This window comes from Haliotis rubra, unplaced genomic scaffold (assembly GCF_003918875.1).
Source record: "Haliotis rubra isolate DU_JTF1 unplaced genomic scaffold, ASM391887v1 Scf820, whole genome shotgun sequence".
Lineage (NCBI taxonomy): Eukaryota > Metazoa > Mollusca > Gastropoda > Lepetellida > Haliotidae > Haliotis > Haliotis rubra.
Genome location: NW_025767547.1, coordinates 250,617 through 394,795, shown reverse-complemented (window position 1 = coordinate 394,795; position 144,179 = coordinate 250,617). Strand labels below are relative to the sequence as shown.

The following is a 144,179-nucleotide window of genomic DNA, read 5'->3' as shown; positions in this document are numbered from 1 at the left end:
TGGTGCTGACAGGTCACCTGTGCAGGTTACCTTTAGATGCGCAGGTTATTCAGTAACAGTTGCACCTGAGGTGCATGTAACAGGTACTATAACAGTTTGGTAGGTTACCTTTAGTGACAGGTTGTTGCAGGTTACCTTAACAGTTGCACCTGGTGCAGGTGACAAAATCCTTCAACATCTTATAGCTGTCATCAAATTGGGAAGTAAAGACTGGAAGTAATAAGTCATTTCGACTTGTTACAAGCATAAACATTTGGTGTAATGTAGCAGTAATCATATAATTGATAAATGAAGGTAATTCAACTTGCAGAATCATTCCATTTATCATCATTGTAAATATTTACTCAATAACTGATTTTCTTTTTTAGATGGTAGGGTTGCACTCGGTGCAGGTAATGAATAAATCGAAATCCCAACCTGCCCGTTGTCTCGCAGTAAGATCGTTAGTAAAACTAATGTTAGATTTTGTTTCAGCGCTGATAGTGTCGATACGTGTACATGTATCTGACAATGATGTAGTCAGCTGGTATGCTGGTACATACACTGGTGTTTACCTGCCCCCAATGTAAATATTTCTAAAACTGCGACATGTATCCAAAGTATACAACCTGCGATACGATACATCACGATACTAAAATTTTAGTCAAGACGATATATTGCCAAAGTATTGTGCACTGAAGCTGCGATACGATACGAATCCCGATATAAGGGTGGCGATACGATACGTTACGTATCACGATACTAAATTCTAACATCAACTATAAAACACCTTATGGTGCGGTCCCAGTGGCGACCTCGGGAGCTCGACCGACTCGACCTCGCAAACTACTCGACCGGTCTCGACCTGGGTGGTATCTCGACCTCAAAACGACCTCATAACGACCTCGTAAGGACCTTTACGACCTTAGTTCGATTTTAGTTCGACTTCAGTCGACCTATCTCGACTTAGGTCGGCTAAGTTGAGAAGACCTATACTCGACCAGCTAGACCTGTATATCGACCTAATTTCGAATTAATTTCGTCCTAAGTCGACCGGCCCGACTTCACCACGACTTGTGTTCGACCGGAGCGACTGGTTCTCGACGGAAATTCCATTTGTCTGCCCAGTAGACCCTTGGTTTCCAAATTGTATAAATTACAGCGTGCATTTTCACCAGGTACCCATTCAATTAGAGGACTGCAAAGTAGTAACATCACCATCAGGAACCTTGACGTAAACCTGGTGAGCCCCGAGAAGCGAAGACTGCTTACCATTTGGGTGCAGATAGCCTGGCACCTGCTTGAACTGGTGGATGACCTGGAGAATGCCAACCCTCCTCCAAAGCCAAAGCCTCAGCCGTAAGCACATCAATCCTATCCTTGAATCCTTCAAAGCTGAGTATTGGTCAGATGAGTGGGATCAGAGTAGATGGAATGCTGTAGCCCGTGCTTTCAAGGAAAGGTGGTAATTTTCATATTGCATCGGTGCGTTTGATGGCAAGCACATACGCATCAAGAAGCCCCCCAAAAGCGGGTCCCTCTTCTCCCACTACAAAAACTTCTTCTCTATTGTCTTGCTGGCACTCGCGGATGCCGACTACAAGTTCCCGTGGGTGAACGTCGGGGCCAAGGGATCAGCATCAGACGCTAATGGTCTTCAACCATTCACGACATCGGATGGAGGGCGATGACCTTGTAATCCCCGTATGGTGTGCCATACTTCATCATCGGAGACGATGCCTTTCCACTCCGCCCCTGGATGATGAAGTCCTTTTCCATGCGTCAGATGGACCCCGATCAGCAGATCTTCAACTGCAGGTAATTATTCTTTTCCATAAATACCTAAATCAAATTATAACTTAGTATCTTTGGGTGTCTGCAATATTATATCAAAGGTTTTGAAGTTTGAATGCATTTGACTTAAAAATGTTTAATTTGTGACTTTTGCAGACTGTCTCGGGCCAGACGAGTGGTGGAGAATACCTTCGGGATTCTGGCTGAGGTTCCAGATCTTCCTCGGCTCCCTAAACAGATATCCCAGGCCTGCGTCACTTTACACAACATGCTGAGAACGAGGAACCGGAACAGTCAGATGAACCTCATAGACCGGGGAATGGGGACTGTTCACTCACCCCAGGCAAGTGGCGCTCCTACACACAGCTGCTTGATGGGGATAACCGGGGTACGAGAAACGTTACCCCACTAGACGGAGCCAACCAAAGAAACTATTTGAAGGACTATTTCATGGGCCCAGGAGCTGTTCATTGGCAAGAGAAGATGATATCCAAATGACTTTAAAGTGTACTCTATAATTTAGGACTACTTCATTTACAAAGGAACTCTTGTTTGTTTTTTATTTACACTATTTACAATTGGTAAATGCGGAAAAAACACACAATGAAAACTAACTATATACATGATGAACAAAACAAACTTTATTACAATCGTACAAGATGTATTTACATTTACACTTAGCAATGGATGGAAAATACAAAAAAAATATCAGATAAAAAAGCTTTTAAATCTTGTATTGGAAACTCATTTAAATAATCTGAAGGTAACATTTCACATCAGTATAAAGTGCTCATGACAGTATATGAGTACCAAGTTCTACTTCTCAGTTTCACTGTCCTTGCTGAGAGTCCTGAACATGTGACTGATCCTCTGAGGTGTGTGTAGGGTCCAAGAGACCGCTTGGCAGGTACAGAGATATACCTGCTGCAGCACTGGAGTCAAAGCTGGGGAAGATACCAGCCTGTTTCGCTGCTTTGCGGCGTGTTGGAGAGGGTTGTGTGCTCAGGGTGGACCTCTGGGTGGCAGCAGGTTGGTGTGGAGATGATGTGCTACCACTGGCTGCCGTTTGGCTTTAATGAAGCATCTGGGAAGATGGCGACCATTTATGCGGTCGGCGCGGACTCGATTAGGTCGTGTTGAGGTCGAAATAAGTTGACTTCAGGTCGACTCGGTCGACTCCAGGTTGAGTCCAAGTCGAGTCCAGTTCGAGTTGGTCGACTCAAGGTCGAGTCGAGGTCGAGTCGAGGCCGAGTACAGATCGACTCTAAGACGAACACAGATCGGCATGTCAGGCCAGCTCGACCTTCAACTCGACCAACTCGACCTAATGTCGACCTAAACTCGACCTTTTTTCGACCTGGTCTCGACCCCATCTCGGACCGAAGGTCGAGGAGGAAGTCAGGGAAAAATTTTGACATGTCAAAAATATTTCAAAAACTTGGTAGACCTGATTCGATCTGACTCGACCTGACTCGACCTAACTCGTTCTGAAACTCGACCAACTCGACCCCCAATTCTACCTTCATGTCGAGAAGGTCGAGTAGCGTGAGGTCGGCTCTGAGACCGCACCATTAAGATCAAAACAAAACCGTTTTAAAGTATTTCATCAAATTCCGCCAGCGTTTTTCAATGTTCATTCGGAAACGAGATAATTAAGTTTATACACGGACGTTGTGACTGTTGATAACATGCGAGCGCTGTGTCTGACAGTTCTTGACGCAAGAATTTCCGAGAAAACGTTACACTTTACCTATGTAGTGAAAATAAGTAAGCAAATATTTTAATCATTAAACAAAAGTAAGTCCTTTTTCTTGACAGATATCGCGATTCGGCAATATTCAAAGTTAAACATCGATGTATCTTGGTCCATTTGAAGTATCGTATCGGGATAGACGACAGTGTAAAACTTTGTATCGATTCACTGTATCGGCGGCCCATGAATCGATGCATCGACCTGTGAGCTGGACCCGAGACGATCCGGGGTTAGAATTGGTCTTCAGTAATTCATGCTTACCGTGAGAGGCGACTAACGGGACCGGGTGGTCAGGCTCGCTGACCTGACTCACACATGTCATCGTATCTCAGTGCCGTAGAAGGATGCTGTTGATCACTATATTGTCTGCTCCAGACTCGATTATTTACAGTCCGCCGCCATATAGCTGAGTGCGGCGTAAAACTAAACTCACTCACTCACTGTGAGCTGAATATCACGAAAAACACTTTTCAAAATCTTCGCTTTTAGTTTCGGAAAATAAAGCAAAACTTCAGCTGTGTACTTTCTTTTGTACTTCAGTTTCAAACGGTGTCTTGCCAAGTCGTGTTAGACTCATTAAGCCCTTCTCTCATAGATTCAGATATAACGTTGCCTCGACCCTACATATTCATCATTCAGTCATCATTTTTAGGCTGCGTAGAAGCTCATTTAACTCGAAGTATTTACGTATTTCACTTCAACTTCGACACAACAGTATTTATTCCATCTCCGTCAAGTCCCATTCCACCCGAGCACAGCGCACTAAACATAGGTGTACAGTTTGTGACGTCACTCAGATGAAATTATGTTTCGGAAGCCAAATGGGGCCACTTACATTTTTTTACATTTTTACAATTTCTCGGTATTTCAATTACTTGTAGATTCGTTTCTAAATTTCAGGTTTTCATAATTTCTCCGATTATTTCTCGATTATTTTCTCGTAATTTCAAAATTTCTGACAGTAATGAAAAAAGACTGAAGATATTCCACGTATGAAAAAAATAGCCCACAACTATTCAAGGATCGGTCGAGTCCGGTCTTTTGGGCTAGGTTGTTTTTGCATAAACCCGAAACAAGACTGACAGGCCTCGTTGGCAAATACACTCCGTTTAACCAGAATATATAGAAACAACTTTTACCTTCCGCGTAGACTGAGTCTTGGTCTAATGTTGTTTTACGACGCAGCTGGCATTATTTCTTGCAATGATGAGGTTAAATCTTCATGACACCATTGAATACTACATCCTACGATAAACATATATATTTTTTCGAACTTTCGAGTTCCCCTGGTTACTTACTTTCTATATTTCAAGCCTTTAAAAGAATCTGGAATTTCGAGTTATTTCTAGATGTTCCGACTTATTTCATCATTATTTCAATACTAGTAATTTAGATCGTTTCTTTCATTATGCCATTCGTAGTTCAAGAATATCCAGTGATCAACAGCATGAGCATCGATCTACGCAACTGGGATACGATGACATGTGTCAACCAAGTCAGCGAGCCTGATCACTCGACCCCGTTAATCGCCTCTTAGGACAAAGCATGTGTTACTAAAGATCAATTCTAACCCGGATCTTCACGAGTTTTCAATGTAAGAGCGAGATGATTAATGTCTTTCAGTGGCATTTAGAAGTTGTACATTGATGTCCAAGATATTTTTATGGATTAAACTTCTTTATAATTTCCCTCACGACATTTCGAGACCATTCCAGGTCCCTTCATCAGGTGAACTTGTGAATGAAGTTCACCTGATGAAGGGACCTGACATCGAATTATAAAGAAGTTTAATCTCAACCCGATGAAGGGACCTGGAATGGTCTCGTCGTGAGGGAAATTATAAAGAAGTTTAATCAATAAAAATGGTCTCGAAACGTCGTGAGGGAAATTATAAAGAGGTTTAATCCATAAAAATGAAGTTCACCCGATGAAGGGACCTGGAATGGTCTCGAAACGTCGTGAGGGAAATTATAAAGAAGTTTAATCCATAAAAATGAAGTTCACCTGATGAAGGGACCTGGAATGGTCTCGAAACGTCGTGAGGGAAATTATAAAGCAGTTTAATCCATAAAAATATCTTGGACAGAGATGATAAATGTTATGGAATTGTGACGTCATTAACAATGAACGAAAGTAAGTTTTTGTCTAGTCTTGTCGGCGTCCAAGGTGCAATGGCGAGAGCTACTACACGGACATCCTCGATAATCTCCAGGGTATACGTTACGATCACTCTCCACTATACCCTGGATGCATCCACGGCTTGGCCCGATAATTATATTACCTCCCTTGGCTGGCTTTTTATCCAATCAGGTGTCTACGCTGGGAAGCTGAGCGAACCAATCACGACTCACTTTCGCTTCTGAAATTATCTAACAGTTTAAACTTGGCAACACAATTGATGCAAAGGTACTCTGAAAGAGGTAGAAGGAGTTCTTTTATATATTTTTTGAAAGTTTCAGATCTGTCAATTTGTCTGTATTATTTCCTCAAAACTCTGAGTGGCACTGCGCACAAACCTTCGCGACTGCGACCTCTATCTTTGTTGACACTGGCAAGCTCGGATGTAACGGCGGCTTAGCTGATTGGCTAGTGTGAGAATGCGGAGCCAGCCAAGGGAGGTAATATAATTATCGGGCCAAGCCAGGGTATAGTGGAGAGTGATCGTAACGTATACCCTGGAGATTATCGAGGATGCTACACGGACAACGGAAGGTCGGGAGCTGTGTGATGCCAAAATGCGTTAAAAGACGAAACTTGTTGTTACTGTGCCTGGCTTTCGGCATTTCAGATGGATAAAACTAGGATCAGTCGGTTCGGAGTCAGCTTATACTGTGAGGCAGCCGTGTTATACTGCAGCAAGGTACCTCAGTTTGCCTATACTTAAAAACCGGCGTTAGTCCAGTCGACTCACAGTGCAACATCAGGGGCGGGCCCCTGCACACACACACACACACACGCACGCACGCACGCACGCACGCACGCACACACACACACCTCTTCTGGATCCGCCTATGAACACACTTATATCCGTATGCTTGACACAGTGGACCATGTTTAAGCAAAATGAATGCAAACAACTCTAGCTCTGTATATATTTTTTAATTCAACAGTTAGTCGGAAGCAATACCCAAATTTCTTAAAACATCAATTCATTTTCTGTAACAATTAAAACGAAAACTTGATGAATATGTCATTGAAATGCTACATCTCGGGTAGTTATTCGTCACCAGATTGGCTTTGGGTGATACCCTGGAACAAAGGGATCATAATCAGTTGTTTTACAATAAATTTTTTTATATCAAACAAAGCAGGGAATCAGCACGGAAAGTATGAAATGCATGTACAGTGTAAACTCCAAACATGATCCGATGCATTTAAATCAGATTGTCTTCGACCCGATGCCTCTCTGCTTGAACCCGTGAAGATCAGGGTTAGAATTGATCTTTCGCAACCCATGCTTGTCGTAAGGGGCGACTAACGGGATCGGGGGGGGGGTCAGGCTCGATGATTTAGTTGATCCATGTCATTATATCCCAATTGCGTAGATCGATGTTGACCACTATAGTCTGTTTGCAGTGAAAACGTACCGATGAATTTCACTTTAAACAAAAAAGTAAATCAAATTAAGTGAAATTAACATTGCGAATCCTCATAATCTTACCTTGCCAAATGGACAAATCTCAGAATTTTATTCAACTTAGGATAAAAGTTGTTTAACAAACGATCATAGATTCAAATCGCTATCATTTGTTTTAAAGTGCATACCCCCTTGTAATACAAACCAATAATACCGATTTGAAACTATGATCGTTTGTAATCTTAAGTTGAATAAAATTCTGAGATTTGAATGTTCAATTGGCAAGGTAAAATTATGAGGATTCGAATCTTAATTTCACTTTATTCGATTTACTTTTTTTGTTTACAGTGAAATTCGTCGGTACGTTTTCACTGCAAACAGACCATCTACAAGCCGCGTAACAGACCGCGTCACACACACACACACACACACACACACACACACACACACTGCTTGAGGGTCTGACAAACGGGTTAAGAGGGCCGAGTGAGGTGAACCATGAACGAATGTAGACCAGAAAATCTAAATCTAGGATGCATAAGTTTGCCCAATTATTCTATGCTTGGATTGAACACATTTCTATGCACTCTCCAGAGACTGGGAAACCTTATCACATGGATTCAATAATAATCGATTCGGATCGGTTCAAAGTTCGATCATAACAAAATGCACACCCAGAAATCAAATATTGGGTCTATGTGACATGGCGATCAGAAGACGGCAGACTGTTCCTGATATCCACAGCATAATAATAAAGCGACCATAATCATTTCCATTCTGAACTGCCAGTCTATCTTCATTTTGGTTTCCAACGCGCTCCGCCTTCATAAGCAAATGAATCGTGTCGACTTTTCCATTGGACCCTATCTCCGGTTGTATATGCTCATTTGTGAGAGTTCGTTTTTTCGCAAAAAGAAGTTAAAAATCTTTGCGCTGAATGGATGATTAGAAAGTTCCCCTGACGAGAGGTTTATCAGATTTTCAGCCTTGTTACAAATGCTGGACCCGTGAAGATCCGGGGTAGAATAGGTCTTTAGCAACCCATGCTTGCCACAAAAGGCGACTATGCTTGTCGTAAGAGGCGACTAACGGGATCGGGTGGTCAGGCTCGCTGACTTGGTTGACACATGTCATCGGTTCCCATTTGCGCAGATCGATGCTCATGCTGTTGATCACTGGATTGTCTGGTCCAGACTCGATTATTTACAGACCGCCGGCAAATAGCTGGAATATTGCTGAGTGCGGCGTAAAACTAAACTCACTCACTCACTCACAATGGTGAGAGACGTTAACTTACCTTGTTCCTATCCCTCGCTGGTGGAACATGACCTGCAACATAAGGAACTTGTGTCACCACCCTCTCTTGGAAAGACTATATCCTGACATTTCTCTTGTTGCGACAAATTGGGTCGAGTGGCGGGCGGGCTCATGGTATCAAACACTGACGCGACTGGTGAGGTGAGGTGAGGTGAGGTGAGGTGAAATTGGGTTTTACGTCGTGCTTGAGAATATTTCGCTCATATGACGACGTGCATGCCTGTGTATGTGTATGTGCGGCTGCTTGTACTAGCCCAGACTTAAGCTGGTTTTATAGTGCTAGCCCACTTAGATACCATGCCGCAGTGAAGCATGAATACCCCACTCGGACACATTATACTGACTCCGAGCCGACCAGTCCTTGTTGTACCCATTAATGCCGAGCGCCAGGCAGGGACCAACAAGTACCATATTTTAACGTCTTTTGGTATGACGCGGTCGGGGATCGAACCCGCGACCTTCCGCTCTCCAGGCAGACGCTCTCACCACTACACCACGGAGGCGGTCGACTCGACCGATAAACATGTCATCAAAAGCTGGAATACTGTGGCATCGTAACACAAGAGAGAGAGAGAGAGAGAGAGAGAGAGAGAGAGAGAGAGAGAGGGAGGAAGAAAGAGCATGTGGTGTATATAAAGACGTGTATATATTTATACTCACTGTGAGGTTGGTTTCAGTATGCAGCAACCTAGTAACTTAATACCTCTCTTGCCAGCACATGGGTCGCTTTGGAGACTGAGCTGCGCCATGAGGCACACCAGCAGAAGGGTCAGAGCTAGCCTGAGCAGAAGGCTCTGCAACATACCAGTAAACAACATTAACGAGAGAGAATTACTTCACGGCTACATTCAGTATCCCATTACATTAAAGCATCTTCATGTTGGATAAACCAAAAAGCACGGGTATGACAAATCAAGGAACATAATCAAGGCAAACATTGGATTCAAACAACTGACCCATACACAAATAAGGGAGACCACTCAGTGTAATTCTTTGAATTTCATTTTCATGAAGAATTTGCTTTTGAAAAATAGAACAGCTGTCATCTTTTCCATTTTGACCAGAAAGTTCAACGAACTGATCAATTTGTTGTTGCCAACATTGCGAAAAACAAGTGAATGATGTATATAAGAGCTGTTGCACTCAAATACTTACTAAAGACAAACAGACTTATTAGAGTAACTTACATGCATGATGAATAGTGCAGTTGTTGATAGTCGAGCGTAAACCAGGTGTGAACGACTCACCGATATTGTGCTCGTATATTGGCACAGCGGTCGGTCTTATAGGAAAGCTGAGGAGGCGTGTCAAATAATCCTACCCATATATGGCATCGTCCAATCGGAGCTTACTCTACCATCCGAGTGTATTTCTCACAGCGGTGTCAGGTTTACTTGCAAACGAGGCCCGTGTGTTCTTCTGCTAGCCTGTCACGTATGTCCTAGATATAGGTCACGCAAGCACTATTGAGTATAGTCTTCCTTGAACAGTGAACATCATGTTTGGTGTCTGGGGAGTACACTTAAATACGCGGAGGTAGGGTAGCCTAGCCGTTAAAGTGTTCTCCGAAGACCCAGGTTCGATTCTCCTGTTGAGTCCAATGAGTAGATCTCACTCTGGCCTCCCTAGCCGTGATATTGATGGACTATTGCTACAAGCAACGTAAAACCATACACACTATTATTTAAACTCACACCTAAATAGACATGCCTGTTTTACTTGTTTTAACATATCACACTAAGATCTGTACAAATTAGAATTTCAAAATAATTGCGATTTCGTCGTACACAGATATTGTATGATTTATATTCTTCTGCCATTAACATCGATACTTTGAATATACATACATCACTTGATTTCTGAATCATGTTACTTTTACAAGTATTCCGATCGTGTCAAAAAGGTGACTACCAACCAAATCTTACCGACACTTAAATACGAAATACATGCATGCATTCAGGTGGCCCGTGGGCCTGTGCATAGAGCCCAAGGCCTAGATTTTCGAAGCTCTCTTAGCGCTAAGATAGTTTTAAGTGCCATACGTTAACATTAACTTACGACTTCGAAAATCTTGGCCCAGGTCACAAATCAGGTGAAGGTTTTTCAATTTTGAAGGTCAAAAACACTTTTTTCAGCTTGGTATCCTATTTTTTCTTGATCAGCACCCTTTAAATCGGTAAAATAGCCTGGATACCAAATCCTACTAAAACCTGCCTCTTGCATTACTTTTATCCACAATCGGTCCTAGTCTATCAGTCCTGCCCCACCACGAAGCGCATGTGATACACGTGGTCTGGCCTTAGGCAAGTGAGTTTGTTCAAACTTGCCTCTGTTCACCCAGCAGAAAATGGGTACCCGGTGGGATAAGTCATTAACTAAGACTATCAACCTTCCAGCGCCTCACAGGCAGCTTGGGTTATCCGGGGTAATAATATTCAGATTGCAGCGCTTTGAGCGTCACACACACACACACACACACACACACACACACACACACACACACACACACACACACACACACACACACACACACACACACACACACACACACACACACACACACACACACACACACACACACACACTCACACACACACTACCTACCACACACACACACACACACAGAGTGGTGCGGAATTCAGCGCATTACACATGCCGTTATAATTATTGTTTGTCCGTTTTGTGTTGTTTTGTTTTTGTTACATGTGTGTTCCATATATATATATATATATATATATATATATATATATATATATATATATATATATGTGGAGAACAGTTACTAAAGAACAGTTCATTGTTCTCTAGCCTTTAAATTTTGTGGAAAACACGTTAATTTCAACCTAAAATGCGCGTACGTCATGCCACGGTTTACAGAAAATCAGCGGGTATGCTGCAGACTAAAATGGCTCAAAATGAAGTGGCCACACATTTTGGTGTCCATCGATACACGATCTCATCTCTATGGAGACGTTTTCAACATAATGGGAAACACGAGAGATTTGCCTCGGATCAGCCGTCCACGCGTGACGTCAATTCAGCAAGACAGTCACATTCGGCTGACCCATCTAAGGAATCGATTTCAGACAGCCAGTTGGACTGCTCGGGCCATTCCTGGGCAAGTCCAATCAGTTCCAGGACTGTACGGAACCGACCGAGGGAGCACAACATCCGGCCCAGGCGGCCTGCAATATGTCCAGTTTTGGTCCAACGTCACCGAAAGGTACGTCTTATCTGGTGCAGGCAGCATCTACGGTACAGAAGACAAGATTGGGATGGTGTTTCGTTCATTGACGAGTCAAGACAACTCAGATAGCAAGACAAGGGTGTACAGACGGCGATATGAACGGTATGCTGGCGTGTGCGTTGTTCATCGTCAACAGTTTGGTGGCGAAAGCGTTGTGGTATGGGGAAACATCACATCTCACGGTGGGCCACAACCGACATTGCCAATGGCACTCTGACAGGTCTGCGTTACACGGATGAGATCACTGGACCTCATGTGCTGCCGTTTATTCAAGGACAGAGACGTAACTTCACGCTTCAGCAAGATAATGCCCGTCCAAGTGTCGCTCGTGTTGTGTCAGATTTCCCGAGACCGCAGAACATTCCGGTACTCCCCTGACCATCTGTTTCTCCGGACCTGCCCCCTATCGAGCACGCTTGGGATACAATGGAGAGACGTTTACGTCAAGCCCCAAATCAGACATTGGCGTTAGCTGAATTGGAACAAGCGTTGGTTCAGACATGTAACAACATTCACCAAGTGTGGTCTATGCGTTGTCGTTGTCAAGCCTGCACCAACGCCAATGGTGGACACAAATGATACTCAATTGTGATCTTTGTGTCACGACGCCTTAAAGCTTGTGTCAAATCATACATGTTTTGATATTATCCTGTCAACAGTGAGTAAGAAAACACCACAAATCATGTTATTATCTTTTTGCATTAAAAATGGTATAACGTCAAATAATGCACAGTTCCTTTATTCCAGTAGTATATTTAAAGCAACAAAAAATACTAACTACGGTTCCATTTCAAGCAAAATGGGTGTCAACACTTGATCAGCAGATCACCATATCAGCAGATCACCATATCAGCAGGAGCACAATGAGGAGAGGACTGCGTCTGGCGCCCATATCGGGACACGTCATTATTCGACTAAATCTCAAAAGAGTGTTATACTAGTATTCAGAGGATATGTATAAAACGGAGGTCAATGGCACAGTGTTTGTGGTGATACAATAAACAAGTACCTGGGGATGCAGGTAAGAATTAACACCTTCCACTCGGAGAGCGTTCAGGAGGAATTCAGTTCCAATCGCCGAAACACTCCTCTATCCAGTATTATATTCCAGCATGAAGACAAAATTGAGAAACAATACAGAAAGAGTCACACCCGTGAAGATCCGGGTTAGAATTGATCAACCCATGCTTGAAGTAAGAGGCGACTAACGGGATCGGGTGGTCAGGTTCGCTGACTTGGTTGACACATGTCATCGGTTCCCAATTGCGTAGATCGATGCTCATGATGTTGAGCACGGGATTGTCTGGTCCAGACTCGATTATTTACAGACCGCCATATAGCTGGAATATTGCTGGGTACAGCGTTAAACGACAAACAACCAGAAAGAATAATACGGGTGTCTCCTGAACCTTAGCATCAACGACTGGAAATAGAATGCAGGCGAAACCCATAATATTTTCGACAACTATATTAAGGATAAAAACATGAAGCTTAGGTAGAATAGATATTTGCATCTAACGTTAGATTTGAGAAGAATTGGTGCAAATATATATTTAAGAGCAAGCTGCAATAAATATAACACATGTTCCGTCACGTGAGCTAAATCGATTTCTTGTGCATTTGTATTCCGTGATGCATGAGAAGACTGTATAATTATGCAGTCCAAAGCACACAGCTGACAGGCAGTGAGTGAGTTGGGTGTCACACCGCGTTTAACTGCATTTTAGTTATATGTTGGGGTCGGTTGGGTAGCCAAGTGGTTAAAGCGTCTGCTCGTCACACCGAAGACCCGGGTTCGATTCCCCACATGGGTACAATGTGTGAAGACCATTTATGGTATTCCCCGCCGTGATATTGCTGGAATATTGCTAAAAGCGGCGTAAAACTAAACTCACTCACTCAACTTTTGTGAAACCCACACCAACCATGGCAATGATGCTGACAAACTTTGACACGTAATTGGTATGGACCGTATAAAACCGTACTCACTCACTCACTCACTCCAATCGATATGAACCATGGTTTTCTGGTGCGACCAACGGACGGAACTCTGCACAGTGACTTACGGCGCCTTGGGCGACAGCGGCCAAATAGCTTACTCTGATAGAAGGAAACATGTTAGCTGTCTGTGAATATAACACGTTTTGTATCTGAAGGACTTCAAATATTTCTGAAAAAAGGAAGAATAATCGATTTGAAGAATATAGCCAGGGAAAAGCTGAGAGTTGGCTGCCAGCGTTTTAACACTGGGCCATACATCCCTTACAAATCTCCAAAGAATAAACAGTCACTTATGTTTTCAGTAAACGGGACACGTGATCTAAAGACGAACAGTAACTTTAGAGGTGTTCCGAATCAAAACGCGTTTATCATGGTATAGAACTGTTTGCGCTGCCGTTATACGATTTATACACGTGTATGGTGAGTGAGTTGGCACATTTCCCTATTTCCCCAACTATTTGCATAACCCACTGACCAGGGCTTACACACAAAGAAGCAGAAATGCATATATATATACCAACTTTCGGTACAGTGTAAGGTTAATTTGCTTAACCTATACATATACTGGCCACATAAAGAAACTGTGCACACAGACCACCCACGTTCTGGGCGTCCCCGAGTAACGACGCCAAGACAGGACAGATGGATTCGGTGACTCATATCAGACACAGGTTCCAGACGGCAGTGACCACGTCCCAAACCATTCCCCAGGCCTTCATTTGGAAAATTTGGTAGCCTCTATGCGTCGTCGATGCACTGCTGTGCTTCACGCGCATGATGGTCATACACGTTATTGAAATTGTGACTTCGACGTGTGACCCCCGACTCAATTTTGAACTCCTGACGTCATCGTTACGATACTGTTCACGTTCTTTGACATGTTGTTGAGGCCCGATACTTCAGCTTATAAAGTGTCTACATCATGTCGTCTTTTCTGTGTTGTATTCCAATTTGATGGAATTTTCTGTGTGCACAGTTTCTTTATGTGGCTAGTATATATACACTTCAGAATATACGGTCTGTAATAGAAATGCAACTGTATTATACATAGATATCAATGTTGATCATGTGTGTAAGCATCACGGTAGATCCGTTAAGACCATATTGACGATGTAGTTGGCGATGTAGTTGACGATGTAGTTGGCGATGTCGTTGAGGTGATGGAGCTATGAATCAGCACTTCACAGAAGATATATCAAGTCACTCTTAGTCCTTTGTTTGATTGCGCTTAAGTCCGCATAATCGCCACGTCTATGATTTCAGCTTGTTTCTGATTATATTTTTATTTGAATTTTTTACAGATTAAAATGAAATGCAACAGAGAGAGGTTGTGTGGTCCTGCCAGCCAGCCTGGTTAGGCCCACTATGAGCTCAGGTACCCTTGCCACCTCTACAGCTCAGAGGGCACTGCCAAGAAGTGCTGCTTTGTCGAACTTACGGGCGAATATGGGCACTCCCAACACTGCAGAATTCTGCAATACCCGGAGTTTCAGAAAGGCTGTGCTCCCGGCGGAGGGCGAGTTTAGTTTTTCGCCGCGTTTAGCAATATTCCAGCAATATCACCCTCCTGTGTCACAGAGATCTCACGTCGAAAAGACGACAATGTCATTGCTTGTGAACATATAATGTGGTTTGTCAGTTCAAGACTGTAGAATGACAACCGCAAACAAACACGCTGAAAATATTTAGCATTTTATATTTAATTTAATATAAGGAACGTGCATCCCGAATCTATAGTTGATGGGTCTGCATACCATCTATATGTGAAGTATTCAGTAAATAAATAAATAAATAAATAAATAAATAAATGGATAAATAAATAAATAAATATGCCCTCAACGGCTATTACATGTACATGTGAGCATAGTCTGGTTTTGAGGAAGTAATAAAATACAAGACACTTACAGAAATCACCCAGGGTTTACCAAGATTCAATCTGCACCGGAGGCTCCCAACGAAAACTGCTTGTTGGTCTATAAATTCTGATATGGAGAACTATCACCTCGTAAATGAGGTTCGCTTGTCACGCCGAAGGCCCGGATTCGATTCCCAACATGGGTACAATGTGTGAAGCCCAATTCTAGTGTCCCCCGCTGCGATAGTGCTGAAATATTGCTAAAAGCGGCGTAAAACTAAACTCACTCACTCACATATTGACGTGCTTTTCTTGAATTTTGTCAATGCCTGATGCAATGTACGGGCCTATTCCTCTGTGTTTGTATGTGTATGCGTGCGCGTACGCGTGCTCGTGCGCGTGTAGTGTAAAAGAGTAACTGTCCTTATAAAGTGACCCTAACACATTCATTCAGAAGGCCGTTTCTGTTCTGGTCAGTAAGACCTGATGAACCTGTCCCTTATTGACACCAAACAGACCCGTGAAGATCCGGGTTAGAACTTATCTTCAGTAACCCATGCTTGTCGTAAGAGGCGACTAACGGGATCGGCTGGTCAGGCTCGCTGACTTGGTTGACACATGTCATCGTATCCCAATTGCGTAGATCGATGCTCATGCTGTTGATCACTGGATTGTCTGGTCCAGACTCGATTATTTACAGACCGCCGCCATATAGCTGGAATATTGCTGAGTGCGGCGTTAGAAAACAAACCAACCAACAGCAAGCATTGTTGTATCATCTAAGTGTTGTCTGAGTGTCTTTGTAGTGTCTGACTAGAATCTTTGCGGTATCTAAGTAGTGTCTGCCTAGTATTTCTATAGTATATGAGTAGTGTCAGAGTAGTGGCTTTGTAGTATCTAAGTAGTATATGTGTAGTATCTGAGTATTGTCTGACTGGTATCTTTGTAGTGGCAGAGTAGTGGCTTTGTAGTATCTAAGTAGTATATGTGTAGTATCTGAGTATTGTCTGACTGGTATCTTTGTAGTGGCAGAGTAGTGGCTTTGTAGTATCTAAGTAGTATATGTGTAGTATCTGAGTATTGTCTGACTGGTATCTTTGTAGTGTCTGACTTGAATCTGTGTAGTATGTGAGTAGTGCCTGAGTACAATTTTTTCAGTATCTGAGTAGTATCGCGATATATATCTTTGTATTATTTAAGTATTATCGTAAATTCGTAGTTGAATCTTTGTAGTATCCGAGTTGGAATCCTTGTATGTTTGTCCCATGATATTGGTGTTAATGAGTGCGTGGTGACAAGTCCTACCTTTAGCGTGTGCACTGGCTACCTTTTCATTGCAGTCATTTACGACTACTGTATAATATATGGCTTTGAATCCACCGAGGTAAACACTATCATAAACACATTAACAAAGAATGCCATTTCTGGAAAGATTTTGTCAACTGAGCTTTTCATATATCGCTGCCCAATTTCAAAATGGGCTATACTAAATACGATGAATATAAAAGAAAAAATGTTATAGTTTTATTACACTGTCATTTGAATGGTTTAGGTAAAATATTATTGGACTATAAAACCAGAGAAAATAGGCGTCGTCCTTATTATATGGGTCAATCATGCAGACACAAACTACCTTATATACCAGGTATTGCATGCATCCTACCATGGATAACACTTTAATTTGATGTTTACGTCGGGAAGAACATTGATACCAGTTCGAGTGCAGGCTTAAAGTGCTTATGTTTGTGGGAACATTTAGTTAGCATGTACCCACACACAACACAAACTGAAGCAGGAATCTTCTTTTAAACAGCGTCTTGCCCTCAGCAAGACATGATTTTCTTGATATTTTATTAGAGATGCTGGTCTGGTGAATTTGTTTTGATATTAGCGTTGTTGTAAATGATTTATGTGCAAATTGGACTTTGTCAAACTTGCCCTTATGTAATTGGTGTAATTGTTAACTCCCATAGACTGATTACATCACACAAAAGTTCGTATTAACAGACAACAAATTTGTTTCGGGTAACTTGAATCCATTTTGCTTTAATTGCCAGTTTGCTCGTACCCGGATGTATTGAGGGTCTTCGCTCACCCATTGCTACCTCGCCGCGAGAGCATACCAGTCAAATAACCGTATCTGCTTTGAGTGAGTGAATGAGTATGGTTTTACGCCGCTTTTAGCAATATTCCAGCAATATCACGGCGGGGGACACCAGAAATGGGCTTCACACATTTTACCCATGTGGGGATTCGAACCCGGGTCTTCGGCGTGACGAGCGGACGCTTTAACCACTAGGCTACCCCACCGCCCCTTTTCTGCTTTGAATACAACCGATTTGAACACAGTTCTATAATATAACTGAATTACTGTTCAAAGCAGTGATGAAGCCAACCCACTCACTTACTGTAAAGAAAGTTCAAGAGTGAGTGAGTGAGTATGGTTTTACGCCGCTTTTTAGCAATAAATCCAGCAATATCATGGCGGGGTACACCAGAAATGGGCTTCACACATTGTACCCATGTGGGGAGTCGAACCCGGGTCTTCAACCTGACGAGCGGACGCCTTAACCACTATTCCATCCCACCGTCCCAGGAAGCTCAAGCATATGTTGCTAGTAATATACATGTAGTATAGATATATCAGTAACTTGCTACCCTGCCCCTAGCCTATACGGAGAGCATAGGAAGCAAAACTCACTTCTACATGGGATCCTTACAGGTTGTACCCATATACATACTAGTACAGGCATGTCACTAAGAGTGAGTGAGTGATTTGGGTTTTACGCCGTTTTCAGCAATATTCCAGCAATATCCCCCTCCCGTGTCACAGAGATCTCACGTCGAAAAGACGAGAATATCATTGCTTGTGAATATATCTGTGGCTTGTCAGTTCATGACTGTGGAATGACAACCTCAAACGAAACACGCTGAAAATATTTAGTTTTTAATATTTAATATAGTATAAAGAACGTGCATCCCGAACCTATAGTGGGTGGTTCTGTCTACCATCTCTATGTGAAGAATTCAGGTTTTTTGTAGTTTGACAAAACGACATCGAATTAATTATGACATAAGTCACTCACGCAACTTCTAAGTACTCAAATACGTCTCAAATTCGGTCACCACTGTCTACAATCTACAGAACCTTGAAGCCAATATACCGCAAGAGAGCAAAAACACTCTCACGTGGCAGGCAACGTGTATTGAAAGTTCTCCAGTTCAAAAGCAAAATCGTATTATCAATTCAATTCGCACAAAGACTCTTCATAATATTAATAAAGATTTTAGGAGTTACTTGCTACCCCGCCCTGAACGTTTGCCGATTAAATAAGACCACATATCTGTTTAGAATTTTATAAGAAGATATGGACCGATGTTTGAATACGTACTTGAGACAGCTGTGTCCTTGAGATGTCAAGTTGAAGACACGAGATCGTCACGGTGAGTGCATATCTGTGGTTTGTCGGTTTAACAACCACAAATATAAAACGTTTTGCAAATATTTATTCAAATAGAACGTGCACCCCGAATCTAAATTGACCTTTAAAAGAATTCATGTAGCTTTGAAAATAAAAACACCATTGAATACAACTTCAGTATTGAATTAACTTACCATTAACAAGACAACGATGGCAAGCCAATTAAACATAAGCCAGTTTATCTGGTAAGTGTGTTTCCTTCTATTGTTTTAAGTTGATGTATTGACCCTCGAAGTTCCGGGTTAGAATCTCATGCTTGTCGTCAGAGGTGATTTAGACTGACTTATTTGATGCATGACATTGTATCACAATACCTAGATGAATGTTCATGATGTCAATCACTGGATTGTTTGGTCCAGACTGTACGATTTACAGACCGCCGTCACATAGCTGGAATATTACTGAGTGCGGCGTTAAACAAACAAAAAAAGTTATTATTGTCCGACTCTCCTATAAACTATGTAAAAACAAATTGATAACAAAGTAGAGAATTGGATTTACAAAGGCCAGGTGTGGAAGGCGAAGGCGGACGCAGGGCCAAGCCAAAGCGATTTAATGACCTGATCTCCGTTGGACCCTGAACAGACGAGACAGGTAGCGGCGATGTTTCAAATGCTATTTTGACCACCCGAAGGTTGGAAGTAGCCTCTATTTGAAAATAGACAGCCTAGCAGCAGCAGCGAAGTATAAATCGAGCGAGAGATTGGTCCCGCGTCCGCCCCGAACCTCGCCACCTGACGTCATTTTAATTCACTCTAATTGTACAACAAAGTTAAACCATTTAGTATGAAATCTGTGGGTAAAGCGATTAAGGTTATGTAACATAGAGATAGGGTTGATAACAGTTGTAGTATTTGGAAGTTTGAGATGAGAAGCCTGATTTAAGTTGCAGGAAAGTGATAGAATAAAACGGTTTTGGCAAACATGGGGAGGGGGCGACATGTCCATAGAAAGTTTAAGTAATTCAGAACATGTGTTTGTAAAGGGGTAGCCCCCCAACACGAAATCATCAAGGTAATGAATTAAGGAATGAGAGGAGCTTTTCTTTATGATGCACCATTCAAGAAATGTGCTGAACTTTTCAAATAATGCACAGGAAATCGAGCATCCAAATGGTAAACATTTATCGAAGTAATATTTACCTTGAAAACACATTCCTAGAAGATGAAAGTCTTTGGGGCGGACCGGAATCAATCTGAACGCAGATTTGACATCAAATTTAGCCAACTCGGCACCTTTACCCAACTTTTGTACCATGGTAACTGCTTCGTCGAATTTTGTGTAGGTCACCGACGAAAGCTCCTGGGGGATAAAATCGTTAATAGACCTACCTTCTGGGTAAGATAAGTGATGAATAAGCCTGTAGTGATCGTCTGTGGGCACCGATTCACTGCTAACCTTTTTGCCTACCAAACCTATCCGTGATACAATCAAATCCGGAAAGGGAGGCGATTCAAACGGTCCACTTATTCTCCCCAGTTTGATTTCTTTGTTGAGTTTTTCAGCTGTCACGTGTGGAAGTTGGGTAGCTGACTTGAGATTGTGTGCAAATCTTGGTCCAGTAGGCCCAGTGTACTGCAAATTGAAACCCTCAGAAAAACCCTGAAACAACAACTGTGCATCCAACATATTTACAGTACCATAGAGAGATAGCCAGGGAGAGAGATTAGTAAGATTTATTGGTACCTGAGCCAATTGTTTTACCTGTACTTGTGACGGTTGTGCTGGCATTTTGGTACTTGTGGTGTTGCTGGGTCGTGCCTGGTGCGTTTCGGGAACGAAAAAGTGACGACTGACAAGGGCGGGCCCCATGGTTGAAACTCTGACACTTGGAACACCTGTGTGGGAACTTGCACACGGATCTTGTACACCGAGAACGATTAAAATCCCTACATACATTATCATCACCCTTTGACGTTTTGGAGAAAGAAGGAATGCTTGGTGACAGGGTTTTCTTACCTGGCAACATACACTTTAACCAAAGGTCACCGTCAATCTTACCCCATGACCTGGCTGGGTCACGTGCCATTGTGACGAAACTGATAATCGTAGGTCGCCCATGAATCTCCGCCGTGCTTGAAGGCTGCTCCCCCTGATTGTTTCAGCGTATGACAGCAATTCCTGCACTCGGTCTGCGTGCTTGCTTACGTATATCCCCATGAAGATATGGAAAGCAGTCGTCCATGCGCTAATAGTCAGTGGACGTGCAGTGTGAGATTCATATGGCTTGAACAAGACCTGACCATTGCTACCTGAAACAAGTCTAAGCGGGACATGGTCATCGAGAGGTTGGTTATCCGATGTGAGCAAATTACGGAAGTCAACATACTCGCCATTGAGGATTTTTTGCCGAACGGCTTCCTTTACGTGTGAGCCTATTGCTTCCACGGGATATGTGAGCGGTGACTTTGGAGAGATTGGCGTGAGGAGATATTTGTACGTGATGCAGCGGGTGGAGGAGATGGGAAATTACCTTGAGATGCGAGCTGTGATAACCAGGCTAGAGCGCGGTGCATGTCACTACCCGGCGGTATCGCAGATTTTGATTTGATTGCAATATGACACCCGGATCAATAGTAATGATGCCATTGTCTGTAACATTACCTGCATTATCTTGTGGCGCTGTTGTTGTATTCGACCTGCCCGCATTCTGTTTCTTTGCCGCAGGCTGAGTCCGGACCAGTCTATGGTTAAGCGACGCTTTACGTTTAGGAGGCATCGTTGCACAAATACCCATCTTAATCCCTGTCAGTTGTGAAAATTGTTGTTTCTGTTAATCCCACAGCTAGCACATACTATAAAAAGGTCAGGGATATTCAATAAAAAAGTTGTGACAACTATTGGTAGTTAAACAGTGTAACGGGGACATCAGACTGAGATTTGCTATGGTAGTTGAACGACAGATGATCAGAGATTTTGTTAGGTGATTGTCCATAGCGTCTTCATGTCCATCACGTCATTTACCATAAAAGGTCAAACTCGTTACTGTTGCTCGAATCCGCCTCTATTCTCAAGACAATCATGGAACAAACGGAAAAACATGCGAAGCAACGAGTAAATACTCGAAATTTCAAGGTTTTCTAAACAGAAACTTGAAGTAACGTGAAAATACTTGAAATTTTGAGTTTTTGAAAGAAACTGAAGCAACGAGAAATTAATCGAAGCTACGAAGAAATAACTGAAGTAGCGAGAAAATACTGGAAGCAACGAGAAAATAATCGAAGTAACGAGAAAATATTTGAAATAACGAGAAGATACTCCCAAACACAGACAAAATAATCGAAGCAACGAAAAATGTTGAAAAAAAAAATTTATACTACAAACGTGGCAGCGTTAGGCTTAAGTACTCCAGTACAGTCCTGGGCCTAGATTTTCGAAGCTCTGTTAGCGCTAAGATAGTCGTAAGTTAATGTTAATGTAATGGCACTTACGACTATCTTAGCGCTAAGAGAGCTTCGAAAATCTAGGCCCTGTTTGATAAGGTCATAATGGCATGTACCTAAACGCTGCTATTAATCAAATAGTTGAGGCTATTCCCGTGTCAGACCGCCTCCGTGGTGTAGTGGTTAGAGCGTCCGCCCGGAGAGCGGAAGGTCGCGGGCTCGATCCCCGACCGCGTCATACCAAAAGACGTTAAAATATGGTACTTGTTGGTCCCTGCCTGGCGCTCGGCATTAATGGGTACAACAAGGACTGGTCGGCTCGGAGTCAGTATAATGTGTCTGAGTGGGGTATTCATGCTTCACTGTGTCATGGTATCTCAGTGGGCTAGCACTATAAAACCAGCTAAAGTCTGGGCTAGTACAAGCAGCTGCACATACACACATGCACACGCATGCACGTCGTCATATGAACGAAATATTCTCAAGCACGACGTTAAACCCAATTTCACCTCACCTATTCCCGTGTCATATTAGGCTTGTTAGGGTTTTTCCCGATTTCGCGCCCGCCCAATGTTTTCTTATCTGAATATTCCCCACCAATATGGATATTTATGCTCTGATGTGACAATATAAAACGGGACACCCTGATCGTTCTTATTTCCAAAACAACGCGATTCGATTTACACCATAACTTAATTTAAAGATTTCATAAAATACATGATGACAAAAGTATTCGCGACAATTCAAAATGGCGGAAGTAAACACATGACCGCATGAAAACTTTAAACAGCGATATTTCAAAAAAAGAATTATGTCTCACCTCAGTACTTGGTCAAGTTCCCCTTGGAGCGTATGCAGGCCATAATCCGTCGTGGAATTGCCACTGTAAATAAAACGTTGTCAATTTTACAATTTTATCGTTGTCATTATTGCTTTGACAATTATAAGTTGTCAGTTTGAACATTGAGAGTTGTCAGTATGACAACCCATGTTGTTATTGTGACAACACTGCGAGTCTTTTACTGATTGGTTTAAAACAAACATTCATTAGATATGATATTTAGATAGTGTTGACGATCATGTTTATAGTTTAACCACGCGTTTTACACAGGATATGTGTTTACAATAGTTTATTGTCAAAGCATTTCTCAAACTTTAACAATACAAGGTTGTCAAACTTGACGGATTGAGCGCATGCGCAGTTCCAATGTCCTTCACAGCGAAGGTCACAGTAAATGAGTTGCAACGCGTCGGCAGCGTCAAAGTGAGCTGGAAAGGTGGTTACAGTAAGTATATGCAAAACACTTTTACAATATCCTTTCATTAGATAACTATAGAGTACGAATACAGTGTTTTTGATTCTCGCATTGTCCATATTAACGGAAAATCATGAAGAAATGTCTCAACTGGTCACCACACAAATTTGTGCACACATTCCGAAGAATAGCTGGCCATATAGCATTAGATATAACACAAATATCTGTCGAGTAATAACATTTAGTACTTACGTGTGCTTGAGAATGTCAAGATGTTCAGTTTAATCGCATAGATTCTCTATTCCATTATTTTCAGGAACACGGTTTAAATTTGACAACCTTCATTGTCACATTAACAACATATTGACAATATATTAGAGTTACCTCCCCTAGTTCAGTCATACCATTAGAGTTACGTCCCTTATGTGTAAGATATCAGCATTAAATTGGTTATATATGTTTAACTTGTACAATTTAAAGTAAGATCTTCCTATTCAATGATATATCTCAAATTGTAATGTATCTGTAAAGCCAATAATTCCATTAATAAGAACTGGGTCTTATCATTATAATGATATCATTGACGTCTTATTTCAAAGATGGACTCATTTAGCGACTGAAGTTGATTTATAAGGTAGCAGCACGAGAGTAAGTTTCTCAGATTTTGTTTGTTTGTTATGTTGTCACAAAATAGTTTATGATTTCAGATCTGTGCAAAATACTCTCGACTCACAGAGACCAACATCGCAGACAATGAACTCCGGACTGGGAAAGGTGTCTGAAAGAATCTATTACCTAATCAGAAATTCATCGAAAGTCCAGGATTATGTCAAAGCTTTGATGAAAGACGTGGATACAAGAACTGATGAAACAGAAAAAAGTGTAAGCATGTTTTTTCCTGTTTCAGTCGCTATTGCGTAAATGTAGCTGTACACCCAATGAATGGTTGGTCCCTGAAAATATAACCTAAAAACACCTTTTTTATTTGTTGAACGGATAATTTTATGCTCCAGGTAATTTGGACAATGAATGGAAAGAATTTAGCTTTCTGAAAACCTGATATATTTTTCATTAGGTGATACAACAGTCTCCTTCTGTAAGCATGTGTTCAGTTATGCCTACAGTTAGTTATAGTGTCAATTATGTTATGCTCTGTCCTTTGTATCGATACAGTACTGGCCACAGTTATCCTGGGTCTTCCCGGACTCCAAAGAGATGAGCCGAAGACCTTCATTGTAAAGGACTGTCAAGTGAGTTACACTGATATTGTTATATTGTTAAAAAATAGGAGCAAATATGATTTGAGGTTAATCCATAATTCGTTGTTCTACATCATATAAGTTTGTAAAGAAAGTATATTTTGTGTTCAAGTACTTTTCATCCAAAACGAAAATAAGTACTTATGATAAATATTTATATAAGTATGTTTTACATATGTTTATTCCTTTAACTTAAGTGGCTAAGGGCACACCTTTTGCACGGCCTAGAACAAGTATTTCCTTTCAGTTTATAGGTTGCAATTACATCCTTCATTCTCTGCGATGGAGTTGCAGAAGAAGCCTTCACGGACGTTGCGTTTTCCATGTGTTTGCTGAGGGACAGAAAGTGTACACTACGGACAATGTTACTGATGCCGTCAAGGTTTACCTTGCAGTTTTTTACATCTATCATTTGCAATGTGCCCAAGGTCTCAGGAAATCACATTTTGTCTTGGACAAAAATTTTCTGAAAATCAACAATAAATTTATTGGTAAAAAAACCTTGACAACCAAGAATGTTGAAAAATCAGTCAATTCCATGATCTTGAAACTAAATGCAGGAAATTGAATGTGCAGACTAGAGCAGACCGGAGTCAATTGTAACATTGGGAAATAGTCACAAGGACCATAACTGTAAGACGAAATATTCTATCTCATGCGTTATATTTTAGAAATACTCCCCTTTGAATATAGTAAAGTATTGTTTTTACATCTCGTAACGCTAACGCTTAGTCTCTGAATATCTATATAATTTTGAAGTAGCAAACAAGCCCATTTAAATTGAAAAAGAGCCCCCTGGGAGACCAGAGATTCAGAACCTGAGGCATCTAGACATGCTTCATTGACATTTTTTTATTTAGGGCTTTAGCATTGCAGAGAGGGCTAGGCTGTAGGGAAAATGTTTTTTTTCAGGGACTGTGAGACAGACTAGTGTTTGATCTGTAATGTTTGTTTGAAAATCCATTTGGTGCAATTGAAACACAGCCTTACAACATTGCTTGCATATCGTCTAAAAGTAATTACGAGAGTTTCAGATATGAGTTTTTTAGATAATTAATTTTAAAGTAATGTTAGACATGCTTTGTGTAGAAGGTTAGACATGCTTTGTGTAGAAGTTGAGAAATGCTGTGATATCTTGAAATATGTTCCATACTCACACTAGACAGGAGACATACACACACACACACACTCACACACAGAGATACATGTATGGATGCACGCACGCACGCACACACACATCTGTATATGTGGGTTACAACCATATACACACATTGTTCATATACTAATGAAATCAGTACACCTGATTGATTGTTTAGAAATAAAAGATATTGTTCTCCACACAAGTGTTCATGTTTGTTTTCACAAGATAATGCTTATTCTTAAATGCATGAATTGTATTTTGAAATCATAGTCATACATACCGTATGATACTTATATTGTTTGCCACTGGTTGTGTTTATATCATGTCATTGTCATTGTGACAATCGAAATGCATTAAAATTGACATCTTTTCCATTGCCAATTTTGAATATATAACACATTCAAATTGAATATCTCTTGACAACAATTTGAATATACAACCATGTGAATGACAACCCAAATGCATTGTCAAAAGGTTGCCCATTGTCAAATTGACAACTCAAGTTGTTATCTAAGGCACCCCCGGTTGACAACTTTTTAGTTGTCAAATTGACAACATTTTATTTACAGTGGATTAATATAAGTTTCTAACATAGTGTAGAGTGATATTTGTCCAGACATAGTAGATAGCATCATACAGTTCGTCAGTGGTCAGGATAGTTTGTGATCGTCGCTGTAGTGTTCTTTTGATGTGTAGCCATACATTTTCAATAATATTGATATCGGGAGACTGTGCAGGCCAAGTCATGCAATTTACAGCATTGTCACGCTTGTATTCCTGAATAATTCGTGCCCGATGCACCGGAGCATTGTCATCTTGAAACCGATATGGTTTGTTGTTGAAGTGCCGAGCTATAACGGGCCAGAGGTTGTCTTCAAGTATTTCACGATACTTGACAGCATTAATATTACCATCAACACGACACAAGGTGCCAACACCGTACCAAGTTAAAGAACCCCAGATCATAACTGATAACCTGGCCTGTTTCGAGTGAATCATGCATTCGGGACGATAGGCTTCATGCGCACTTCTGCAAACGAAAACTCTTCCATTCTGACCAATAACTACCTGCGATTCATCACTGAATATCACCTGTTTCCACTGATATTGTACTGTCCAAATTCTCCTTTCCAAACACCAGTGAAGTCGTTTCCTTCTGTTCACTTCCTTCACAACAAGGCGCTTTCTAATAACCCGACGAAAAACACCATTCCGATGCAAAACTCTTTGAATTGTTCTACTGTTTACTTGTTGATGTTGACCAACATTATAATCATGGGTAATGTCTCTTAGAATGTTAAATCTATTCTTGCGCACACTCCTCAACAAAACATGTTCACTACGAATACTCACTTTTTTCGGCCTACCAATTAGTCGGCTGTTTTCAACATTACCACGATTCAAATATTTTTTCCAAACATACCGAATTGTTGATTCAGGTACACCTAATAATTTCACAATGTCAGAAGTTTTCTTTCCAGTCCGTTTCAAATCCACAATTAGTTCTTTCGTACTGATGTTGAGTTCCTTTGATTTTCAGCATATTGTTTACAGCAGACGATTTCTGCATTCCAAGCAGACGACATATGACGCCATTGCACATGCGCACTAATCGTATATCAAGCTCACAAGCGACGTATCAAACATGAAAATCTGTTCAGTATTCGCGAAGCAAGAGACAAAATACGAGACGTTTCAATCAAAGCCGAACGGTCATATTTGCCAACTCGCAAATACTTTTGTCACGACGCTGACGCCATGTGCAAGAATCATGACCACTGAGCCTCCAATATAGGGTTGCGTTCAGCGAAGCGTGTCCTCTATGATCACAAAGGACGTTCAGAAAACCTCTCTAAAACTCCTATTTTGTATTATAATACAATAATACCTTGCTTCATGTCGTATTCACATTTATCTGTTTTTTTAAATGATATATTTTACATAATTTTGACATACCTGAAAATCCTGTTCCTTTTGCGTTACAAATACATGACCTTGCACTTTCACACAATCTATCGAAAGTAAACACATCATTTCCTAGCTTCACAACTTGCAGTTGTATCACATGTCCACCTGTATGTAAAAGAACACCCCCCACAGCAAGATATTAAATACTGTACTTTGTACCTGAAAATTCGGGTCACCTAAGACAAAACTGTCTAATTACCGGTATGACAGAGTTGTATCCCTTAGGTTAACGCACCACTTGAATCCACGCAGATTCATCTTTGGTATTCACGCGTCTTCGCTCGGTTCAGTTGGAAGCAATACTATAAACTGATTTTGGAAACTCAAATGCTTTTCAAAAATTGTTTTTGAATAAAAGAAAACTACTCTCGCTCTATACCTAGGGTAACCAAATGAAATATTTACTTGAGCAGCGATAGCAATGTGTAGAAATCTGCCAACAGGCACAAATAGGTCGAGACATTCTTCTCAAGAATAAAGTCACCTCTTTCTACTCTATATGTGTTTTAAAACGTTGATTCAAACTTACTGATTACAAACGTCCACAAATGTTAAACATTTGTTAAATAAAAAGAGTGGGTGGCATTTATTAGGAAATTCGTTTTAAAAACACTAAAATAATATAGGACGTCAGAATTCGTTCAATGACGTTCAGCGTGGACTATATATTGTACACGTGAAGTAACAATAACACAACTTTTCCCGATAGATCGATCTCTGCTGTGTTTATTATTTTAGGACACCTTTGTGTGCCCAGAGACGCGTCAACCCGTGTCCCAGATGCTGTCGAACATTGAATGACGTCTGTTTGACTTTAGCAACATGTCTCCATTCTGTAAACAACTCAGTCGGAGTGTGAAAACATTGTCACACATGTGCTGACTCAGGATTTTATCAAATCGTTTATCTTGAACTGTATGATTTATTATACTTTCTTTTTTATATACATAGATGGTTTAGTTTTGAAAAATGTTTTTTCGCCATTTTTTATGTTTTAATTTTAGGGGTGGGGTGTGTGGGTTGGTGGCTGGGGGCTGGGTTGTGGTGTGTGTGTGTGTGTGTTGTGGGGGGGTTGTTGGTTTTCACACGGCAAAGTGCATCTTATAGAATTACGTTCAAGTCAATGATTGACGTAAACCGTGACGTTTGTTTTGATGATCAGTATACTGGTTGGTATTTCCACAAAGAATATAACACACCAGCATCTGGACCAATACATTCTCTTTAATAGTTCAATATCTGCTGAAAAGCCTTTATGCTCTGGATAACAGAGAAAGCCTCATATGACGAAGTACATTGAATATGTACTTCTATTGATAACAAAAAGTTGACGTTCAGCATTTCAAGTGACGCGGATAAGGATCGAAAACTGATGCGGCTTTCGGAAAACAATAAAGCGAACTTCGTGAAACAAGCGAAATTTTTCAGATTTCGTTTTTGATGAAATAATGAATGATATTTGGGAGTAAAGAAATTTAATAAGACATTAGTATGTTTGTCTGAAACATAAGTGTGATCTGGAGTCAACCGAAGGAAAAACAGCATGGTTATAATACCATTGGATTCACTTCTAACGGGGCGATCTGCGCTGGGCCTAGCATAACAGCTGGTAGTATCATGAACGTCGGTGTGGAGGAGGGGAGGGGCGGGGAGGGACACGGTCACTACGACTTTTGTGAGACTGCGTCCCAGAAAAATACCAGGGCACGAGAATATCTATATACTCATTATTGAGGGTATGTAGGATGTGGAATGTGGACATTGTCCAACTGGCATCAATAGACCGTACCATGTTTGACGGTACTATGAATGATTAAAACATTTTCAAACACATTTTAAAAAACTGTTCCTTGACCATGAGTGAGTCCCTGCATTTGATGAAACATTTTAACCACAATGTGACGTATGACTATATTAATATATTACGTTTCCTCCACAAAGTTCTGTGTAATACCCTGGTGGGACAGGCTAAATCAGCGTTAAACCTAACTTACTCACTCACTCACTTTGCAATACAAAATACACCACGCACGCATGCACGTATGGTAAGCACGGATTTGCACGCATGCTATTTTGACACAGGATATCAATGAAAAAAGCATTTCATTTATAACATTGCGTTTCCAATTCATGGAAGAGAAATTGACGCAGGTCTAAGGCACTTGAGGGGCGGTGGGATAGCCTAGTGGTCAAAGCGTTCGCTCGTCACGCCAAAGACCCGGGTTCGATTCCCCACATGGGTACAATGTGTGAAGCCCATTTCTGGCTTCTCCCGCCGTAATAGTGCTAGAATATTGCTAATAGCGGCGTGAAACTAAACTCACTCACTCACTAATACAACTGAACGTTCGTCAAACCACTAATATGGTGCAAACAAACCAAGTATCGCAACCAGCGGGTTCTCAATCCTCAGCGCCTCAGGTCGTCAGCCGGAATACCGTGGCCTTGAAACTTACCTTTTCTCACGTATCTTTTTGTGTGCAATGTCACACAATGTCTAACGTAATGCTAATACCTGTCGTACACTTTGAAAGGATATTTTGTCTGGACACAACACATACCCTCAATAATGTAAGGCCTTAAGAAATTGGCTGTCAATCCCATGTTGCACATACCAATACATTTCCATAATACTCGTCTCTGTACATTCAGATCTTCTGAGTTGAGAAAAAATGTCGAGTGTGAAAAAGTATACTTGAATACGACCTTGGGCGACTGTTGAAGAGACCTTATGTAAATATTCCACGCTTTGATTTCTTTGTTTGATTCATACCTTCATATACAGAGGAAACTCCCTACTTTGACTTGTGCTGTGTTTTTTTTATGTGAGCGAGTGCGTTCATATCTGCAAAACGTTAAAAAACCTGGGTTCAGTTCTCAAATGTAACAACATTATTATTATTTTATTTTTTAATAACATTTTAGTAAACGTTTACATTTTATGGAAAGCCCTCTCCAAATTTGACGAATCAGTGGGAGGAAGTTATGGACGTCAACTTCTGGGACATGAGGAATACATTTTGGGAATATTGTGACGTCTTCATCTACTCCGAACGACCGTTGCGCCGTTTGTTTGTATCACTTCTTAAAGCCATTCAAAGAGCGAGACGTATTAGTGACTAAACCGATGTCAGATACCCCAATTTGACTTGTAGTTTCTATGTTACGCTGAAGGGATCTTGCCTTAAAACTGGCCACACTTCTCCATCTGGTGAAGGGATCCAGCCTTAAAACTGGCCACTCTTCTCCATCTGGTGAAGGGATCCAGCTTTAAAACTGGCCACTCTTCTCCATCTGGTGACGGGATCCAGCCTTAAAACTGGCCACTCTTCTCCATCTGGTGACTGGATCTATCCTTAAAACTGGCCACTCTTCTCCTTCTGGTGACGGGATGTTGCCTTAAAACAGGCCACTCTTCTCCATCTGGTGACGGGATCTATCCTTAAAACTGGCCACTCTTCTCCATCTGGTGACGGGATCCGTCATACACATCGAACACTCTGCACCGTCTGTTGTGTGGGGTACGTGAGTCTTCAGCCGTGAGGTTTGGACCCCATGCCTCACTTGCAAACTTAAACTCATAGAGAGGCTTAGACATTAAACGATATTGTGTTGTTACGTAAACTGAGACTAACTGCACTAATCCGGATGACATTCCGAAAATAACCGAAACCGACAACCATTACGAAAGACCCGAATGAGCTGTCCTAACTGTATGTGAAAAGAAGGAAGGGTTGAATCCCTGAACCACATGTGTTTAGAAAATTTAAGTGGATTTTTTTACACCTACTTGGGCGACACAAACAACTTTGTGAGAAGGTAGTGTTACCTGCATTTTCTATATCATCGCACAGTCTCGGGCTACAAAAGAGGCACAGAACAAAACAAAAAAAGCCATAAAAAAGGGGACAAAAGAATTCATTTGATTCCGCCTTGGTCTGCGATATAAAGGTTAAAAGTATCTGTTCTTGTGACGCCAGTGGGATTAACGCACACAAGCACAGGTATAAACGTTTCACCGAATGGAAGAAGTTGAAAAGGTACACTTCTATGCCTTCAAAATCTGTCTTTTCTGAATGCAAAACAAATAACGAAAACAAGCAACATGGTTTAGATGTTTAAAACACTCTTAAAATTTTACGAGAAACAATGCTTTGAAAAATTAATTATGTATTTGGATTTTGAAAAAAGAATTATTATAAAAATTGATTGTTGCAAGGTGGCTTTAAAATATATTGAAGGTCAAGGGTTTAATCAAGGGTTTAAATACCTCGTGGTGGTGAAAACAAATCTCCAGTCCCGTACAGAATTACAATTCAGGTTTAGGTGATGACCTACTGTCCTGGAGAGGACAGGTGTCTCTATCAGTGTGGACACAGCCTTTGTAACATATCTTCTCGAGCACAGGTGGAACAACGACGCCATTACTAGTTCAAAAAGGTCGTTCAATGCACAGTTTAAGTAAACAATTTGTCGTGATGGCTATGTAACTACATTTTGTACATTACTTGCAGAATTCAAATGGAGTTCACACCAGTACGAGCCTACGAGGCTGGACGTTGAACCGTCCATGGAGTGAGTACGTGAGTTTAGTTTTACGCCGCACTCAGCAATATTCAAAGATTAAACTAAACATCAGGCCGTTAGCTGCAAGACAGTTTATAGAGAAACACAACAGGAATCCATTTTTCATGTTTTATTATCTTTGTGAAATATATCCATTTCATTCAGTTCAACAGCCCACAACATGTATAACAAACTGCGGGCAAAAGATTCATACACTTGAAAATTGAACTTGACCCCAAAACTACAAACATCATAAAACTTTACTGACATTGAAAAAACTGCCAAAACAAGTCCAAGATACAACTATGTCATCCTGATCATAAAAGTCACCATAAAAAAAACGTTTCTTGTTCGTATTATTGTCAGCCACCATGAAATGTGAGTGTTAATGTTCTTAAGTCTGACAGTTTAACATGTAATTAGTTGTTCCTTCAAAACAATAAACACTAAAGAGTTGAATTGATCTGACAGTCAAGATGAACAGACTTGAGATAGCACTATTAATGCAAGAGGTTGCATCTGTTATAACACCACCCACAGTGTAGTGGAAATCCCACTTGGTTTACATGTATGAAAGTTCTTAGTAGGGAAAACCATACCTATATGCAAATATATTGTTTTCATTTTTGAAAATATACCTAAGTATCAATAGGTAACCATATAGTATATACATCTAGAGTCAACAGATGCGACCTCCATCACCTAGAAGATGTTGAACAGAGTTACTTCTTGTTACCTTGCCTGGCACTCGGCATTAAGGGGATAGTGAGTGAGTTTAGTTATATGTCGATTTTAGCAATATTCCAGCACCACCACGGCAGGGGACACCAGAAATGGGCTTTACACATTTTACCTATGTAGGGAATCGAACCCGGGTCTTTGGTGTATCGAGAGAACGTTATAACCACTGGGCTACCCCACCGCCCCATTAAGGGGATAAAGCAAGTCTGACTTTAATGTTATACACAATACCTAATACATGTTTCAGTGTATATACTGACAGGGTAAAGTAAGGGAACACCTGGAATCTTAACAAAACATTATTCCCCCCTTAATATTGTCCGTGAACAAGGTGTGATATCAAAAGCTGAAATATATACTACATGTTCTCATAAAAAGTTACAGAACACCTGATTTTCTAAAAGAACTTTAGATAATCTCTCTCATGGCTGGTGTGTATTGCAACACCAATTGTGGGTGTTCCGTAACTTGTTTTGAGAAGTATACATGCAGGAGCACAAAAGTTTTACATAAAAATGCTTGGAACATTCTTAAGTTGGTATGAATATTTAACATTGAAACATGGACATTACACTTTAGTCTGCAGATATGCATGAAGATTTATTCTGCTGTAGCTGTATGAAAGGATTACACAACAAACGATGAAGCTCCCAATAATACCAGACATCCCTCTCTAATATACAGATATTTTCTTCTACTTGCATTACGATGTATACTCCAATACATTCTTGAGATTCTGAAGTTGTTATGAAAAATGACACATACAGTGACAGTTGGACATGGGTGAGAAATATGTATCATAGTTGAGACACTCGGTGAGCTATGATTGAGACACTCGGTGAGCTATGATTGAGACACTCGGTGAGCTATGATTGAGACACTCGGTGAGCTATGATTGAGACACTCGGTGAGCTAAGATGGGGAGACTCGGAGAGCTATGATTGAGATACTCGGTAAGCTAAGACTGACTGACTGAGTTTGGTTTTACGCCGCTTTTAGCAATATTCCAGCAATATCACGGCGGGGGACACCAGAAATGGGCTTCACTCATTGTACCCATGTGGGGATTCGAACCCGGGTCTTCGGCGTGACGAGCCAACGCTTTAACCACTAGACTACCCCACCGCCCCCGGTGAGCTAAGATGGGGTGACTCAGAGAGCTATGATTGAGACACTCGGTGAGCTAAGATAGAGAGACTTGGTGAGCTATGACTGAGACAGTCGGTGAGGTAAGATTGAGACGCCAGTGTAAGAAATGAGATAGTCTGAGAAACACAGGTAAAAAGGCATGCTGACAGACACACAGTGCAGTGATACAATTTGTTTTTGGAAATAATCCAACATGTGCACCAATCAATGTTATTTCATGGTAGAATATACGCTAAGCTTACAGAGATGCTGCCTATCCAAAGCTTACGGCAATGGTAAAGGCAAAATGGCTTTCATGAATAAAACCTTGCAAAAAGACCCACCTTTCAACAGAATAGGATCATCAGAAAAATCGAGTCATAAATTTTCTCAAGTATTTCATTCGAAAGATATAGTTTAAACCACAACCAAACATGGTTGCTTTTGTCCATCACAGTGTTGATGGTTGTCCAAGGACTCTCCAGTGAGCTGATGGTTGTCTAAAGCCCACCTCAATGTGTGAATGGTTGTCCGAGGTCCACGGTCCCTCCAGTGTGCTGAAAGTTGTCAATCTCAATGTGTGAATGGTTGTCCACGGTCCGTCTGAATACGTGAATGGTTGTCCACGGTCCGTCTGAATACGTGAATGGTTGTCCACGGTCCGTCTGAATACGTGAATGGTTGTCCACGGTCCGTCTGAATATGTGATTGGTTGTCCACGGTCCGTCTGAATACGTGAATGGTTGTCCACGGTCCGTCTGAATACATGAATGGTTGTCCACAGTCCGTCTGAATATGTGAATGGTTGTCCACAGTCCAACTGAATACGAGAATGGTTGTCCATGGTCCATCTGAATATGTGATTGGTTGTCCACAGTCTGCTCGAATATGTGAATGGTTGTTCAAGCTTTCTTTCAATGTATGAATGGTTGTCCAAGCTTCGTTTCAATGTGTGGATGATCTTCCAAGGTACTTCTGATTATGTGAATGGTTGTCAAGCTCTGTGTGTGTGAGTGAATTTTTGTCCATGCTCTGTCTTAATGTGTCAATGGTTGTACGAGATATGCCTCAATATGTGATTGGTTGTCCAATGTCCATCTGAATGTGTGTTTGGTTGTCCAATGTCCGTCTGAATGTAGGCTGTGGTGTGAGGTCAGCATTTCCCCAGGACAAGGGCCAACAAGGACATGCGAACATACATGCCATTCTCGGCCTGGCGGAAGTATGCAGCACGGGGATCTGAGTCGAAGCTGGAGCTGGAACACAAATTGGCAATAATGGTAGACAGGCCCAATGAGTGTGTTTCCTTAACACTACCTTTTACAGTATTCCAGATATAACATGACCTGTCAGCTTGATGTGGAATGCAAGCTTGAAGCGATTCCCATGCGGGATGATTTTCACGTTGACTAAAACTGATGCAGAGGATGACAAACCAAGAATCCTCGTCTGGGTTGGAGTGAGTGAGTCATTTTACGCTGCTTTTAGCACTATTCCAGCAATATCATGGCGGGGGGACACCAGAAATGGGCTATACTCTAATCTACTCATGTGGGGAATCTAACGTGGGTTTTCGGCATGACGGCGAACGCTTTATCCACTAGGCTACCCAACCACCCCATCTGGACTGGAAACTCACAACCATAGATTCAGGCATGGATATATATGCAGATATTTGACTCACTGACTGAGTTTGGTTTTACGCAGCTTTTAGCAATATTCCAGCAACATCACGGCGGGGAACACCAGAAATAAGCTTCACACATTGTACCCGTGTGGGGATTCGAACCTGGTGTTCGGCGTGACAAGCCAACGCTTTAACCACTAGGCTACCCCACCGCCCCGCAGATATTTGAATCAATCCGGTTTTTAGAAGTATATATTGCTACATTATACCGATAGGGAAGACACTTGCTCCATTTCTAGTTCAGTGTATTGCCAAGATAGCATTCTACATCTAGATTTCCGCTATGCAGCAAGCACATCATGAAACACACCCAGCTCAACTTACTCCAAGCATGACTGACTGACCTACTTTCCCTAAAGGTCACAAGTGCAGCATATGATATCTGAGTCATAAAAACGTTTATGAAACAATTTGCAATTAAATTGATTATAGTATTCTAGTGCATTAATAACATGAATATATTGAAGTATTGACGTCGACTTTCACAGGGCGCTGAGTGCATGTAGACTGTATCGTGGTGCATTGCCTGCATCCGGTATCTAGATACCATCCCCAGGGACAGCGAGTCATTGTTACTGAATATACTACTCAAAGGAAGGGAAGGAACACTGACCCTTGTCACTCAAGGTAAAATAAGCCCGACAGTAATATAAACCGTGTGGGTAGGTGGGTAGGTCTGTTCACCCACCTACCTAAACATGACTGCAACACTTACACACAGTGAACTAAACATGAATACTATGTTCAGACACAGTTAACTGACACCTAGCCGACCACTGCAGGAAGTTTACCAGAAACTAAACATAATACTACCCTCAGACACAGTTAACTGACACCCAGCGGACCACTGCAGGAAGTTTACCAGAAACTAAAGATAATACTACCCTCAGACACAGTTAACTGACACCCAGCCGACCACTGCAGGAATTTTACCAGAAACTAAAGATAATACTACACTCAGACACAGTTAACTGACACCTAGCAGACCACTGCAGGAAGTTTACCAGAAACTAAAGATAATACTACCCTCAGACACAGTTAACTGACACCCAGCGGACCACTGCAGGAAGTTTACCAGAAACTAAAGATAATACTACCCTCAGACACAGTTAACTGACACCCAGCCGACCACTGCAGGAAGTTTACCAGAAACTAAACATAATACTACACTCAGACACAGTTAACTGACACCTAGCGGACCACTGCAGGAAGTTTACCAGAAACTAAACATAATACTACACTCAGACACAGTTTACTGACACCCAGCCGACCACTGCAGGAAGTTTACCAGAAACTAAAGATAATACTACACTCAGACACAGTTAACTGACACCTAGCAGACCACTGCAGGAAGTTTACCAGAAACTAAACATAATACTACACTCAGACACAGTTAACTGACACCTAGCAGACCACTGCATGAAGTTTACCAGAAACTAAACATAATACTACACTCAGACACAGTTAACTGACACCTAGCCGACCACTGCAGGAAGTTTACCAGAAACTAAACATAAATACTACACTCAGACACAGTTAACTGACACCTAGCAAACCACTGCAGGAAGTTTACCAGAAACTAAACATAATACTACACTCAGACACAGTTAACTGACACCTAGCGGACCGCTGCAGGAAGTTAACCAGAAACTAAACATCATACTACACTCAGACACAGTTAACTGACACCTAGCAGACCACTGCAGGAAGTTTACCAGAAACTAAACATAATACTACACTCAGACACAGTTAACTGACACCTAGCGGACCACTGCAGGAAGTTTACCAGAAACTAAACATCATACTACCCTCAGACACAGTTAACTGACACCCAGCCGACCACTGCAGGAAGTTTACCAGAAACTAAAGATAATACTACACTCAGACACAGTTAACTGACACCTAGCAGACCACTGCAGGAAGTTTACCAGAAACTAAAGATAATACTACACTCAGACACAGTTAACTGACACCTAGCAGACCACTGCAGGAAGTTTACCAGAAACTAAACATAAATACTACACTCAGACACAGTTAACTGACACCTAGCGGACCACTGCAGGAAGTTTACCAGAAACTAAACATAAATACTACACTCAGACACAGTTAACTGACACCTAGCAGACCACTGCAGGAAGTTTACCAGAAACTAAACATAATACTACACTCAGACACAGTTAACTGACACCCAGCCGACCACTGCAGGAAGTTTACCAGAAACTAAACATAATACTACACTCAGACACAGTTAACTGACACCTAGCGGACCGCTGCAGGAAGTTTACCAGAAACTAAAGATAATACTACACTCAGACACAGTTAACTGACACCTAGCAGACCACTGCAGGAAGTTTACCAGAAACTAAACATAAATACTACACTCAGACACAGTTAACTGACACCTAGCCGACCACTGCAGGAAGTTTACCAGAAACTAAACATAATACTACACTCAGACACAGTTAACTGACACCTAGCCGACCACTGCAGGAAGTTTACCAGAAACTAAACATAAATACTACACTCAGACACAGTTAACTGACACCTAGCAGACCACTGCAGGAAGTTTACCAGAAACTAAACATAATACTACACTCAGACACAGTTAACTGACACCCAGCCGACCACTGCAGGAAGTTTACCAGAAACTAAACATAATACTACACTCAGACACAGTTAACTGACACCTAGCGGACCGCTGCAGGAAGTTTACCAGAAACTAAAGATAATACTACACTCAGACACAGTTAACTGACACCTAGCAGACCACTGCAGGAAGTTTACCAGAAACTAAACATAAATACTACACTCAGACACAGTTAACTGACACCTAGCCGACCACTGCAGGAAGTTTACCAGAAACTAAACATAATACTACACTCAGACACAGTTAACTGACACCTAGCCGACCACTGCAGGAAGTTTACCAGAAACTAAACATAAATACTACACTCAGACACAGTTAACTGACACCTAGCAGACCACTGCAGGAAGTTTACCAGAAACTAAACATAATACTACACTCAGACACAGTTAACTGACACCTAGCAGACCACTGCAGGAAGTTTACCAGAAACTAAACATAATACTACACTCAGACACAGTTAACTGACACCTAGCGGACCACTGCAGGAAGTTTACCAGAAACTAAACATCATACTACACTCAGACACAGTTAACTGACACCTAGCGGACCGCTGCAGGAAGTTAACCAGAAACTAAACATCATACTACACTCAGACACAGTTAACTGACACCTAGCAGACCACTGCAGGAAGTTTACCAGAAACTAAAGATAATACTACACTCAGACACAGTTAACTGACACCTAGCAGACCACTGCAGGAAGTTTACCAGAAACTAAACATAAATACTACACTCAGACACAGTTAACTGACACCTAGCCGACCACTGCAGGAAGTTTACCAGAAACTAAACATAAATACTACACTCAGACACAGTTAACTGACACCTAGCGGACCACTGCAGGAAGTTTACCAGAAACTAAACATAATACTACACTCAGACACAGTTAACTGACACCCAGCAGACCACTGCAGGAAGTTTACCAGAAACTAAAGATAATACTACACTCAGACACAGTTAACTGACACCTAGCAGACCACTGCAGGAAGTTTACCAGAAACTAAACATAATACTACACTCAGACACAGTTAACTGACACCTAGCCGACCACTGCAGGAAGTTTACCAGAAACTAAACATAAATACTACACTCAGACACAGTTAACTGACACCTAGCCGACCACTGCAGGAAGTTTACCAGAAACTAAACATAATACTACACTCAGACACAGTTAACTGACACCTAGCCGACCACTGCAGGAAGTTTACCAGAAACTAAACATAAATACTACACTCAGACACAGTTAACTGACACCTAGCAGACCACTGCAGGAAGTTTACCAGAAACTAAACATAATACTACACTCAGACACAGTTAACTGACACCTAGCAGACCACTGCAGGAAGTTTACCAGAAACTAAACATAATACTACACTCAGACACAGTTAACTGACACCTAGCGGACCACTGCAGGAAGTTTACCAGAAACTAAACATCATACTACACTCAGACACAGTTAACTGACACCTAGCGGACCGCTGCAGGAAGTTAACCAGAAACTAAACATCATACTACACTCAGACACAGTTAACTGACACCTAGCAGACCACTGCAGGAAGTTTACCAGAAACTAAAGATAATACTACACTCAGACACAGTTAACTGACACCTAGCAGACCACTGCAGGAAGTTTACCAGAAACTAAACATAAATACTACACTCAGACACAGTTAACTGACACCTAGCCGACCACTGCAGGAAGTTTACCAGAAACTAAACATAAATACTACACTCAGACACAGTTAACTGACACCTAGCGGACCACTGCAGGAAGTTTACCAGAAACTAAACATAATACTACACTCAGACACAGTTAACTGACACCCAGCCGACCACTGCAGGAAGTTTACCAGAAACTAAAGATAATACTACACTCAGACACAGTTAACTGACACCTAGCAGACCACTGCAGGAAGTTTACCAGAAACTAAACATAATACTACACTCAGACACAGTTAACTGACACCTAGCCGACCACTGCAGGAAGTTTACCAGAAACTAAACATAAATACTACACTCAGACACAGTTAACTGACACCTAGCAGACCACTGCAGGAAGTTTACCAGAAACTAAACATAATACTACACTCAGACACAGTTAACTGACACCTAGCGGACCGCTGCAGGAAGTTAACCAGAAACTAAACATCATACTACACTCAGACACAGTTAACTGACACCTAGCAGACCACTGCAGGAAGTTTACCAGAAACTAAACATAAATACTACACTCAGACACAGTTAACTGACACCTAGCAGACCACTGCAGGAAGTTAACCAGAAACTAAACATCATACTACACTCAGACACAGTTAACTGACACCTAGCCGACCACTGCAGGAAGTTTACCAGAAACTAAACATAATACTACACTCAGACACAGTTAACTGACACCTAGCGGACCACTGCAGGAAGTTTACCAGAAACTAAACATCATACTACACTCAGACACAGTTAACTGACACCTAGCGGACCGCTGCAGGAAGTTAACCAGAAACTAAACATCATACTACACTCAGACACAGTTAACTGACACCTAGCGGACCACTGCAGGAAGTTTACCAGAAACTAAACATAATACTACACTCAGACACAGTTAACTGACACCTAGCGGACCACTGCAGGAAGTTTACCAGAAACTAAACATAATACTACACTCAGACACAGTTAACTGACACCTAGCGGACCACTGCAGGAAGTTTACCAGAAACTAAACATCATACTACACTCAGACACAGTTAACTGACACCTAGCGGACCGCTGCAGGAAGTTTACCAGAAACTAAACATCATACTACCCTCAGACACAGTTAACTGACACCCAGCAGACCACTGCAGGAAGTTTACCAGAAACTAAACATCATACTACCCTCAGACACAGTTAACTGACACCCAGCAGACCACTGCAGGAAGTTTACCAGATGTATTATTATCCATATGGTGAAACATAACCAGTGTCATATATATCATATGTACACACGTGCACATATCACTTTTGCCTAGCAACCATTGTTTCTATATTTCATCGTCTGTGACGTCATCAAACAACTGTAAGTGACGTCAATGAACAGGGCAGTCACACTTGCTTACCGTGTTTTACTGCACAAATATACATGAATAAATGGATAATAAAGCAATTATTACACAAGCAAGGGTGCCACACGACTTATACGAAACTTGTGCAAAATGGTGTATTGCCCTTGCTCTCGCTCGGGCAATACAAAATTTCACACTCGTTTCTTATAAGTCGTATGACACACTTGCTCGTGAAATAATCTCTATTTATCTCTTAACATCTTTATTTACGTTACTGTAAGTAATGGAACCACTGAACAAACCACTAAACAGATCCTCTAGCCACTAGCAGATGCTCCATCACAGACATAGGAGAGATACAGACGGCGTCTGCCCCAGTCCTTCCATTCGGAGTCTTCCACTATAGTCTGTTTGCAGTGAAAATGTACCGGTGAATTGCACTTTAAACAAAAATGTAAATCGAATAAAGTGAAATTAAGATTGCGAATCCTCATAATTCTACCTTGTCAATTGAACATTTAAGCGCAGTAGTTGGAACAGTGAAACAAATGCACGTGCCATACGTGATGAGCGTTAACTTAGACCAACCCTCCTTGATATCGGTGTTTCATTTTATGTGCATACCCCCTTGTAATACAAACCAATAATACCGATTTAAAACTATGATCGTTTGTTAAACAACTTTCATCCCAAGTTGAATAAAATTCTGAGACTTAAATTTTCAAATGGCAAGGTAAAATTATGAGGATTCGCAATCTTAATTTCACTTTATTTGATTTACTTTTTTGTTTAAAGTGAAATTCATCTGTACATTTTCACCGCAAACAGACTATACTTGTGGAATTTCTGCTATTGGAAATATTTCAGGTTGCAATACGCTCATCCAGAAGATGTTTTCAGTTGGCACGTACCTGATCTCGAACACACGAGGAAGGGGATGCATCACGACCATCTTCTTCTTGGCCTTTGTCATCACTTCAGGGGTCACTATGAACTGTCCACATGCCTGAAACATAGCAAGCACACAGGATTCCCATCACAATCCCACACATAGGCTCAAATAAATTTTTCGTCTGAATCCAAAACACAGTGTTTTCATTCTAAATCCCAATTATAGCTAAAATACATGGAATTATCATGAAACGGCCCTCCCATTATCAGAAATTTGCGGGCCGCTGCAAATGATATTGGACCGCTCAACCTTAACGACGGGCCACTATCAGTTCTGTTGTCAAGTGACGTCATAGTGGGTGCGTGGGCTTACGGTTCATTCGACATTAATTGGCTTTCGACTGGTAGATATTCTGGGTCAAACAAGTCAAAGCAACCCGAATTCCCGCTTTAAATAGCGGTAATATTGGCTTTCTTGTTGATGCTAACCTTAACAATTGCACTATTAAGGCTGTTGATGGACCAAAACCGAACACTGACATAGTTTGACATGTTGCAGGCTATGGTCTTGCCAAAGGCCAAGGTCGAATATCGTCACTTTCTGTTGTGACGTCACTTGAATTGTTCGATGACGTAATTGCATTCAGGCAGTCAACCTCGTCAGAAGTTGATTTGGGTAAACTTACAGTCAAATTCCTTCATTGTCTCCTTTTTCTTTCCAACACAAATTCCATGTATTTTAGCAATAATAACGGTAATGCTATTTTTGAGGGCATTATCATTTAATGCCCTCAAAAATAGCATTACCCTTATAATAACACTGAAATATCTCTTGGATATCTGTGATGTATCTGGGATATCGGTAATACCTCCTGGATATCTGTGACGTATCTGGGATATCGGTCATATCTCTTGGATAACTGTGACGTATCTGGGATACTGGTCATATCTCTTGGATATCTGTGATGTATCTGGGATATTGGCCATATCTCTTGGATATCTGTGACGTATCTGGGATATTGGTCATATATCTTGGATAACTGTGACGTATCTGGGATACTGGTCATATCTCTTGGATAACTGTGACGTATCTGGGATACTGGTCATATTTCTTGGATATCTGTGACGTATCTGGGATACTGGTCATATCTCTTGGATATCTGTGACGTATCTGGGATACTGGTCATATCTCTTGGATAACTGTGATATCACTGGGATATTGATTATAACACACACATTTGTACATTGTAATATTTGGAGGTGAATACAATTTTTGTTTAGTACAATTTTTTTATCACATAATAAAATGACTACCCCTTGTCCGCATCAGGGTAAACAATCTAGTGCTGGTCACCTGAAAAACAAACACTATAGTCCCCTGGAAGAGTGATGGCTTAAATAGATTGTCTCATAAGCCTAGCTTAGCTTCAAGCTGGCTAGGTCCTCTGCACAACACATATTGAAATACAGCACCCACTAAACTGAAGTACCCATTCCATTGTAAACATAAATTCTCCACAAATCTTTGCTTAAAGCATTTACTGAGTAAGTGAATTTGGTTTTATACTGTTTTGAAGTTTTGAGATACATCTCAGGTTCACATGAGAGGACAACCTGTCAAATATGTTTACCACTGGTAAATGCCAGAGCCATGGTACTGACAAACCTTAGATCATAATCTCAGAGGTCCAGATAAGCTGCGTTAGATACGCATAGAAAATTTCCAATTACGCACTGAAAAATAATTATTGCGTACCAATTACACATTTAAACTGTTAGATACGTAAAGAGTTTAAAACAAATGCGTACGGAATATACTTATAAAAATCGCTTGCGTAATGAAAAAGATATTGACTGCTATCAAGTTGTACTGTTAGTATAGGACTAGTGTTGTAATGTCAGTATAGGATGACTGATTTTTTATGAAATCATTTCCCTTATATTTAAGTTGGTTTTGATTAGGTATGACATAAGGCAGAACATACCTGCTTAGTAAACTTACTCAATGACACGATACTTAGGTGTGTAAAATGACTGAAATACGTACATATTTGAAAGCAGTGGGTAACGGAAAATGAAATACCCACTCAACATTCACAATACCCACTCCAAAAAAATACAGTGGGTACAGTACCCACATTAGCTAAATCTTATCTGGAGCTCTGTAATCTGAGTAAATATGTTATTCCAACACAGGACAACCACAGGATAGTCTGTAATTGAAAGCGAAATAAAAAAAGAATCTCTGAAAATCTTGACAATAGTGCAAATGTCCTCTAATGTAGAACCAAGTCAAATCAATAATTCCAATACTTCAGGACACTGGCTAGTGAAGGCTAGACTAGGTCATGAAGTTGCTGAGGGCATTCACAAAACCCTTCAACCGAGATCATACAGGCAATTAATTGTATCTGAATTATAGTTCTATATCTAGACACATTTAAGCTTCTTGCGTGACTTCTTTTTCTCTCACACGAACACAAAATTGAATTAAATGCGACCTGATCTGATTGTGACTTCTCCACACACAGTGTACATATTAGTCACAGTAGAGCAGACTTGAAAACCTATTGAGTTGTCTCAACAATGTGTGTCGGTCTCCTGTACAGTCTCTTGATAACATCGGACAACATCGGGCTCCCATACATCAATACTAACCTCATAACTGTTGACATCAACTAGAGACAGTTTTATTTCCCTTCAAACATCCTAAATTCTTGGGTATGTATGTATGTATGTATGTATGTATGTATGTATGTATGTATGTATGTATGTATGTATGTATGTATGTATGTATGTATGTATGTATGTATGTATGTATGTATGTATGTATGTATGTCTGTCTGTCTGTGAGTGAGTGAGTGAGTGAGTGAGTGAGTGAGTGAGTGAGTGAGTGAGTGAGTGAGTGAGTGAGTATGCTTTTACACCGCTTTAAGCAATATTCCAGCAATATTACGGCAGGGGACACCAGACATGGGCTTCACACATTGTACCCACGTGGGAAATTGAACCTGGGTCTTCTGCATGACAAGCCAATGCTTTAACTACAAGGCTAGCTCCCCCACCACCCCTGAACATTCAAGAAATCTATGGCCATGGGTTTGCGTTCTAGTTGACCAAGATTACGTTTCTAGGAATGCCCACACCTGTGCTTGTCAGTTCACAAAAGTGAAGCCATTGGACATTAGTCCTGTTACCATTCACGTGTGTATCTGGTGAATCAAGGTGTATCCCTTCAAGGATTCAATTCATTATCCGCTGTCACTAGAACCAAATATTTATGAATATTTTAAGAGTGTTTTTTCTGGAAACTAATTTGTTGTTTATCTAAGTGAGATAAACAAAATGGAATCTTGCCAATATATTGTTTTGCCACGGCTTTTACAACATTGTCAATAAGCTGTAAGCGACATTTTATATTTAGTGAAAATATCATTTAAACTGTTAAGTAATTACAAGGCATTTTTTGTTATTTTACCTGTTTTGATATAAACATAAAGTATTCATGAATATAAATATTCGTAATTACAATATATTAAGAAAACAACATATTTGCCTCATAGTGCATTTGTCGCAACCCTTAGTAATTGGTCACCATTTTGGGCACTTCCTCATATTAAACTGACATGCTGTAATACAACTGAAATACTGTTCAAAGTGGCATTAAGCCCAACTAAATGGTTGCACTTTGGTTTGCGAAAAATAGGTATTACAAGGACAGACCAGAAAACATCTTACAGCATCAAAGGAGTGAGCAAGTGAGTGAGTGAGTATGGTTTTATGCCCAGTCCATACCAATTACGTGTCTAAGTTTGTCAGCATCATTGCCATGGTTGGTGTGGGTTTCACAAAAGGTGAATGAGTGAGTTTAGTTTTATGCCGATTTTAGCAATATTCTAGCAATATCAGCGGGGGACACCAGAAATGGGCTTCACACATTGTACCCATGTAGGGAATCGAACCCGGGTCTTCAGCGTGACAAGCGAACGCTTTAACCACTAGACTACCCCACCGCCCTTTCACAAAAGGAGAAAAACATCAGGACCTTTCTTTTCAGATTAAGATGAGCAAGTGAGTGAGTTTAGTTTTACGCCTCTTTTAGCAATATTCCAGCAATATCACAGCATGGGACACCAGAAATGGGCGTCACACATTGTACCCATGTGGGGAATCGAACCCGGTCTTCAGCGTGACAGACAATTTCAAAGGAAAATTGGATAACATTTGACGGAAACGATCGAAAGTGTTATCAACTGACCTAATATTCTTCATGTTTACACTGACACAACAGTTGGAATATGACGGAGAAATTTCCCCATCCAAACTGAAATAAGATAGCTACATGCATTCACGACTATCGTCATTCAATGTGCACACATGAATACTTTACAACAGAAGAACATAATTATGTCAAACTCATGGGCATCTGGAAAAATTCCCAACAAACAAAAATCACGTTTTTTGAGATTGTGTAATCTTATTATCTTCGGTGTCATATGTCCCACTTTTTGCCTGATATTGTAAGAAATAATAAGTAACATGCATAATGTTATTTTGTTTTGACTGATATATTCGTCCAGATCTGACTCATGATGATAAATAAACAAGGTTGATTAAAGGGAACCAGAAGGTGAGTGTGAGATGACTGCCAATTCAACATCCACGTTTTACACAATGAGGTTAAACTGTAAATCCATCGTTTCTTCAAGTCTGCATCTTACATTCTCACACACTTAACTACGCAATAGCATCTACAAATATACAGTTTATAAAAACGTGTACATGAAAACAAGTATTTCATTCACTGCTGAACTATTTAATATTCCACACGACAGCTTCCTATGACCTGCACTGTATAAATATTCTATCAACGTCCACCACATGCCGAGCTGTCTCATCAAGACTGTCACTAGACGATAGTCCTGTTTCATACACATACCATACCAGTTGGATCTTCGCTGTATGAATACAATCAAAACATACAATCCCACCTCCGCAAGCTCAAATATCTTATTTGACCTACCATCAGATCATGAGAATGTTCACATATATTTTGCAACTTATCTCCACCCATCTGAACAAAGATATTTCTTCATGAAAATGTTTTTTGAAATTTTCTTTCACTGACCTACTTTCATGACACCCGTATTCATTCATCTGAAGGGAACAAGTTCCTTTCAATGATCTGACTACTCCCACAGATACTGACGTCTGCTCACATTGACAAACTAAGTCGTTAGTTAAAATTACAAAGAAAAGAAAAGCAGTTTGTATTAATTTGGTCACTGAGTTCTGTAATGTGATATTTGTACAGCCACCTTCAATAACGACGCTCAACAAGTAGACCATCTTTGCTATTAATATATATATCATTGCTTCATAGAAGTATCTACCGGGATTTCCCGTATTTAAGCCCTGGTCACAAATAAAACACCCATAATTAAGCCCCGGGCTTAAATTAGGGAAATGCTTGTAACTGAAGAAAATGATTCAAAGACACGATGAAATGGAATGAACTTTAATATAAACGGGAGTAATACAGAAATCTGAACCTTAGACAATCATCCAAGAATTGTCTTAAACCTGAACTTGAATGACACCCCCTCTTTTAGATGTACATACTTTACTGTTCTAGAGGAACGTGTCCTATGTTATTATCATATTTTATTGCGACTGCGTGTGAGTCATATGGATTGAGGTTGTCTATATGGGTATAGAGTACCTGACCTCTCTTGGGACTCCATGTAAACATGCAAACTCAGTAACTGCACTACAAACGTGCACTACAAACGTTACATATGCTGACGGTTGCCATGTGCTGTTGCAAAGGGACGTCACTCCAAACAATAAAATTTGAAATCTTATTTTAGGCCCATGGGCTTAATAACGGGAAACTATCCCATTATTAAGCCCATGGGCGTAATTATGAGTGGGCTTAAATACGGGAAATACAGGTATATCTTGGTACCCGTGAAGGTCCAGGTTAGAATATTGATCTTCAGTAACCCATGCTTGTCATAAGAGACGACTAACGGGATCGGGTGGTCAGGCTTGCTGACTTGGTTGACATGTCATCGGTTCCCAATTGCGCAAATTGATGCTCATGCTGTTGATCACTGGATTATCTAGTCCAGACTTCGATTATTTACAGACCGCTGCCATATAGCTGGAATATTGTTCAGTCGGCGTAAAACTAAACTCACTCATTCACTCTATATCTTGACACGCTGGGTTTCTGTCAAGGAATTAGTTGCAAGATGCTGCTTCTGCTGTAACACGGTATCCCATTCATGATATCATGATCATATCATTGCAGTGAGGTAGGCTTCTCCCTGTCTCTCTTATCATAACATAAAAGCTGGTATTGGCCAAAGAGAGTGAGTACGGTTTTACGCTGCTTTTAACAATACTCCTGCAATATCATGGCGGGGAGAACCAGAAATGAGCTTCACACATTGTATAGGGGAATCAAACCTGGGTCTTCGGCATAACAAGCAGACGCTTTAACCACTAGACTACCCCATCGGCCCCTTTGAAACTATAAAACTTCTTGCGAAAAAATGCATACACTTCAATATTTACCCTAGATACTTCATTTACAAGAAACAAAACTGAAGTCACTAACGCTTACTTTATATCACCATGTTTTTCATACCTGGAATTATAGTCTGTTTGCATTGAAAACGTACTGATGGATTTCACTTCAAACAAGAAAGTAAATTAAGATTGTAAATCCTCATCATTTTACCTTGCCAATTAAACATTTAAATCTCAGAATTTTATTCAACTTAGGATAAAAGTTGTTAAACAAACGATCACAGATTCAATTCGCTATTATTGGTTTGTATTACAAGGGGGTAAGTGCAGTAGTTGGAACAGTGAAACAAATGCATGTGCGGTACGTGATGATGGTTAACTTAGACCAGCCCTACATGTTCTCGGCGTTTCATTTAATGTGCATACCCTCTTGTAATATACTGAACAACATTAGAAACGCACCACCCATATATTACGAAATATCCCTGTCAGACTGAAATGTACCCATGATATCTGAGCATTGTCGGTGCATTGTAGTGTGGTGCATTTGTAATGTTGTTCAGTATACAAACCAACAATAGCGATTTGAAACTATGATCGTTTGGGTGAACAACTTTTATCCTAAATTGAATAAAATTATGAGATTTAAATGTTCACTTGGCAAGGTAAAATTATTAGGACTCACAATCTCAATTTCACTTTATTTGATTTACTTTTTTGTTTAAAGTGACATTCATCGGTACGTTTTCACTGCAAACAGAGGGGTTGGACTTGGTGTTGATATGTGCACGGGGTGGAACATCACGCTTTCTTACAACAGGTCCAGAAATGAAGTCTGCGATTGTAATATAAGTAGGAGCAGAAATGTCAGGCATGGTATCTTCAGGAGATGGTATCTCATTTACATTCAACCTCTTCTAATGTCACATGTAGTGTAGATAAAACGATGTGCCAACAATTTGCATTACCGTATACCGGGAAATTTTCAAGGTACTAAAATTTCGAGGTTTGAGACCCCCAGAGCTTTCGAGGTGATTTCAATTTTGAGGTTCGGGGACCTAAAATATATAAATATATAAATATATAAATATATAAATATTTTAGACAATTTTAAGTTCGAGGTTAGAAGAAAGTGCCCAGAAACATCACTTACCGGACCAATACTCACTGAGCTATCGGCAAAACTCCTAGTAGCCAGTGATAACTGCCGTCTGACTGTTATAACAACCGGTATACCAGTCCATGGCAGCAATAATAGCAATGAAAACAAACGTTTGATCCTTTGTTGTGATAAATGACTCATGAAACACTCTGTCGGCAGAGTTCAAACATGACGCCATTTTTTCTCAGACAATATTGTTTTCTTAACAACTAACTATAAGCATGTATGCATGGGTCTCTGCTGAAACTGTGTTGTTGTTAGACAGCTGAGAAGTTGACCTCAAGAGTGACATCAAGTGTATTGACAGTTGGTTTGACTTCACATGTAAGACACTGATTGAATTACCTAATTTTTGTAATGCATGTTATTCTCGACCAACAATTACAATTAAAAAGTCTCGACACCGCATTTCTGTTGTTTGTTTGTTCAGACCATTCAGGGTCACTGAACGTTAAGATTAGTTGTAGATAGGCATTACAGAGTTAATGCGCATGTCAGGAAGTCATTGGTTGCCAGCATTTGAAATGCTTATCGATAGGATATCTAACCCAAAGGTTTGAAGTTCGGAAAAATTCAGGGATATAATATTTTCGAGGTTGCATTTCTAACCTAGAAAAACTCGAAAATTAGATACCTCGAAAATTTCCCGGTATACGGTATGTCGAAACAGTAATGTGAACTAAAGCCGATTCTTGTCAGGTCTCTCATTTCACACCAGTTTTGAGACGGTTTTCAAAGCGATTTTGTTCCACAAAGTAGTAATATAACCAGTGGGATTCAATGCCCTTGATAGTAGCTGCACTCAGGAGGATAACCTCGACAACAAAGCCTAGGTGAAATGGTAAACGCAAGACGTGTACTTTAAAACCTAGATTTTGAACAGAGAATGAATAAAACCCTATATGATGAAAAAAGATACCGAAAAGATACTGGAAAGACAATGGGTTTACGTCATTGGTGGGTGACAAACCAGAATCATGCACAGGACACAAGTAACTAATACCTTACTGAGGGGTTGAACGAGCTGACATGCAGGGTCAGTGACAGGGAGGTGTCCGACATTCCCTCCCTGCAGGTAAACATGGCACCAGTTTCTTTAACACTAAAACAATGCTTATCCTATCTGGAGTGAGTGAGTGAGTGAGTATGGTTATACGCCCCTTTAGCAATATTCCAGCAATATCACGGTGGGGGCACCAGAAATGGGCTTCAAACATAGTATCCATGTGGGGGATCGAACCTGGGTTTTCAGCATGACAGGCGAACGCTTTAACCACGAGGCTACCCCCCTATGAGAATGATAATTATATATAATGCAATATGAAGTGTAAATATTACTATTTCACAATAAAATCATGACAGAGCTTTACATTGACTAACACAATTAGGGGTCCACAGGACCCCACTTACTACTTGCAAGGGTCCTTAGGTGAAATACGAGGGTCCTTAGGTGACCTAGGTGAAATACGAGGGTCCTTAGGTGAATTAGGTGAAATACGAGGGTCCTTAGGTGAATTAGGTGGGTCCTTAGGTGAAATACGAGGGTCCTTAGGTGAATTAGGTGGGTCCTTAGGTGAAATACGAGGGTCCTTAGGTGAATTAGGTGAAATACGAAGGTCCTTAGGTGAAATACGAGGGTCCTTAGGAGGAATACGAAGGTCCTTAGGTGAAATACTAGGGTCCTTAGCTGAATTAGGTGAAATACGAAGGTCCTTAGGTGAAATACGAGGGTCCTTAGGTGAAATACGAAGGTCCTTAGGTGAAATACAAGGGTCCTTAGGTGAAATATGAGGGTCATGTAATGTGATGAAGTGATGTAGCAGACGACACTGTAAGGTTTAATGGTTACTTTAATTACATGAACTGTATATTTCTTGTCACGAATTTTGAACAGTAAATATTACTGTCCCTCCTAAGGGACACAGTATATGAAGTTTTCTGCTTTCGTTCTATACATTAAAGCGTATCAGAAGCACATTTCTGCATCGCGTAAAATTGTGATTATGATAATCCAGTTTTTAATGAACAGGTAATAATGATAATAATAATTCATTTACATAGCGCCTAGTATCCATCTGACTAGTTGCTCACAGGACGCAAGGTATATGATTTAAGTCCTGTATAGAAAAGTAGTTTTGATCTGCAAGGAAGAGATCTATTCAAAGAATGGAAAAACAAAACAAAAAGTATATGCTAGTACATGCAGAAACAGTCTCATGTTCCTGCTCAATCTACATACATGTACATATAAATGGATGATTATAACCCACACATAAAAAGTCTGTAACTAGAAATAATTTTTTTGAGGAACAATGACTTTAAATCCAGCTGCCAAAACTAGTGAAGAGGCTGAGTAACTTTGTCAAAAAATTACCTACAATCATGCTAAAAATGTAATTTTCTGAGTAAAATTGATATTTTATACTTATCCTGACTCATGTATTATTGCTTGTCTCCTTCCTTTCCCGAACGTTAGTGGAACACTTGTATCTCCTTTTTGAAGCTCCCTTTCAAAAGAGCAGACGTAAAATCACTACTCACCACGAGTTGTCTCCCTCTCGGTTTTGGCGGGAAAACGGCGCCACCCGTCTTCCCACGCTTCACTCTCTCCGAATTATGAGCCCGACACTTTGATTTACAGGGAAATCCAAAGTGCCTAGCGGGGGAGGTTGGGAGGGCTTACCTCATGAGTCAGGATAAGTATAAAATATCAATTTTACTCCTGACTCATGTATTATTGCTTGTAGAATCCGACAGATCTGGTGGTGGGTCAAGCCACTTCTGGATTCCAATTAGTGATTTACGTCTTGCATACCCCCCTATGGGAACTTCCTGGTAGCACTTCAATTTACTGCTAGGCTCTGCTGCTGCTGTAACCCTTTACTTCCAGCTTTCTCTGATGGGGGGACCACAATTGTTAACTTTTGGTCCTTGCTTCTGTTAACATATTTATGTGGATTTTTGCAACTCCATCTCTTGATGCAAGCATCAAGTGGAGAAGCGACCCTTCTTATGTACGAGTACGTCCTTACAAGTACTGGGTCTTATCACTTATGCTAGTCTGTCTTAGACGTGCATATGGACTCTAAAGCTGTAACTCTCCTGAGTGTTGGCTTTTGCAAGTCATGTGATAAAAAGGGCGAGACTCTTGTCTCAGCGCCTCTGTGGAACTGTCAATTGTTGTGCTACAACAAGTGGGCCGAAATGGTGAATGCCAGAGACGTCTTCAGTGTTGATGTCTCTCAGGTAGTGGTTGGCAAACACCATGTCCGATTTCCAAAAGCAGCCCTCCATTATCCTCGTGATAGAGCAGTTTCCATGTAGAGCGAGTGTTGACATCAGAGCTCTAATTTCGTGTGGATTGGAGGCTCTTGGAGGATCAAGTCCTGCTGCTTTGTAGGCCCATAGAATGACAGTTCTCATCCATATTGATATCGTAGTGCGAGAGATCTCAGTCTGTGTCTCTGCCGATAAAGGGATGAAAAGACGCTTGAATTTTCGTCTCCTGGTCCTAGACCTTTGTAGGTAGATTTTAATGCTCTTACTGGGCACAAGGATATGTGTATCCTGTGGCCCAAGGACTGATGATAGTGCTGGGATGTGGAATTGTCTGTCCGGTTGACCTGGCAGTTGATTCTTTGCTATAAGGTCCCATCTCAGTCCCATATGCCCAATGTTTCGATTTTCATCAAATCGTGTCCTTTCAAAGTCTAGAGCATGTATTTCCGACATCCTTGCTGCTGTTGCTAAGGCAATCAGGAACAGAGTTTTCTGTGTCAAGAACTCAAAAGATGTCCTATCTAATGGTTCATAAGCGTCACTGGTGAGATGCCGTAGAACTATGTTGAGGTTCCAAGCCGGAGCTTTAAATCTCTGTTGTTGGTCCTCCAGTTTAAAAGAGCGTAGTAAGCGCAGTAACTCTGGTACCTTAGTCAGTTTTACACTCGTCCTCATAGTGATAACTGAGCTCAATGCCGCTAGGTATGTTGAGAGTGTTGACCCTTTTAACCGCTTCGTTTGTCTAGGTGACAAAGATAGTCCGCCACTTGAGGGTGTGTCGCTTTCATGGCTGTGAAGCCTGTTTTCAAAGCGTAGGTCTCAAGGCTTCACCACTTGTCGTCGTACAAGTTGCGTGTTGACTTGCGTAAAGCTAGCGTGACCGCATTCTGTTGGGGATGGCTGATTTGGACGAGATAGTGCGTCTGCTATCATATTCTTGGGTCCTGGAATGTGGCATGCTTTATGTGGATGTTCAGATTGTCTGTTATGTTGAACCGATGAAAGCACAGGTTCAGAAGGTTCGCCGACCTTGTTGACCCTTCTTTGTTTATGTAGAATGCCACTGTGGAGTTGTCCGTGTGTACCGTTAGATGAGCATTCTTCAAAATGCTGGTCCAGTGGAGTATGGCGTTTATCACTGCTTTCATTTCTAGCATGTTGATGCGCAGATCTTTCTCTTGTAATGTCCATTTCCCAGCTGACACTTCGTTGTCGAGGTGTGCTCCCCATCCTTGGAGATATGCGTCCACATAGAGATGCGTCTTGCACTCCGGCTCTGCTAAGTAGGTGCCTCCGCAAACATTCGATCTCTGAGTCCACCATAGTAGATATGGTTTTAGTCTGTCCGGGAGTCCGAAGGGGTCCGGATCGTCCAGATGTGCAATTACGAAGACCTGTAGTGGGCGTAGTTGTAATCCCCCTCTGCGCGTCAAATCTTGTGCTGATGTGAGGAGACTCTGCCACTGTCGCAGTGGCCATGGAGAGAGTAGAGCTTGCGGTACCATCTGTTGTATCTTTAGCCAACGGTCCTCTGGTACTGTTATGCAGTTTTCTGTTGTGATGAGCCGAATTGCTAGGAACTGCAGGTCCTGTGTAGGCTCTAGTTCCGACTTGAGGACTGAGTAGGCTCTGCCAACTTCGTAGTATTAACGGAGAGAGTAGTGCTTGAGATACAATGGCTTGTATCTAGATCCAACGATCGTGAAACCCTTGCCATGTCTGTAAGGGAAACGAAGCAATGTCAGACTCTGTGACTGCCATCGTTGTGAAGTCTATATAAAGTAGACTGGCTGCCGTAACCAAAAGTCTGTCAAACGTATGTTGCTGCAATTCGCCTGATGAATCGTCTTCAATGCTGACAGGGAAGGTCTCTAACCCCGTGAAGACAGTCGAATCACGTAGTTCCCGTCTAACTGGACTGTAATTAAGGCCTTCCTCCCACGTTGAAAGGGTGTTGTCACTTGTAAACAATTCCCTGACATGTGAACTACGTCCGACTTCTGCGCAGGGCGTTGTCTCTCATGGATCAATCAAAATGAAGCATTTTGATTCCTTTAGCTTCCCGCGATGTGACGTCACCGGCGTAGCAGAAAAAAGGTCCTTGTAGAATCTTGTGCAGTCGTTGATATCTTATCAACACTCGGTTTTGTCCGTACCCTTCCGGAGTTATACGAGTGACCACGTGTACAGAGGGTTGCATGGTAAACGCGCAAAAGATTTCGCCGCGTAATACCGATGTAGGTAGGCTGTTTTCCTGGCTGCTGTAACTGTTACTTCAGACCTGAAGATAATGCAGTCGTCCTTTTATACAGATGATCAGCTGAAGTCTACACCTCCTCAGCGCTGCTACTTGTAGACTGCATTCATCGATCTCAATGAAGCGTTGTAAATTACCCTCTTTGTGTTGAAACACACAGGTCCTTGTAGAGTTGATGCTCAATTTTGTTGTAAGTTCTACAAAGGGATTTTGTAGTTTACATCAATCTCTGGAGCCTTTATGCCGGGTCCCATGTAAAGTAGCGGTAATTCCCAAGCTTGGACGTCGAGAATATGTTGACTTTGTAACTTCATAGCCTTAGCAAGGCTGCTGCTGAACCACGCCAATGTGAATACCTGAAGATCTGTACGCAAGTGAAGATCTCTATATGGACATGAGTCCCGTTATTATCTTCTGATGTAGATATATCTATCTAAAATTTCTCAACGATGTGAATCCCGTCCTGGATTCAGTCTGAAGATCTGCGCAGGTGATGAATTCGGACAAGAGTACCCCTCTCGAACTTCAACACGTGTCCCTCAGTCTTTGCGCCGGCGAAGATCTCTTCCTTCGAGGTTGACGCTAGGTCCAGTCCATTAGCCATCCAATATTTTATATCTGATAACATGATACCGCCACCGTCCTCTGTATCATGTCCACTGGTATATGATCGTTGAATATCCTTGGAGATCTGTGTGGCGATCTACGTGGCGATCTGCGTGGCGATCTGTGTGGTGATCTACGTGGCGATCTGTGTGGCGATCTATGTGGGGATGAGCATGTTAAACTACGTGTAGTTCTAAGAGGAGATCTGTTTGGCGATCTGTGTGTAGGTGAGCGTCTTCTAGGCCGGGATTGCCTTCCTGGCAATGTATTCCTAAGTGGTGAATCCCGTGACGATCTGCGAGGTGTTGTTGACGCCCTTGAAGATAATTCAGATGACCTTCGCGCAGGTGAGAGATTTTGTTGAGGGTCTAAGTCCCGAGACGTCTCTCTAGACCTTCTAGGTGGTGTAGGTTTCTTTCTCTGTGAAGTGGGTAGCCTGCGTGAAGGTTCTTCATTAGCCTCATCATCTGATGACGATCTCATTGGTTCTGAAGAGCGTGCCGTCCTGCGCGCAGATTTGCTGACGTCATGTAGCGTAGATCTGCTCTTAGTCCTAGAGCTAGATTCTCTGGTAGGCCTATCAGATGTATCATCAGTGTGGGGTCCTTCGTGCAGCTCTGGATCCTCTCCGAGGTTGATGACTTGAGCATGAGAGCCGCCTGGCTGTCCATCATGCGAGGCTCTTTCTTGTGCGAAGCGCTTCTCCATCATCTCCATCATTTGTTGAGAGAATTGCTGCATAAAGGCCCCGGGGTTGAATGTCTGCGACGATTGTAGAGATGTCGTATCTGAGATGGTAGCGACATGGTCCAGGGATCGCTGTGCCTCATGGATCTCTGCTGTCAGTGTAAAAGGTAACTCGGACTGCATAGATAGGGCTGCTGACTTTACCGTTGCTGAGGCCTGCTTCCTTTTCTTATGCTGTATCTCTTGGATGATCAACAGCGGCTCATCATAAAGGCCTCTCTCTTCCATCAGGACGATTTCGGACGAAAAGGTCCTCGTAATCTGCGAAGAACTCCCCGTAGAGCTGCTTGAAGTCTTAGGGGTGTAAGGCTTCTTCTGCGTTGAAGATGGCCTCTTCTTCTTCATATGGGTTGAGGAGTTGTCCGATGTAGAAGACCTTTTCTTCGATGTAATGGCGGACATCATCCCACGCCACGACATCATGACAAGGATCCAAAAACTCAAAGATCCAAGGACAGAAAAGATCCCAAGGTACCATGATGCAAGGATGCCAGGATCCAAGGATCCCAAGATGCCATGATGCAAGGATCCCAAGATGCCAGGATCCCAAGATGCCATGATGCAAGGATCCCAACATGCCATGATGCAAGGATCCCAAGATACCATGATGCAAGGTTCCCAACATGCCATGATGCAAGGATGCCAAGATCCAAGGATCCCAAGAAGCCATGATGCAAGGATGCCAACATGCCATGATGCAAGGATCCCAAGATGCCATGATGCAAGGATCCCAAGATGCCAGGATCCCAAGATGCCATGATGCAAGGATCCCAACATGCCAAGATGCCAGGATCCCAAGATGCCATGATGCAAGGATCCCAACATGCCATGATGCAAGGATCCCAAGATACCATGATGCAAGGTTCACAAGATGCCATGATGCAAGGATGCCAAGATCCAAGGATCCCAAGATGCCATGATGCAAGGATCCCAAGATGCCAGGATCCCAAGATGCCATGATGCAAGGATCCCAAGATGCCATGATGCAAGGATCCCAAGATGCCATGATGCAAGGATGCCAAGATACCATGATGCAAGGTTCCCAAGATGCCATGATGCAAGGATGCCAAGATCCAAGGATCCCAAGAAGCCATGATGCAAGGATGCCAGGATCCAAGGATCCCAAGATGCCATGATGCAAGGATCCCAACATGCCAGGATCCCAAGATGCCATGATGCAAGGATCCCAACATGCCAAGATGCCAGGATCCCAAGATGCCATGATGCAAGGATCCCAACATGCCATGATGCAAGGATCCCAAGATACCATTAAAGGTTCCCAAGATGCCATGATGCAAGGATGCCAAGATCCAAGGATCCCAAGATGCCATGATGCAAGGATCCCAACATGCCAGGATCCCAAGATGCCATGATGCAAGGATCCCAACATGCCATGATGCAAGGATCCCAAGATACCATGATGCAAGGTTCCCAAGATGCCATGATGCAAGGATGCCAAGATCCAAGGATCCCAAGAAGCCATGATGCAAGGATCCCAAAGTGCCATGATCCCAGGATGCAAAGATCCCAGAATGCCATGATGCAAAGATCCCAGGATCCCAAGATCCAAGTGTCCCAAGATGCAAAGACTCAAGGATCCTGAGAAGCTAACATCCCCACTGAAGTTTGGACAAATCATGAAGAAACTAATTTTTCCTCTGATAAACATTGCAGTCCCCCCAAAAAGCTAAGAATAGAAACATAACATTGTTTACAGTGATAGTTACAGAACTGATGAGACATTTTTCAATTTCTGACAGGAAATTGGTGAACATGAATAATATTCCTAATAAGCTTCAGCACATTCTATTATATTATGTCTTACCTTGTTGCTAAATCAATATAAATGACTATGCATGAAGGTTTCAGATGCGAAGGTTTCTCCACTCCCTTGCATTACTTAACCAAGCTGCTGCTGATCAATGCAGAAACAGGAAATTGATTGTATGTATTTTTCAATAACTACATAATATAAACGTTTTGGCCTCCTTTGTCAGGTGCAATATTTTGGTTTACAGAATGCATTGCCAGAGATGCTTGTTGATCATATTTCATTTTAGTGACAATAAAATCAATCTTTAGATAATGTACGACATTAAATCTCAGTTTGTAAATATGAAGCACGAGATTGACATAAGTATATAGGGGAAGTAGTATGTCCAATATTGTATCATTGTTCTAAATGTTAACTCCAAGTAACATGGATAGCTATAGAGCATTTACTGCATTCATTATCATTGTTGAATTGTGACATTCAATCACAATAACAAAATTAGTACCCAAGTTTTTATTTTAACTTAATCTTAATTCTCATACTTATGATTCAGTCAATGTTCTGTGGCATTCTCTAACATGCTGGAATACTTCCTTATCTAAGACATTGGTAACTATTCTCCCTCTTTGCTATCTGTTTAAACGACACTTAGGCCAGACCAATTTCATTTCTTGTTTTACGAATTTTTGTCCTCAGAAAACCTAAGGCAGGAGAAAAAAAAAAGAAAAAAAGAAAAAGAAATCACCAAAGTAATATTCCTTTTAAAAACTAAAAGAATTTAACTTTTGGCAGTTTATGAACTGTATATTGGGCAAAAAGCAATCTAAAAAGAAGTTTCTTGTAAATTTTACATTTTTGGCCAATAAAACATGAAAAAATACGACCTGCGGATCCGTAAACAAGAAATAAAATTGGTCTGGCCTATCTAAACTCTGACACTATTCGAATTTAAGATGTTTTCAGTGTAATTGACACATTACACTGCGCAGCACCAGTTTGGTCTCTTGAAAATAAAGTATTCGTTTGCTTCATAGTATGGTATTGAAGGAGCCATGAATAGGTCGATATGAATAACTTGGTACAAGCAAGATGTCTAACAACTGGTACAGAGACTACTTACTTTGGGCCTCCATTATCTCTCCTTTAAGATCTCATTAGTTAATTCTTGCTTCAGTTTGAATTCCACACATTCTGAACAGACGATCTTGAATTTTGTTGACATGGTCATAAGGTACAACTGTCTCTCTTCTTCAGTCCATATTGTCAGTCATCGAGGGGAAATCAGCAGACGACAAAAGGTACTAACATCTTCAATATTTTCGCATGAGAAATGGATGTCAAATTCCGCGCCAATGCTGCTCACATAAACAGATAGATGTTCTCCGTAAAGAATTAGCTGAACTTTTGCAGAGAATCTTGTAAGTTATGTTTGTTTTGAGAAATCGTGGCCCGTAGCTCACCTCCCTGACTGTAATTTGGATACAGGAGATCATAAGAATGCTGAAAACACTTGCAGCAATTACAAAATAAACTCTCTGAAACAGGTGATGTAAATGAGAGACTAATACTCATAAACTCACTTTAAAATATGTTTGCCTATGTGATCTTTCATGAAGATAGAAGATAATTTGAAGCAAGCCTAGAAAATATTTTCCTGAACTATTTGCAAGGTATGTACGAAGAAACTGAGTTGATACAAAACTCAACGGGACATGATGGCTGTCATGAAAAGAACAGTGTTGTGAAAAAAATAACTATCCCCGAGAAAACTAAATGCTATGTAAACAAGTTTAAACAAACATATTTTCAAACAGAACTTGTCAGCCATGTTAACAGAAAACCAGCTTTATTAAAATGGTAACCAATGACTCAACAAAAGTAAACATTTACATGAGTTGTAACATTTAAATATTTGTTTCATATAACCCATGTATTTTTATTCCCATTGTTGTGGAAGAGCCCCAAAATACCAATACATGTGAGCTAAACTTCTAATCCAAAGGTTCATGTGAAGAATTTCAACCTTTAATGGTTATCTGATGGTTCAGGTGAGCTAACCTCATGGTTATCCCATGGTTCAGGTGAGCTAACCTCATGGTTATCCCATGGTTCAGGTGAGTTAACCTTATGGTTATCTGATGGTTCAGGTGAGCTAACCTCATAGTTATCCCATGGTTCAGGTGAGCTAACCTCATGGTTATCTGATGGTTCAGGTGAGCTAACCTCATGGTTATCTGATGGTTCAGGTGAGCTAACCATATGGTTATCTGATGGTTCGGATGAGCTAACCTTATGGTTATCCAATGGTTGAGGTGAGCTAACCTTATGGTTATCCCATGGGTCAGGTGAGCTAACCTTATCGTTATCTGATGGTTCAGGTGAGCTAACCTTATGGTTATCTGATGGTTTGGATGAGCTAACCTTATGGTTATCCAATGGTTCAGATGAGCTAACCTTATGGTTAACCAATGGGTCAGGTGAGCTAACCTTATGGTCATCCCATGGTTCAGGTGAGCTAATCTTATGGTTATCCCATGGGTCAGGTGAGTTAACCTTATGGTTATCTGATGATTCAGGTGAGCTAACCTTAAGGTTATCTGATGGTTCAGTCGAGAGGTGAAATTGGGTTTAACGTCGTGCTTGAGAATATTTCGCTCATATGACGACGTGCATGCTTGTGGATGTGTATGTGCGGCTGCTTGTACTAGCCCAGACTTAAGCTGGTTTTATAGTGCTAGTCCACTGATATACCATGCCACAGTGAAGCATGAATACCCCACTCAGACACATTATACTGTCTCCGAGCCGACCAGTCCTTGTTGTACCCATTAATGCCGAGCGCCAGGCAGGGACCAACAAGTACCATATTTTAACGTATTTTGGCTTGACGCGGTTGGGGATCGAACCCGCGACCTTCCACTCTCCGGACGGACGCTCTAACCACTACACCACCGAGGCAGTTTAAATCTTAAGGTTATCTCATGATTCAGATGAGCTAAGCTTATGGTTATCTGATGGTTCAGGTGAGCTAACCTCATGGTTATCCCATGGTTCAGGTGAGCTAACCTTATGGTTATCTGATGGTTCAGGTGAGCTAACCTCATGGTTATCCCATGGTTCAGGTGAGCTAACCTCATGGTTATCCAATGGTTCAGGTGAGCTAACCTCATGGTTATCCAATGGTTCAGGTGGGCTAACCTTATGGTTATCTGATGGTTCAGGTGAGCTAACCTCATGGTTATCTGATGGTTCAGGTGAGCTAACCTTATGGTTAACCAATGGTTCAGGTGAGCTAAACCTCTTAGTATCAGATGGTCCAGGTGAGCTAAACCTCTTAGTATCAGATGGTCCAGGTGAGCTAAACCTCTTAGTATCATATGGTCCAGGTGAGCTAAACCCATCCTGCTGATTCATTCGAGCTTAACTTATTACATGGTTCAGGTGAAGTAAACATCCTTATCAGTCAGTTCAGGTGAGCTAAACAACGTCACTGCCTGGGGCATTGCATGATACAAAACGTGTGTCTCTGACCCACGAAGCAGGAATTCCAAGAAAGGGGTCATGTCACATACAAGATACCTTTATTCAAAGAACTTGATCAATCTTTCGAATACCTTGACAGACTGATCGATCTTGGAGGTCGACCAATCACACTTCGGGACAATCTATTTACTCGATTACAATGAAATGACTTGTCAAAATAGGCCACTGATTAAAATCACATCACCCTTAAAAATCATGAACTGAACATAACCATGAATGTTAATATGACAAAGATAACGTCATGATTCTGGCTTCAAGACAACCAGTCACTAACAGTTCCTTACCCAAATGATGCTGTAAACAAACTCGAGTAAGACATCCAGACAACTGTCCATGAACCAGATTCTATCAATATCCTTAAGCTTGAAATTTAATACAGAAAAACAATAAGGACAGAAAAACAATAAAATCTGATACCAACAAATGAAATAATAGTCGGGTTACCTGTTCGTATTCTTGAAGGGACGTGAACCTCTCTTTTTGTATCCGTGTCATGTAAAGAACATCCGTGTCCGACAAGGCCTCTTCCAGGGAATTAAACACCTCCTAGCAGAGAAATAAAACAGTTAACAAAAGAAGCACCTGTTTCTTGAGTTAGTAAATCTTTCAGAAACACAAACATAATATCTGCATTGCCCCCAATCTTGGCATTCCTGAGGGTGTGCTGTTCTGATTCTGTTGCCCGATTGAATGACTAGTAAACATCTAGGCTAGTAAACATCTAGGCTAGTAAACATCTAGGCTAGTAAACATCTAGGCTAGTAAACATCTAGGCTTGAACATGGCTCTGCAGCTCACTTGAAATATGTATACCTGTAATGTCATCTTTTTGTTAAACGCTGCACTCAGCAATATTCCAGCTGCTGTGTACAAGGAGTGAGTGAGTGAGTGAGTGAGTGAGTGAGTGAGTGAGTGTGAGTGTGAGTGTGAGTGTGAGTGAGTGAGTATGGTACTACACCACTATATATTCCAGCAATATCACCAGAAATGGGCTTCACACATAGTACATACATTGTACCCATGTGGGTAATCGAACCCGGGCGGACATTTCAACCATTAGGCCACCCCATCACCCCACGTGTACAAGAAAGATTCTGTAAAACAACGAGTCAGGCTCAGCGAATCAGGGGATTGATATTGTGAGCACAGACCATCACGTACAGTGATAGGCAATCAAGGTAGTCACTAAACTAATGGATTAAGACACCTGATAACCCTTCCAAACCAAACTATAGTCTAATGGTAAAGAGTCAACTCGTCACGCCGAAGACCCAGGTTTGATTCCCCACATCGGAACAATGTGTGAAGCCCATTTCTGGTGTCCCCACCGTGATATTGCTGAAATATTGCTAAAAGAGGCGAAAAACCATTCTCACTCGCCCAAATACCTGGCCATTTACAATACGACACCATGCTGATCACAAACCTTCTTCACATCTCTTACAGGATTCAGGGTTTAAATAAAGTTATTGCCATTCCACATATCTTCTTGTCAGAATCAAATAATATACTTGGATAGGTGAGGTGAAGTTTGGATTTACATGACCGTTCATGTTTACTTCACTTATCATACCAAACATATGCTGACAGTCATACCAAACATATGCTGACAGTCATACCAAACATATGCTGACAGTCATACCAAACATATGCTGACAGTCATACCAGACATATACTTCAAATCCTGCCAGTCATTATGTCAATCATACTAAACAAATACCATCAATCATGCGAACATTCACTGTGAATCAAATGTCAAACATTCACTGTGAATCAAATGTCAAACATTCTCTGTGAATCAAATGTCAAACATGCCAAACATTCACTGTGAATCAAACGTCAAACATGCCAATCAAACTAAGCATGTGCTGTCAAACATGCCAAACATTCACTGTCAAACATGCCAAACATTCACTGTCAATCAAACTAAGCATGTGCTGTCAAACATTCACTGTGAATCAAAGGTTAAACATGCCAATCAAACTAAGCATGTGCTGTCAAACATTCACTGTCAATCAAACTAAGCATGTGCTGTCAAACATGCCAAACATTCACTGTCAAACATGCCAAACATTCACTGTCAATCAAACTAAGCATGTGCTGTCAAACATCAAGCATTCACTATCAATCAAACTAAGCATGTGCTGTCAAATATTCACTGTCAATCATACCAGACATATGCTGGCAATAATGCCACACATTTCCAGTCAATCATACATAACAGTCATATCAAACACTTACTGTCAATCATCCCAAACAAATGCTGTCAATCATACTAATCATTCACTGTCAGTCACAGCAATCATCTGACTATTAGATGCATGTCATCCTATCCCAACTGATGCTCATGACGTCAATCACTGGACTGCCTGATCCAGTATCAATTACAGGTCATCTTTGATGTATCAAATGCTTTGAACTGAAAGCTTGGTTCTAGGATATTTCTTCTTAATTCACATTTTTCAGTGTGTCGAACTACACGTAAATCCCTTCAACTTCGACAAAATTCTGTGTTACTGTATATGGAGACCACCTTTATATAGATAGAGAACTGCTAAGTGCAGTGTTAGACAAAAAACAACCCCACCCAAACAAACATTCCAAAGACAATGTCAATGACACCAACACACAGTTCTCTCCCTCGTTGCATATTAAATGTGATGTAAATTACATCTATACATTTGTTATTGCGGTTAATTATGCACGAGATCTCACATGTGCTGTGTACTGCACTCTGCAGCTTCCAGTATGGATTCTCTGAAGGAAATAGACGGAACAACATACACTGAGTAACATTGGTGTAAGTGGGCTCCATCCATCTGCTGTATCTGTGGACCAGGTGTTCACGAGGAATTCACCAGCACATTCAACATTTTACCTCAACTAAACACCGAGACAAACAGGATCAATTCTATGCCGTGGGCAAAGGCAGAACTTTTCTTTCAATTCACACAATGTTTGACATTACACACATGACATTTCCAGCCATATGACAGTGGATTGTAAAAATTACAGGACCAGACAAATCAGTGATAAATTGTAACCATGTGGGGAACCGAATCCGGGGTACTGACTGACTGAGTTTAGTTTTACGCCGCTTTTAGCAATATTCCAGCAATATCACGGCGGGGGACACCAGAAATGGGCTTAACACATTGTGCCCATGTGGGGAATCGAACCCGGGTCTTCGGCGTGACGAACAATCTGGGTACAATGAGGGTAAATGCCATCGACCCAATCACCTCATCCATTCAGTCACCACTCACAACTATTTGAGGTGCCCTGAGACTAAATCTCAGTGGGTCTCCTGAGTTAGTCCCCTCTTACGTCAAAGAATTAGTGTTGGGAATTGGTTGAAATCTCACAATTGAGGATTGATTCACTACGAACAATCATCGAAAAAAATTGGTTAGAGTCATTTTTCAGATTTTCCTATCCAGGTTGTTATTGCAGATATGTATAACATGATGCAACTTGCCAATTTAAAGTGATGACTAATATATCATGAACATAAACTTCCCGGAGTCTTCAAGAAATATTCAGTCATGCCTTTTCAGTTAGTGAAGTGAGTTTTCTAAGAATTAAACACGTTTTCAGGCCCTGACACTTCAACGATATGTTCCATTGTCAAGTATTTCAAAGACTAAAACAGTAGTTCCAAAATTGTTTACGTTCGATTATGAGAAAATGTGATCGATTGCTTGGTCATTTGGTCACTGCGACCAATCTTCGATTATTTCAATTAATCGGAACACCACTACAAAGAATGAATGCTGGGGACACACAATGTCCTCCTTTCTTGAGACAAACAAGGTCAACAAGGACCTATACTGTTTCTAGCCCCAAGTACAATCAAACACCCCTACATCCCAGAATCTTAAAAGGTCGCTCCCTCATCTACCAATGTGTTTGTTTATTGTTTAATGCCAGACTCAACAATATTCCAGCTGTATGGCGGCAGTCTGTAAATAATCAAGTCTGGACCAGACAATCCAGTGATCAACATCATGAGCATCGATCTACACAAATGATGACATGTGTCAACCAAGTCGGCGACCACCAGCGACCACCATGTGTAAGTGTATGATACATGTGATAGACACAAATCTAAGTCAGGCAGAGGGAGAAGTAGCATTCTCTCTTAAACAGGCTGTTTCCCAGAATTCACTCTCACTCTCTCCTTGCATACGTGTGAGCTCACGCCCCTCCATGTCACATTGTACATTAACCACGCCCCTCCATGTCACATTGTACATTAACCACGCCCCTCCATGTCACATTGTACATTAACTTGCCTGCATATCCCTGATACCCGTAAGGCTTAAAGAAATCAACAAAATGTCAATATCCATATTTGTGTTTTAATCAATTCAAAATACTGCCAGTGTTTTCAATAGCTCTACAGACAAACATAGCCTTAAAGCAAACGACATATAAAGGAAAATACTTATGTTCACAATGCACTGAATTTCACTGAATTTCCAAAAATATTCAGGAAATCAAAAAATAAATGTGAAATAATATTTCCGAACAAACACGTCCCAGAAGTTCAATACAATCTGTTACATAAGAGGGTTTACCAGTGGCTATTAACACACTAACATTTCAGGTTGACAGGAGACAACTTCCCAGATGTTCTGGGGATCAATTAATCACGCACACCACCATTTCTCACTGAAACAGACCCTGATTTGCAAAAGTATCACCCTACGTCCACTTACATACATAGGGACGATTTTTCTCAGTTCAAATCATGTTGATTTATTTCCCCCCAATTTCCCCCTTATTTCAAATGAGGATTTCTAATTTCATTTTTAATTGATATTGTCTGATAATATGGAAATGCCGAGTGTCATGATAGTTTTACACTTTATTATTACTGACTGACTGACTGAGTTTGGTTTTACGCCGCTTTTAGCAATATTCCAGCAACATCACGGCAGGGGACACCAGAAATGGGCTTCACACATTGTACCCACGTGGGGATTCGAACCCGGGTCTTCGGCGTGACAAGCCAACGCTTTAACCCTAAGGCTACCCCACCGCCCCTTATGATTACTATCTCAACAATGGGTCTTACACTGACAAGCTGAGATCTGACTGACGCTATCGGCAGTGAAGTGTCCCCTCATCAACTATTTCCCCACGAGAAGTAAGGGGTGTTTTACATGTCACATCCGGAAACCCGGTGCCCCAAACTCTCCTGAACATTGTCATGTAAAAGTGTCTGTAGCTAGAAAACTTCAAGTCAATTAGAAACATGATTTGCGTGATCTTATAATACTTTGTGCCACACAGAAGGGATCAAACAACAGTTGTTGTTCACTGATCTATAGTTACGCATGGAAACAATTATAATTATTATTGAGAGGACCTCAAGCGAAACCGATCAGTTGTGAGCCCTGCTGTAATATACACAGTACCTGTCTGATGCCACGTGACCGAACCAGCTGTTGGACGTCCTCCGGCATCTGCAGGGACGGCGGAGACACGTAGCGTAGGTTGACACGGTACAACGTCAGCAGACGGGCCAGGGAGTGAACAGTGCGGCCGTTCTTTAAGTCCCCAACCATAGTAATCTGTCAAGCAGAAATGTGCTCAATGTTGTTTCTAAGTGGAATATTTATGTCTAATAATAAAGTGGGGACAAACCAGAGGTTGATAGCATAAACATAGATCAACATCCTGGGGTATGATGTGGGCAATTACACTTGTTTCATCCACCTGATCTCTTCAGATGATTTAGCAATAAGCATGTTCGTGGGGAGTTATTTGTTTACCACATTCAAGTGATCTCTCTCCATCTTGTCTCACGTACATACAGATACCATAGATCGAAATTACTGTCAAAAATGATGTGACAAAGTTAATTCAAATGAAACCATAGATCGAAATTACTGTCAAAAATGATGTGACAAAGTTAATTCAAATGAAACAGCCTAATTCCTTTTTTAATCTTATTTTATATGCATAGATACGTTTTCCCAACATTTGTTAGCCCAGCTGACTGTAAGTGAGTGGGTGAATATGATTTTATGCAGCTTTTAGCAATATTCCAGCAATATCATGGTGGAGGACACCAGAAATGTGCTTCATACATTGTACCCATGTGGGGAATGGAACCAGGGTCTTCGGCGAGACGAGCCAACGCTTTAACCACTGGGCTACCGTACCACCCCCTCACAGCTGACTGTAAACAGCTGCATTAAACTTTCGAATAAATACATAAATTGTTATGAAATATCAAAATAAAAATACTTCATATCTCAATTTGAACTAGCAAGACTACACACAGCTAAAACAGTATACAGACAATTTAAAATTTGTGTAAGATCTGGAGAGTGGTCTCCCTTGTTAGTTTTATTCTATTTTTCAGTAAGAGTGAGTGAGTTTAGGTTTACACCGCACTCAGCAATATTCCAACTATATGGCGGCAGTCTGTAAATAATCGAGCCTGGACCAGACAATCCAGTGATCAACAGCATGAGCATCGATCTGCGTATTTGGGAACTGTTTTTCAGTAAGAAGTCACATCACCACTGTGCTATGACCTTGGTACTATGCACAGAAATTAGAGATATTTTTCAAGATGGTAAAATCAGGATGGTAAAAAAGTGCCAGATCTGCTTACTGTGAGTCCATTGACAGTTCCGATCTCTTCTCGTATCGTGAAGACGTCCAGCAGCGCTTGTGTTGGGTGTTCGCCAGTCCCGTCACCAGCGTTGATGACCGGCTTCCGACTTGCCCCTGCTGCAGTCTGCCATGAGTTAAAGGTAAATCAGATAACCGATGTTGAAAAAAAAAGCCTAGCAATTACAAAACTTACGTCTGCATGGATGTTTTGACCAAAGATTTATTCCTGGCCATCTTGTGATTAGACTTGGCTCCACCAGAACTGAACCACAAACTCCTAAATGCATATTGTACCTAAAGATACTTTTTCACTTTCACTAAGCAGGGGTTCAAAATTATTTTAAAAAGCCACTTGCCACAGGGCAAGTGACTTTAAGAAAGCAACTTGTCCTGACCAAATTTCCACTTGCCCTGATTTTATGACATAATCATGATGATGTTATTATTATAAAAGAATAATTCAACATGGTATTTGATGTTAATGTTTACTGGACTATTTATTGAAAAGTGATAAATAGCAAAGAAAGATAACTCTACTTTATCATCATTGCGAAATTTAAAAGCTACATTTTGAGCAGATATGAAATTAAATCAAAGTTTATTTGCAGTTTGAAACCATAAGTGGAAATTATCTAGTAGCCCACTGACAAGTAAGATACCATTATTTGATTGCCCGAAATGAAAACTGACTTGTCCCGGGCGTCGGGCGATGCGATTTTTGAACTCCTGCTAAGGGATGCAGCTTTGAGGTACTTACACTGACAGCCCCTGGCTCTGGGTGGCGAATCACAATGACATCTGCATACCCAGACATCATGGCCACAGTATCTGAGAACAGCAGAGTTTAGGATACAGCAGATCAAAATACTAAATGTACGTAAAGTACTACAAAACTACACCATAACAAACTGTGAGACACCTAACTGATATGGTATACAGTCAAATCCCGATGAGTCGAATGCCGGGTGTCTCGAATATTATGCATAACACGAAGTACCTGTCGGTCCCGACCATTCCCTGCTATTTTTGTCATCATTTGATTTCCGGTTACACGAATTCGTCTCATAAATACACACGATGACTCGAAATGGAAATTTGGTCCCTTGAGATTCAAACAATAGTAATCTTGTATACATAAGCCGAAGTCAGTCAATGAGAAGTTAATTGGTGATCCAACTACATGTTACTGATCCAATTAACAAACCAGCGCGGCTCGCACCTTTCCGCTATTGTCGGGTGAGTTCAAAAGGCAGATTAGTGATTTTACGGAAACTGAAGAATTAGCACATGACATTGAGTTAACTCAATCAAATCGGTTGCGTTATATAGCAGCTTTCATTCGGTTATTACTATTCATGATCTGTATATCATGGCGGAGGTACAATGTTCCCAGCAATCTTGGGGGATGACCAGATCGGAAACATCAACTCCAAAACGGAAGCGCAAGACGAGACACACCCTGCCGTCAAACCACCACCATCCGTATCGGAAGCGATAAAGTTCTGTGAAGGACTGGAGGAATTTCCCACTTGGCAAGTGTCCGTGAATTTGTGGATAAATGTAAGGGAAATTCACAGAAACAAACATTAATGTCAGACTTTTTCCAGAAGTGAGTTCATCTTTTTGTATTCATAAGATTCAAGATGGCGGCATGTACAAGTATATCTATCGATTGCCGATAGATTTTGTTCATGGATTTTAAGAGCTAAATGTATTTTATATGTTATTGTGCTAATATTGAAATGTGTTCTCATTTGTTTCCATTATCCATCATTATTCATTGTCTCTGTCACCTAATGTATTGTTGTGCTATATTTAGATATGATATGCTGAATAAAGGAATTGTTCAATATTGAATCATCTTTTTTTTCTACCCTCATAGACATACCTATGTCTCGAATACATCGATAAGCCGAATCTTTTACTTGGTCCCCAGCGATTCGACTCATCGGGATTTGACTGTATATTCAAATTGGATGGGAAGAGATGGACATCAAACCTAATTCTCTGACCTGCTGCCACCAATCACAATCAGGCCACATCTCAGGACAGTGTAAGATATCGTAATCAATACAATCAAGCATGGTTATGTTTGCGGAAATTGATGGATGCCGCTACCATTACAAGTAAATATACAATTGTTTAACAAATGCAAACAAATTGTGAAGAAATATTTTGCTATTGACCCAAATTAGTCAAAGGAGTGGGTCTCAGCAACTTCTTACAGGCCAAAGAAGAAATTTTAAAAAGAAATAAATGATACAAAAACTGAACTTAATGAATTTGAAACAAATAAGGGAGCATTTATTAGATCAAAAGCAAACTGGACAGAACAGGGAGAAAAACCAAGTAGATACTTTTTAAACTTGGAATTTAGAAATTTTCTAAACAAGTCAATATCAGAAATTAAAACAACCCGATGGATCAACCATTAAAGATCAAGAAGAAATACTAAAAGAAACCCAAAGCTTTTATAAAAAAACTACATAAAAATGAAAACTGCACACAAATTAATCTTGATTCTTTGTTAAACAAATACAACATACCAAAATTGAATGAAGACAGTGCCGCAACTTTAGAGGGAGAACTAACATATGAGGAAACCCTAGAAGCATTGAAAAAATGAAAAATGAAAAAAGTCCCGGACCAGACGGTTTTACAACAGAATTTCTAAAATTCTTCTGGATAGACTTGAACAAATTCTTGATAAACTCGTTAAATTATGCATATCAAAAAGGAAATCTATCAGTTACCCAGAAACAAGGATTAATTTCATGCTTACCAAAAGAAAACAAACCAAAACTATTTTTAAAAAATTGGCGGCCAATTTCTCTTCTTAACACATCATATAAAATTGCATCAGCGGTTATAGCCAATAGAATGAAGAAAGTATGACCACTAATAATAAATGATGATCAAAAAGGCTTTGTACCAGGAAGATATATTGGTGAGGTCACAAGGCTGATATACGATCTAATGGAGTACACAGAATCTTATCAAATACCAGGACTATTAGTTCTAATAGATTTTGAAAAGGCTTTTGATTCAGTCGACAGAAACTTCATACTAAAGGTATTAAGATTCTTTAATTTTGGACCTAGTTTTCAGAAGTGGATCAGAACTTTTTTTAAAGATATGAAATCAAGTGTACTAGTAAATGGATTTGCTAGCACCTTTTTTCTATAGCCAGAGGTTGTCGCCAAGGAGATCCGGTATCACCATATATTTTTGTCTTATGCGTAGAAATTTTAGCTATACTTATCAGAAATAATAAAAATATAAAAGGTATTAAAAAGAGAAGTATTGAATATGTTCTTGCACAATTTGCTGACAATACTTCTTTATCTTTAGACGGCACTGAGAGTAGTCTATATGCCTTGTTGAACATTTTGTCCTTTTTTTGCAAGGTTTTCTGGCTTGAAAATTTAATGCTGACAAGACAAGACTGATCTGGATAGGTTCAAAGAAAAGATGTAGATATGAACTCTGTAAAGACTGGAACTTAGATTGGACTCAAAGTGACTTCAAGCTACTGGGTATTATGTTTGATGTAGACCTTGACAAAATGGTGAAATTGAACTATGATAATAAGTTCAAAAAGATAGAGAAGGAAATGAAATTATGGTCAATAAGAACACTTACTCCAATTGGTAGAAATGTTGTTTTGAAATCACTACTGCTTGCAAAATTAAACCACTTATTCCATCACCCCCAGATGAAATAATAAATCAATTTCAACAAGCCTGCTTCAAATTTGTATGGAAAAACAAACCGGACAAAATTAAAAGAGACGTTTTAGCTATGCCACCTGATTACGGAGGAATTAGTGTCCCACTCATTAAGAATAATATTTATGCACATAAAATAGCATGGATAAAAAAATTATATTCCAGTAACTGCAAATGGAAAGCATTAGTGGATAACTGTATACCTAACTACGGAAGACTTTGGTTAGCTGATCCTGAATTTTTAGAAAAACATATAAAACCATACATAAGAAATCCATTTTGGTGAGATGTAATCTCTGCATGGGGATCATATTTACAAAAGCATTATAAGACAATAAACCCAAATGACATGTTAAACTAATGTATTTGGTTTAATTATATGTTTAACATAGGTAATGAAACAAATTTTATAAACAATTGGTACAATGCAGGAATACACTTTATATATGATCTAATGAACCCAACCACAGGGGAATTCTATACTTATGAAGAACTACAAAAAATATATCAAGTTAAAACAAATATCTTAAGATACCACAGTATTAAATCTTCCATAATTGCCTGCTTAAAGAGAAGACAAATCACTCTACCTAAAACACTCCCATTCTCACCAATACTACCATTAAATATATCCAAACTTAATCTAAAGGTCAAAGGCACCAAAACCGTCTACCTTTCTTTACTGGACTCCAATTACAATAAGTCATGGGAGAGTTTGACCAGATGGCTAATGACTGTAACTGAAGGTAACACTGACTTTACACCAGAAAACATCTTACTTGGATTTAAAGGGAAAAACAATAATTCTTTAAATGCAATATGTCTTGTTGTGAAACAGGTAATATACACACAAAAAATAAAAGAACAAGTTCCAAATTTCAAGCATGTAGTAAGCGAGATATCAAAATACTATGAAATTACAAAATATAATGCGTATTCTACATGCAGCAACAGTGAGTTTTTTACCTTCTGGTCATCATTCCACAATCGATTTACAGAAAATACTAGGTCAGAAAACATATAATAAATGTATTTAATTACTATTATTAGTATTGGAATCACTGAGATAAGATATACAAAACATATTCAAAGACGTCTATTCATTGTATGAAGGGGATTTGTGAGGGTGTATTGAATATACTTGATATAGTGTATATAAATATTTGTATGAATACACTTATGTGAATGCATTCTTCATGTACTATGTAAAATGTGGAAATAAAGATGATAAAAAAAGAAAAAAAAACAAACTTTTGGTGGCATAACATAATAGAATACCTATAAAAATTCAAATCACATAAATGCTTGAAGAATAAGGGTACTTATCACACCAAACATTCTTTTGTCACTCCGTTGCTGGAACACAGAACGATCAACACCAAGAGGAACACAGGGATCCATAGTACAGGTATCCTCACCTTGCAAGGTCTCCCCTTTCTTGGAGGAGGAAGTGGCTTCATTGAGGGCCACGACAGCGCCACCTAGGCGCTGCATGGCAGCAGAGAAGGAACAGCAGGTTCTCGTGCTCACCTCATAAAACAACGACGCCATCACCTTGCCCTTAAACAAGGAGACATAATTCCTGGCTAATGCAACAGCATCAATACAATTTAGACGGAAATGCAATAAACATCTGTGAGTGCATCAGTGTACTGAACACTAATATTCTTCCTATCTCTGGACATACAAGTGAGACTGCTTGGAGTCATCCTCGATAATCTCCAGGGTATACGTTACGATCACTCTCCACTATACCCTGGATGCATCCACGGTTTGGCCCGATAATTATATTACCTCCCTTTGCTGGCTCCGCATCCTCACAGTGGCCAATCAGCTAAGCCGCCGTTACATCTGAGCTTGCCAGTGTCAACAAAGATAGCGGTTGCAGTCGCGAAGGTTTGTTCACAGTACCACTCAGATTTTTGGGGAAATAATACACACAAATTGACAGATCTGAAACTTTCAAAAAATATATAAAAGAACTCCTACATCTTTCAGAGTACCTCTGCATCAATTGTGTTGCCAAGTTTAAACGGTTAGATAATTTAAGAAGTGAAAGTGAGTTGTGATTGGTTCGCTCAACTTCCCAGGGTAGACACCTGATGGGATAAAAAGCCAGCCAAGGGAGGTAATAAAATCATCAGGCCAAGCCGTGGATGCATCCAGGGTATAGTGGAGAGTGATCGTAATGTATACCCTGGAGATTATCAAGGATGGCTTGGAGTAAGTGTGTACTGAACTGAATTGCTATTAGTTAATGGTGTGTTATCTATGGAATACAGGGAAGCACAAAGTACAAAGTGACACAGGGCATATAGATAAAAAAACTGACATGGGGCAGATAGATTACAAAGTGACAAGGGGCACATAGATCATAGACTGGCACAAGGGCACATAGATCATATACTGACTGCCGTGCTATGACTACTTTATCAAAACTCCTATAACTTAAACAGATTCATGACACATCATCGCTGTCGCTTTGTGGTCTGGGAACAACAAATGTGTTGTTATTCTGTTTTTTAACACCATACTTACCAATATTCTGGCTATATTAAGGAGGACTGTACATGATCAAGTCTGGACCAGACAATCCAGTGATTCACACTTGTCACATCCAGCAGATGATATGTTTACCTTGTAGGCTTGCTGAGGTCATTGGTTTGAATCACATGACATCATAGTCAAGATAGGTTGACACACATTAAACTGACTGACCATCAATGGATCTGGTCACTTTTTTACGACCAGCAAAGGTAGCTGGGGACCCATTCTAACATGAATTCCCCACAGGGATACAAGTATTGGTTCCTTGTACAGAGGTTTGGCTACAAGACCAAAATCTACTTCCAGAAACCACATGCTTGAGTGCAGTGTGCGAAATAGTTTCCATATTTTGCTTGCCAGTCGGGAAAGCTTGGCCTGAAAGTTACAAGCCCACAAAATAATTCACTAGCCCAAAATTTGAATGTAGAAACTAAGCAAAAGATTACAAAAAGTAAAATACCATCATTTATCAGGCCATAATCTTGCAAGCTATAAAAGTGTATTATAACTTAACAAGTCGGAGAGAGTGAAATATTTAAAAAAGTGACCCCATGAAAATTCACTAGCCAGTCTCTGGAGATTTACTGGCCAGTGGCTCACTGCTAGAGTGAACTGGATTCTACAATTATTTAAGGATTGTGATAGGCCTCAAGGAAGCAAGGACTTGTCACAAGCAAGTTCTTTAACCACAAGGCTACCACACCACTCCGTAAAATTATGGTGGACATACTGACCTTGAGGATGTAGTCAAGTGGGCGATCCCCTCATCACTGCCACACGGAAGTTGTGGGCAAGATTGAAGATCTGATGAAGCTGTCGACACAATTATACTTAGTAAGAAACATCAACATTGTGGATGAAATGTGCGGTTGTGAGGGCAAGAGTTGTAGCACACTAGAGTAAAAAATTTGATTTGAATTTTTTTTTTTTAAATTAACAAACATTTTAAGCTGAAAACAGCTGCTGAAACAGGTAAAAAACACAGCTATAATACCCACATCAAAAACATCATCATCGATAACCATTTCTTGTATGTTTTATTTTTAGCCTCCATTAAGCAAGGGTGTAAATGGCTGGTGCACCTAACTTTTTTATGATCTATTAAACTATGACGCTCAATTTGACATTTCTACTTTGCCATATTGCTCAATTTGTACCACATTTTCCTGGAGAAAGAGTTATGTCCCTTTTGCAGGGGATAAACTTTGCACAAATTAACTCCCTTTGTCTTCCAAGAAAAACAACAATGGCAGGCCTTTCTGTGGATGGTACTTTTGTGTGTTTTTATATGTTTTCCTCCTCTACAGGTAGCATTTGTAATAACATTCCATGATCCAGTATAATCAAAAAGAGCTTAAGTTAGCCTTGTATTATATCTCATAACTTCCGGAAACTTCTGATTTTGATAAAAAATATCTGCGATACAACAAATACAGAGAGACCCCGGTAATCCGGACACATTCGTTTTTGTGTAAATCGACCGGATAACAGAATATCCTGATATCTGGATTTCTGTCATCCAGGCTTAGGTGTCGAAACGGTAGCCAGCATACACTTCTGGTTTAGAATCACTTCCAAAACAGCATGGTCGTTTTGATTTGCCAATTACAATTCACTCAGTGTCAGATAGGCCTACTAATCACCACCAATACCCTACTGATCGGTCATTAATCCAGATTAACAGACCTTGTCTCGTGTCAAGACACGTGGGCCACTCGCGCTTCACTTCACACGGACAGCGGAAGATCAATGCTTTGTGCGGATAAGTGAGTCAATTTTGTGTTGATTTAGCTGGTTGGTTTGTAAAATTTACCGTCCGGGAATGGAAACCGTATATCCTTTATAGACAGTCACTTTTATAAAGTAAGAGATTGGTTTTTTATGATAATTGACCGGAAATCGAGGTTTCCAGATATTTGGGGGTCTGGGTATTCGGGGTCTCACTGTACACTAATAGACTCAGGAGAGAGTGACATGTGACATGTGACTCTGTACATCTATTACCTGCTCCCTGTTGAATCCCATGACAGAGAGCACATGGTGGTTGGTGAGCCCAGGAGTGTAGTGGGGCAGCCCCACAGGCTGCAGGGCGTGGCTGTGTTGGCTGGGGGTGACCGGGAGCTCCTTACGGAGGAAGTCACCGTGACCTCCATACAAATCTGTAATTACAGTACTCTGTTACCATGACTACTGACATGTAAAAACACAAGACACAGTCTGAAAGAAACAAAAGCTATCTTAATTGCACATATGTACATATATCAGAAGAAAATTCTATACTCTCATCATATCACTAATTATAGATACATGTGATACACGGTGACGATATTACTTGTAGGAGCTATTCAACTTCAACAATACAAACATACATATCTGTCATGCCAAAATATTTTGCATTCAACCAACTTAACTGCAAGACAATTAGGTTACAATAAGCTAAATGACAAGCTTGAATGGGAATACATGCATGGCAGATATCATCGCTTGCTTATAACAAACACCTGAAATATCAAAAACATATAAACCTTACATGTTTTATCATATAGAATATTTTCAAACTACAATGTTTCATAACAACCTGAAAACTGAATTTCTTTTTTAATGTAGACTTATTTCTATGATCACTTCCACATTGACCACTGTTAAGTACAATGGATCTACAATGAAGGGACTACAGTCCGTTTGAGTCAGAAACGGACCGATGAATTGCAAATTTTATCATTGTACAAAATTGCTTTCTTTTGACATAGTTCACTATTTGTTACGAGGGAGGAGTGCAGAGAAAGGGACAGCCAGATGTTAGAGAAGCACGTGCACAAGTGCCCACCAAGTTATTGATTCATTAGCCTGTGCTAAGCCGTCTCCATCCTTCCTCGCACACCTGGCTGTCAAAATTTGAATGATAGTTTCTTAAAGAACTTTTTTGGTGGAGTCCGGAAAATTTTCAAATATAAGAAAGCTGTTGGGTATTAGTAAATGATAAACATGTGTACTATTTATATTTATGTGGCAATTTTGTACAATGATAAAATTTGCAATTCATCGGTCCGTTTCTGACTCAAACGGACTGTAGGAAGGGTATTCTCTCTACTCTAAGGGAGGGCATGCTACAAGTCCTGGGAGTCATCTTGACCAACTTATGTGCTGATATTTGTCACCTGTAGCAAATGATGGCAAACATTCCAGAACTGGAATAAAAATTCCCTGAATACATGACACATGATAACCATTTCTTCCATTCTTTGTCATAATGTTTCAGAGGTAGAGAAAATCTGTATGTTATTCAACTGTTGATTGTTCACTGATGACATAACCAAGAAAGAGAGGAAAGATGTTTTTCTGGTGAAACATCCAGCCCGCTCCCACTACGAATCAAGGAACATAAAGCGTCAGTCCAGAAAAACGACTCCAAATCCGCCATAGCTGACCACACCCAAGCCAACCCTGACCATGCCATCCTATGGAACAACATCGACATCCTAGAAATCAACCGACAAGACTACAAAATTAGGAAACTCCTTGAAGCCATAAACATCCAACACCACAACCCCATGAATCGAGATCAAGGTTATTTCATCTCGTCAGCCTATCACCACCTAATCAAACACCACGACCAGTAATCCTTCCCTATCTCCTTTGTCCATCTGGCTTCCATGCTCCCTCCTTTGTACTTGTAATCACAACTATTGTACGTCAACTCATCAATTGTATAAACTCAACTCTAATCACAATCGGGGCGGTGGGGTAGCCTAATGGTTAAAGCGTTGGCTTGTCACGCCGGAGACCCGGGTTCGAATCCCCACATGGGCACAATGTGTGAAGCCTATTTCTGGTGTCCCCCGCCGTGATGTTGCTGGAATATTGCTAAAAGCGGCGTAAAACCAAACTCAGTCAGTCAGTCTAATCACAATCAATCACTCTGTACATCAACCTCCTCTGCTGTAATCACTTATCAAATACCCAATGTACATCAACCTTGTTAATTGTATATACTCACTATACAGCTATGTATATATTCTCCTTGATTCAGTTGTTGTATCACCTGCTTGATAACGGTGTTAGTACCTACACCGAAACGTCGCACTCATTGCAATAAAGAAGTTGACTATCCATACAAATCAGTTTTCCTACATGACATATAGACATGACGTGAACACATGACATACAGACATGACGCGAACACGATATAGACATGACACGAATACATGACATATAGACATGACATGAGCACATGACATATACACATACATTAGTATTGGACCAGAATAGGCACAGTTCTTTCTGTGAATCTGATATGGCCGGCCTTCCCTTGTTTTATGAACGTAGTGCAGTTTTCGAAATTAAAGGTTTGCTTATCCAGCCCCAAATCTAAAGCCCCAAGTGGTTGTAGTGCTTCCCTGCTTTCACAGTGTGGAAAATCAGTTCTTTGGCACAATGAGAGAAGCTTTTACCACTTGGCCACCTCCCTAGTCCTCACTGTTCCAGAAATTGTCAGTGTGACCCATTGAAATTGTTAGTAACACGAAGCTGCCAACTAAAAAGCAAATCTTCATTAAATCTGGGTACCATTTCATCTTCAAATAAGTTCCAGGCAAGGCTTCCTGATTAACAGCATCAAGCGATAAAAATACATGTAACAGAGTTCCATTGTAGTTTATATTTGCCAGTGAAAAATATTCATTTCTCTCTGTAATTCAACAACGTATGTTTACTCGGCAATACTGCAGACGGCTGTGTATGGGGACAAACAACTTCGTCATCTTCATATATGATTCACAACATGCAGGCAATATTAATTTCTGAATAATTAGTAGGAACAAGATACAATGTGAATAACATTATCTTTTTTCATCCATGCACAGATTGCATTAACATAACCACCAGATGTTCAAATCACTTTTTCATGTTGGTCAAGGTCAATGTCACTACATATGATGACTATATACACATAGGTCAAAGACATGTCTTAATGCAGGACAAATACATTGCCACATGCCGTAGACAAAGTCAAAATAATGTTACAAATATGGAACAGTACATAAATCCAGCACTCAGATCAAAGACGAATTTCAATTCTTTGGAAGAATGCCCTTTATGACAGAAAACAACATGGCCTCATCAAATCGTGTTGCCCATTCATATTCTTGTCGTTTCTTCTTTATTCACTTTCACGATAAAAAAGGCACTTATCTGCTGACATCAAAAAATATTTTTGTGTACAAGTAATACCACTGAATACAAGATTTTCCAAGCCCTTTGGTATCCTCTGCTGACTGTTACATCTTAAGTGAGTGAGTGAGTTTGGTTTTACACCGCCTTTAGCAATATTCCAGCAATATCACGGCGGGGACACCAAAACTGGGCTTCACACATTGTACCCATGTGGGGAATCGAACCCGGGTCTTCGTCGTGGGAGCGAAAGATTTAACCATGGGACATTTTATTCAAACAAACCGTAACTTGCAGACAGTACAGTAAGATCTCAAAATACGTTAGATTGACAATGCTCCATAAGTTTGTAAATCGACCCAAGATCTGAGTGTGACAGAAGAATACATGCTGGTGCTCTGTAAGCAAGACGAGACTACACAGCTGGTGGCTGCAACAGCTACACTGTTCTACTACATCGTTACCTGTGAGACTCTCTAGAAGGCAAGAGACAGCAGCTGGTGAGGTGTTGAGGAAATCAAAGGGGCAAATGTTTAGCCAACTAGTGAAGCAACACACACAAATGTCAAACAAGGTCAAGGGCAAAATAGTGCTGTCTGGAACCCGATTAAAACTAGCTTTGTCACTGGTTGAAAATAACATACATCATATTCACTCATTCAATTATTTAGCGAGTGACATTGATTCTTGTTTAATGATAAGATAATGAAATGTTTCTGCAGTAAAGAGAATTTAAAGTAGCAGTCTTCAATTATCACTAACATTTGTTCTTTCAATAAATACTGTCGATAGCCAAACCCAAGGATCTTCCCTTTCATAAAGACTTTCCTGATAAATGGCTTAGTGACATTGGCTTTTGTTTAATGACTAGATAAAGAAATGTTTCTGTAGTAAACAGAATTTTATGAAGCATTCATTTCTTTCTTTGTTTAACACAAACATTTGTTCTCTCAATAAATACTGTTGATTGCCATACCTAAGGATTCACCTGGCAAAATGATTTTTTGATAAATTGTTTACTTTGCATTATTGTTATGTTAATTACTTATGTGCAAAAATTAGAACTGAGGTCACATGACACATTAGGTCTGGAAGCCTTGAGGAACACTCACTGTTGACCTTTAATGTAGTGTCCCTATTCAACATTAGAGATTCCATTGTAAAACTATATTGTGGTGAATTAAATGTATTCCAATGGGATAGAAACACAATTTAGAAGTCGCAGACAATACTACTACCCAAGCCCTTAAACTAAATATGAGGATAACATGTGTAAATCAATGAAAGGAATATAAAGTATGAAGGAAGAAAAACAGCATTAAGTTACTTGTTAGATGAACTAGGTGCAATTGAAAAATCTGCATTAAATCATTAAAACACTTTGAAATTATTGAAAGAAATCCAACTACATGCATTGTTTGAAAGAGCAATAAATCTATTACACTATGCTAGGAAAGTGAGATACACAGTGAAAGATGCTATTTATAGAGAAATAACATCTCAAATTTTGAAGATGTTCCATATGCTGTTCAGCAGCTGACCCCTCCCATGCTATGACATCCTAAACACACAAAATGCCCACCCACACTCAGGATATGTTTCTACAGCTGGAGTAAGACAGGCTTAGACTGCTTTGAGTCAGTGAGTGAGGGAGTATGGTTTTACGCTGCTTTTAGCAATATTCCAGTAATATCATGGCGGGGGACACCACAAATGGGTTTCACACATTGTACCCATTTGGGGAATCGAGCCCGTGTTTCAGCGTGACAAGCGAACGCTTTAACCACTAGGCTACCCGACCACCCCAGCTCTTTTTAACAGTAATTGCAGTTATATGAGCTTGCCTGAGGAAAGGATGAAACCTATACCATTTTGGTTAAACTCACAAGTACCAGTTTGGTGTGGAGGAAAAAAAGAATCTAAATCAGGACAAATTGATCCTCAGAACGTAGGATCCATTACGGTCAAGGGACAAAACTCTGTACAGTGAATTATTTCACATTTTGCAACTCACAACATATACCAGCATCTCAATAAAGAAGCTATGTACTGCATCTGTAGCGGAAATGGGCATATGCCATTGAGTAAACTCTTAAATTGAATGACCCAATATCTTGACTGACAGTCTGTTGCTAAGCAACATATGGAGACATATTGCTTTTCAAGTACAAGTGACAAATAAGAAAAAATAAATTTCCTACTCTACCGTTTGACTGCTGTTGCTAGGCAACAAAGTAACTCTGTAGTGGATCAAAGGGAGACCACTCACCTGGCTTCATCTCCTTGTGTAGGTGTTCTGGGGAATCTCCGACTGAGGACACAAACTCAGAACTCACGGACAGCACACAGGAGTCAAACAATTAGTACAAGACATTGTTAGTTTCAATGTATAGCTGGGTGGGGATGGATAACACAGCAGGAATTAAGGATATGCAAAGGGTATATTAAAGTTAAGTAGTACTTGTCACATGAAATTATAAAAATAACAAGAAGACAAAGTCATCAATATCCCCCGCAATGGCAAAATACTCTTCATGATTATGTCTACAAGTTATGACTATGTCAAATATTTAGGTGTGTATATAGAAAAGTGGAAGGAGAGTATTGAAAGGTTTTTAAAGTTCTGCTCCAGAACGGAGCACTATCACCAATTTCAGTCTAAGTCAAACTTGTTGCCATGGAAATGCCAAAAATATTTTATTCAGAAATCCAAAACTACCAAAAGGCACCAGTACACCACCATATCTATCTATGTGCCACGTTTGGTGAAGAAACATTGAACGGTTTTAGAGTTCTGCTCCAGAAAAGAGCACTGCCACCAATTTCAGGCTAAATCGAACTTGTTGCCATGGAAACGCCAAAAATATTTTATTCAGAATTCCGAAACTACCAAAAGGCACCAATACACCACCAGATCCATGTATGTGCCAAGTTTGGTGAAGAAATAGTTAACAGTTTTAGAGTTCTGCTCCGGAAAACACAAATGTGCACGACGGAGGCATGGACTGAGTCCATTTTAATACCCCCTGCAAAACATGTTGCGGGGGATAAAAAACCTCTCTGTTTCATAAAAAAATGAAAGAAACAGTTTCTGTTTTTTATTGAAAGTATATTCTGTATCATTGGTTGCTGAACTGTGAAATGATGTTTGATGTGATTTTCATACTTGATTAGGTCAAAAGAATTGATCGGGTCAAAACATTTTGAAAAGAGAAATAACCGTATGTGTTTGTCATTTAGCAATCTTCAGCATAAGTAGCCAGACTTCAGACATCCAATTCTCTGGGAAAACTTACAATACAAATGTTTATACTCGCTCGCATCTAAACCAGTTAATATTACAATTTAAGTATGATATGCATTAATACAAAAGTACTTCCAGTTATCACAATCACACAATTTCTCGAGGATTAGATAATTTCTTATCTTAAAACTCTTTGGATGTTAACATAACATGGAAACCAAATCACATCTGCAAATCTGAAAATTGTGTTTTACTGTTAAGCAGCAGCACAAGACAAGGCACAGACCAGAAGCAACAATCAGGACGGACAACACATAGACTCACTTGGCTGGAGCTGACCCTCCAAGGTTCGGGAGGGGCGGGGAGGCAAGGGGAACTTGTCCATGAGGGCCCGGCGAGGACTTGCTGGCTCGGATGAAGGCAGCGATGAGGGCATGGTAGGGATATGGACTGACAACTGTTCTGTTGCCTGCTTGGGTGTGGCAGGTTGGGGTAGTGTCTTCACGTCGATGCCATTTCCAGGCGCAGCCAAAACCTGTAAAGATGGAATGGTTGAGTATGTATTTACTGCGTTTATATTACCACTGAGGACAGACTCTAGAAATAATTTTCATGCAGTGGATTTGTACATATGGTGTTCATATACCCAGAACTCTGGAAACAGATTGGCAGAAGTCAATTTGCACAGCCACTTCAGCACCATGAGAGTCTTGATGACATTGTTAATACTTAGACTTACGACTGCCATACCAGGGAACTGATTATAGGGAGGCACACGACAGAACTTCATTACTATGATGCAGACTTATGGCTGTCGAAAGACAATAAGTACGACAGATTTATGACTGTCAGAATGCAATTACTGCGACCAAGACCAACAGCTGAGTAAAACAAGTACTATGACATAGACTTATGACTTTGTGACACCATTACTATGATACCGACTTATGGTTGTCATAACACGATTACTGAGATAGACTTACAACTGTTGAAATGCTATTACTATGACAGACTATGACCGGTGAAATGGCATTGCTGTGATATGGAGATAAGACAATCTCTGCACATAAAACAGTAGAGTGTAAAACAAAATTTGCCCAAAGATGGATGAAGTGTGTCAGTTACCAAAGCTCCCTGTATCACTTTTAATGTATGGAATTAAACCTCTTTATGAATTTCTTGTGAATAGTTTTACCACTCGGCTACCCAAACACACTGAGATTTCAATGATAATATCAAACATGCTTGCTTGTCAATCTGCAACTTACTTCACCATCTATGTAAGCCACCTCCCCCTCTCAGCACAACTCTCCGCACAGCTCCAACCACATTCATCCCAGCAAATGGTGTCCACTTAGATTTGGTGAACTTCATGGCCTTTGGGACAGTCCACTTGTGATCCAGGTCCACCTCGATGTACGTGTCAGGCTGCTCCGGCAAACCAAAGATGCGACGTGGGTTGGTGCTGAGACGGCTGATAATGTCCTGTGTGGAATGGGAGATATTTATTGAGAACACCGAGTTGACAATTGCATCGACAAAGTGGCAGCTAAAAACTATTGGGATATTACTGCAACATAGGTACCACTTCTGTAGTTCGCTCACTCATGAGGGTCTGAATTAGAATCGATCTTCAGCAACTCATGCTTGTTGTAAGAGAAGATTAACAGTATTGGGTGGTGAGGTTCACGGATTTGGTTGACATGAGCCAATGTATACCAACTGCATGTATCAATAGTGGTGGTGGTGGTAGAATTGGGTTTAACGTCGTGCTTGAGAATATTTCGCTCATATGACGACGTGCATGCGTGTGTATGTGTATGTGCGGCTGCTTGTACTAGCCCAGACTGAAGCTGGTTTTATAGTGCTAGCCCACTGAGATACCATGCCACAGTGAAGCATGGATACCCCACTCAGACACATTATACTGACTCCGAGTCGACCAGTCCTTGTTGTACCCATTAATGCCGAGCGCCAGGCAGTGACCAACAAGTACCATATTTTAACGCCTTTTGGTATGACGCAGTCGGGGATCGAACCCGCGACCTTCTGCCCTCCGGGCGGACGCTCTAACCACTACACCACGGAGGCGGTCCATGTATCAATAGTCATGTCAATCACTGGATTGTCTGATCCAGACTCGATTAGTTAAAGAACCCTGTCATGTAGCTGGGATACTGCTGTATCTAATTTACAGACCAAATGCACTGTGTGAGTTTGTTATTTAATGCCACACCCAGCAATAATCCCAACAGTCTGCAAGTCATCAAGTCTGGACCAAACTAGCAAGTCCTTGACCACAAGACAATGGGACACATACCTGTGATTCACCATGTAACAGAGTCTGATCACTACATCCGTGGTAAGAAAGAGTGCGTTAAAACACTGCAATGAAGGGCATCTCAGATCCATCATGGCATGTTTGCTTAATGTGGGGAGGAATGTGATGTGTAGAGTTAAACACCAACCACTTGGTTAATCCTACAAGCATGGATCTGCTGCTGACTAATGCATACGCAAAATATATCAAATCCACAATCATAGGATCCTGGCAAGATCTAAGGGACACAACTCTGTATGTACAACAACAAACCTAGACACATGATAAATTTGACCCTTATTTCAAACCCACAATCATAGGTTCCTGGCATGTTTAAGGGACATAACTCCGCACACCAAATCGCATTTCCTCTGACACCTTAGGCTCTTTTGTATGAAAGAACAATGATAGTTTGATGGAAGCTGCATGTAATATATGCAGCAGCATGTCACGGTGTCGCCATACCTCAAGAGTGAGTCGCCCTTCGTTGACGGCAGTGAGCAACATGGGAAGCATGGTCTCCAGACCGGGGAATCCCGGGGGTGGGTTGGCTGCATCCTTCTCCTCCACAGAGTGGGGGGCTGCAATGGCCGGGACAATGAGTGAGTGAATTGTGTTTTATGCCAGTTGCCAATATGTAGATCACTATTTTATCAAATATGTAATAACACATACACACCATATTGCTAAATATTGACAAACATGAAATTTTATCAGATAATTTTCTATAGCATTTGTTCTCTGCCTGATTCTTGCACTTGTGCCAGACATCGTATCTCCTGGGAATGCTACAGTGTCATTCACAGTTTAACACTGACACCACACTCGGTCAAGTATAAAGCCTCCAAGCTGACCAGTCTGTGTTGTATTCTGTTAATCTTTTTCAATATATTGATACGAATTACCCTCAGGACTTAACCACCAATCTTCAACTCTCCAGGTCTGTGGTACCCGTGAAGCAACCCATGCTTGTCGTAAGAGTCGACTAACACGATCGGGTGGTCAGGCTCACTGACTTGATTGACACATGTCATTGGTTCCCAATTGCGCAGATCAAAGCTTATGCTGTTGATCACTGGATTGTTTGGTCCAGACTCGATTATTTACAGACCGCCACCACATAGCTGGAAAATTGCTGGGTGTGGTTTTAAACTAAACTCACTCACTCACTCCAGGCATGTGCACTATCTACTAGACCAAAGAGGCGATCTTTACAAGTATTTACATAACTTAACAATTACCATGATCTGTTGCAAAGCAGTCAATGATATCAATGTTCTCCCACAATGCAAGCTGGTCTTCCTTGGAACAAAGGCATGGTCTGACTTGACCCCGCTTGTCCCCGATATTCTCAAGGTCGTCTGAAGTGAGAAACAGATGATGGGGAGTCACCTCACATGTGACAGGAAGTCCTCGCTCTTTCGCTAACTTGATCACCTGAATCTGTAAACAAGACACAACATGTCATCTTAATGTGGAGCTGAAACAACATGTCATCTTAATGTGGAGCTGAAACAACATGTCATCTTAATGTGGAGCTGAAACAACATGTCATCTTAATGTGGAGCTAAAATAACATGTCATCTTAATGTGGAGCTAAAACAACATGTCATCTTAATGTGGAGCTAAAACAACATGTCATCTTATTGTGGAGCTGAAACAACAAGAAACAACATGTAATCTTAATGTGGAGCTGAAACAACATGTCATCTTAATGTGGAGCTGAAACAACATGTCATCTCTATATGTGGAGCTGAAACAACATGTCATCTTAATATGGAGCCAAAACAACATGTCATCTTATTGTGGAGCTGAAACAACAAGAAACAACATGTCATCTTAATGTGGAGCTGAAACAACAAGTCACCTTAATGTGGAGCTGAAACAACAAGAAACAACATGTCATCTTAATGTGGAGCTGAAACAACAAGAAACAATATGTCATCTTAATGTGGAGCTGAAACAACATGTCATCTTAATGTGGAGCTAAAACAACATGTCATCTTATTGTGGAGTTGAAACAACAAGAAACAACATGTCATCTTAATGTGGAGCTGAAACAACATGTCATCTTAATGTGGAGCTGAAACAACATGTCATCTTAATGTGGAGCTAAAACAACATGTCATCTTATTGTGGAGTTGAAACAACAAGAAACAACATGTCATCTTAATGTGGAGCTGAAACAACATGTCATCTTAATGTGGAGCTGAAACAACAAGAAACAACATGTCATCTTAATGTGGAGCTGAAACAACATGTCATCTTAATGTGGAGCTGAAACAACATGTCATCTTAATGTGGAGCTGAAACAACATGTCATCTTATTGTGGAGCTGAAACAACATGTCATCTTAATGTGGAGCTGAAACAAAAAGAAACAACATGTCATGTCATCTTAATGTGGAGCTGAAACAACATGTCATCTTAATGTGGAGCTGAAATAACAAGAAACAACATGTCATCTTAATGTGGAGCTGAAACAACATGTCATCTTAATGTGGAGCTGAAACAACATGTCATCTTAATGTGGAGCTGAAACAACATGTCATCTTAATGTGGAGCTGAAACAACATGTCATCTTAATGTGGAGCTAAAACAACATGTCATCTTATTGTGGAGTTGAAACAACAAGAAACAACATGTCATCTTAATGTGGAGCTGAAACAACAAGAAACAACATGTCATCTTAATGTGGAGCTGAAACAACATGTCATCTTAATGTGGAGCTGAAACAACATGTCATCTTAATGTGGAGCTGAAACAACATGTCATCTTATTGTGGAGCTGAAACAACAAGAAAACAACATGTCATCTTAATGTGGAGCTGAAACAAAAAGAAACAACATGTCATGTCATCTTAATGTGGAGCTGAAACAACATGTCATCTTAATGTGGAGCTGAAATAACAAGAAACAACATGTCATCTTAATGTGGAGCTGAAACAACATGTCATCTTAATGTTGAGCTGAAACAACATGTCATCTTAATGTGGAGCTGAAACAACATGTCATCTTAATGTGGAGCTGAAACAACATGTCATCTTAATGTGGAGCTAAAACAACATGTCATCTTATTGTGGAGCTGAAACAACAAGAAACAACATGTCATCTTAATGTGGAGCTAAAACAACATGTCATCTTAATGTGGAGCTGAAACAACAAGTCATCTTAATGTGGAGCTGAAACAACATGTCATCTTAATGTGGAGCTGAAACAACATGTCATCTTAATGTGGAGCTGAAACAACATGTCATCTTATTGTGGAGCTGAAACAACAAGAAACAACATGTCATCTTAATGTGGAGCTGAAACAACAAGAAACAACATGTCATCTTAATGTGGAGCTGAAACAACAAGAAACAACATGTCATCTTAATGTGGAGCTGAAACAACATGTCATCTTAATGTGGAGCTGAAACAACAAGAAACAACATGTCATCTTAATGTGGAGCTGAAACAACAAGAAACAACATGTCATCTTAATGTGGAGCTGAAACAACATGTCATCTTAATGTGGAGCTGAAACAACAAGAAACAACATGTCAACTTAATGTGGAGCTAAAACAACATGTCATCTTAATGTGGAGCTGAAACAACAAGAATCAACATGTCATCTTAATGTGGAGCTGAAACAACATGTCAACTTAATGTGGAGCTGAAACAACAAGAAACAACATGTCATCTTAATGTGGAGCTGAAACAACATGTCATCTTAATGTGGAGTTGAAATAACAAGAAACAACATGTCATCTTAATGTGGAGCTTAAACAACAAGAAACAACATGTCAAGTTTATGTGGAGCTGAAATAACAAGAAACCAACCAGGGCAATTTGGGGACCCATTTTCATCCAAATCTGACATGTCCACGGCACTCTGACTACCCTTGGCAATTATCATGATACCAGCAACTATACACAACTAAATATAGATATCATGAACAATATATAACTAAACCCGCCATACATCGGGAACTTCATGCCACTAAATCATGACATCAGCAACTGATTTCATTTAATTTATATTCTCTGAAGAAAAATGAACAAATGAACTGATATCAGCATGCATAAACTACTGAATCATGATATCAGCAACCTTAAACATATCAGCAACCTTAAACAATTGGCTCATATCAGAAACCTTGCACAACTGAATTATGATATCAGCATTCTTAAACAACTGAATCATGACATCAGTAACTTTAAACAACTGAATTATGATATCAGCAACCTTAAACAACTGAATTATGATATCAGAAACCTTAAACAACTGAATCATGACATCAGCAACCTTAAACAACTGAATTATGATATCAGAAACCTTAAACAACTGAATTATGATATCAGCAACCTTAAACAACTGAATCATATCAGAAACCTTGCACAACTGAATTATGATATCAGCATTCTTAAACAACTGAATCATGACATCAGTAACTTTAAACAACTGAATTATGATATCAGAAACCTTAAACAACTGAATTATGATATCAGAAACCTTAAACAACTGAATCATGACATCAGCAACCTTAAACAACTGAATTATGATATCAGAAACCTTAAACAACTGAATTATGATATCAGCAACCTTAAACAACTGAATCATATCAGAAACCTTGCACAACTGAATTATGATATCAGCATTCTTAAACAACTGAATCATGACATCAGCAACCTTAAACAACTGAATTATGATATCAGCAACCTTAAACAACTGAATCATATCAGAAACCTTAAACAACTGAATTATGATATCAGCATTCTTAAACAACTGAATCATGACATCAGCAACCTGAAACAACTGAATTATGATATCAGCAACCTTAAACAACTGAATCATGACATCAGCAACCTTAAACAATTGGCTCATGATATCAGAAACCTTAAACAACTGAATTATGATATCAGCAACCTTAAACAACTGAATCATATCAAACCTTGCACAACTGAATTATGATATCAGCATTCTTAAACAACTGAATCATGACATCAGCAACTTTAAACAATTGGCTCATGATATCAGAAACCTTAAACAACTGAATTATGATATCAGCATTCTTAAACAACTGAATCATGACATCAGCAACCTTAAACAACTGAATTATGATATCAGCAACCTTAAACAACTGCATCATATCAAACCTTGCACAACTGAATTATGATATCAGCATTCTTAAACAACTGAATCATGACATCAGCAACTTTAAACAACTGAATTATGATATCAGAAACCTTAAACAACTGAATCATGATATCAGCAACCTTAAACAACTGAATCATGACATCAGCAACTTTAAACAATTGACTCATGATATAGGTAATGATACCCACCTCTGACTTGCGAGCCACGTGGCACACATGGACCGGTCTCTGGTACAGCTCGGCCAGTAGCAGCACAGAGGCCGTCATGACGCCTTCAGCATGGACGCACAGCGGGAAGTTCTTGGGCCAGTGTTCGAAGTGCTATGACATGCAAATAGAGATGTAGCAACTAAGAGATAGAAATGGCGTCTGGACCTCTGGCACGAAACTAGTTAAAATCCAGAGGGATTCCGTAAAAATCTAGTTATTTTACATGAAACCACTAGTCTGAATCGATCAGCGGATTACTGTTGGTCAAATATCTGTATATGTCTATATAGGTATCTGAAAGCTTAAACACGAAACAAAAATTCACAATCCTGTTCGACATCATGTTTGAATCATCATGCATTCATCATCATTAAGCATCTTGGTTGTAAAGCCTCAGAAAAAGAAGAAAGGAAGCCTTGCTGGCATGTGTGACTCTTGAATCCCGCAAAAAACTATCATGAGAGTGTTTAAAAGTTCATTCTGTCTGGTACAGTCTCTCAGCTCCTGTTGATCTTAGGACTTTGAATCTGCCATAAGGAATCAACAACATAATGTAGACAGCAAACTGTTATTCAAAGATGTTAAAATTAGGGTGAGATAACTCATGTATTATAATACCAAGGGAAGATAACTCCTCACCTTCATCCAGTCCGACATATCCTGCAGATGGAGAGTGGTGAAAGTTGGGTTCAGGTACATCTTGAGAGCACAAGCCTTTGCCCCAAACAATGGCAAGACCTGAGAATTGTCCGCACTAGCTCCCACAAACAGGCCATAGTCACAACGAGCCTTCTCTTGTGCCAACTAAAACACACAAATGAAAGCATGGGAATTTACATATGAGCATGCAACCAATGTCTGACACAACTGTTGAACAGGGAATCTGTATAGATTTGAACCTCAGTTTCTATGGCCACAAAAGTGTGTGAATGAAGCATATGTAATCACCTTTGGAAACCTCATAAAGGACTGACCATGTGATATTCCTGGATCGAGGTTTCGGGGAGTATGGGAACTTATTCTTTCTTTGCAAAATGCTAGTGCTCTTTACATTTCAAACAGATGTATATTTTGTTGCTTGATTCTGAGCATTTTGTCTCTTGAATGAGTATGGTTTTATGCTGCTTTTAGCAATATTCCAGCAATATCACAGTGGTTTTGTCACTGGAGTGGTAGCAGGTAAGATAAAGAAGCTCCTGGTAAAGTCCCGTCTTGTAAAATATCAGAAAAAATGTGATTCAAAATGGCCATTAGGAAATGTACTACATACCTTTTGTGTTAGGGCGAATGACCCCTGGTCTACAGTAGCTGGGTTTGTGTTAGGCATGGCAAGAATTAGAGTTATCCCCCCTGCTAGGGCCGCAGCAGTGCACGAGGACCAGTCTTCCTTGTGTGTGGCACCTGGCTCACGGACATGCACGTGGACGTCGATGAGGCCTGGGTGAAAGCAAGGTGAGGTAAGGCGAAATGGTGTGTAACATTGTGTTTAGGTTTATTACATCTATAGTGACAGGCACTTGTGTATGGCTACTTGTATTGGACTAGAGGGTTTTATAGACCACTGAGATCCCATAATGCAGTCTGACAAGGATACCCTCTTATTTCATGTTACTCTGGCACGTTATTCTCACTCCCTGAGTAAGTATGGAATAACACTGTTTTCGGCAATATTCCAGCAATATCATAGCTGGACACCAGACATGGACTTCACACATTGTACCCATGTGGGGAATCGGACGTCTGTTTTCAGCGAGACAAGTGAACACTTTAACCACTAAGCTTCCCTACTGCCCCTTATTCTGACTCGGACACAGCCAGTTGCTGTAGAATTCCCTCAATGCCAAGTGCCAGTCAGTTTTGGGTATGCTGCAGCCAGGGGTCGAACCACCAACCTCCTGCTCTCCAGGCAGACACTCTATCTACTACACCACTGTGTTGGTCTGAATGTTGGCAGGTACCATGTCAGTCAAAGGGTCTCCCTCCTCAGACATGTAGTACTCAGAAGATATTTTATATACTCATGGAAACAAATAAGGGAACACATGAAAGTACAAGTGTTCCTTTATCTATTTCCAGAATTTCACCCACAGTGCAATACACACCTTGTGAAGAAACCTCGAAAAGAATAAAGGAACACGTGTACTTTCATGTGTTCCCTTATTTGTTTTCATGAGTATATGTCATGAAAAAATATGTACAGTCAGCTAAATCAATCTGCCATTCTTTAACTTTATTGGAATAGTATATGACCATGATCACAGCTATTCAATAACAGTGAGTTAGTGAGTTCAGCTTTACTCCGCGCTCAGCAATATCCCAGCTATGTAGCAGCGGTCTGTAAACAATCAAATCTGGACCAGACAATCCAGTGTTCAACAGCATGAGCATCGATCTACGCAATTAGGATACGATGACATGTGTCAACCAGGTCAGCAAGCCTGACCACCCGATCTCGTTATTTGCCATTCGTCACCACTCGCCCCTTTCTGTAACCTCCAAGAAGACTCGTCCCCCACTCAATACTTGTTATGTGCGAAAATACGACAAACCAATCAGAACGCGCCTAAATGAGCGCGGTGCTTTGATAAACATAATCCAGAGTACTTAAATCGTTTATGGCATTATGTCACTGTTTAAACATCATGAAAATTATATATCGTCATATTGAAAGTACAAAGAACGTAGCTAAAATGATTTTGCTGCCTTTTATGAACTTTTTAATAAGAATCATGCGATTGACGGTGAGAGATTCAAATACACGCACGTGCGTTTGTTGACATCACTGCTCTCATGGGTCCAACTGAGTGTATTTCTGACGATCTTAAGGGCTTGTTATGGAGATTGTACGCGGCGCTCCGACCAATTGTAGGAAATGTAATTATAATCGCTACGAGTTTCAAAACAATAATATCGTATTTGTATGTAACTAATCAACCTTAATCTTTAACATTGGGCTTATATTTCATAGCTCTGGGGATATTTTAGTCTGAGTGTTTTTTGGTCATTCATATTTTTTTCAGCAAATTCATTTGAAATTCCACCAGGGGTGTGACAGCAAGGTTACACGAGTGTTCAGTTTGAGAAATATTTTAAAGTCATTTTTGAGTATCTGCTTTGGGATTTAATGTAGCTGAATTTTTTTCTTGTATATTCAATAATATATTCATTTGTGATGATTAAACACTATTAAGAAAATTAACATAATTGGAAATATAAGGTGAACAGCTGGTAATAATTACATTATAATATATCTTTAACAAATATGTTTTTCTCCTTCTTTTAGTTGTATCAAAGAGGTTTAGTTCTTTAAACTAAATAAGTAAAAAAAACAAACACCAACAACCTAGCAATACAATGTACATGTGCTTCGGTGATATTAAGAAACTTTGGAATCAAACAGGGGTAGAGTTATCGTTCTTTTTTAAAGTAGTTCTGATGTTCATGCGCCAATATGAAATCCTTCCAGAGGGGCACGAGTCGCTATTCGGCTTGTCCCGGAATAACACGAGTTGGTCACGAATGGTTATTTGCCTCTTAGGACAAGCATGGTTGCTGAAGATCAATTCTCACTCGGACGTTCACGCGTCTTTATTCGATAACAGCTTGCAAAGAGGGATAACAGTAAGTGAGGTGAGGTGAGGTGAGGTGAAATTGGGTTTAACGTCGTACTTGAGAATATTTCGCTTCATATGACGACGTGCATGCGTGTGTATGTGTATGTGCGGCTGCTTGTACTAACCCAGACTGAAGCTGGTTTTATAGTGCTAGCCCACTGAGATACCATGCCGCAGTGAAGCATGAATACCCCACTCAGAAACATTATACTGACTCCAAGCCGACCAGTCCTTGTTGTACCCATTAATGCCGAGCGTCAGGCAGGGACCAACAAATACCATATTTTAACGTCTTCTGGTATGACGCGGTCGGGGATCGAACCCCGCTACCTTCCGCTCTCCAGGCAGACGCCTAACCACTACACCACGGAGGCGGTCCAATAACAGTAAGTAAAACATTGGAAGTATGAATGGGCGGAATATATTTCTGATATTTTATCTGTGCATTTAATAGATTCTTCATGCTGATTGGTCAGTTTCTAGGTACATGATGCTGTCCACAGTTTATGTCAGATAACATTAGATAATCTGAACAACTGGGTGCTTTCAGACTGACCATGGATTGCTGTCTGAATCAGAATAAATATAAAAACGTGGTATGTGTAATTATAAACAATTTCACTGACCAGGGAGCCTGACGATTCTTTGTGATGAGATGCAGTCAATGTGCGTCTTCATAGGTGGAGCACCCTTCCGTCTCCTCAGCGCCTGGAATCATAATAAACATGTTATCTTCTACTGTCTGTACTACAAATAGCAAATATCACTGATTCAACAGCAATAAGAGAACAGTGATTTATTGTAAGGTGTAGGTGGGTCTAAGCAAATCATAGGTGGGTCACCAGAAAGTTTGCAGTCTCTAGAGGAGGGTCATTAAAATTAGTACAAATAGTTTGGTAGGGTAACAAAAAATACAAAGGACATGGGAAGGGTCACACAAAACATGACATCAGGAGGAAAGGGTCATTACTCTCAGTACAACAATGCATAAAAATCCCCTGACCCCTCCTTGATAAATGAACATTCCCTAAACCATACCATTCAACAAAATGTTTAAGAACAACAGTGACATAAAGAATTAGACAAATGAAGTAAAAAACATGTAACTGACCTCCACAAAGAGCTTTGTACATTTGACATCTGTGATCAGGGGAACTGAATAATCCACTGCCATTCTCCGAGTCTTGTAACCCTGGGTGACGAACGAGGACGCCCGATGAGAGCCTCCGTTCCGTAGAGGCAAGTTGATCACCAAATCGAACATGTTGTCTGCCAGATAGTCGGCAATAGTACGCTGCTCTGCACCATTCTTGCTCTCGCCTGTGTCCTCGTATGGCCAATCGACTGCCTTCACCTAAAGGAGCCAATGATAACACTTGATTGAAAAATCTGCATCTTGAAAATAAATCGGAAACATCTGCTAGAAGTGAGTTGTACCGGAATTTGAACAAAACACCTTTAAATGACAATTTAAGAATTATGTAATTATTTTCAGACAGTTTTTCTGTAAAGTACTTATTTTCTCAGGAATTCACACATATTTTACATTGTTTTCAATGCCATAATGGTAAATTAAGCATCATTAATGGGCCTGTCATAGGTGGAACACATATTCTCAAACACTGAACTCAACAAAACCATAATATCAGTCAGTCTATCTTATCATGAGGAGAGAAATATTTTATTCCTTCACAAGAATTAAGTTTATTTTGGGTGTGAGTCAGATCTGGGAATCAAACCCAGACTCTCAGCTGATAAAGCACTGCATTATAGTGACCAGTAAGGACCCCCTCAAGCCATACCTGGAATCCATGTTCATTGTAGAAGTCAGCGGTACCCATGCTGGCAAACAGGTTGTAGCCCATCTCGGTGAGGGTTCGCACGGTGGGGATCAGCTCATTCTTGTACTGTGGGTGACACAGAGAGAACAGTAGAACAGATTAAGAGGACAGTAGAATAGTGGAACAGATTAAGAGGACAGAAGAATAGTGGAACAGATTAAGAGGATAGGAGCATAGTGGAACAGATTAAGAGGATAGGAGCATAGTGGAACAGATTAAGAAGATAGGAGAATAGTGGAACAGATTAAGAGGATAGGGGAATAGTGGAACAGATTAAGAGGACAAAAGAATAGTGGAACAGATTAAGAGGACAGAAGAATAGCGGAACAGATTAAGAGGACAGAAGAATCGTGGAACAGATTAAGAGGATATTAGACTAGTTGAACAGATTAAGAGGACAGAAGAATAGTGGAACAGATTAAGAGAATAGTAGAACAGATTAAGAGAGAAGAATAGTGGAAGAGATTAAGAGGACAGAGAAAAGTGGAACAGATTAAGAGGACAGAAGAATAGTGGAAGAGATTAAGAGGATAGTAGAACAGATTAAGAGGACAGTAGAATAGTAAAACAGATTAAGAGGACAGTAGAATAGTGGAAGAGATTAAGAGGACAGAAGAATAGTGGAAGAGATTAAGAGAATAGTAGAACAGATTAAGAGGACAGTAGAATAGTAGAACAGATTAAGAGGATAGTAGAATGGGACACTAGAACAGGAGAGTAAAACCTGACAATTGAACAGAAGAACACAACAGAATAGAAACAGACAAAAAGAGTAGGACCAAACACCATCAGAGCATGACAGTAGGACATTAGAACAGAAGTGTGTGACACACAAAAAGGCGTACCTGTGTGAAACATAAAATCAAATCCAAACCAAAGATTGCATGTTACATATATATTCTACAACTGACATCTATTCTGGCAAGAAACACTATCAATGTTCAAAATATTTCATTTTCTTCTAACTCTGTGATTGACATCCTTATTAACAGACCAAAGCTCTCTGAGCACATGAAGTGACAAAACATCAGATATTTTCTTTGACATCAAGGAAAGCAAACTGTCACCCCGGGAAACTTCTGATAATACTTTATGTTCACTGAAGAACAAGTTTTTCTAAATACAATTTCAATATGACAGGGGCGGTGGGGTAGCCTAGTGGTTAAAGCGTTAGCCCGTCACGCCGAAGACCCGGGTTCGATTCCTCACAAGGGTACAATGTGTGAAGCCCATTTCTGGTGTCCCCCGCAGTGATATAGCTGGAATATTGCTAAAAGCGCGTAAAACTGAACTCACTCACTCACTCAATATGACAGTGATTGTGCCCATAATCTGATAGGTCCAATATGACGGATATTATCGGATAAGGGGAGATAACCCTCTGTCTTAGATCAACATGGGTATTTTCACTGCAGGGCACATCCTGCATAATATACAATTTACTCAAAGGAATGCAGTAACTGAAAGAAAGGAAAATTAGCTGAGTTTGTGCATCAATGATTTTATATCGCTTCAGGTGAATTAACCACCACCACCACCACTACAACAACAACAACAACAACATTCTCCACACAAACCTTGAAACTTCCAATGGACAGGAGGATATTCTTCCTGGGAATCTTCACCCCTGTACTGATCTGGGCCTTGAGGTAGGCCTCGTATCTGTCCTCCCCGAAGCAAGCCACCTCCCCCGTGCTGGCCATCTCCACCCCCAGGAGCACATCGGCACCCTGCAGCCGCATGAAGGAGAACACCGGCACCTGGGGAGAACACCACAACAGTATATCATGTACTTTAATGGGGCGCGCACTTGTTAAACAGGAAGGTTCCTTAGACCAATGGCACTTCAAAATACAGTCAAATCCCGATGAGTCGAATCGCTGGGGACCAAGTAATAAATTTGACTTATCGATTTATTCCAGACATAGGTATGTCTATGAGGGTAGAAAAAAAGATGATCCAGTCCTAATTCCTCCGCCTAAGCATTTGTTTATCTAATGATTTTTCCCAATCCACAAATAAATCAGATGTCATCCAGGCAGACTTGTTGTGACAGTATGAAGTCGGCAGAGATCTGACGTTCTTAAAACAACGCGGCTTGGTAGATTTCCCTATCACTAATAGGGGCACCTTATCAGTTCCAGTCTGATTAGCACAGACAAGGACAGTTCAGCGTTCCTTTGATTGAGTTAACTCAATGTCATGTGCTAATTCTTCCGTTTCCGTACAATCACTAATCTGCCTTTTGAACTCACCCGTCAATGGTGGAAAGGTGTGAGCCGCGCTGGTTTGTTAATTGGATCAGTAAGCTACACCAATTAACTTCTCAATGACTGACTTCGGCTTATGAACACAAGATTGCTGTTGTTTGAATCTCATGGGACCAAATTTCCTTCTTGAGTCATCGTGTGTATTTATGAGACGAATTCGTGTAACCGGAAATCAAATGATGACAACTACAACAGGGACTGGTCGGGACCGACAGGTACTTCGAGTTATGAGTATTATTCGTGACACCGGCATTCAACTAATCGTGATTTGCCTGTACTGTAACACACCTAGTCCCTCATCTGCTTCACTGCGTTTAACAGGATGTGACATAAGCAGGTCCACAAGACAAATAGCACTTCAAACATGGCAAAATCATCAACACATTTGAAGACAAAACATCTTCTGTGACTAACATGGTGTGAAGGTATTTGGTGGTCCACAGTCATAGTCCACTGATCAATTATAATCAATGCCAGATGAGATTTATTTTAGACTGAAACTGATTTTGTGACTGAAAAAAATTTTAGTTTCAAATTTTAAACCAATTTCTGGTCACCATTGCCACCCACCTTGACTGCCACTCTTCCACAACCTTGAAGGATGTTTTCTGGGTCGACCATTTCCCCCGTAATCACTCTTGTTGCCAAGGCAACCAAATCTTTGTCCAATGCTTTGGATACAAAAGGGAATGACCTTGAGACTCTCACATTGCACTCGATGACCTTCAGTTGGTTGTCCTGGAAACAGAATTATCTTGTCAAGTCACATATTTATTCTGCATCATGAACTTTATCACTAAAAACATATTACATGACTAAAATATGGACGCTCATTTATATGCAAACCGGATAACATAACGACAATAATATTTTAAATTGAATTTCATAATTTTATGTTCCAACCTGATGAAGGTATATTTGTCACAATGGATGATGATACCAAATGTGGTATAGACATGAAAATCTAAATGTAATTACCTTGGCAATGAGCTGAAGGTTAAATGGTCCAGTGACCTCCAGAGCTCGACCAATAGCGCAACAAATTGCTTTGATCTTTGCCAATGTCTCATCATTCAAGTCCTGAGGTGGGGTCACGAGAGTTGCATCCCCTGAATGTACACCTGCATTTTCCACGTGTTCGCACACAGCCATGCAGACTACCTCCCCATCACAGGCGACAGCATCAACGTCAATCTCCTGCAGGAGAATTTCAGCGCAGGTGAAAATAATAATAAATAATTATATTTTCATGAAGGTACTTTCATATCATGCCACAACCCTCTTCATAAGAGTGAAATGGGTGAGTGGCTACGTTGTCTAAGTTACCGCATTTTGCTGTGAAGAGTTACATCCCCTGGGCACATCAAAAACCAACTTACAGTCCGTTTGAGTCAGAAACGGACCGATGAATTGCAAATTTATCATTGTACAAAATTGCCACATAAATATAAATAGTACACGTTTATCATTTACTAATACCCAACAGCTTTCTTATATTTGAAAATTTTCCGGACTCCACCAAAAATGTTCTTTAAGAAACTATCATTTAAATTTTGACACAGTTCAATATTTGTTACGAGGGAGGAGTGCAGAGAAAGGGACAGCCAGGTGTTAGAGAAGCACGTGCACAAGTTCCCACCAAGTTATTGATTCATTAGCCTGTGCTGTGCCGTCTCCATCCTTTCTTGCACACCTGGCTGTCCCTTTCTCTGCACTCCTCCCTCGTAACAAATAGTGAACTGTGTCAAAATTTGAATGATAGTTTCTTAAAGACCTTTTCTGGTGGAGTCCGGAAAATTTTCAAATATAAGAAAGCTGTTGGGTATTAGTAAATGATAAACATGTGTACTATTTATATTTATGTGGCAATTTTGTACAATGATAAAATTTGCTATTCATCGGTCCGTTTCTGACTCAAACGGACTGTAGTGCCTGCTTGAATAATGACAATATCCTAATCAAAAGTTGAGCTGAATATCTTGTTGGAACGTGGTATGCTGTGAATCAAAGTAAAGTCAGATTTAGGGCCTTAGTAAATTGTATCAATAGCATTACATAGGAACACTGATGCAGGTGGGTCTTAGATTACTAAATGTTGGCAGAAAACATCTATCACTGTTCAAAGCTATTACATTCTAGTGCCTGTGATTACACAATTCTGTTACAGCTAAGGGAAGCAACTCTGTCTACTTTGACAACTGGGTCACTTCATGCCTCCACCTGTATCATGCTGAGGAGATCTGTGTTTACAGATGTTGAGAAATGTGTGTGAGGCAGCACTAACGAGTAACAACAGTCATTAACAACTGAGAATTACCTTAGCTTCCAGGATGAACTTGGAGATGACAACTGGATGCTCCTTGGACACAGCGCTGGCCTGCGTGAGGAATGTCTCCAGATCCTGGGGTGTGTGGGCCACGTTCATCGCTGCGCCACTCAACACGTAGGAGGGTCGCACCAGACAGGGGTAGCTGACTTCCGAACAGAACTTCCGGGCACTCTGCAGATCACACACGTTAGAACCTCAAAACAAACTGTGCTTGACAAAAAATGTAATTTTTCAAGTAAACTTGATATTTTTATACTTATCGTGACTCGTGATCGTTTGCTTATCTCCCTTTCCCTGGCGAATGGTAGTGGAACACTTGGATGCCTTGAAGTTCCCGACGCGGACGTAAATATACACTCAGCCACAAGTTACCTCCCTTTTGCCCTTTCCCATGTAAACAGTCATGTGACCAGCCTTACTTTTCACTCTCTCCTGATTTTTTCTGCCCATGCACTTGGATCTGCTGTGAAATCCTAAGTGTTTCCAGCGGGGAGGTTGGGAGGGCTTCTCGTCAGATTGGTGGTGGGTCAAGCCACTTCGTGGATTCATCAGCTGTCCTTAGATACGTCCTGTATCCCACCCATGGGAACTGCAAAACGGCATTTCCTAGATCCTATTCTTCCAACTTCAGTTATAGCTCGGGGGGACCACTTTCTTGTTTTACTTCAGTCTCAACAAGTTGAATCATGTTGATTCATGTGGCTTCAAATAAACTAGTATCTTCTTATTACTAGATATCTTATAACAACCCATAGATTATGATAAGATCTTTATCATAAATGAGTTGCGACCCCTTCACGTACAGGTAAGATCTTTACCCGTACAGGATCTTTAATCACTCATGCTAGCCTGTCCTAGACTGTGCGCATGGACTTTTCCTTAGTAAAAGTTATCAACAGGTCAACGTGGTAAAGGGTGAAATTTTCTAACTCAGCGCCTTTGAGGAACCGTTAGTTGCTGTGCTAAATCGAGAGGTCCAAATTGGTGAATGCCTCAGATGTCTTCAGTGGCTATGTCTCCGAGGTAGTGGTTGGCAAACACTGTGTCCAACTTCCAAAAGCAGCCCTGCATAATTGCTGATATAGAGCAATTTCCGTGCACAGCCAATGTTGACGCCAGTGCTCTGACTTTGTGTGGGTTGGAAGCTCTAGGAGGTTCTAGTCCTGCTGCTTTATAGGCTCTCAATATGACGTCTCTCATCCAGAACGATATCTTCGTTCTTGAGACTTCTGCTGATGTCTCTGCTGATAATGGGATGAACAGGTTCTTGAATTTTTGTCTCCTTGTCTTAGTCTTTTGAAGTGAGTAATTTGATTGTGAAGTTCAGCTGTAGTCTGAGTTGACTGGAACTTTGGTGAACCTGAATGCCGTCGTCCAAGTAGAAGGTATTCTGTTGACCTCGATGATGTAGATATGCGACTACAGGCTTGGTTACTCGTGTGAATAGCCACGGGGCCGAAGATATTCCAAACGGTAGGATGTTCCATTGGAAGTGCTGCCCTCTGAATAGGAATCGCACATACTTTCTTGATTCCGGATCAAGGGTTCAAAAATCGCATCGCCCGACGCCCGGGGACAAGTCAGTTTTCATTTCGGGCAATCAAATAATGTTATCTTACTTGTCCGTGGGCTACTAGATAATTTCCACTTATGGTTTCAAACTGCAAATAAACTTTGATTTAATTTCATATCTGCTCAAAATGTAGCTATTAAATTTCGCAATGATAATAAAGTAGTATCTTTCTTTGCTATTTATCACTTTTCAATAAATAGTCCAGTAAACATTAACATCAAATACCATGTTGATTTATTCTTTCATAATTACATCATCATAATTATGTCATAAAATCTGGGCAAGTGGAAAATTAGTCAGGACAAGTTAATTTCTTAAAGTCACTTGCCCTGTGGTAAGTGGTTTTTAAAAAACCATTTGAACCCCTGCCAGATGTATGGGGATGTGTAGATACGCATCCTGCAGGTCTATGCTGGCCGTGTAATCTGCTGGACGGACGAGTAGTCAGAGTTGAGGTAGGTGGATCATTCTGAACCTCTCTGGTTTCAGTAGATAGTCTTTGTTTAAGTTCCGCATGTTGTAAATCAGTCTGAACTTCTTCTTGGAGTTCTTCTTGGGTACTAGAAAAATTGGGGAATATAAGCCTAGAGTGAGATGATGCTGATCTATTATCTCTAGCACCTGTTTCATAAGTAGTGAGTTGATGGCTTCTTGTAGTTTGTTTGCCTGCTCCTCTGCATAGTCGAAGACCATCGGGCTGAGGGTTAGCGGAGGTGTGGCCTTGAGATGTACTCTGTATCCTTCTCGCAGTACTTGGGAGATGTCGTCCTCAAGTATTCCCCAATTTTTCCAGTACCTTTGTAGACGTCCACCCACTGTAGATGGTTTTACAGGAACGGCTGGGGTCGGAAGATTCCAGTCGTTCCGCGAACCACAATATCAGCGTCTAGTACCTCTGGATTCTCTGGGAGTGCGGCGTCTCCCTGAGTTTCCTCTGTAATTTCCGGATGGACGACAAAGGACCCTTTGCCGCCTCTGAAGCTGGAGTACTTCTTCTCCTTTGCCTTCTGTATGCCGGAATATTTGGACTTGCTGTTATACTTTTGCGAAGTATGACGGATGACATTGGCCAGAGTATCTATGGATTTTATCATCATAACTTCTCTAGAGTCGTGTGTAGCTTCCTTGGCTGCATTGTCTATTTGTCCTCCAAAGATAGTAGGCACCTCCCATGGAGCTCTCAATAGCGGTTGGGTGAATCTATCACTCCATGAACAGTATGCAAGTAGACCTTGTCTGCGTAGTAAAGTGAGACCTGCACATATAGATGCCAGATGGTCCGATAAAAAGTATTGGTCCTTCTTCTGAGTTATCAGCGCCGAGTATATCATTCTGTCCTCTCCGAACTTGAGTTCTGGAATTTATTGATCAATGCTTAATTGATGGCTCTGGACCTGGCCAACCCGAAAAAGGATCTCCTTGTAGCAGTATCAAGTTGGGATAACGTTTTATCTTCCACTTTCTAAGTCTTGTTCCGAGAGTCGTTGACTAACTTCATGTTATCATCCCATTCAGGCTCCTTTATAAATGCATCCATATGATGTAAGGGGATTCTCTTCACATTAAATGATGGCAGATGCTGACTCTGGATCTTGGATGCTTTAGGTTGGAGGGTACCTTGGATATAGGTTCAATTGGAGGGATAGTGACCGAGTCAAAGTCATCGTTTAGCATCATATAAGTGTAGACTTCATCTTTATCCTTAGAAGGAGACTCCAAGCTCAACCCATTAGCAATCCAAGCTGTAACGTCTGCGTCTGGGAAGACGAAGTCTGCTTGCTCATCCAGTATCTCCTGATTAGTAGAACTAGGCCTCCGCGGATCATCCATGTGCGAACCTGTATCCCTTCTGGAAACTCCATCATCCTTTCCCGAACCTCTGTCTGAAGATTCCTCCCTTTGCGAACGTCTATCTTGAGAGTCCTCTCTTCGTGAACCTCTATCTGTAGATTCTCTCTCTTTTTCTTAGCTTGAGTCGGAGTCAACTGCGTTGTAGCCGATCTCTTCTTGGCCCCCGTACCAGCAGACTGCCCCTGCAACGTACTCAACATAGCACCAGTATTATGAATCTCCGCAGTAGCAAGCAACATACGGTTTGCAGGCTGATGAGACTTGAGATGACTTTCTCACCCGATCCATGGCACGTCTATAGATATAAGACAAATGTTGATTAAATTGTAGATTTGATAAATCAACACAATAAGTACAGCGCAAGCTGGAAGAACATGGATTGATGTACGAAGGGCATTGGGGGTGAGGATCAGCCACGGATAACCTGTGCCTGCAAACACTGCAAGATTTCATGAAATGTAAACAAGTTACATAACGATGAAATTATGACACAAACACAATTAAGTTTTACAAAATGTTTACATATAATACAATATAGTTATAGCCAAATCCATGCACAGCGTAACTTTAAAGAAAAGGACCTAAATAAAAAGGATATAATGCCGTATACGGGACTCCAGTGCTCGCCCAACCATCCACTTGGGCGAAAAGGGAGAGAGTGACAAGTAAGGCTGGTCACATGACTGTTTGCGCGGGAAGGGCAAAAGGGAGGTTACTCGTGGGTGAGTGTATTTTTACGTCCGCCTCGGGAACTTCAAGGGATTCAAGTGTTCCACTACCATTCGCAAGGGAAAGGGAGATAAGCAAAAGATTATGAGTCAGGATAAGAAAAAATTTACCAGATTTTTTAAAAAGATACCATTATAATAAAATAGAGCCCAAGACCACTTATCCGAAGACTCTGAATATTTCTGGCTGACTGGCAATATTGGATCGTGGAATCAAAGGTTAAACAAGATTACAAAAAAAGTACCAGAAGTTTTGATGAAAACACAAAAGCAAAATATTCCATACTGAAACAAGAAGAAATGATTGAGGAATAGTACAAAATGACAATTCAATATGGCAATATGTCGGCTCAGATCTTCAAAGAGTGGAAGCCCATGGTTCTATCCCCTTTCCCGATCAAACTAATAGACGTTCAAAGATGGTACTTCTTGTCACCCTGCCTGGCTCTTGGCTGAAAAGAAACTAAGGGACTGGCCGGCTCCAAGTTGATATTAGATCATCTTTAAACTGTATCTCAGTGTGTGGCTCAATCAAAATAAGTTCAGACATTATCAGCCCTACCCTCAGACTACTGAATATCATTAGTTGTAGTACAATTTCCAAAGATTTTAGCGGAATAATATGGACATTTTTAGATGACCTTGTCACTTAGAACAGGGTAATAGTAGAATCAGCTTCACACTCATAGCTAGTGTAGCATAGTCCTATACTGGGATTTAAACCAAGGACCTTTTGATCTGAAGATGTCCACATGACCAAAGAGGTCAACCCGTCATCAGTCTGACAAGGTAAGGATGTCATCAATGGGATGACTCAATACCCTCCTACAGGTGCAAATGTACCTCCAAAGTGGAGAGTTCCTTCCACATCGGCTGACTGATCCCCATGTTGTCCAGCATACGGGAGAACTTGAACCGATTCTCCGCATTGTCGATACTTTCTGGAGAAGTGCCAAGGATCCGAGCCTAGAAAACACACAAGTAAGATGACCTGGCTATTGAATTACATTGCAGTAATGAATAACTGGTGTACATGGTTCAGAATCTAGGCCCTCTGCTTATCAGTAAGAGATTGTGACATACATACAGAATTTTGTTTTCATATTTCTTTGGGAGACAAAGTATGTGAGCAATCATGTTGGACATTTGACACCAAGCAAACACTGTCCCCTCACCTGCACAGAAAAACATGGTCTGCTTTGGGACCCTTAATCTAATCTGTTGACAGTGACAGAGAACCACTGACCTGCTCAGCTCGAATGGAAGCAGATGATAATTGGAAGGGGGATAACTCTGGTAACTATACCTTTCCTGTCAATATTTTATACAAATTTCACCAGCTCCTTAATAATCATAAAAGCTATTTTTTTAAAGAAAATTAAAATAAAATTTCAAGGCTATAACTTGCACTACTATACTAGTACTGAGGTGGACTAAACAATGCAGTACTGAGGTGGACTAAACAATGCAGTTCTGAGGTGGACTAAACAATGCAGTACTGAGGTGGACTAAACAATGCAGTACTGAGGTGGACTAAACAATGCAGTACTGAGGTGGACTAAACAATGCAGTACTGAGGTGGACTAAACAATGCAGTACTGAGGTGGACTAAACAATGCAGTACTGAGGTGGACTAAACAATGCAGTACTGAGGTGGACTAAACAATGCAGTTCTGAGGTGGACTAAACAATGCAGTACTAACCTGTAGAGGTTTCAGATTCTTTGAATATATTCCTCCTTGGGGTACTTATAAGCATTTAAATGTCCATTTAAAATCCCTACTTACAGTTGTAAAATAATATTTGAATAAAAAATATTTACAAAACAAAACTACGCTTTGTCTTGTGAGACACCACCCTTACAGGGCCCTCTGGCCCCCTACAGCCAAGAGCAGGTAACTCTAGACCGTAACCTCGCACCTCACTTTCCATGCTGAACCACATCAGACAGAATGTGGGGAGGGTGGTGGAGAGAATTCTGCAAGGAGGAATATATTCAAAGAATCTGAAACCTCTACAGGTTAGTTCGATTCTTTTTATATATTCCTCCTTGGGGTACTTATAAGCATAAGACAGACTCCTAAAGACGGAGCTAAGGAGCCGCATTCTGTCTGCAGAAAACACCCCGACAAGAAGTGGAATTTCCCAAGCTAATTATAGCAGAAAAGCACACTTACCCGGGTCACGGTCCACCATAGCCAATCAGGCGGGGCATGAGCCAGGGTCAGGGTCAACATATGTAAATTGCCCAGCTAAAACCTCGCTAAAGCAAACTAACGAGACACACCCTCCCTCCTTCCCGTAATCTACTCGAAGCCAAGATAAGGGTCCCGCAATAATAAGCCACCAGAAACGAAATGCCTTAATATGTATATATTTAGCAAAGCTTCCAAGGCCAGTAAAGTCTAGAGCAGAATGCAAAAGACATGGGAATAAAACCATCACCACATAAAACCCGGCCACCAAGGGAATATGTAAACAAGATTTTAAAACCCAACACCAGTGTTAAAAAATTTGGCATAGAATGGTTCACATAATTCCTCGAAAGCTCAATCGGCTAGAGAGGTGGAACCATGCCCACTGGAGAGAACTGACTGACCGAACCGAAAGCACGCCACTGGAGAGTCTGTCAAGTTGGTAATGACGGATGAACGCATTCGACGGCTCCAAATAGCCGCTGAGCAGATCTCCTCAATGGGCAGGGCTGCAGCGTAAGCTTTCGATGTAGCAACTGCCCTAACCGAATGAGCTTTCAACCCTACAGGCGGATACTCTGTTTGAGTATAGCTCATATGTATGGCAGAGACAAGCCACCGAGAAATGGTTTGCTTGGTCGCCGGAAGACCAGCCTGAACCCCGCCATAACAACAAAACAATTGGTTACCCTTACGGGTACCCCTTTGTTCGCTTGATATAAGCCTTAAGTGTCTTACGGACATCTAAGACGGAGCACGCCGTAGAGAGGTACCGACAGGAAGGCTGAGTGAAAGCTGGGAGCTCAATAGGCTTCGGCCACATGGAAGGGACTATCCTTCTTAGGACGGTAAGTATCAGGCAGCCGATGCTAACTCTGTCTTTGTGAAAACAGTAAGCTGGATCGGCCGACATTGCGCGAATATCGCCAACCCGCTTCGCCTGAAGTCACCGCCACAAGAAACGCCGCCTTCCACGCCAACAGCTGGAGGAAAGAGCCGACAGATTGTGAAACAGTGGACCGGACAGCCAATCAAGAACGATTGACAAGTCCCATCGGGACTAATCCGCCGACAACCGGACGGATTCTGTCCACGCCTCGCTAAAAGCGCTGTACAAGAGGGTGCTGCCCCAAGAGAGCACCGCCAACAGGAATATGAAACGCAGAAATAGCTGTAGAATATCCTCAACAGTTGAAGCCGCTAGACCGGCCCAACCGAGACTGGAGGAATTCTAAAACACAGACTAAATCTGTAGAAAAGGGATCAAGAATCCCCTGTTGACACACCAGCCAATAACAGGCCCATCTATCCTCATATTGAACGCTTGTCGAATCCCTCCGCTGGCCAGAATTGTGTCTGCAACTGGTGCAGGAATTCCGCCGCACGAGGCGCATCCCCGACAGCGCCAGGCCACCCACTGAATCCTGGGATTCGGTGGGCCCCGCTCTGGGATAGGAGGTCCGGGTCGAAAAGGTAATAGAACAGGAGGCTGAGCCAGAAACCTGAGAATTACCGAAACCAGCGCTTGTGCCGACCAAAGGTGCCAGAAGCACAAGTAGCCGAGCTGGTTGTGCGGTCAGCTGTGACAGGACCCTGGAAATCAGTGGTATCGGGGAACGCCCACAGTACCCTGTCCGGCCAATCGAGCTGAAAGGCGCCGTTATTAACGCCCCGATCCGAATCCGAGCAAAACACAGGAATCTGGTTCGCCACCCCAGACGCAAACAGATCCACCTGGAACGACCAACAACTGGGAGATAATCCCGAATATCTCCCGGTCGAAAGCATCCACTGCGGGGGCTAGTATACGCCGCGGAGAGTGCATCTGCACGGACGCTGTCTACCCCTCGGAGATAAACAGGCAAAACCCGAATGTTGAACTGATCGCACCACAGTAGAAACTGCCACGCCTCCTGAAGGAGCCGACGGAGACACTGTGCCGCCTTTGCTTGAGAATGTAAGACATGGCCGCTTGATTGTCCATTTCTAGACGAACCACACGGCCCTGCACCAACACCGGAAGCACTCGAACACCCCGCGGACTGCTCTCAGTTCTAACACATTGATGTGTAGGTTGACTTCCCCGCCCCCACCAGAGGCCGGAGGCTGAGTGCTCGCCCAGGACCCCCAACCTGTGAGGGAGGCCCGCCTGAACTGAGAGGGAAGGTGTCGGGTGTCGAGGGGATCCCCTGACAAATTCCCGACGTCCGGCCCACCATCGCAAGTGAGGAATTAACCACTCGGGCGCTGTGGAGAATAATCTCGTGAGCTCTGCGAGTGGGACCACAGCTGAGCTAACGCTTGCTGAACTGGTCGCGATCCTCAGACGCCAAGACGCCAAACCACGCCCACTGTCGCCGCCATGTTGCCTAGCAACCGGCCATGTTCGGGCTGACGATTGGGCTTACTGGAGAAACTGTGTAACAGTCCTCTGACTTTGACGATAAGGTCCGGAGCAAGGGAAACAATCCCTAGCTCTGTTGAATCTGGCCCCCAAGAATATCAGATCCCAAGCGCCGAACGAGGTCTGATTTCTTGAGGTTGATAATCCAGCCCAGTGACACCAGAGTATCCATCACGCACAGTGTGGAGGCTCTGCTTAACTGAGGACCTAAGGCCCTGAGAAGCCAATCGCCCAGGTACGGGTGACAACACCTGCCCTGAGACCTGGCTAACTGAGCTGGGATTAGCATAAGTTTGGTGAACACCCTTGGCCGCGGGAGATGCCGGCGGGGAGCACGCTAAACTGGTAGCACGCCCCGCCGGAAGGAGAACCGAGGTACTTCTTGAACTCGGGTGCATTGGAACATGGAGGTATGCGCTTTTGAGATCGATTGACGTAAGCCAATCCCCTGTCTCGACGGAGGAGATCACTGACCTGAGTGTCTCCATCCTGAAAGACGGCACCTCCAGTAACTGGTTCAACCCTCTGAGATTCAGAATGGGTCTGAACCCTCCGTCCTTTTTGGTCACTAGGAAGTAGGTGGAATAAAACCCTCTCCTTGTTGACCCACAGGAACCACTCGATGGCTGCCTTGTTCAGTAAGGACTGAACTTCGCACGGAGCTGGCCCGCTTTGTCGCGAGGTCGGCACAGGCGCAGCCCGAACCCCGAGAAAGGACGGAGGATCTCGCCTCCACTGTGGCAAATGGCCATCCCTGAGCGTGGACAGGACCCAGGGATTTGAGGTGGCTGCCTCCCACTCCCGGAGGAATAGGGACAACCGGCCGCCGACAGGGACGTGTGGCATGAGGCAGTGCACCCCACAGTCGGCAAGTCTCCGCCATGCGTGAGTGGGGGCAATAAGGGCTCTGGGGAAGGAATCAGTGGGAAGCCGGGCTGGCTTCCCCTTGCCCCGAAAAGGCTGCTGAGCTTGAGCAGGCCTGCCCTTGCCTTGCCTGCGCCTGCCTGCTCGCTTGACTGCAAAGGGCAGTCCACTTTGCAGCATCCTTCGCCGGGCAGAAGGATAAGCGGAAGCGAAGCGGGAAGGCCGGTGGCGCAGGAGCCGGAGGGCTGCTCCAACAAAGGCTTAGAGTCTTTGAAGGTAGAAACAGCCTCCGCTGCCTCCCCGCATAAACCTGCAATGCCCCAGGGAACAGGGAAGATCCCATGGTATAGGGCAATGACAGGAGCGCTTGTTGCGTGGCCGGTGAATACCGCCACAGACAACCACAGGCGCGAGGCCCATCACGGCACCCATCATCTGACTGGCACAGCACCTAATGCTATCCCGAGCCAGATGTGAGTGTACCCCCGTGAGCTGCCGCGCGAGCACTGGCGCCGACAAGTCGGCGTCACAAGCGCTCTGGTCCACCAGCTGCCCCTGCAGAGCAGACAGGTAGGCTGAGTGGACCGCCACCTTTAAATGCTGGGCTGCGCACCGGTAGCACTCCTCGAAGGACCGCTACGCAGACTTCAGCGTAAGGGAATTAGTAGGAAAAGGGGGGAGGCGCCTGCCCTGCCTGGCCGAGGCCAGGGAAGACGAGGACGATCCCCCCAAAGTAACGGACGCAAAGACACACTCGTCCACCACTGGCGGCTCGAAAAGCGCCTCCTCTCCCAACTGGTACCTCCTGCCAACGTCGGGCAGATCAAATCTCGAGCGAGAACCAGTCAAGAGAGGATTTACCACCTCACCTACCAGTGATGGTAGAATGCGGGCGCGCGCCTCGGCGACCTTGGTAGGCGCGAAAGCCTCCCCGGGAGCCGAAACTCCGCGGGGTCGAGCGCCTGTGTGGGAACGGCCACCTGGGGCAGGGCTTCGGCAATTTTTTCCCGCACCTGCCTCAGAGACGAAAGCCAAAGCCCTCCATGAGCATAATCCTCGGCACTCCCGCCTCAACAGCTGGGCAGAACTCGCCTGAGTCGCCTTTTGGCGCCAAGAGGAACCTGCCGCGACAGGCCTCCTGGGCAACCCAGACTGGCTGCCAGGCGCCGAGGTGTCCACGAGCTGGGCAGTGCCGAGGCGACTGCCAGTCAGGGCACCAGGCGAACGCTTGGACGGGGGATCCTGTGCCCAGATATCACCCCCCGCCCGAATCAGGTTGCTGTAGAACAGCTGATCCACTCGTCGTGCTCGAATCGTTTGAGGCGTAAAAGTGGCACATGCCACACACCCCTCTTCCTCATGCTCAATTTGGGTGAGGCAACGTAAGCACACCTCGTGTGTGTCCCTGACGGGAATGGCCGCGAGGCAAAAATTTAACCAAACCTGCAGAGGTTTTCAATTCTTTGAAGAGAGTCGCCCTTGGGTACATATTATGCATTTTCCGGCTGAAAATGTCCTGTGACAGTTGTATCAATGTTTTTGAATAAAAAGATTGAACAATAAATAAACTCTTTTATTTATTATAATGCCCCTACCTCACGGAGTTACCTCCCTTAGCGCATGCGCACTTCAACTGGGTAGGCTCCTAGACCCGTATCATCATTCCTTCTGCTGAATATATCAGTGAACAGAATTGCGGGAGGCGGGAGGTTTCTACCCTCAAGGATCTACTCTCTTCAAAGAATTGAAAACCTCTGCAGGTTTGGTTAATTCTTTTCAGAGAGATCGCCCTTGGGGTACATATTATGCATAAACACAGACTCCCAAAGACCGGAGGCCAGGGAGGAGGGAATTCTGTCCAAGCACACACAAATATAGCGATCGTGATCATGGAAAAAATTGAACAGACGCCATAACACTCACCTGTCACTTGTCCCAGTTTCGCCTCGCAGAGGCATTATGGGAGGGGAACTGACAGGGAGGAATTGTGCTCAAAGATCTACCTCACTAGCATAATGAGACATTGCACGAGTGCTAATGTCAATGAATCCCCACCCACTAAGTGGCTTTTACATAAGAGCACCGTAGGGGAATGCAAAATACCACTCACTAACGATATAGTAACTCCGTGAGAGAATCGAAGGGGGTACAGGTTCTCTGAGTGAGCACACAGTAGCAGACATGTCAATAATGGAATTATTGTACAGTAGCCCAAAACAAACCAATAAACCAAGACTCACTCGGTCAGGGTGGCAGGACACTGTCCACTGGAGAGAACAGTACGGCCAAAGCTCGCACGACACGGAATGCGACGAGCTGATAATGGCGATAAACGCGCTTGGCCGGCTCCAAATAGCGGCGGAGCAGATCTCTTCAATGGGGAGTGCCGATGCAAAGCTTTTGAGGCTGCTACTGCCCTGACCGAAAGTGAGCCTTCAACCCCTCAGGGGAGGCTTGCCCTTAGCCTGATAAGCCGCACAAATACGAGACTAGCCAGCTTGGTGACAAAGTCTGCTTGCTCGCTGGCAGACCAGCCTTCCCGCCACCGTATAACAGAACAGCTGGGTACCCGCACGATTCCCCTGCGCTCGCTTGATATAGACTTTGAGCGCCTTACGGACATCCAACGGGTGAGTGCTCAGAGGAGTGGTCCCCGATGTGGAAGGCTGGGTAAGAGTAGGAAGTTCGATAGGAGCTGTCACATGGAAAGCTGGATCGACCTTCGGTCGGTAAGTATCTGGGAGGCTTAATACTGACACGATCCGCAGTGAAACACAGTCAGCCGGTCGGACGACATAGCATGTAAATCGCCGACCCTACGACCAGATGTTACCGCCACCAGAAAACAGCTTTCCAGGTCAACAACTGAATGGAAATAGCCGATAGGTGTGAGAAAGTGGGACCGACAGCCAATCGAAAGCACGATCGACAAATCCCAAGGTGGACTGGTTCGCCTGAGAGCAGGTCGAATCCGCTCCGCCAGCCAGCAGAAAGCTGCCAGACGAGAGGGTGCTGCCCCAGAAGAGCACCATCGACAGGGTGTGAAAAGTGGAAATAGCGTGGAGTAGCCGCTAATGGTCGGCCGCCAGGCCTTCTTCCAAACGAGCTTGCAAAAACTCCAATACTGACTAAATCCGCAGAAAAGGGATCTGCAATCCCCTATCTGAACACCAGCGCCAGCATAGCGGGACCACCTATCCTCGCATCGAACGCTTGTCGAATCCCACCGGCCAGAATTGTGTCTGCAACTGCTGCAGGAATTCGCTGCGGCTCTCGAGGTTAGACCTGACAGAGGCCAAGCCACCCACTGAATCCGCGGGATTTGGGTGGGCCCCGCTCTGAGTGAGAATGTCCGGGTCGCAAAGGTAATAGAACAGGAGGCTGAGCCAGAAACCTGAGAATTACCGAAACCAGCTCTGTGACGGCCAAAGCGTGCCAGTAGCACAAGTAGCCGAGCTGGCTGGGTGGACAGCTGTGAAAGGACACGGGAATGAGTGGTAACGGCGGGAACGCCCAGAGCACTTTGCCCGGCCAATCCAGCAGGAAGGCGCCGGCAGCCAACGCCTCTGGGTCCGTATCCGAGAGCAGAACACGGGTGTCTGATGCGCCCCGCCGACGCAAACAGATCCACCTCGAACGACCGCATAACTGGGGAGATTACTGTGAATATCTGCCTGTCGAAAGCATCCACTGCAGGGGGGCCAGGATCCGCGAGAGAGCCGATCTGCTCGCGACGCTCTCCAGCCCCGGAGATAAACAGGGAGTACCTGACAATCGCATTGGTCGCACCAGAGGAGAAAGTCCCACGCTTCCCGGAGGAGCTTGGGGACACCGCGCCTCCCCTGCTTCAGGATGTACGACATGGCCGCCTGGTTGTCTAACTGAAGACGGACTACCTGGCCACGGACATGCTCTCTGAAGCCAATACCAACCGCACAGCTCTCAGTTCCAACACGCTGATGTGAAGGTGGGCTTCGCTTCGACCAGAGTCCGGAAGCCGACAGACTGCCCAGAACACCCCCAGCCCGTGAGGGACGATCGGGTCTGAACTGTGAGAGCTGGCGCCGGATTTCCAAGGGGAACCCCTGGTGAGATTCCCCGACATTTGTCCACCACTGAAGGTGAGGTGTCAACCACTGGGACTGTGAGACTGCGCCCAGATCCTCCGCGGTGAGTCCACAGCCGAGCCAAAGCTTGCTGTATGGGACGATCTCAACCGCCACCGCACACTACAGAGATCGCCGCCGCCATATGGCTCCAGTAGACGGAGCCAAGTCCGTGCTGGTGCCTGGGGCTGGGAGAGGAATGAAGATACCATCTCCGAACTCTGGTGACCCGGTCGGGCTTACAAGGAAACGAGATCCTTGTTCGCTTGAATCGCTACCCAAGAAAACCAAGTCCTGGGTGGGTACCAGGTCGGATTTCTTGAGGTTGATGATCCACCCCAGTCGAAGTTAGAATGTCTATCACTGTGTGAGTAGCATCTTGACTCGCTGGCTGTGTTAGTGCTCCGAGCAACCAGTCGCCTAGGTAAGGGTAACAACGCCTTCCTTGGCGAGCGAAGCTAGGGTAGCTGGGACTAACATGAGCTTGGTGAACACCCTTGGGGCAGTCGATATGCCGGCGGGGGAGCACCCTGAATTGGTAATACATCCCGCCGTAAGAGAACCGAAGGTACTGCTTGAACGATGGATGTATGGGTACATGCAGATACGCGATCCTTTAGGTCGATTGACGGAGCCAATCGCCGGGCTGAACAGATGAGATCACCGAAGCGCAGTGTCTCCATCTTGAAGGATGGTACTTCGAAAGCATGCGATTCAACCCCTTGAGGTTGAGAATCGGACGAAACCCGCCGCCTTTCTTCGACGAGGAAGTACGTGGAATAAAATCCCGCCTGTTCCTCTCCCCGTGGAATGCGCCGATTATGGACTTGTCCAGCAGAGCCTGAACTTCGTCGCTGCAATATGTCCGCCTCTGGCTTGACATGACGGCACCGAGTGCGACGTATGCCGGTGAAGTCGGGCGACTCGCCCACAGTGGGAGATGGCCTATGCTGACCGTGGCCAGCACCTGCTGCTTGTTGGTAGCCTTCTCCCATTCCGCAGGAATAGAGAGAGGCGCCTCCCACTGGGATATGGGTAGGAGCGCCGCGGTGTAGACCCGAGTAGCGGAGCTGACTGGGCGTGACACACGGCTTGAGCGGCAGCCTGATGGGTTAACGGGAGGTCGGGCAGACCTCCCGCCCGCCGAGGCTGCTGGGAGCTAGTCGAGGACTGCTCCTTGCCCCTACCCTTGGCGGACCTGTTCCTCCGCCTACCCCTACCAAGCGGCCGGCCAGCCGGCAGACTCGGGTGTAGGCTGCACCCCGGGCGGAGGAAGGTGGCACGGAGCGCTGGGCGCAGACACCCGCTGGTGCTCCAACAAGGCCTTAGAGTCCTTGAAGGAGGTAGCTGCAGCGCAGCCTCCCCGTGATGACCTGCTGGGCCCCTGGAAAGAGGGTCGCCCCAGACGGAAAGGGAGGGCCAGCAAGGTTCGCTGTGTTGCTGCCGAAGTACCTAGACGCCGACAGCCACAGCCTGCGATCCCCATGACTCGCGCACATCACCGCCGACGCAGCAGACCGCAAAGAGTCGCCACGTGGTGAGCCTGCACTTCCGAAGCTGACGGAGCAGCACGACATGCGCGCGACATCGCCGCCAGCATGCCCTCCGCCCAGGGCCGAACCTCTGAACCGAGGAGAGGTAGGCCTCATGGACCACCACCCGCACCTGCTGCATCGCTGCCCGCAGACCTCCTCGTAGGTCCGCACGCTGCGTCGCAGGGGGCTACCGCCGAGGGCAAAAGGTGGAGTCAGGCGCCTTGCCGAGCAGCCGGAGCTGCTCGAGGAAGCCGAGCCTTCCCCAGGGCTTACGGAAGTGAACACACATTCGCCTACAATTGGCACAACGGCAGGGAATCCTCCCCTGCTGGTAGCGCCGCACGAGATCCGTAAGTCAAACCGCATCGGGCACCAGACAAGAGGGATCGACCACGCCCGGTGACCAACGGCGGCAGAATGCGGAGCTGCGCTCTGCGAGGGTTGCCTAGGGCAAACGCCGCCTGGCAAGCGGAACTCAGTCGAGTCCACGCAACCAGCAGGCACCGCTGCCTGGGTAGGCCCTCGGCAATTCTCTGCCGGACCTCCCGCAAGGTCGGCAAAACGGAAGCCTCCGCCCTGCTCCTCAACCTCCCCTAAGCTCCATTGCCTCGGCGCCCGAGCCCGAAGTCAGAGGCTGGGTCTCTCCGTAAGAGGACCCTAACCCCGACCCGGTGGACTGCCTAGCTTAGGAACCACAGGAAGGGAAGAACAGACAGACGGCTCCACGCCAGCGCCAGCCGGGCGCGGCGTGGACCCCGTCCCGGTGACGCTGGAGGCAGGCCAGGCAGAACTGGTGCCTCCGCCTTCAGGGGGCGGTGGCGCGCAAGGACCGGAATACCAGGAATACTCAACGGTCCCTGCGCTTAACTCCGAGGGGGACTGGGAGCACCTCCTCTCCTCGAGCAGCCGAAGGCCCGGATCCGGCCAGAGGCAACGGATCTACAGACGCCAAGGCTGAGGGATCGAGCCGAGCCCGGCGATCCCACCCTCGACTTCTCCCCGTCCGAGTGGGTGAGGAACTCCTGCCGGAGACCTCCAACCGACTCCCGAACGGCGACTTCACGGAGTCCATATGCTGCTGAAACATAGAGTCCATTACCGACATGTCAAAACCACTCAAGTGGTAGGAGAGGGGAAGGGCCTCGGATTTTTTTTCCTTTTTGACGCTCGCTTTGTTTTAGACGGGGACCTCCGCGCCAGGTCCCTCCGCCTCACGCATCTCACGATAAAACAACGTGATCGGGCCCCGCCTCTTCTGGGCCCGGGGAAAAGGCCAGACAAATAGGGCAGGACTCAGCGCCGCGGGTCTGCCTTCTCAAGACAGGCAACGATAGCTCATGCCTGTCGCCCGCGGAATTTCTCTGTCCACAGACCTAACAGGATGAAAAGGCCTGAAAGCAAACACGCAAGCATGTAGCTAACAGCCGCCAGCAGCATATAAACACGTAGAAAACATTGAAAATACGCGAAGGTTACCACGAAAGTAATAGTTGGTTTTAATACGCAATATTACGACCACATGGCACGCTAAACTTCCCGCCATGGCAGAGCAACACGCGCGTAAAACCACGGAAAGTTCGCTGAATTTGTATTAATAATAAAGTCACAATTATGAAACAACCAACTGTAAAGCTTTACTGTTCCTTGTTTTAGGCAAATAAAGACCATACATACAGGTGGTGTCTCAGACATAGCTTTCTTTAGTAGCTTTCAGCTGTCCGCTCATGAAGTGCGCTCTATTATAAACACGCCTGTTCACGCAGTGACAGCAGAAGGAATGATGATACGGGTCTAGGAGCCTACCCAGTTGGTGCGCATGCTTAAGGGAGGTAACTCCGCGAGGTAGGGGCCGATAATAAATAAAAGAGTTTATTTATTGTTCAATCTTTTATTCAAAAACATTGATACAACTGTCACAGGACATTTTTCAGCCGGAAAATGCATAATATGTACCCCAAGGACGATCTCTCTGAAAAATTTCTTGTAATGGACCCACGTCTATGAATCTCGTCACGCGCCGAAGACCTGGGTTCGAATCCCCACATGGGCACAATGTGTGAAGCCCATTTCTGGTGTCCCCCGCCGTGATATAGCTGGAATATTGCTGAAAGCGGCGTAAAACCAAACTTAGTCAGTCAAATCTGTGTCCCAACTATTCCATGATGAATCCTTACTATTCCACTTGGTCCCCACTATTCCCCCTTGGTCCCCACTATTCCCCCTTGGTCCCCACTATTCCCCTTGGTCCCCACTATTCTACCTTGGTCCCCACTATTCCACCTTGGTCCCCACTATTCCCCCTTGGTCCCCACTATTCTACCTTGGTCCCCACTATTCCCCCTTGGTCCCCACTATTCTACCTTGGGTCAGAACTAGTCCATCAAGCTGTACTACGCACTATTCCAACTGGTGTCCACAGAGTTCAAACCCTGTGTCTCCACTGTTCCAACCAGGAACCCCAATGTTCCAACCTAACTCCCCACTGGGTCCTAACAAGTCCAATGTGGGTGCCAAATGTTTGTACCTGGATCTCCATTGTTCCACCTTCTGTTTCCACTGTTCCCACTAAGGTCCCGACTATTTCACACAGCGCCCTAACTGTTCCACCCTGTGAACCCACTTAAACCCAGATCCCAGCTATTCTAACCTGATCCCCACTATTCTGCTTGTAAAATGGACACACCCCCTTGTGTCATGCAAACATCACCTCTTTCAGCTGTAAAACACCACTTACTATGCGAAGTTCCCTGATACAGTTGACAGCACACCAGTCAAACTCGACGCTGCTGCCGATGCGATACACGCCGGAGCCGACAACGAGGATGTAGCCCCCGGGGAAGTCAAGGTCATGGCTCTGGCCGCTGTAGGTCAAGTACAGGTAGTTGGTCTGGGCGGGCCACTCGGCAGCCACTGTATCAATCTGCTTGATCCACGGTGTAATCGCTAAAGCCTCACGATGTTTCCGCACCGCAAGCTCCGTACTGAAAGATATTGACTTCAACTATTCCTCTCTCTTCATGATATAAGTTACACTCATGTCAGTTTTAGATAACAGAATTTAGCAAAATACTGTCTGTCTATTGACCAATGTTGCAATCAGCAATATTCCAGCCATACGAGAACCTCCTGTAAATATTACAGTCTGGACCAGACAAACTAGTGATTGATTACACTACAATTTCTCAGTCCCGACATGCAACCAATCTGAGATTGACCATCTGATCAACTGAGCTGTCGTGCATGAAATAGACTGGGTGTTTAACTATAATTTACCTGTGTACAATTAATAACTCTAAAAAAATCATTGACAGAAGCTAAACAATTGTTCAATATTTAACTGGTTGATGCCTAACTGGTCAATGCTTAACAACTTCAATCGTAATGAAGAGTTCAAGTTGTATGTGTACAATTTGTTAGTGTTTAACTAGAACCAACCTCTCTATGGCAACAGCTATCTGCTCGTCTGAGAAGCCCAACTGTTTGGCATAAAGGAGAGTCTCCTTGGGAACAGTACTGGCCTGAAACATGTATGTGCAAGACATGAATATCAAATACAAACAATCAAAGTCATAGTACAAGAGCATAAACTACTCTGAACTACTTATACTTATACCCACCAACCCCCTGAAGAGACCGTATTCTCCCTCCAAAAGGCCAAACTTCCCCCCCCAAACCAATCAGTTTCACCCTCTGAAAGGCCCACCCTTCCCCACCAACTGCTCCCCCTCATATCCAAACAGACACTTTTACCCTTCCGAATAGGCTTATGTAACCCCATCAACAACCTCCTGCCCCAAATAACAGCCTACCTTCCCTGAACAAAGGCTTACCATCCCTACTTGTGAAGAACATATTACCTTTGCCCTTGCCCCTGGACTGACTGACTGAGTGTGGTTTTACGCCGCTTTTAGCAATATTCCAGCAATATCATGGCGGGGGACACCGGAAATGGGCTTCATACATTGTACCCATGTGGGGAATCGAACCAGGGTCTTTGGCGTGACGAGCGAATGCTTTAACCACTAGGCTACCCCACCGCCCCTCTTGCCCCTGGAACAACCTACCTTGCCCCTGTACTGTTCCATGGTTGTGATGTGGTCCGTGATGTGTTTGAACTTTTGCAGGAACCAGTGGTCAATCTTGGTCAGCTCATACAGATGCTCTATGCTGTATCCCTGCTTCAGAGCCGCAGACAGGACAAAGATGCGCTCATCTGTCGGCTCACGGAGTTCCTGAAAACAATGTGAGTCAGTAGCACATTTAACGTACGACAAAGAAAGTGTCTCATCCTTTTCTCTTGCTATCAGTAACAAGATCAACAAATGGACTGAGCAATTTTTAAGGCTTGTCCACTCTTCTTGCCTCAGTATTTGGCAATATCGTCAGGTTGGTCTCTGAACACCACAGCAATATTCCAGCAGTATGGTGGTGGACCAGTCCAGAGCAGACACATCTATAACTGATAACACGAGCACCGATCCACAGGCTTAGTGTACGTTGGTTGACATGTTACCAACAAATTCACAAAGTCAGACCTCAAAGTGCATTACATCAAACTCTCATGACAGACACAGGTATTCACGAAGTTTCCTCCACTGTGAGTTGACTGAATGACTTACAGTTTCGGAGACAGTTTTGAGGTATGGATCAAAGCCGAGCACGCTCCCGTCCATCATCCTCAGGGCCTTCTGTACCGCCTCCTCAAACTTGCGTCCGATGGCCATCACCTCTCCCACGCTCTTCATGGAGCTGCCAATCTAAAAACAGGAAAGGGAACAGTCAAAACACATCAGCTTTACACTGAGGGGAATCGAACCCACGTCTTCGGCGTGATGAGCGAACGCTTTAACCACTAGGCTACCCCACTGCCCCTGTAGCAATGAAGTGATTTTATCTCTATTTTACTACTGTTCTCAACGGTTTAAGGCCGAATGGATAGCGCTGTTTTTAACTGTGCTGTCCTGTTTGTTGTACATGCAATTCTGTATGTGACACTTCAATAAAATATTTCTTCTCCATTGTCGTCTTCTTCTTCCCTGTAGTATCTATGATCCATGTAACCTTCCCTTTGTTCCCATAACCCCAACACTGCATATCACCATCACCTTACAATAATTCAATAACATCCTTTCTCACCTTGGTTGAGACCCTGGAAAACTTGCGCAGGTCCCAGCGAGGAATCTTGACGACACAGTAGTCGAGACTGGGCTCGAAGCACGCTGTGGTGGAGTTGGTGACAGAATTCTTCAGCTCGGGGAGGGGGATTCCTAGCGACAGCTTGGCAGCGATGTAAGCAAGTGGGTACCCGGTGGCCTTGCTGGCGAGGGCTGAGCTGCGAGACAGTCGGGCATTCACCTCAATGATGTAATACTGAAATAGGATTGGTTAATACTTCAGTTGGTGTCTTGCCAATTTGTAATCAGGTTAGGATATGTGACTATAGATCCACATAACTGACTGGACATTCAACTTGATAGGACCTGTCCAGAAGTATTTTTTGTCTTCTAAAACTACCAATTTGTGTTATAATCTGTCAACTGGTTGTGTAGCAGGTATAATTTCTAGTCATGTTAGGGACAGACATGTAATTTTTCAAGTAAAATTGATATTTTTATACTTATCCTGACTCATGATCTTTTGCTTATCTCCCTTTTCTTTTCGAATGGTAGTGGAAACACTTGAATCCCTTGAAGTTCCCGAAGCGGACGTAAAATTACACTCACCCACGAGTTACCTCCCTTTTGCCCTTTTCCCGCGCAAACAGTCATGTGACCAGCCTTACTTGTCACTCTCCCCCTTTTCGGCCAAGCGGATGGTTGGGCAAGCACTGGAGTCCCATATACGGCATTATATCCGTTTTATGTAGATCCTATTCTTTAAAATTGCGCTGTGTATGGATTTGGCAATAACTACTTTGTATTATGTGTAAAAAAATTGTAAAAATTAATTGTATTTGTGTCATAATTTCATCGTTATGTAACTTTGTTTACATTTCATGAAATCTTGCAGTGTTTGCAGGCACAGGTTATCCGTGGCTGATCCTCACCCCCAATGCCCCTCGTGCATAAAACCATGTTCTTCCAGCTTGCGCTGTACTTATTGTGTTGATTTATCAAATATACAATTTAATCAATATTTGTCTTATATCTATAGACGTGCCATGGATCGGGTGAGGAAGTCATCTCAAGTCACGGCTGATAAAACAGGAGATCAGCCTGCAAACCATATGTTGCTTGCTACTGCTGAAATTCATAAAACTGGTAAGGCTGGTCACATGACTGTTTGCGTGGGAAAAGGGCAAATGGGACGTAAGTCGTGGGTGAGTGTATTTTTACGTCCGCTTCAGGAACTTCAAGGGATTCAAGTGTTTCCACTACCATTGGAAAAGAAAAGGGAGACAAGCATAAGGATAAGAGTCTGGATAAGAATAAATTGAACTTTTCAACTTGCAAATGAATCTGGTCTTAATATGTCAGTATATTTTAATCAAAGCGATCCAGTTAACCTCTGGCAATTTACAGCCTGAATTTTATTGACTGGCCATCAGACATGATGCATGATATGACTACAAGTTCTAAATCTACTGCACATAAAATGAGAGACCTTGACATACCAAAATCCTTCGTGGTGAGTGACCTTGACCTACTGGCTAAGTGACTATGACATATGTGCTCAGACCTTGACCTCCCAGCTGAGTGACCTTGACATACCTGCTGACCTTTTGACAGACCTTGGCCTACTTGTTGAGTGACCTTGACCTACCTGCTGTGAGTGTGGATTGAGGGCATACTGGATATTGCACTCTCCAACAACCCGGAGATGGCGGATGACCTTGATGGCTGTAGTTCTCAGCATGTTGTACTCTGCGTTGGTGAGGGTCTGACTGGGGGCGACAACAATGGACTCCCCGGTATGGATGCCGAGTGGGTCCACATTCTCCATGTTACACACCTGCAGCACACACAGAGGTCAGTAAAGGCTGGCCAGTTGCAGCCAACAAGCAAACACTGCCAAGTGTAACTTTAAAGAAATCAGTAAAGTATGTGTCCAAATTACTGAAGCAATGACTGACTGAGTTTGGTTTTACGCCGCTTTTAGCAATATTCCAGCAACATCACGGCGGGGGACACCAGAAATGGGCTTCACACATTGTGCCCATGTGGGGATTCGAACCCGGGTCTTCGGCGTGACGAGCCAACGCTTTAACCATTAGGCTACCCCACGGCCCCTGAAGCAATGACACCTGCATCTTATGTCATTATCAACATACCACCTGCCACCCCTTCACCAGCGAACACAAAAAGCAGCCCAGATTTGTAACTTTGGAGTGCTTGAATCAGGGAGTATCGCTTTGCGTTTGAGCTAAATTATTGCAAAATAATGACAGAAATACTTTAATCATTGCAAAGATTGTAGGGAATTGAACATGGACCATGGTCTTATGAAAGCTTCTGTCAATTGGCTACCAATACTCTGAAATATTCAGAAATAGCCACTTCCTCAAATCACTAAGCCATGGTGCAACACTGTTATAGTGACAGCCCAGTGTTTATGGTGAGATGACAAGAAACACTAACCCAGTTTAAATGTGACACGGAATATTCAGCTCAGAAGTGACCAACACTGACCCAGCCTAATCGCTACCCGCCAGACAGCACAGGCCCAACGTTCATGGTGGCGTGATTGAGGACATCAACCAAAGGTTTAATCATAGATAAACAGAAAACCACTCCATTTTGATGGTGAGGCACCTAGATGATTGACAACCTCCACTCACCGTGATGCAGTTGTCGTAGGCGTCCCTGACCACCTCATATTCCACCTCCTTCCAGCCTTTCAGAGACTTGTCTATCAACACCTGGCTGGTGTGAGCAAAGATGGCACTAGCCAGAACTAGCAGCTCTTCCTTGTTGGCTGCGAACCCGGACCCCAGCCCACCCAGGGCAAACGCTGCTCGGATCAGAACAGGGTAACCCAAGGTTTCCGCTGCTTGCACAACCTGTAAGAAATGACTGATCTCTAGAATCTTCAACCATTATTCAAAAGAGAAGCAAAATTCACTGAACATTTTGATATTGAATGCTGTTCTTTTTATCCATATTCAATTAGTCAACTGATAATTATTCATCCTCTGTGAATCTTTCAAAAGTGTGCTATATTACAGAATTATGTACTGATATAATAATAAATTGAAAACCAACAATGTACAATTAACTTTGATTTGATGGATAACAAAACAATTTCATAAGTAAATATTTACATGAATGAGTAAGAATGATGACTATGAGACAAAAGTTGAAAGTGTTGAATGATTGTTGTGCTTGATCATCTCATGCCTAATTTAATTTGATTCCTGTTGCTATATTTGAGGAAGTAAACAATTTCACAACTGAGTTTCAGGGATGTGGGGACATGTCTGAGAACTCAACAAAATATTTTTATATATTGAATGTTTGAAAAAGCTCCTTGAAGGAGGTCCCACTACACATGACAAATTCACCAAAGGAGTCCCCGTTACAGGAGACAAGCCCCCTTACTTAGTTATTTCAGTGTTTAGTGACATTAATTATCTTCTTTTACTACCTCTCATATAAACTGATCTAACTGATGTAATGTTTCTTTGTCAAGGGCACATGCCTTCAACATCTCAATTAAAATGACGGATCCCTGTCACACAAAGAACCCCCAAAAGGAATCCGCATCACATGGCATAACATCCCTCACCTGGTCAACAGTGTAGGCCGCCTCGCTGGGGGGCCACATGTTCTTTAATCTCCGCCATTTTCTCTGCAAATATCTTCCTGTCCTCTGTCCACTCGATGGAAGCCACCTGCGTCCCCAAAACTCTGACATTGTACTTTTCTAGGACACCTCGATCGGTCAGTTGTATCCCACAATTCAGTGCCGTCTGCCCACCAAACGTCAGCAAAATCCCATCAGGCCTCTCGCTCCTTATAACCTGCAGAAAACATGACACCATTTTCAACGGAATGATGAAACTTTTTGTTGTTGATTTCCTGAAAAAAGTTTTAAAAACTCATAGAACAGCAATGCTGTCATACTGTTGTAGTCAAGTGGCAGGCTGCAGCACATCCATATATGATCTATGTATGGCATACGTGGATCAGAACTTCCCTCACCTGGGTTACATAGTCGGGGGTTATAGGCAGGAAGTATACTTTGTCGGCCAGGCCCTTGGACGTCTGGACAGTTGCGATGTTGGGGTTGACGAGGACTGTATGGATGCCTTCCTCCTTCAGGGCTTTGATGGCCTGCACAGATGAGAGAGTTCATAAATGACTGGAGAACGGACATTGAACACACATCTCAAACCCACCCATCACCATGACTCCAACACATTTCCTGTGACTTGGGGATATCTTCCCATGCTGCTATCCCCAGGGGGAAATAATAAGGGAATTTTTTTTAGTGAAATTTGTTTCAGGCATAAAAAAATCCCTGGACAACAACCTTGAACACCATGATCAGCAGTGGTCACATACCCCTCCACCCACATCAGTTGTGAAAGACTCCTTGGCCCACAACCTCCCCACCCAGCCATCCTACCACAGACCCTGAGTATTCAATCTCTCCCAACCTGCGGATCAGCACCTCCTGAACCACCCTTCAATATCCCTACCTGAGATCTAGAGTACTCAATCTATCTCCAGATAATTGTTCAACATTAGGAGTATGTACTCCTTAGTTTTTCAATGTAGGAGTACTGGAAAACCTTAAGTGTACATTTGGAGTACTGAATGGAAATTAATGGAGCATCTTTAATCTTGTGTTTCGTTTCATATATGCACTACAACATTGCTACTCTTGTGTAAACAGGTCAATAAACAATAAAACAATACTTTTTCAGATAAATACATCTGTAAATGATTCTAAGACCATACACCATTGCTGTGGTGCGTATCTGCTACGTTTCCTAAATTATTTCCTACCGTATCATGCATATTTTTATCCGTACATACGCCGATACGGCCAGTGTATCTGGAGCCCTGCCTGAGGATCAGCACCTCTTGAACCACCCTTGATCATCCCTACCTGAGATCCAGAGTAGTCGAACTCTCCTGCCTGGCCGATGGACAATCCCCCAGACCCAAGGATCAGCACCTTCTTGGGCCTGGGTGGTGCCTGCTGGACGTTCAGTGTGATTCCTGGGCTCCTCAGCTTCATAGACACCCTCTCTCTCACTGTCGGGCTGCAACCAGAGAAACACATCCAGTGAAACAAGGAAAGATCTTGCCACATGACTCACCATTTATGCAATGTATTTATTCAGCGTTGTAGAGAGAAACACTGGTAAGATATCTCTGTAAGGGGCCGGGCCAAAATGGCCACTGCAAAATTTCAATAAATATTGCATTATGATCACAGAGTTGACTAAAAAAGCAAAAGTACCACAAACCTGATCTTACATTGCTGTGACCTTCACTTCAAAATCCTGACCTAACCTCACCTACCTGTGGCCTTGACCTCCACATTCTGACCTGACCTCACCTTGTCTACAACCTTGACCTTCATATACTGACCTGATCTCGCCCTGCCTGTGTGCCTTGACCTGGTCCAGGAAGACATCAAACAACACCTCCAGGTCCTGTGGGCCCGCCATGTGTTCTGGGTGGAACTGTACGCTGTAACAAACACGTCCAGCCCATCAACCAGGGTTTCTACTGGGGCCACTGAAAGACACTTTGGGATAGTACCTTTATTTTGCCTTTATTTTTCATAACACATATTCCCAAGCCTTTTCTTTGTTCAGAAAGCTGACTGCTCAATCAGATGCCAATGCTTTGATAATAGTCAGGTAGAAACCACCACATGTAAATATAATCCAACTGGAACCATGTTGTCTAGAGAAGGTAAAAATACATGCCATATATTCGAAGGAAATGAGGCAGTAAACAAAACATTCTCAAGGCAGGCTGACCTATACAAAATAAAGCTGATCTATACACAGTACAAAGTGGCAATCTCATGACTGACTGACTGAGTTTGGTTTTACGCTGCTTTTAGCAATATTCCAGCAACATCACGGCGGGGGACACCAAAAATGGGCTTCACACATTGTACCCATGTGGGGATTCAAACCCGGGTCTTCGGAGTGACGAGCCAACGCTTTAACCACTAGACTACCCCGCCGCCCCACAATGTCATGACCCCAAGCTACCCTAGCAAACTTGCTCAATCACGGGAAAACTGTTCACCATGTAGTTTTGGTCAGTTACACACTGTAGACTACCACTTGCGCTAGGAACACTTGTTGCTGTTACGTCAGTTCTATCAATGTTTATCGTGTACTCATGTATCATGCTATAATTTAACATGGATAAACATGTTAGGTATATTATACTGTCTCCAAGTTGATTGGTCAATCCCCGTAATGGCAAGCACCAGTCAGGGTAACAACAAGTACCATCTTTGAATGTCTCTGAATATGGCACAGGAAAGGAAAGTCAATTCAGAATCAGAGGCAGACGGTCGATCCACCACATCATGGCGGAGGTCTATCCACTACATCATGGCGGAGGTCTATCCACTACATCATGGCGGAGGTCTATCCACTACATCATGCCGATGGTCCGTCTACCACATCATGGCGATGGTCTATCCACTACATCATGCCGATGGTCTGTCTACTACATCATGGCGATGGTCTATCCACTACATCATGCCGATGGTCTATCCACTACATCATGGCAATGGTCTGTCCACTACATCATGGTGATCGTCTATCCACTACATCATGGAGATGGTCTGTCCACTACATTATGGCAATGGTCTATCCACTACATCATGGCGATGGTCTATCCACTACATTATGGCAATGGTCTATCCACTACATCATGGCAATGGTCTATCCACTACATTATGGCGATGGTCTATCCACTACATCATGGCAATGGTCTATCCACTACATCATGGCATGGTCTATCCACTACATCATGATGGTCTATCCACTACATCATGGCGATGGTCTGTCCACTACATCATGCCGATGGTCTGTCCACTACATCATGGCAATGGTCTATCCACTACATCATGGTGATGGTCTATCCACTACATCATGGCGATGGTCTATCCACTACATCATGGCGATGGTCTATCCACTACATCATGGCAATGGTCTATCCACTACATCATGGCAATGGTCTATCCACTACATCATGGCAATGGTCTATCCACTACATCATGGTGATGGTCTATCCACTACATCATGGTGATGGTCTATCCACTACATCATGGTGATGGTCTATCCACTACATCATGGCGATGGTCTATCCACTACATCATGGTGATGGTCTATCCACTACATCATGGCGATGGTCTATCCACTACATCATGGCGATGGTCTATCCACTACATCATGGCAATGGTCTATCCACTACATCATGGCCACCACTACATCATGGCAATGGTCTATCCACTACATCATGGTGATGGTCTATCCACTACATCATGGTGATGGTCTATCCACTACATCATGGTGATGGTCTATCCACTACATCATGGTGATGGTCTATCCACTACATCATGGTGATGGTCTATCCACTACATCATGGCGATGGTCTATCCACTACATCATGGCAATGGTCTATCCACTACATCATGGCAATGGTCTATCCACTACATCATGGTGATGGTCTATCCACTACATCATGGTGATGGTCTATCCACTACATCATGGTGATGGTCTATCCACTACATCATGGTGATGGTCTATCCACTACATCATGGTGATGGTCTATCCACTACATCATGGCAATGGTCTATCCACTACATCATGGCAATGGTCTATCCACTACATCATGGTGATGGTCTATCCACTACATCATGGTGATGGTCTATCCACTACATCATGGTGATGGTCTGGTCCATCCACTACATCATGGTGATGGTCTACATCATGGTGATCCACTACATCATACATCCACTACATCATGGTGATGGTCTGTCCACTACATCATGGTGATGGTCTATCCACTACATCATGGTGATGGTCTGTCCACTACATCATGGCGATGGTCTGTCCATTACATCATGGCAATGGTCTATCCACTACATCATGGCAATGGTCTATCCACTACATCATGGTGATGGTCTGTCCACTACATCATGCCGATGGTCTGTCCACTACATCATGGCAATGGTCTATCCACTACATCATGGCAATGGTCTATCCACTACATCATGGTGATGGTCTGTCCACTACATCATGCCGATGGTCTGTCCACTACATCATGGCAACGGTCTGTCTACCACATCATGGCAACGGTCTGTCTACTACATCATGGCAACGGTCAGTCTACTACATCATGGGGACGGTCTGTCTACCACATCATGGTGACGGTCTGTCTACCACATCATGGCAACGGTCCGTCTACCACATCATGGCAAGGGTCTGCCTACCACATCATGGCAACGGTCTGTCTACCACATCATGGCAACGGTCTGTCTACTACATCATGGTAACGGTCAGTCTACTACATCATGGGAACGGTCTGTCTACCACATCATGGTGACGGTCTGTCTACCACATCATGGCAACGGTCCGTCTACCACATCATGGCAAGGGTCTGCCTACCACATCATGGCAACGGTCTGTCTACCACATCATGGCAACGGTCTGTCTACTACATCATGGTAACGGTCAGTCTACTACATCATGGGAACGGTCTGTCTACCACATCATCATGGTGACGGTCTGTCTACCACATCATGGCAACGGTCCGTGTACCACATCATGGCAAGGGTCTGCCTACCACATCATGGCAACGGTCCGTCTACCACATCATGGCAAGGGTTTGCCTACCACATCATGGCAACGGTCCGTCTACCACATCATGGCAACGGTCCGCCTACCACATCATGGCGACGGTCTGTCTACCACATCATGGCGACGGTCTGTCTACCACATCATGGCAACGGTCTGTCTACCACATCATGGCAACGGTCTGTCCGCTCTACCATCATCATGGCGAGGGTCCGCCTACCACATCATGGCAACAGTCCGTCTACCACATCATGGCAACGGTCTGCCTACCACATCATGGCAACGGTCCGTCTACTACATCATGGCGACGGTCTGTCTACCACATCATGGCAACGGTCTGTCTACTACATCATGGCAATGGTCCGTCTACCACATCATGGCAACGGTCTGTCTACTACATCATGGCAACGGTCTGTCTACCACATCATGGCAACGGTCAGTCTACCACATCATGGCGACGGTCTGTCTACCACATCATGGCAACGGTCCGTCTACCACATCATGGCAAGGGTCCGCCTACCACATCATGGCAACAGTCCGTCTACCACATCATGGCAACGGTCTGCCTACCACATCATGGCAACGGTCCGTCTACTACATCATGGCGACGGTCTGTCTACCACATCATGGCAACGGTCTGTCTACTACATCATGGCAATGGTCCGTCTACCACATCATGGCAACGGTCTGTCTACTACATCATGGCAACGGTCTGTCTACCACATCATGGCAAGGGTCAGTCTACCACATCATGGCAACGGTCCATCTACTACATCATGGCAACGGTATGCCTACCACATCATGGCAACGGTGCGTCTACTACATCATGGCGACGGTCTGTCTACTACGCCGTGTCGACGTTCTGTCTACTACATCATGGCAACAGTCTCTCTACCACATCATGGCAACGGTCTGTCAACTACATCATGGCGATGGCATGTACACACCTGAAGAATGGCTTGTCAGTGTGGATGACTCCCTCGTTAGTCTTGTCGTTAGCGTTGGTAAACAGTGGCACCCAGTCTTCTGGGAGCGAGTCGGGATCGACAGCAAATCCATGGTTCTGCGTGGTGATGTAGCAGCGGATGGAATCCTCGTACCTGCAGGGCTGGTTGTGGCCACGGTTACCATATCTAAGGAGAGATGTGTGATCATTAATAACATCTCCACCAATCTATCAATTTCTAACAAACATTGCAACAAACAAACATTACTTCAAAACTATTATTCTTTTAATGCCCATACAGACATATGAATAAATGTTCTCCAGTTATGACACTTTCTTCATCTTGAGAGCTATGTTGCTGATGGCAGGAAATAAGCACCTATCATAATTCCTGAATTTCTATGTTTCCAACACCTCATTGTTAACGTCTTGGAGAGGATGCAAGGGGTTTTATATAATTATCAGTACCCATAGTTACTACATCTAGAATTGTATGGTGCCAATCACCAGGGAAATATTGACACTATTGATACTTACTTCATCTTGAATGTCTTGGCGCCAATGGCGAGGGATATATACACATTTCTAAGTTACCATACTTACTTCATCTTGAATGTCTTGGCGCCAATGGCGAGGGATATACACACACATTTCCAAGTTACCATACCTACTTCATCTTGAATGTCTTGGCGCCAATGGCTAGGGATATATACACACATTTCCAAGTTACCATACTTCATCTTGAATGTCTTGGCGTCTATGGCTAGGGATATATACACATTTCTAAGTTACCATACTTACTTCATCTTGAATGTCTTGGTGCCGATGGCGAGGGATATATACACATTTCTAAGTTACCATACTTACTTCATCTTGAATGTCTTGGCGCCAATGGCGAGGGATATATACACACATTTCCAAGTTACCATACCTACTTCATCTTGAATGTCTTGGCGCCAATGGTTAGGGATATATACACACATTTCCAAGTTACCATACTTCATCTTGAATGTCTTGGCGCCTATGGCTAGGGATATATACACATTTCTAAGTTACCATACTTACTTCATCTTGAATGTCTTGGGGCCGATGGCGAGGGATATATACACATTTCTAAGTTACCATACTTACTTCATCTTGAATGTCTTGGCGCCAATGGCTAGGGATAAATACACATTTCTACGTTACCATACTTACTTCATCTTGAATGTCTTGGCACTGATGGCAAGTGGCATAATGTAATTCTTCAAGTAAAATTTATATTTTTATACTTATCCTGACTCATGATCTTTTGCTTATCTCTCTTTCCCTTGCGAATGGTAGTGGAACACTTGAAGTTCCCTAAGCGGACGTAAAAATACACTCACCCACGAGTTACCTCCCTTTTCCCGCGCAAACAGTCATGTGACAAGCCTGACTGGTCACTCTCTCCCTTTTTGCCCAGTTGGATGGTTGGGCGAGCACTGGAGTCCTGTATACGGCATTATATCCTTTTTATTTTATCTGAGTCAGGATAAGAAAAAATGACACGTTTCCAAGTTACCATACTTACTTCATCTTGAACGTCTTGGCGCCGATGGCTAGGGAAAGGAGCTGGTGACCAAGGCATATGCCAAACACTGGCTTGAAGTTGGTTTCGTTGAGAACACGACCAACATTGGAGATAGTTGTACCACACATCGTTGGGTCACCTGGTCCGTTACTAAGGAACAAACCATCATAGTCTGAAAGAGAAACATCACATTTTCCCATAAAAATCACAACCTTTATGTGGCCTGGCTGCACAGCTATGAGCATGACTATACCATTGATGGGGTTGGTTGTGAATTATTGGACAACATCATTCCCCCTGAGGGTCACACAATTCAGGAAATGATGATGGCGTGGCTTGTGTTGAAGGATTCCCCCTGGTGTTGTGGAAAGTATTCCAAACAGAAAATACGTCATCATCATTTGCATGTGCGCCAGGTATCAGATGTGGCCAGTGGCTGTTTTGGTCTGGTGTCGGTTGGCAATGCATTCATCCCATTTTGATTGTAGACGAGACTTGAACAGCTTTTGTAAGGCGGCATCAAGCAGCTGCAATAGTAAGGTCCCTACAGATAACCAGATCTGTCACCATTGCTTTCATTTGTCCTTTTCACCGAGGGCAGACGAAGACATCAGAAGCCATCCGACACAGGCAGATATTTCTCTTTCAGTAGGCCACCTGGTGTCAAGTCCCACCTGGTGTCCAGTCCCACCTGGTGTCCAGTCCCACCTGGTGTCAAGTCCCACCTGGTGTCAAGTCCCACCTGGTGTCCAGTCCCACCTGGTGTCAAGTCCCACCTGGTGTCCAGTCCCACCTGGTGTCCAGTCCCACCTGGTGTCAAGTCCCACCTGGTGTCCAGTCCCACCTGGTGTCCAGTCCCACCTGGTGTCAAGTCCCACATTGTTTTCATCCAATCTTCAGTCATATGTCTATCACTCTATCCTTATTCATGTTCATGCACTACGACTCCTTTGGGAGAAGGTTCACCCTTGATAACCATGGAACAATTATGTCCATCTTCTTGTCGATGTCAAGGCTCTTTTTTCTGATATTGGTCATGCTGATGCCCACTACGACCATTCAGTACTACTTCAGCACTCCCTGCCCTGACTTGGGGATAGGGAGAAAGATGGAACACTTTCCCCTATCTGCGTTCTCGTTCTTTGGCATGACAACTGACTTTGATTTGTTTCTTCTCCATAGCTGAATGTTTGACTGAGCCGATCCATAGAGACATCCAGCAGCTTGGTTGCCAATCTCCTCTGTGAACAACGTTCTTCAGTTTCTCAAAACATGTCTATAAATTCTCTTTGACGCTATGGTCAAGAATAATGACAACTACAATTTCAGTCCTAAACCTGTAAGTGTGTTTGCAATTCTACAGTTATATATGCTTACTGACAAAAGTATAAGGACTAATCTCATACCAGAAAATGAAAAAATGTAATTTTGTGACTAATTGGACGCCAAAAGGGAGGAAAGTGGGTGAGTGGTTTATGTCCTTTTTTAGAAGGGAACTTCAAGGGATTTCAAGTGTTCCACTATCATTCCCAAGAGGAAGGAGACAAGCATAATTAGCATGAGTCAGGATAAGGAAAAATAGCATGTTATAGGTCAAAATGTATTCAATGATATTTTTTGAGACACTGGTCACATTTTGATTCAGATCACAACAATACTCATCAAAAGGTATACTTATGAATGTTGTTGATGTTGTTCACCTGCGCTGTTGATGGGGTGGTCCCACGGCACCACAGTGACCCGAGCCCCACGCTGACAGAGACAACGGATCTGGTTGTACTTGATGCCACAATCCACCGCCATGATCTTCAAATCACCCGATTTATTATACACCATGGGCTTCTGCAAAATGACAATATATCAATCTATTAGATACCCAAAGTTCTGTACCATGACAGTATCAGGTACCAGGGAGACAAATATTAGGGAGACACGTATTGAGAGGACATTTCTCACCTGGATCGACACCTCCTTGACGAGGTTGGTGACGTTTGGGTCCACCAGGGCGACAGATTCTGGGTCCTCACCATCCACCACAACCTGAGAATATTGTCGAATAGGAAAACAAATAAATAATCAAACTTCATCGAAACAAACCCAACAGCTGTTTCAATTATATTTTACGTTTGATCATGAACGATGATTGATATTTTTTCTCCAAAAGCTAACAAAAATAAAGTCTAAAACTGAAAAATAGTGAAACGAAACGAAAATAATAAATGTTTTCAACTTTGAGCTTCTCTCAAAGATGCCTCCTACATTTTGAAGACAACATATATTTTCTTAAAGATATTACAAGAATACTATATTCTCATTAAATTCATCATATTTTGCATCATATTGAAAAAGATGCATTAGAAAGTTTGGAATTTATTGAAACTAATTAAAACAAGACATTTTTATGGATTAAACTTCTTTTTTAATTTCTCTCACATTATTATTATACATTATCCCTATTTAAAAAAGAAGTTTAATCCATAAAAATATCTTGGACATCAATGTACAACTTCTAAATGCCACTGAAAGACATAATTAAAACAAGAAAATATGGTCATGAATATCCCCCGCCACAGAGTTCGGTTCCTGTTTGGTTCCTGTTTTTTAACTCCACCACAACATTCATGTCCTGAAAACACATACCACATTTGGTTTCCCTATCTAGGAACGTTTTTTGAGAAAATCTGTCCCCATCACCTCCGACGGATGGAGCTCAAACCAATATCCCCCTCCCACTTTGAATTCTTGGCGGGAGATGATGTCGCTTGATGCATCAAACCTGGTAACCATGGTAACAATAATCAAGAAACAACCCTACCTTCCCAAGCATGGTCCCTTTCTCTCGGATCTTTTTTGTCAGATCTCTAGTATCAACTCCTGGAAAAAAGAAACATCATCAATAAAAGAATAAACTTCTATGTTCAGTTATAATCAACACTTTGGTTAATATTACATGAGAATTTCCTCCGTATGAAGACGAGAACGTTTTTTCGATGATGTGAACCAAATCACAGCTACAGCTTTCTTGGAGTGAGTGAGTGAGTTTAGTTTTATGCCTCTTTCAGCAATATTCCAGCAATATCACAGCGGGGAACACCAGAAATGGGCTTCACACATTGTACCTATGTGGGAGCTTTACTGGAGACAGTGGGCTTAAAATAGTGGAATGAGTGAGTGATTCCCTTAAACAGTTTGATGTGGAAGGATGGTAGGAAGTGGTGCAGGATGACTACCAATTTGTGAAAGACATAAAGCACAAGGGATTTGAACCTGCAATCCTGGTTCTTGGCACGATAAGGGAGGCAACTCTGAAAGATGAATTGCAGCACTTTCAACTAATGGACCATCCGTGCCCCTCACATAATGGTATAGTACCTCAGTGCAGGTGATCAACACAGTATCTGAATGACATTAGAGCATTTCATACCATTTATAAATTTTATGAAATTTTGGAATCAAAGAATTGCAAAAAGCACCTTCCAAAAAACAGATATTTATGAAATATTCATTGGTAATACTGGTTATATTCATTTTCAAAATACCAATTGGAGCAGGAAATCAGTAAACGTGTTAACGATGATCAGCCCGACAAGGAATTAATTCATGTGTGAATACAACTCGCCAAACAAAATTAAGCACGGGAACGTAGAAGAAAATTTCAGTGACATGTAGAAATCAGCTTGGTTACATTTCTACATAAGGGTTAAGGTCAGGGGTAGGTAATTTATAACACACTCACAGAAATCTGGGGAACAAACAGCCACAGAAAATATAACCTTGTAATACCTTTCCATGGAAATAATTTCCCCAGAGACAATACTACAACGGAACATGTTCACTACAGGACAAGATAACGGCAAACATCCACAGATTGGTGACATCATGCAGCAAACAGGGCAGCGACAACTCTTACTGTGCATTTCAGTTTTAAGCTCTACATTTCCAAAGCCCACCCTAGGGCCCGATCCACGAAGCGTATGTAGCACTGTATCATTTGTAAGTGTTTAATATGCTAAATGGTTACAATAGCTCGTAGCATTACGAATGCTTTATAGGTTGAGGCCCTGGGCCCTGTTTCACAAGTGATCGTAGTTATTATGACAGTCGTAAGTCTATGTTAAAGTATGGGAGTTACGATCACCTTAGCGCTACGACAGTCGTAAGTCTATGTTAAAGTATGGGAGTTACGATCACCTTAGCTACGACAGTCGTAAGTCTATGTTAAAGTATGGGAGTTACGATCACCTTAGCGCTACGACAGTCGTAAGTCTATGTTAAAGTATGGGAGTTACGATCACCTTAGCCCTACGATTGCTTGTGGAACGGGCCACTGAAAATGGTAGACGTAGCAGCTGAGCAAAATTCAGAAGCTGAAATAGGTCGGAGGATGAAAATCATGAGAATCTGGATTCAAACAACGAAACTGGAAACCTCTACTTCAGGGTCAACTCCTTGCAACTTTCACACGATACGTAATATATTTTACACAATGAAATTTCATGTCAAAACAACATTGTTTCAAGTTCTTGCAAATATGGTGCAAATTACACAGGGACTTGAGTATCGCTACATACATGTAATTTGACTATCCTGATATAAATTGTATGTTAAGTATGTACCCCATATTGCTGGGATATGTTGTTCTTCCAGCCATGTTGCAAGCGACTTCACCGCAGCCCAATGACTTCGCTTCTCAGTCAAGTCTCCTATTATCAAGGCTGCTACATGGATCTCAGATGATTCAAACCATTTCTTCAGTCCAAACTCATCAGTTTCTTCATCAGCGATGCCATAATTCCCGATCAGTGGGTACGTCAACACCAGGATCTGCTTCCTGTAGGATGGGTCAGTGAGGGATTCTGGGTAACCCACCATGCCTGTCTGGAACACTGTAAAATAAAGACAGCAATCCATTGTAAATTGTGGTGGGTAGGTTCCGGCGGACAAAACAACCCACAGCCACTAATCCAGGATGTATCCTGACATGCACAGAGGGAGACATAAAGAGTTTAGTTTTACACTGCACTCAGCAGTATTCCAGCTATATGGCAGGGGTCTGAAAATAATCGAGTCTATACCAGACAATCCAGTGATCAACTTCATGAGCATTGATCCACACAATTGGGAACCGATGACATGTGTCAACCAAGTCAGCGAGCCTGTTCATCCGATCCTGTTAGTCGCCTCTTATCACAAGCATGGGTTACTGAAGACCAATTCTAACCAGGATCTTCACCAGTCGCTATATAATGACACACAAACTGGTGTTAAACATTTTTCAATGTTATTAACAAATATTTTAGCTTTGCAGAGTGATTTTTCACTAGACAAATAAAAATGAAGTGAAAAATTATGTATTGAATGAAATGTGAAATAAAATCAGAATTTATGAAGAATAGTGCATCATTTTGACTGCAAAAGACAAGAGGTCTGTCATCCTATTTACATCTTTACAAATGGTGCCTTTATAATTTAGAAAAAGAGAAATGTTTTCCCACCTAGATTATGTTGTCTTTTACTGCTTAAGAACAACTAATGACAATTCACCATCCTCTTGTAAGAATAACTATCTGTATTTCATCCTCAGTAGTCAAGCATTTTTGTGTTTATTTGTTCCTTAACGCTCAGCAATTTTCCAGCCATATCAATTATATGATATGTACAATCTATTTTGAGATATATACCACTAGGGGCGACTTTTGATAAGAAAACAACTATCGCGATAACGATAGTCTATTGCAACATTTCCCGTGAAGGTCTGGGTTAGAATCTTGATCTTCAGTAACCCATGCTTGTCGTAAGAGACGACTAATGGGATCGGGTGGTCAGGCTCGCTGATTTGGTTGACACATGTCATCGGTTCTCAATTGCGCAGACCGATGCTCATGCGGTTGATCACTGGATTGTCTGGTCCAGACTCGATTATTTACAGACCGCCTCCATATAGCTGGAATATTGCTGAGAGCGGTTATTGCTATGGGAAAAACATAGTTATTTTAACATTTGTTAAAACGACCTATTTTAATGAAGTAATAAACAAATAAACGCCAAAAACCATTTTATTTCTATTCCCGTGAGTACTTTAATTTAATCATCCCCATACATCTGTTAGGGGAATTCTGCGTTAAGTTACTGATGCCAGAAAGAGATGTTGGTACTGAGTCCATGGTGGACACATAATACACCTGAGGATTGGTTATAAACCGTATTTAGTGTTGAAAAGAAATTAGAATTTGTACATCACACTGAATGTACCTTGGCAAGACCATGAAAAAATACTTAAACATATTTCAAATAAAATCAACAATACTTTCATACTTTCTTATTCTTTCCCATGATGAAGTCAGTATTTTTTTTACTAATTACTTACATTGGAAACAGTAGTTAGACAAATGAAGCTTTAATTTAAACATTTTGTAAATTTTCAAATCATTACTTAAAGTGACTGACTGAGTTTAGTTTTACGCCGCTTTTAGCAATATTCCAGCAACATCACGGCGGGGGACACCAGAAATGGGCTTAACACATTGTGCCCATGTGGGGAATCGAACCCGGGTCTTCGGCGTGATGAGCCAACGCTTTAACCACTAGGTTACCCCACCGCTCTTACTTAAAGTGTGAGATGAGAGTTAATTAACGTTGAGATATTTCAGTCTCACAGCAACAAAACAAATGTCAAGTGACCCATGAAAATCTGGGTTAGAAATCGCAAGAGGCGACTGATGGGACCTGGTTGACACATGTCATCGTATCCCAAATGCATGGATTGATGCTCAAGCAATTGATCACTGGAATGATCTGGTCCAGACTTGATTATTTACAGACCGCCGCCACATAGCTGGAATATTGCATTAAACAACAAACCAGCCAGCCGAAATGTCAAGTCCTTATAAAATGCTTGTGAGGAAGAAAACAAATTATAATTCTACCATGGCTACGTAAAATGCTCGATTTTGATTGGTCAATCAATAAAATTAGACGCTATCAATTTTGGATTGAAAATTCGTCTGATTTCATGACCGCTTCCCTGCGCACATATACAACACAGCCACATCAGCTTGACCACCAACATGGCTAATATCAACACAACAGACGTGATGGAAATGCTGATAAAACATTTATTAAAACTCAAAAAATACGATTATTATATGATTTTTCCTCCACAATTATTAGGGAAGCTCACTATAATATGACCTTCTATAATAAAAATATTCAAACTAATTACAATACACAGCCCCAAACATAAACAATATCTAACATGTAAATCAGAAAGCCTTGTAAATTTCATCCCTATCTATCATGATGTATACAAAATGTGCAGCAAATCCTTACTAAACATTTACCTACCTGGTAAATGGTATATTTGTTTCCGTTTAGAATCATAAGAATGTCAGTGATGTAAGTGAAATCATGATCCACACTCGCTGGTCATACAAATCTTTGAATAGTTACAGGTCGTAGGTCGATCAGAAAAGGATCTATTCTTCGATTCTGCAGGGTTCAGATTCGACAGTCAGTCAAGTATTTTCCACTGTCACTCAAAATGTAAACACTGTCTGTCCCCCATTTCAAACTGTTGCGTAACTGTCAACAACTACAGACTGCACTTCCAAGAAAAATAAGTAGGTCAGACGTTCCATTATAGTGTGGCCAGGGGGTTAGAGTAACACGGCACGCAAAACAATAGGCTGGTTTCGGTCGGGGGGAGTTGGTATTATATAAACCAAGCTCTTAGGTATTACATTATTGCATTGAATAAACAGTAGTTAGTTTTCTTTGGACAGAATATTATATATGTTGCAATGTTTAAAAAAAATACGAACGGCACCTTCCACTCCCTTCACAGACGAGTTCAATTCGCCTCTCGCACCATGCCGGATTTCGCAGTGTCTTCCGCGGAAGGAAGGAGTTCGATTTTAAATCGGTTATGGTAGAATGGAGATAAGTTATTGTGTTTGAAAATTAGATGAATGTTACTGACTGACTGACTGAATTTGGTTTTACGCCGCTTTTAGCAATATTCCAGCAACATCACGGCGGGGGACACCAGAAATGGGCTTCACACATTGTGCCCATGTGGGGATTCGAACCCGGGTCTTCGGCGTGACGAGCCAACGCTTTAACCATTAGGCTACCCTACCGCCCCAGATGAATGTTAGGCAGAATTGATAGTCTCTAAATTAATCATTCGGTTTGCGTTCGGTTCCAAATGAAATTTAGAGACTATCAATTCTGCCTAACATTCATCTAATTTCCCAACACAGTACGTTTATCTCCTAAATATGTAACGAAAATTTGCAACATATATTAATATATATGATTATGATTTCTAATAACTCCTTCAAAGGCAGAGAATTCAGATTATTCTTTGAAAAAAAAATGTAACACAAGTAGATGATACATACTGATAATGACAAACTTATAGATAACAACATAAAATTCTTTATTTTGTGAGTTTCCGTACAGTACTGATTCCTATACTAGACAACGGAACAAGAATCTGTACCGAAACGTAGCACCCACAAAAATATATGAACTTCTTATCCATAATGTGCCATTATTGTAATCCCTAACTTCCATAATTCCACTCAAATAAGATGACACAGAGCTGGTAAAGGCGTAAAATATATTAAGCGTGTTAAGAGCCTTTACAAAGTCTAGATTGTCGAGTCAAGGCCAACATCCGCTAAGTCAACAACATCATCTTACCGACTTCGCCTGGAACACTAACAGCAGCTCCGAACAGGTGCCCGTGGTACGATGACCCATCTTCTAGATGTAAAGTCGCCATATCCATGCTTCGAGTCAGATCGTTTGATGACAACTGAGATTTGACCACTTTTGAATGAACGAACAAGCGCGGGAGTCTGCACGTGGTTTACCCGCGCACTGTCTCTGTTGACAAAAACGATTTTCTTGAAATCTGTAATAAAATACCGAAAGTCGAATTATTTATGCTTAAATTTTCATCACATATTAGCTAATGTTCTTATCTTCAAGATGTGGTATGATCACATGAGGGGACATACCTGATATTGACGAAAAAATACTTTCTTGGCTGGTCCTACTCAAAATGAGACTTCCACATGGCAAACATCCGCCATCACTGTAATGGAAGGGAGGTTACTCTTCTCGAGAGACAAAACGAAATATTACTGAAAGGCAAAAGAAACGTCGTAATATTAGAAATGGCATTTGAGTAACAATGGAGTATTTGAACCTGTTTTTTTAAATATACACCAGAAGTCAAGTTTGAGGAAACATGAATCGTGGTCGTATAGCCTGCATTGCCCAATAAAGTATTGTTTGAGATTGAAGTTAGAAATGTTTTGGTTTTTTGGAGAGGGAAAAGTTCCCACAAACACAACATTGAAATCGAGATGCACGTGCATCATAAATGCATTCAGGCATAAATTGCCGGCTTGAATGGCAATCGTTCACTTGTTTTCTGAACACAGCAGCTATGACTAGGTTAACGAGAGATCAACCACAACAAGCTATTGGACGTCTGCACGCTGGTCAACATGCTCGAGTCATTGCTAATGACTTCAGTTGCAGCGTACGAACGATAGAACGTCTTAGAGTGCGATACAACGCCACCAGCAGCACTGATGACCGTCCACGTAGTGGTCAACCCCGTGTAACAACACGTCGCCAGGACCGTCATATCGTCCATCAACACGTGCAAGACCTATTCATTTCCAGATAGCAAAGGTGTGTTGGGCCAATGTTGGTATATGGTTGGTTGGTTGGCCAACAGTTTGACAACATTGGCCCAACGTTATCTTAATGACTTAAAAGTAACGGTGGCTTTTGACACGTTGGTCCAACAGTGGGCCAACATTTGAAAAAACAGTGCCTATTTTCCCTGATCTTACATCTATTTCACAAAAGTTGGGCCACCGTTGGCCCAACATTGTGAATAAAAGAGTGAGCACACGGCCATTTATAGCCATGTTTTCTTATAAAGATTTTGATGACAGTTGAAATAATTACACAGACAAAAAGAATGAATCCATTTCCCTGTCTTTCAACTATGATGCAGTGAATTTTACAGCGTTGTTTTCTCCAAACTGAATACCAAACTTGTCATCATTGATAGCTTTACCTGATATTCAAAGAGCAGACGACACTACATTTCTGGAGGCCTTCAACTGGTAAATATGCATTGTTATTTCTGTGATACTGAATTGCGAATATATTGTGAAATAATTGGTTTAAATCATCATTTAGGCTAAAGAAACTGACACATACTGTATTGAAAGGCAATTGATTGAGTAGATAAAAGATTTAATTGACTCTTTTCTTTAGGTAGCCTGTTTTAACCACTTTGATAAAATCTTATTTCATTTTAAATTATTTAAATTTATTATGTTTACTTTATTAACATTATGTGTTTGTCAGTTACACTCCTGTTTCCATATACAACTCTCTCTATTATTCATCTTTACAACCAATAATTGCTAAACATCATCATATCAGATATATGTGTCACAGTTATAGTAGTTAAGCGTCATATCCAAATAAAACATTGTTTGAACAGCATTCTTGAAGTTGGCGAGTCAAAAATGAAACATACAACTCTTTGGATGACAACTTCTTGTTTATTGTATAGAGCGACGTTTCGATGTAGATTCTTACACCGTTATCAAGCTAAAAGTGACTACACCCAAATGATGAGAAGTATATATACATGTACATAGTATGTTTTGTCAAATAAACATAATTGGGAGCGGCCAGTTGGGGACTAAGAACAACAAATGGATCTAGTGATGAAACCAATTAACAAAGAAGGGAGGGGGTAGGGGGTGGAATGTTAGGTTGTAACAACCTGATAGGGTGATTTGATAGAGTCTATAGTTTGATTAGTTCTTCATATCCCAATGGTATGTAGTATCCTTGGTCTCTATTGATCAAAGGTTTGTGGCGGCTGATTTTGATGGCTTCCAAAAGTTTTCTTTTTGTGAAGTCCTGATTCTTGGTGGATAA

At 42.1% G+C, this 144,179-nt stretch overlaps 1 protein-coding gene and 2 long non-coding RNA genes across 3 annotated transcripts in view; all 3 read right to left on the bottom strand.

Annotated features, from left to right (window-relative positions):
- Window positions 1-163, bottom strand: part of LOC124262099 — a 687-nt gene extending 524 nt beyond the window's left edge. Inside the window, exon 1 of the long non-coding RNA XR_006894498.1 lies at window positions 150-163. This is a non-coding gene — a long non-coding RNA (uncharacterized LOC124262099). The remainder of the gene's footprint in view (window positions 1-149) is intronic.
- A 6,447-nt stretch (window positions 164-6,610) lies between these two features.
- LOC124262098 lies at window positions 6,611-9,735 on the bottom strand. The gene is made up of 4 exons (XR_006894497.1): window positions 9,608-9,735; window positions 9,081-9,214; window positions 8,401-8,432; window positions 6,611-6,775 (listed from the first exon to the last, which is right to left on the bottom strand). It is a non-coding gene; the product is annotated as an uncharacterized LOC124262098 (long non-coding RNA).
- A 24,004-nt stretch (window positions 9,736-33,739) lies between these two features.
- Window positions 33,740-142,300, bottom strand: LOC124262101 (CAD protein-like). Its single transcript, XM_046696546.1, is given in 51 exon segments — window positions 33,740-35,703; window positions 42,727-42,821; window positions 63,056-63,157; window positions 68,035-68,190; window positions 69,243-69,368; window positions 70,002-70,072; window positions 74,391-74,532; window positions 76,254-76,280; window positions 76,282-76,332; window positions 77,524-77,678; window positions 81,153-81,185; window positions 82,958-82,999; window positions 84,257-84,467; window positions 85,201-85,227; window positions 85,229-85,417; window positions 86,718-86,833; window positions 87,494-87,695; window positions 91,582-91,713; window positions 92,242-92,406; window positions 92,873-93,039; window positions 95,843-95,924; window positions 96,328-96,570; window positions 97,019-97,123; window positions 98,635-98,817; window positions 99,898-100,065; window positions 100,306-100,524; window positions 101,645-101,827; window positions 106,652-106,774; window positions 110,999-111,142; window positions 111,271-111,581; window positions 111,712-111,907; window positions 119,647-119,893; window positions 120,348-120,430; window positions 120,977-121,144; window positions 121,532-121,669; window positions 122,049-122,282; window positions 123,675-123,863; window positions 124,690-124,911; window positions 125,637-125,666; window positions 125,668-125,871; window positions 126,053-126,184; window positions 126,966-127,122; window positions 127,454-127,555; window positions 131,643-131,828; window positions 133,194-133,365; window positions 134,894-135,035; window positions 135,150-135,233; window positions 136,009-136,067; window positions 137,810-138,079; window positions 141,900-142,113; window positions 142,220-142,300. Coding segments are annotated over 50 exon segments (7,176 nt in total). The 5' UTR covers window positions 141,988-142,113; window positions 142,220-142,300; the 3' UTR covers window positions 33,740-35,600.
- Window positions 142,301-144,179: the final 1,879 nt, after the last annotated feature.